General features: G+C 41.4%; 3 protein-coding genes across 14 annotated transcripts; 2 read left to right on the forward strand and 1 right to left on the reverse strand.

Moving 5' to 3' along the window:
- Window positions 1-11,521: 11,521 nt before the first annotated feature.
- BTG3 (BTG anti-proliferation factor 3) lies at window positions 11,522-31,842 on the forward strand. Of its 2 annotated transcripts, XM_055279322.2 has the most exons (6): window positions 11,666-11,801; window positions 15,368-15,548; window positions 19,887-20,024; window positions 20,614-20,745; window positions 26,376-26,583; window positions 31,164-31,842. In XM_055279322.2, the coding sequence occupies exons 2-6, from the start codon at window positions 15,376-15,378 to the stop codon at window positions 31,401-31,403; spliced, it is 891 nt and encodes a 296-aa protein (XP_055135297.1). In that variant the 5' UTR covers window positions 11,666-11,801; window positions 15,368-15,375; the 3' UTR covers window positions 31,404-31,842. The 2 variants fall into 2 exon arrangements, with proteins under 2 accessions (XP_055135298.1, XP_055135297.1); XM_055279323.2 differs by lacking the exon at window positions 20,614-20,745 and having other exon boundaries at window positions 11,522-11,801.
- Window positions 31,588-117,420, reverse strand: CXADR (CXADR Ig-like cell adhesion molecule). 9 transcript variants are annotated; one of them, XM_055279315.2, is made up of 8 exons: window positions 117,159-117,398; window positions 77,784-77,950; window positions 73,003-73,207; window positions 65,817-65,972; window positions 64,126-64,248; window positions 63,480-63,618; window positions 59,341-59,524; window positions 31,588-32,351 (listed from the first exon to the last, which is right to left on the reverse strand). In XM_055279315.2, the coding sequence occupies exons 1-8, from the start codon at window positions 117,199-117,201 to the stop codon at window positions 32,310-32,312; spliced, it is 1,059 nt and encodes a 352-aa protein (XP_055135290.1). In that variant the 5' UTR covers window positions 117,202-117,398; the 3' UTR covers window positions 31,588-32,309. The 9 variants fall into 9 exon arrangements, with proteins under 9 accessions (XP_055135290.1, XP_063496727.1, XP_055135293.1 ...); XM_063640656.1 differs by lacking the exon at window positions 31,588-32,351 and adding an exon at window positions 42,846-42,930; XM_063640657.1 differs by lacking the exon at window positions 59,341-59,524 and having other exon boundaries at window positions 31,978-32,351; window positions 117,159-117,400.
- Window positions 110,701-111,800, forward strand: LOC129482850 (transcription factor BTF3 homolog 4-like). 3 transcript variants are annotated; one of them, XM_055279325.2, is made up of 2 exons: window positions 110,701-111,310; window positions 111,371-111,800. In XM_055279325.2, exons 1-2 carry the CDS (start codon window positions 110,932-110,934, stop codon window positions 111,406-111,408), a joined length of 417 nt encoding a protein of 138 aa, XP_055135300.1. In that variant the 5' UTR covers window positions 110,701-110,931; the 3' UTR covers window positions 111,409-111,800. The 3 variants fall into 3 exon arrangements, with proteins under 3 accessions (XP_055135300.1, XP_055135299.1, XP_055135301.1); XM_055279326.2 differs by having other exon boundaries at window positions 110,796-111,099; window positions 111,302-111,800; XM_055279324.2 differs by having other exon boundaries at window positions 110,704-111,800.
- Window positions 117,421-127,181: the final 9,761 nt, after the last annotated feature.

The raw sequence follows: 127,181 nt of genomic DNA on the forward strand, positions 1-127,181 counted from the left end.
GAGCAAGGATTGTCCTCTGGGAGATAAGGGTGGGCCCTAGCTGACACCAGTGAGGAAACAGGGACCTCAGTCCTGCAAACTGAAGGCACTGGATTCTACCAACACAGGAAACAGCCAAGACAGTTCAGACTTACAAACTACAGAACTGTGAGATAATAAATTTATGTTGCTTTAAGCTGCTAAGTATGTGGCCATTTGTGGTCATTGGTTATGGAAGTAAGAGAAAACTAATACTGTGAGACTTGATTGAAATGGGAGGGGAGTATAGCAGGAGATGAAGCAAGAGAGGGAGAAAGCATGGGCTGGAGGAAGAAAGGAAATGTGGGGTCAGCTACTGTGGGGCTTAGTAGAACATTGGAGACCTTTGTCTTTTACTGTGGGTGAAATGGGGAGCCTATGGGGGTATGGGGCAGGGCATGACATGATCAGCCTTACACGATAAAAGGATCACTGTGAACTACCCTGTGTAGAATGCAATTAGACAAATGTTGCCATCGTTCATGCAACAGCTTGAACTAGGGAAATTACAATAGACATAGGAATGGTCAGATTCTGGATACGTTGGGTTGAACCATTTAAAACTGCTACTTGAGTGTCTCAAAAAGAATTGAAAATTAGGTTGAATCAAGAGGATTTGCTCAGGGATAGCTTATGGGGTGTTGGGGAAAGAGGGTTGTCATTGTTGACTCCAAAATTTTTGGTCCGAGCCATGGAGAAAAAAGACATAATGAGATAACAAAAAGGAGTGGCAAGTTTAGTGGGAGTTGTGGGACAAGGGCAAACAAGGGTTTATCTTGGGACATTGTATGTATGAGATGCCTATCAGCTATCCAAATGGAGATGTCCATCACATTGTTAGATACACAAGTTTGAAGTTCAGAGGATTATCAAGAGCTGGAATGATTAATTAGGGAGTCCTCTCACACAGGCAGTACTCAAAACCATGGGGTGAGTTCAAACACAGAGGAAATGAATGTAAAGAGAGGAGTGATGCTGCCTCTGGGCTTGTTTTCGAAAGTCTCTCTTACATTACAATTTTTTTTTCTGATTTGTGAATACAAATATATCAGTAAGCACACACACCAAAATATTGTTTAAAACATTTAGTTATGTATTTAATGAATTATCTGTCTATAAGATAATAAAATTGAATTAAAAATACATCAAAGAAATAAAGGGTCCAGAATAAATACTTCCAAAATAAAGAGTCATCACTTTGGCTGGGTGTAGTGGCTCACACCTGTAATCTCAGTACTTTGAGAGGCCAAGGTGGGTGGATGGCTTGAACCCAGGAGTTCAAGAATAGCCTGGGCAACGTGGTGAAACCCCATCTCTATAAAAAAATACAAAAATTAGCTGCGCATGATGGCACATGCATGTTGTCCCAGCTACTCAGGAGGCTGAGGTGGGAGGATTGCTTGAGGTGGGTGACACAGCAAGATGCTGTCTCAAAAAAAAAAAAAAAAAGAGACATCACTTAATTTTAGATATTCCAAATTAAAGAGATTATATACTTGAGGATCCCCAGTGAAATTAGCATAAGCTACACACCCATATTGAAGGACCAGTGAATATATGCTCCCAATAGTTGTTGCTCTGAAACATTTTAGTGTCTTAGAATGGTGCACCTTTTTATATCATATTTATGTTGAAAATTCAGTGAGAATTATTCTCTCCTATTCGTTCCTCAGCTCCATGATAGTTCAATATTTACAAGTCTACAATTACAAACAAAAACAAAACAAAACAGAGTCACCAATCTAACAACTTCATTCTACTCTCTTTCCTTCTATACATAATACCTCCATTGTGTTTTGGTCAATGCTAATGATACACGTCATAGTTTATTAGTCTCACCAACTTTCCTTCTGAAAAAAAAAAAAAAAAACAGTTATTTGTGAGCACATTAAGCTAGGATAAAAACACTGACAAAAAATGTTCTGTCATAAATCTCTTTTCATGCCTCCCTGAAATAAAGCATATACATATATGCATTATATATAGGTATAGACATGTCTTTTTGTATCACAAAGAGTTAGTTGTAACTTCCTACAAGGTAAAGAAAAACCTGACCTGCTGCAATTACCTCCTAAAGCACTTTCATAAGCACATCATTACAAAATATTTTGCCAACCATATCACAAACATTATTAATGTACTAACTGGAGTCCAAGTTTTGAGCTCCTCCTGGGCTAGGGTGGGGTGGGAACAAGCTCTTCATGGTAACATTTTATTGGGTCATCTGCTGACAAAGCAGAATTTTAAAAGCCTACCCGTAATCACCCTAATTAAGCCATCAAGTGTCAGGACTTGCTGTGTGAATCTGATTAATTCTAGCCATCTCTGTGGTGCAACTGATGTTGCCTGTATTAAAGGAGTGACTCTGCCTCAGAGGCAATTTCTTTATGTTTATGCCTTCTCCCTTTCCACCAGTCTGTATCAGAAAATTACAAAGAAGGTTTGCAATGATGCCCTCATAAGTCTGTGAAACTTCCTTTCAGCTGGGAGCCCAACCACATACAAACCCTTTTATATACCTACACCATTATTGTCTTTATACTTTAATGTGGTATTTAATTCATAATACAACTTGTAATGTGTAAAGTAGATTGCTCAAATATGTCTTAGTCTGTGCTGCTACAACAAAATACTTGGAACTGGGTAATTTATAAAGAACAGAAATTTATTTCTCACAGTTCTGGAGACTGGGAAGTCCAAGATCAAGTTGCCAGCAGGTTCTATTATCTGGTGAGAGATGCATCCTCTAGAGAAGAGGAATGATGTGTCCTCACATGGCAGAGGACAAGTGGGATGAAGAGCCTCCATCAAGCCCTTTTATAAGGGCACCTAATCCTGTTCATGACAGAGGAGCCCTCATGGCCTAATTACCTTCTAAAGGTCCCACCTCTTGGTACTGTTGATAGCATCAGCAACACCTGAATTTTGCAGGGGTCACATTAATTTATAGCAGTATCTTTGACTGGATTGTGAGCAATTTATTGTTTCCTTTTGATCCTTTCTAACGTGTGCACTGTTCCCAATGCTCTAGCACAAATATTTGACATGGTTATGCTGCAGATGCTCCTGAAAACACACATCCAATCCTCCTTCCCCCATCCCCACCCCATCCTCACTGCCACACAATTGACTGAAAAGAGCAAAGAAAAATAAAAGCAAGGTAATTTGTTTTCATAATAAAGGCATGCTTTATGTCATTCACTAGGGGATTTATGTTTTAAAACCTATTTATCATCATGCCTGTAAGAAAATGCTATTGAATGAAGGTTGTCGTGATGGTTGATTGTATGTGTCAACTTGGCTAAGCTATGGTGCCCACATCCAGATTGCTAGATGTGAATGTGCTTAATATTTATACTCAGTTGACTTTAAGAATATTATCCTGAATAATGTGGGTGGATATCAATCAGTTGAACACTTTAAGAGCAAAAACTGAGGTTTCTTAGAGAAGAAATTCTGCCTCAAAACCATAACATAGAAATCTTGCCAGTGGATTTTGGGTTTAAGACTATAACTTCAACTCTTGCCTGAGTTACCAGCCTGACAGCTTGCCCTATAGATTTCGAACTTGCTAGCTCCCACAGTTGCATGAGCCAATTGTTTAAAATAAATCTCTCCTCTCTGTCATTTTTCTTTTAAAATTATTTATTTATTTTCTCTCTGTGCCTCCTATTGGTTCTGACTCTAGAGGACCCTGATTAATGCAGTTGTATTTCAAGCAGTTATTTTTTTTACATTATTTCTGAACCTTTTGCTAATTGAATGCAGGCATATCTAGTTTTATTGCCCTTCACTTAATTGGAACTTGCAGATACTGCATGTTTTTTTACAAATTGAAGATTTTGGCAACCTTGTGTCAAGCAGGTGTATAAGCATCATTTTTCCAACAGCTTGTGATCACTTTGTGTCTCTGTGTCACATTTTGGTAATTCTCACAATATTTCAAACTTTTTCAAAATTAATATATCTGTTAAGGTGATTTGTGATCAGTGATCTTTGATGTTACTATTTTGATTGTTATGAGGTGCCATGAACCACACCCATATAAGACGGTTAACTTAATAGATAAATGTTACATGTGTTCTGACTGCTCTACCGACCTTTGCCATTCCACTGTCTCTCTCTCCTTGGGCTTCTCCATTTCTGAAACACAACAACATTGAAATTAGGCCAATTAATAACCCTACAATGGCCTCCAAATGTTCAAGTGAAAAAAAGAGTCACACATCTCTCATTTTAAATCAAGAGCTAGAGATGATTAAGTTTAGTGTGGATGGCAAAAGTCAGTGGAGACAGGCTGAAAGGTAGGGCTCTTGTGCCAACCCGTCAGTCAAGTTGTGAATACCAAAGAAAAGTTCTTGAAGGAAATTAAAAGTGCTGCTCCAGGGAATACATGAATGATAAGATAGCATGATACTGCTGATATGGAAAAAGTTTTAGTCTCTGGATAGAAGATCAAACCAGCCACAACATTCCCTTAAGCCAAAGCCTAATCCAGCGCAAGCCCCTAACTCTCTTCAATTCTACCAAGGCTGAGAGAGGTGAGGCAGCTGCAGATGAAAAGTTGGAAGCTATCAGAGGTTGTTCCATGAGGTTTATGGAAAAAAGCCATCTCCATAACATAAAAGTGCAAGGCGAAGCAGTAAATGCTGATAGAGAAACTGAAGCAATTTATTCAGAAGATCTAGCTAAGAACATGGTTGAAGGTGACTACACTAAACAGCAGATTTTCAATGGAGACAAAGCAACCTTATAATGGAAGCAGACGCCATCTAGGCCTTCATAACTGGAGAGAAGTCAATGCCTAGCTTCAGATCTTCAAAGTATAGCCTGAATCTCTCTCTCTCTCTTTTTTTTTTTTTTTTTGAAACAAAGCCTTGCTCTGTTGCCCAGGCTGCCAGACTGGAGTACAATGGCACCATCTTGGCTCACTGAAACCTCTGCCTCCCGGGCTCAAGCGATTCTACTGCCTCAGCCCCCCGTGTAGCTGGGATTACAGGCATGCACCACCATGCCCAGGTAAATTTTATATTTTTTATTTTTAGTAGAGATGGGGTTTTGCCATGTTGGCCGTGAACTCCTGTTGGTCTTGAACTCCTGGTCTTGAACTCCTTGAATGCCATGTGGGTCTTGAACTCCTGGTTTTAAGTGATCCACCCACCTCGACTTTCCAAAGCGTTGGGATTACAGGCTTGAGGCATTGCACCCAGCCTGGCTGACTCTCTTAATAGGGGATAATGTAGCTGGTGACTTTAAGTTGAAGTCAGTGGTCATTTACCATTCTGAAAACCCTAGTGCCCCTAAGAATTATGCCAAATCTTCTCTGCTTATGTTCTAGAAATAAAACAACAAAGCCTAGATGACAGCACATCTGTTTACAGCATGGTTTACTGAATATTTTAAGCCTACTTAAAATAAGCCTACTTAAGTGACTTATTGCTCAGAAAAAAATATTCCTCTTAAAATATTACTGCTCATTGACAATTTACCTAGTCACCCAAGAGCTCTGATGGATATCTACAAGGAGATTAATATTGTTTCATGCCCTCTAACACAACATCCATTGTGCAGCCCATGGATCAAGGGATAATTTAGAATTTCAAGTCTTATTATTTAAGAAATACATTCACGGCCGGGAGCGGTGGCTCACACTTGTAATCCTAGCACTTTGTGAGGCCAAGGCGGGTGGATCACGAGGTCAGGAGTTCGAGACCAGCCTGGCTAATACGGTGAAACCCTGTCTCTACTAAAAATACAAAAATTAGCCGGGCGTGGTGGTGCATGCCTGTAATCCCAGCTACTCGGGAGGCTGAGGCCAGAGAATTGCTTTAACCAGGAGGCAGAGGTTGCAGTGAGCCAAGATTATGTCAGTGCACTCCAGCCTGGGCAACAGAGCAAGATTCCATCTCCCCCCCCAAAAAAAAGAAAAGAAAAAGAAATATATTTATAAGGCTATAGCTGCCATAGGTAGTGATTTCTCTGATGGCTCTGAGTGAAGTAAATTGAAAACCTATAGAAAGGATTTACTATTGTAGATGCCATTAGAAACATTCGCAATTCACAGGAGAAAGTTAAAATATCAACATTAATAGAAGTTTGGAAGAAGCCGATTCCAACTATCATGAATGACTTTGAGGGATTCAAGAATTCAGTGGAGGAAGTAACTGCAGATGGGGTAGAAATAGCAAGAGAATTAGAATTAGAAGTGGACCCTGAAGATGTGGCTGAATTGGTGTAATTTAATGATTAAATTTGAATGAATGAGGAGCGTCTCCTGTTGCCCAGGCTGAAGTGCAGTGGTGCAATCATGGCTTACTGCTGCCTTTAACTCCTTGGACACAAGCGGTCCCTCCCAAGTTGCTAGGATTACAGGTGTGAGCCACGGTGCCTGGCTACAAAATGGTGTTTTGAGATAGAATCTACTTTTAGTGAAGATGCTACGAACATTGTTGAAATGACAACATAGAATTTAGAATATTACATAAACTTAGTGATAAAGCAGCAGCAGGGTTTGAGAAGATGGACTTGCATTTTGAAAGAAGTTCTACTATGAGTAAAATGCTACCAAACAACATCACAAGCTACCAGAGAAATCTTTCATGAAAAGAAGAGTCAATCAATGGAGCAAACTTCCTTACTGTCTTATTTTTTTAAATTGCCACAGCCACCCCAACCTTCATCACCCGCCACACTGATCAGTTAGCAGTCACCAGCATCGAGGCAAGACCTCCACCAGCAGAGAGATTAGGACTCCCTGAAGGCTCAGATGATCATTAGCATTTTTAGCAATAAAATATTTTTTAATTAAGTACTTTTTAGACACAATGCTACTGCACACTTAATAGACTACAAATAGCATAAACATAACTTTAATATGCACAGGAAATCAAAAAGTGTGTGACTTGCATTATTGCAATATTCACTTAATTGTGGTGGTTTGGAACTGAGCCCGCAATATCTCTGAGGTATGCCTGAATACCTATATTCTTATTATATTCTTAATTTTGTTGCACTAAAATACAGATAGGAGTTGTGCTCACTTCGGCAGCACATATACTAAAATAAAGATAGGAGTTTATGCATTACTCACTAATAAAAGTCAGTTTCTCTGCTGGCATGGAGAATAGGAGAGTATTGCCAAACAACAACAACAACAACAACAACAACAACAATAATGGCACCTCTCCTGCCAAGCTGGGAAATTTTACACCAGGGATTTCCAATATGAAGCTCTACCTAAGCATAGAGTGGCCCACTTGAGTGTCATAACTTATACATCACCCTAACCTAGTTCACATAAATCCTAACCAATTACCAAACAATAATATGAAAAGTTTGATCAAAACATTTTCTTCTGAAAAAGGTGAGCCAAGTTTGAGGCCTCTTTGAGGTAGGGAGGAAAGTTTCCACAGTTAATGCAACTCAAAATAGGAGGTTGGTGTGCCCAGTTTCCATTGCCTCATTCATCAAGAGAGTTTGTGTTTTGACTTTTGGAAGTCAGTTTTATGGCATGATGTAATGGAGAAAATAATGAAGATTGCAAATTTTCTTTATGCTTATACTTTAATCACTGCTGCTTTACGGATATTTAAGAAGCTAATGCAAGAGAAGTAGATTCAGTCTTTTTAAATTCAGTTACATGGCTAAGTTCTAGAAATTTTTGAAGAAATGTGTTGAAGTGTTCTTAAAATTATAGTCTTAGATCCTACTTGCTGAACCCCCAAAGACCCCAGAAGGCTGCACACACTTTTCCTTGATGTTACATAGCATAATGTAACATATGCTATGTAATGTAACATCCTCTATGTTACATACCAGTTTCTGTACATAGCTAATGCAACTAACATAACACAAAATCCTCCATGTCCATTATAAAAGTGACTGTTTTGGCAGATCAAGGTCAGGAGATCGAGACCATCCTAGGTAACACAGTGAAACCTGGTTTCTACTAAAAATACAAAAAATTAGCTGTGCGTGGTGGTGGGCGCCTGTAGTCCCAGCTACTCAGGAGGCTGAGGCAGGAGAATGGCGTGAATCCGGGAGGTGGAGCTTGCAGTAAGCCAAGATCACACCACTGCACTCCAGCCTGGGCAACAGAGCAAGACTCTGTCTCAAAAAAAAAATAAAAAAAGACTGTTTTGTATTCGGATTCAAACTTGACAAGTGAATTGAGAAGATGGTACCCAAGACTTTTTTTTTTTCTTCTTTTCTTTTTTAGATAGTGTCTTGCTCTGTTGCTCAGGCTGGAGTGCAGAGCACGATGATCTCAGTTCACTGCAGCCTCTGCCTCCCAGGTTCAAGCCATTCTCCTGCCTCAGCCTCCTGAGCAGCTGGGATTACAGGAGCATGCCACCACGCCTGGCTAATTTTTGTATTTTTAGTAGAGATGCGGTTTCACCATGTTGGCCAGGCTGGTCTCAAACTCCTGACCTCAGGTGATCCACCTGCCTCAGCCTCCCAAAGTTCTGGGATTACAGGCGTGAGCCACCATGCCCTATCGACTGTTTTGTTTTTAATGCTGAACTCTTGAGTTCAAAGGATTTTAAAGAATCACATATTTAGTGAAAATAAGTCCTAATTTTGAAAGCTATTTCACAGATTTTGTTGATTCTAAGTTGCATTCTCTGAAACTCTGAGATACAACCACAGGATGTGTGTGATGATTCCAGTGATTATAAAGCCCTGGACCTATCAGAGTGGCTCATTTTCATAAGAAACCACTTGTGCTAAAAGCAAACTACACCATTAACACACAATAGAAGTAAGTATCTTAAAGTTAGCTGTGAAATGGAAATACATATTAATGAGTATAGTAGTTCCCTCTTATCCCTGGTTTTATTTTCACCAGTTTTAGTTACCAGTGGTACAGTACAGTAAGATATTTTGAGAGCGAGCGAGCATACATTCACATAACTTATTACAGTATACTATAATAATTGTTCTATGTTATTATAATTATTGTTAATCTTACTGTTCCTAATTTATAAATTATACATAGGGTTTGGTACCATGTGCAGTTTCAGACATCCACGGGGGATCCTGGAACATATCCTACTGTGGATAAGGGGGAACTACTGTAATTATTTACATCAGCTCTGCTCCTGTCTTATTCCAGGATGCTATAACAGAATACTGTAGACTGTGTGGCTTAAACAACAAAAATTTCTCACAGTTTGGAGGTAGGGAAGTTAAAGATCAAGGTGCCAGCAGATACGGTGTCTGGTGAAGGTATGCTTTCTGGTTTGCTATCTTCTCCTTGTATCCTCACTTGGCAAGAGAGCAGACAGTGTGATCATCTCTCTCATGTTTCCACTTACAAGGGCACTAATCCCATTCATGAAGGTTCCACCCTCATGACCTAAGAGTCTCCCAAAGGCCCCACCTCCAAATACCATCACATTGGGGATTTAGTCTCCAACATACGAATATTGCGGGGGACACAAACATTTAGTTTACAGCAGCTCTCCTCTTTCAGTCCCATAAAGAGGAGGGCTCTGCCTTGCCAGACCAATTCATTTGTGATTTTGTGATTCCAACTCAGAAGGAAAGAGAGCTGGGGCAAAGCATCTGAAGCACACAAGAGCAGGGCAAGTTTTGAAAGAGACATAAAAACAAATACTGTGTGTGCAAGAGAAGTGGATGAGAGAAAAAGTGTTTAAGATATATTGTTTGCTATGAGAATATAGCAACAATTCTATTCACAGTGTTCAGCTATGAGAATTTTTTTTCTTTTTTTAGACACAGTCTTGCTCTGTCACCCAGGCGGGAGTGCCACAATGTCATCATAGCTCACTGCAGCCTCAATTTCCTGGGCTCAGGTGACCCTCTCACCCCAGCCTTCAGAGTATCTGAGACTACAGCTGCATGCAACCACACCTGGCTAATTTGTGTATTTTTTGTAGAGACTGGGTTTCATGATGTTGGCCAGGTTGGTCTTGAACTCCTGGGCTCAAGTGATCCTCTCTCCTTGACCTCCCAAAGTACTGGGATTACAGGCATGAGCTACAATGCCCAGCCTGAGGATTTTTTAAAAGTCATTTTGAAATTGGATTTCAGGTTCTTGCCTGTGTTTTTTGAATATGGTACTGCTCTAAGACTGGAAAATGCGGACCATAGATTTATAAATACTACACAAAATACTAATCCTAAACTACAGAAATTTCTGGACAAATTTTGAGTAATGTGGGTGGTTACCTAGCTATTTTATGAAACTGCAGAATTAAAGGCCTTTATCTGTAAAAATAACCTCATCAGATTGTTATGATTTTAAAAAAACATCTTCACACCTCCTAGAAGACTCCAAGGTGTAAATATCCTCTTTAAATGTACCAGAAAGTAGACTAAGCCCTAGAATAGTATAATTCTTTTTTTTACAAATAAAGTTTATTGTACTGTTTGGGGGATGGTATATTTATTACTGCCAAAAAAATTATCATTTTGAATTGCTAATAAGCTATAATAACAAACATCAGTAATAAAAACTTAAAACATTCATAAAACTGAGCTGAAAACATGCTCCCAGGCCTAGTAAGGAATCTGGCCAATATACTGTATAACTTGAACATTCAGTTCCTAACTTATTTACAACATGTTTTAGCCCTCTTTTAATAATAACAAAAAGGTAGGAATATCTTGTATTCCTCCCGCTAGTTGGATGTATTAAAGTGCTTTCACAAAACTAAGACCATGGTGCTAACTCAATATAAAAAGGTTGAAAAAGATGTTCCTTCTTTTCTTCAGAAAGTTAATGTTCCCTCTCCATATCTGTATTTGCTCAAAGATGAAGCTTTGCATCTGGGAAGTCCTTGAGTAGAGTATCTCAGAAATAGAAAGCCTGGACTCTCAAGGCTTCATTCCTTTGGCCAACATCTTTGGAGCCTCTCCTTTGTGCAAAACACAGTGGCCGGTGCCAGGGCAGCACACAAGCGTCCACAGGAGGCAGTCCCTGCTGTGAGGGGCCAGGGAAGGGCCCAACTAGGAGTGCCAACAACCGCCTAAAATACAGCAGGGCGGCTGCACGGTTAACGTGCGTGTAATTGACTACAGCAAGGATGAGGATCTGTCCATAAATGCAAAGTTCCCCTTCCCGTCGAGTCCGTGTCCCCCATGAAGCCCCGGGTCAAGAGAGCTGGGTCTAGAGAGCTGGGTCTAGAACTCGCCATCCCGCCCTGAGGGTGTCAAGTGCAGCGTGGAGAGATCTGAGGGGGAAACAAAAAGGCCGAGATAGCCGAAAGGACCAAGCCCGCGCGACCCCCGAAGGCACTGACGCACGTAGCGCGGCCGGGCTGGGGTCCCACAGGCCCTCAGCGCCGCTTTTTGCCGGGGAGGGAAGCCCGCGGTTCTGCGGACCGCGCCGTCGCAGTCGCGGGAGTGCGCCAGGCTCAGGACAGGGTGAAGGTGTGTCGCCTCCCGTGCGGCTAGGCCCGGGGCTCGGAGGCGGCCTCGCGACGAAGCCCCGCCCCCGGCACCGCCCCTCAGGCGCGCGAGCCGATCCCGCGCGGCGCCAACCCTTTCCCGGGTCATCGCCCCTCCCCTCTTCCGGGCCGCGAGCCCCCTGCGCGCCGCTTTGGGGCTGCGCTCACTCGTGTGCGCGCTCGCCCGCCCGCCAGTCTTCTCAACGCGCGCTTGGCCGCCCGACGACGCGGGAGCGGCACGCGCCGGACGAGGTTCGCTGCGCTCCCTGTTGCCCAGCGCGGGCCCGTTGAGGCGGAGCCCTCAGTTCCCGGCCAGGACACGGTCTGGGCCGCCGAATCTCCGGCCGGAGAGCGGCGGCGGCAGCGGCGGTGAGGAGACCGGGCCGGGGAAAGGCAGACATGGCGGGGCTGTGGGTATCGGGGGAGGGTGGTCCTGGCGCCCCTGCGGCCACGTCGAAGGCTCGCTGGCGGGCGGCGCACCGGGGACAGGGGAGGGGCAGGGGATGGAACCAGGTTGCATGGGCTCCGGCTCGGCGCCAGAGCAGGGCTGCGGGCCGCGAGGGCGGCCCGCGAGGCTTTCCGCGGGACCCTCGGCGGGCGCCTGAGGAAAAAGACGCCGCCTCAGGGCTCCTGCCACGTTTCCCACAGCGCGTTACCTTCCGCCTCCGGGTGGGCGACAGCCCCGCGGCTTCCCACTCTGCCCATCCCCTTCGCGTTGGTGGGTTTTCTGGAGCCTCGCTTGTTTGCTGGAGAGTCGCGCCTCCGGGAAGCCGGGTTCTCGAACCCAGGGCCGCCCGCTGGGGGACAGCGGACCTGCGGGCCGGCGGGGCAGGCGCACCCTGGCGAGGATGTTGTCGGGGAGGCTGGGCGTTGGGCGCCAGGGCCCTTCCCCGTGAACTTGGGGAAAACCGGGATTGCCGAAGTTGGGCGCAGCTCAAGGCGGTTCTTTCAAGAGTGGGTGGAGACGTTTGATCCCTCCTCACCTACCTCTCTCAAAACCCCAGCGGGAGAGCCTAGCAGCAGGTTTCGATGGTTTCAAAAAGTCCAACTCTTAGCCCCTTGGAAAATTATTTCCCGTCTTCATGGTTTGGAGCCCGCTTTGTGGCGCCGCTGAGGCCGGGCCGGGGCTCCTCACCCCACGGGCCAGTCTTCTCGCGCCCTCCACCTTGGGAACGTCTATCAGGAGAAAAATGTGTTCCTAGAAACGTTTGCGATTAGCTTTTCGTTACAAGGGAGGGAAAAGTACAAATTTGTAAACTTCTGCGAGGCCGAGCTTGATTCTGGATTCCCTTTGGGTTTTATCCACGCAACCGTGAGCAGAGGAGCCTTGTGGAACAAAGTAGAACTTGAGGAGCAGCCGCCGCGGTGACGAGGTCCCGGGATGACGTCACCGTGCGATATTTAAAATGGGAGCCTTTTGCTCTGAGTGTGGGTGGAGGACGCCTACTTACTCAAGACGCCTGAGGTCTTCTTGGCCCTGCTTGCCTCTAGTGGCTCTCGCCCTGACTGTAACTCTCCCTCTTTCACCTTTTGGTATTCCTAGAATACTGGTGGGAGTGGGCTTATTTTTCAGCTGTTCCAGCTATCATTTCTTCAAACGGGGAAAACAAAAGTCCAAGTGGGTCATCTTGTGTTACAACCAAAAGCAACCACTAAGTGGTTCTTTCCTTCTTTTCTATTTTTTTTTATATGAAGCAGAGCAAACAAAAACAAATCCAGAACTCAGATATGTGGCACATAGTTGGCAAATATAATGAATGAGGAGAATGATCTAGTTAAAGATTCAGTAAATTTCTTTAGTGTGGTTCCTTGTTTGCTTTGCTGGAGTGGAGGCTAATGTAGTTCCATCAGCAAAACTTTCTTCCCAACCCGTATATTAAATTGCCTTGGGTTTTCTTTTTCATCGTATGGTGGTGGAATATAAATGTAGCTTTACAAAGTGGAAATGGCTCACATTTTTCAGGAGGAGGCTGCACAGCAGTCGTGGTGGGCTGGGGTTATGTGTACTTGCACACTCGTGTGTGGACCCATGCCCAGTGCCTGGTAGCTGGCTGTAGAAGGTGAATTTCCCATTCTAGGGTTCTGGGAGGAAGATTTGTGTGCCTTCCCCTCCAGGATCAGGCTATCTGTGGCTGCCAGCACACCTCTCAGATAACTGTGTAGAATTTATTTAACAGTGAGGTTCCTTGTTTGAATTTGCACTTGGAATAAAGGAGTCACATTCTGAAGAGAGACTTAAAGAGCAGTTTGAGAAAAGAAAGCTAACAATCAGCTTTATTTTTTTGGAAATGTGGGAACACAAACTACTGCTAGGTTAGTCGTTTTTATGCTAAACATAGCAGAAGCTGTATGTTTTTAATACGTAATTGGCTCCCAATAAGGTGATGTTGCTTACTAAATGCAGCATCTTAATAACTCCAGGTTACAGCAGCCAGATGAATGAGCTCACTGAGACAGAACATACATCAAAACAATCTTAGGACAACGGTTTGCCTTTAAGGATTAATCAGTGATAAATCAGATATACCAATTTTAAAGTCCTTTGAGGCAATCCAAAATGTAGCTAAATCTCTGATTATTTCTTTTAGTTTGTTTTTCTGTGGGTGACCTGAATTTCCATTTCTTAAATATGTCCTGATAGAGCCACTAGTTTTTGTGTCTGTTAACTTCTGGATAAATGTATCTCCCTTCCTGAAAGAGTACTTTCGGAAAGTCAATGCTGAAATTTTTTATGTAGAACAGTTTTGGGATTTAATTTATATACCATGCAATTCACCCATTTAAAATATACAGTTCAATGGTTTTAGTATATTCACAAAGTTGTACAACCATTACTATAGTGAAATTTAGTAAATATTTTTATCACCCCAAAAAGTAACCCTGTACTTATTAGCAATGCTCCTTTTCTCGGCTTCCCACTTCCCCATAGGCCACTAATCTGTTTTCTGTCTATATACATTTGCTTATTCTGGATATTTCATATCAGTGGAATCGTACAATATGTGGTCATTTGTGACTGGCTTCTTTCCCTTAGTGTGATGTATTCAAGGTTCACCCGTGTTGTAGCTTATATTAGTACTCATTCGTTTTAATTGCTGAACAATATTTCATTACATGTGTATACCACAGTATTTGTCCATTCCTTAGTTGGTAAACATATAGATTGTTTTTACTTTTCAGCTGTCATGAATACTGCTATGGGCATTTCTGTATTCAAGGTTCACCCATATTGCAGCTTGTATTAGTACTCATTCCTTTTCATTGCTGAATAATATTCCATACATGTGTATACCACAGTATTTGTCCATTCTTTAGTCGGTAAACATATTGTTTTCACTTTTTAGCTATTAAGAATACTGCTATGGGCATTTCTGTACAAGGTTTTTGTGTGGACATATGTTTTCATTTCTCTTGGGCAAATAGTTAGAAGTAGAATTGGCCGTGTCGTATGATAACTCTGTTTAACCTTTTTAGGAACTGCCGAACTTTTCTGTTATAAAATAGCTCTACAGTTCTAGATTTTAAAGTAGACTTTTTTTATGTTTTAAAGTTCAAATCATTTCACAGAATTTTAAACTTACATTATTGCAGCTAAATATTGACACACACAGTAACATCTATGTCGTATCATTTATTATAGTGCTTCTCTTTTACTGATAGGTCTGGTTTTATTTTGGCCAACAGGAGCAATGTGCTCTCTTTACGGAATTTCTTCATGAAGCTAAGTGATAAGATTTTTAAGTAGTATTTTATAATAAGGCCTTTATGGCTTAAAGATAAGTAGATTGTTCTCTACTCCAGATATAAGCCAAAGAAATACAAGATAAAATTGGAAGGAGGAAGGGGAGAGCTGTAAAGGAGGTATATCTTACAGAGCTTCATCTTCCCAGTTTTTATATTTTGGTTTTTTGAGAAAACATGTTTTATCTTTGCAGGGAAAAAAATGAAGAACGAAATTGCTGCCGTTGTCTTCTTTTTCACAAGGCTAGTTCGAAAACATGATAAGTTGAAAAAAGAGGCAGTTGAGAGGTTTGCTGAGAAATTGACCCTAATACTTCAAGAAAAATATAAAAATCACTGGTATCCAGAAAAACCATCGAAAGGACAGGCCTACAGGTAAAGGATTAGATTGGATTAAGCAGAGGCTGATCAACCCCTGAGGTGGGTTCAAGGCCAGATGATTAAAGGGCGTGCAGACCATGTCTACAGGTGTTTCATCTGCAAAATATAGAACTCTGGGGGTGTTTGTGTATTTTCTCCTTACTCATTTTAAAACAAGTATTTGTTGGTGGAGTGGTAGAGTCCCACTGCCTGGACGCAGGAGGCCAATGCTATGGGGTCATAGGAGTTAGTCTTTTGTGGTTATAGCCTGGCTCCTAACAGTGCATTTCTGTTTATCACACATACTTAGGGATTTTCACAATTCTAGAGGACCCCTAATAACACATTAATGGGCATGGTAGGAGTTGAAAGAAGTGAATCTTGCATCTAAAAGTAAATTACATGTTATATGTTCTTTGAAAAAAAAAGTTTTATGGAAAAAGGGAACTAAGATTATTAGACACCTCATATGTTGTTAATACAAGAATAATCTCATTTATATATTTGTGGTAGAAGTCAGTGTAACTATTTTCTAGATGAATGTGACTCACCTCTGATCCATGACTAGTAAATAATGGCTCTGGGATTTGCTTTTTTGGGGGCTTTTTTTTTTTTTTGTGGTATTGTTTTTGCTCTGTCACCCAGTCTAGAGTGCAGTGGTATAACTATAGCTCACTGCAGCCTCAAACTCCTGGGCTCAAGCAATCCTACTGCCTCAGACTCCGAAGTAGCTGGGATTATAGACATGCGCCAACACACCAGGCTAATTAAAAAAAAATTTTTTTTTGTAGAGATGGGATCTCGCTGTGTTACCCAGGTGAGTCTCAAACTCCTGGCCTCACGCGATCTTCTGCCTTTGCCTCCCAGAATGTTAGGATTACAGGCGTGAGCCACCATGCCTGGCCAAGGTTCTGGGATTTGAACTCAGGTCTACATGACACCATGTTTTCATGGGCTTTCTGCACACCACAGTGCTACCACTGTTTTGGCACTGAGAAGGAAGATAATTCTCACTTGCAGCTGTCTTTTGTACTCTGCTTTATAAGGTACATTTACAGGTTAAAGAAGAGCAGACTCCTATAAAACATGCCCTGGCATGCTCACTGTAGTATTTATGTGACTGCTCAGGAACCTCAGTTGAGAATGTTCTGCTAAACTCAGCTGTCAAACATTGTCCCATTTGTGGATGTGGCCACAAGAAATGAAAGTGGAACAGTGACTATAGTGATAACTACAGAAATTCTCTTTTATTTGTATATATTGATGTCCCCAAAGTTTCCTACACAAATCAACACTTTGTGCTTTGATGTCAGAAAGACTTCCTTTCTGCCACTGAGCTCTTGCAAGTACAGCACTATTCAAGGAATCTAAAAAGCAGGCAAACATATTATTTGCTAATTTCTCATGTACTGAAAATCAAATGAGCTTGTGTTCTGTTGACAAGGAGAGAATCAAAATAGTATATTTTCCTTTTCATTTTTAATCCAGAGATTTCCAGTAAATTGGAAAATGTGAATTAAAATAGAAATGTGTATGCTAACACAGGCTCAATTCATTTTTTATCTTATCACTTGATTCTCTTAATTTTTTTTTTGCATATTTTCATTTCTGATAGAGTGAACAGCTTTCGTAAGTTAGAACCATTGAGGCTTTTTACTTTGATTTAATTGACATTGAATGAAGGCTTTTTGGAAGTGCCAAGCCACCATACTATTACTGAAAAAAGAGGCACTGTCAAGTAAATACTTAAAGGTCAGACAGTGTACAATTTCATTTCCATTAATTCTAAAAACTTGAGAAAAAAAACTGAAACAAGATTAAATCGGCATGTGATCAGAAGTATCATTACTGAGTCATTTTAAAGCTGTATTTGAAGTAGAGAAAATAGTGGGTTGTTACTGTTATAAAAATGAATAGAATATAAGATTAACCAAGTTGTAGACTTCAGTCCATAGAATAGGTGGAGACTCTTCAGTCCATAGAGTAGGTGGAGTGTTCTTTCTCTTACAAAATGTTTGTAAGTTGAAATTGTTTTTCTGCAGTATAAATAAGATACTTGTGGAGAGCAATTTGGCAATATTATCAAGATCTGTAAAAATATTCATACCTTTTGAACAGTAAGTCTCCCAAGAATCTATTCTAGAAGTATAATTAGAAATGCAGACGAACATGTATGAATATGGATGTTTCTTACACTTTGTAATTGCAAAAATGGAAAGAACTAAACTGTCAACATTAAGTAAATGATACAATATTTTTATGCAACTTTTAAAATTTTGTTTTTGAAGAGTAGTTAATGGATAAGTAGTCAGTATGTAGAGTGAAAAAAACAGTACAAAACATGTAAGGTATGCAGATTTTGTTGAAGCATAGACTCTCTTTAGCCATCTATATTTATATATAATTTGTAAGCTTAGAGCCTGTATCACCTTCATTGTAGATAAGAAAACACACACATCTAAGATACATCTTTTTATCCTTAACCGCTTTTTGGTCCCAGAGCACATGAGATCTTTCAAATTACCCTATACAATATTAGAATCTATAGCATAAGACCATGTGTTTAAAAGGACTAAGCAGTATTTTACATACTAGAAAATAATTTTTCTCACTTTGCCTTTGTTATATTGTTAATGGTGATGCTAAGATAAGTACATATACACAGGGTTGAGTATTAAGGAAATAACTTGCCCTTTGGAGTCTGGTGGCCTGGATTTGAACCCTAGATCCATCACTTACTAGCTGTGTAATGTTGGGAAGTTACTCAAACTCTCTCTGCCTCCCTTTTTCTTTATGCTGAGGAAAAAAGTATCTAACTCACAGGACGATCATGAGAATTAAGAGTTAATACGTGCAAAGCATTTAGGAAATTGTCCATTGCATAATAAATTCCTAAAAATGGTTATTATTGTTAATATTATTATGTAGAAACATTTATTCCTATTACCTATTGAGAACTTTTTCATTTTTTATTTTTATATTTATTTATTTATTTATTTATTTATTTTTGAGACAGAGTCTCACTCTGTCCCCCAGGCTGGAGTGCAGTGGCGCGATCTCTGCTCACAGCAAGCTCGGCCTCCCGGGTTCACGCCATTCTCCTGCCTCAGCCTCCCGAGTAGCTGGGACTACAGGCACCCGCCACCACGCCCAGCTAATTTTTTGTATTTTTAGTAGAGACGGGGTTTCACCGTGTTAGCCAGGATGGTCTCGATCTCCTGACCTTGTGATCCATCCACCTCGGCCTCCCAAAGTGCTGGGATTACAGTGGCTCACCACTGCGCCCAGCCAACTTTTTCATTTTTTAAATAGAAATTAAAACCAACTAATAATTTAACTTTTACAAAATCTTTAAATAGCACATTAGTCTTTATATCATTGTATTTTACAGCATAATTACTATTTATCAATTAACTTGTATTTCCATGTTGTATAGTTTCAGGTCTGAGGAAGAGGTATGGTGACTTAACTAAGCTTACCTGATAAATACTAGGATTAGTGCTGAAATCCAAGTTCTCTTGATTGATTCTTGATTGTAGGCAGTAAATACTTTTCCTTCATAGGCCCTATTTCCCTACTTAATCAGAATGCTTATCATTTAACAGAATGCATATTTTTGTATTTATTAAACATTCCATTAGGTAGATGTCGTATAATAGGTTAAAAAAAGATGGGACAGGGGCTCTATTGGTTTAGAAATTTTCCTCACTTAATTTTGACAACTATTTAAATAAAAGTCCTTGGGTAAATAGAAGTTAAATGAAATAAGCCAATAACATGTTAGTTAGGTATTTTAATCATAAGTATGTGATATGAATGAATCTGTGTCCTTCACTTACCGTGTATTTATAGAACAATTATAGGTAAAGCAAGGGTGTCCTCTTACCACTTTACTATCTGAGATATAAAAGCAAGTTAATGACAGATCAGAACTTGTCATAAGCATTTCCAAATACCATCTGAAACATTAGATGAGGAGGCCTTTTGTTAGAGATTTTTTTGTATAGGAACTTGGCCTACAGAAACTTTTACCTTCAGAGTTCTAAAATTTTGTGCAACTTTCATACTCCGTGCTCATTTAATGTACATGGGTGGTCAAGTCTCTGGGTAGACTGAGGTAGACCCAGTACCAGTGATTTCCTTGGGCTCACATAGGTGCCATTTTTTTTCAGGCTGCCTCTGTGCCTGTAGTTCACATTTATTATCTCTTTAGGATAGATATGCTCCTAGGTTGTCTACCAGGGTATTTTTTTATTACTGTTTTATTACTCATCTTGGCAAGTATGAATAGATATTACGGCGTTTATGATTAAATTCATTTAAATCCATTAACGTAACTCCACTTTGTTGTAGATGTATTCGTGTCAATAAATTTCAGAGAGTTGATCCTGATGTCCTGAAAGCCTGTGAAAACAGCTGCATCTTGTATAGTGACCTGGGCTTGCCAAAGGAGCTCACTCTCTGGGTGGACCCATGTGAGGTGTGCTGTCGGTGAGTTCTCAAGTTTAGAGGCTGAACGGATGATCATGCTGGAACTAATTTTATGACATTCTGTCATGTACGGCCTGCCTGTGTATCTTTATGGCCAGGAGCTGGTGGTTTAACTCTCTCAGATGTAAATTTTATGAAATACTTTTCTGGAGGTGATGTTGAAGGACTAGTTACATTCCTGCTTTATAGCTGAGAAAAGAAACTGATTAGGCGGGAGTTTTCTAGTAGTGCTTTGCCAAGAAGATTATTGTAGACCAAGAAGTAGACACCTAGATTCCGCCAGGTGTCTATTATCTTTAATTGGCGGTGCACTTGTCTATCTTCAAATTAAGAAGCTAATCCCAAATAATACTGGCTAACCACTTTTGGTTTGTTTCTGTTTCTGTTTATTCTCCCTCTCTCCTCTTTTTTTTTTTTGGGATGGAGTTTCACTCTTGTTGCCCAGGCTGGAGCGCAATGGTGCATTCTTGGCTGTCTGCAACCTCTGCCTGCCAGGTTCAAGTGATTCTCCTGCTTCAGCCTCCTGAGTAGCTGGAATTACAGGTGCCCACCACTGTGCCTGGCTAATTTTTTTTTTTAATGTTTTTAGTAGAGACCGGGTTTCACCATGTTGGCCAGGCTGGTCTCAAACTCCTAACCTCGTGATCCGCCTGCCTTGGCCTCCCAAATGCTGGGATTACAGGTGTGAGCCACTGCGCCCAGCCTCCTCTTTTTTGATTATGTAAGTGACTGAGTGATACTTTCGTGGTTTTATTTTTATAAAGGAAGTTATTTTTCACATCTAATGAATAGAGTTGTGAAAGATCAGTGCTAGGTATGAAATCTTTTTGAACTCCACTTGCTCAAAAACCATTATTTGTGGACCAGGCACTCTCAGTTGTGGGGTTTTCAAAAACGAAAGCAACATTCTGTTTTTAGGTAGTTCAGTTTGAAATTAAGGAGAAGAAAAGTAAGCAAATTACATTATTATCTGATTTATGTTAGAAATGTGTACAAAATGCAGTGGTAGGTTGCACAAAGTAGAAAGTTACTGCATCTGTTGAGGAGTCAGGAGACTACTGAGTAGGTGATACTTGAGCTGGGAGGTGAAGGATGAGCCATGGTTGACCACGTGACAAGGTGGGAAGGATGTTCTAAGTAGGAAGAAGATGAACAGAGGCATGGAATTCCTGCAAGAATTTTCCTGTGGCTCTACCTTTCGGATGTTTCTATTTGGTTTTGAGGTACAATTCACCTGACCACCTGGCCTCTTTATTGATTGTAGTAAAGCTGCTTTTTGAAGGAACCCTAACTATGTACTCCTAAGGTGGTTGCAGACTGACCTGATTCCAGCAATGAAGGTGGAGGTGAAGACATGAGAGCTGAATTACATGATTATTCTTCCATTAAATTTTGTCAGGACCACCGCTTGAGGTTACTACCTGATTTGCCAGTGGTTGGTGTAAGTTTACTGCTTCGGGAAACCAGGTGTAGGTGGTAGAGTTTTGTGATAAACATTCTCCAATACTTCTTTCTCGGGTAGAAAAGGGGAGCAAGCTATCTCAAATTTAGGTCTGAGAAAATAAACATTTTTAGATTCTGGGACTAATTAAAGACTTGCTTTAGGCTAGTTTCAGACTTGGAAAACTTTGGCCACTGAACTTGTGCAGAAGACCTCCATTTATAAGAAATAGCTGTCAAAAAGCTACTATATTGAATTGTTTACTTTTTAATTTGACCTGCACTTAGATCCTAGTTGGCTCCTATTTAACACACAGTTAAGTTAGTTGTGTGGTTTCTTAACCCATGAAATGTGAGAAGCAGCATTTGAAAGAACGTTGATCAGTCAGATGCTACCAAAAAATGTCATGTGGTCTGACATAGAGGCAAAAATGAAAAAGCTAAAAAATCAGCACAGTTATGTTATCACACAATCAAATAGTTTATGTTCAATGTAATGATCCTAAACCATCAGGGGAAAGTTTTTATGTCCAAGGATGTTTAACAAGTTACATAATTATATAAACATTTTGGACCTATGTATTTAAAATGCTTAAAATAAGTCTCAGTACCTGAACATAAAAACTTTAGTTATACGGACATTCTACTTCAGTAGACATTTCATTACTTGATGATGCCTGGTAGGAAAAAACTGCTACTTTGCTTTCATCTTATTAATCTTAGAAAACCTTTGCATTCAGTAGGCTTCTAATTTGTATGTAGAATTTTGCCAAAAATTGGCTCTGATGTGATTTTTTTCACAGCTAGTAGAAATCACCTGCGAGTGTCAGGTGTTCATTCAATAACAGAACCCCAAAAAGAAAGACATATTAACCGTTGAGTAGAGGTGGTTGATATAACAGAGGAAAAAGACATTGAGAAATGTTTTTTCACCAAAACTGGAAACGTAGATATTTTGAAAATTAAAGCTGATCTAGCAAGTATACAATTGATCAAATATCTGAGAATCTTTAAAAATAATAACTCATTGGTATACTAGAGACCAAGATTGTAAAAAAAATTGAGATGCACTGAGAACATTCTTCATAGTCTTCACTTACTCTGACAGAATAAAATGTTGCAAGAGTACAAAGAGTGCCATATAGTTAGAAAGGTTATCACTTAGTGATACAGAATAGAAAATAAATCTTGCCTATGATGAGAAGTTCTGAGAATAGATGCCAGCTTCATTATCTACTCAACATATTTTACAACTTTTTTTTTTGGGTGATTTCTGCAATCCTTTTTCCCCCAATACAGAGTGTTAGATACTATTGATTGTTTCTAAATAACTAAATTAGCCTTGATGTTTTACCAGTGATCATTGAAAAATAGAAAGTTTAAAAGTTGTCCAGGTGTTTACTAATTCTCCTAAGGGATCGACTGCATATTGTAATGTTATAGTAGTATAGTCAGCAGCTTCTCTTACCATGAAGAGAGAGCCCTCATACCAAAATAGTACAAAGGGAGAAATGCAGAACTGAATTGGGTGTCAAAGAAATCTGAGTTAATAATGCTGATCCTTCAATCATTAGATATTTGCCCTTGGTTGAGGTTTCTTTCTACAAAGGCAGGAATTTTTCTCAAATTTCTTGCCGTTCCATTTTTGAATTTTGATTCCATTAACGGGCAAAACTGAAGATAGGCCTAAGCCATTGTTACGTTAGTGTCATTAACACATGAATTAACCCTTGATTGTCTTGAAATTTGTTGAGTCTTCCAACTGTGGAGAGGACATGGGGTAAATGTGTATTGCTAAAACCTTATGCTAAGTAAACTTGAAATTAGAGAACACAAATTTTATGTTGTGAGGAACTCAGTTGTTTAGGAATTTTATTTTTTGTTTGTTTTGTTTTGTTTTAGAGAGAGGGTCTTGCTCTGTTGTCCAGGCTGGAATGCGGTGGCATGATCATAGCTCACTGTAATCGTGAACTCCTGGGCTCAAGCAATCCTCCTGCCTTGACCTCCCAAAGTACTAGAGTTACAGATGTAAGCTACCATGTCCAGCTTCTGTTTAGGTATTTTATACTACGAAGAGTCACCAGCTGTAGATCAACCACTATCTAGCCAGCTCCAGCTTCCTCGTCCAGCATATAGGAAACTAAGGCCTAGGGAAATTAAGTGACTTGCCTGTGGTGACCAGAGCTAGTCAGTGGCAGAACCAGAATGAGAAACTAGTCTAATGCCCGCCCCCCCCCCCCTTTTTTTTTTTTTTTTTTGAGACGGAGTCTCGCTCTGTTGCCCAGGCTGGAGTGCAGTGGCGCCATCTCAGCTCACTGCAACCTCTGCCTCCCAGGTTCAAGCAATTCTCCTGCCTCACTCAGCCTCCCGAGTAGCTGGGATTACAGGTGCACACCACCATGCCTGGCTAATGTTTTGTATTTTTAGTAGAGATGGGGTTTCACCATGTTGGCCAGGCTGGCCTCGAACGCCTGACCTCATGATGCGCCCGCCTTGGCCTCCCAAAGTACTGGGATTACAGGCGTGAGCCACCGCGCCCAGCCCCTGTAGCAACTTTTATGAAGTAAACTAAAAAAGAATAGAAAAGTGAAGTTATGTACTATATTCAAGTAGTATTTATAGTTTCATTTGGCCTATAGGAATGGAAGACAGCATAGCCATCTGAAGAAATAGAACTCATCTATCTGATCTGTGAGACTACTAGATTTCCACATACATTTTTTCTGTTTTTTAATTTTTTGGGTTTTTTTGTTTGTTTGTTTTGTTTCGTTTTTTTTTTTTTTTTTTTTTTTTTGAGACGGAGTCTCGCTCTGTCGCCCAGGCCAGAGTGCAGTGGCGCGATCTCGGCTCACTGCAAGCTCCGCCTCCCGGGTTCACGCCATTCTCCTGCCTCAGCCTCTCCGAGTAGCTGGGACTACAGGCGCCCGCCACCGCACCCGGCTAATTTTTTGTATTTTTAGTAGAGACGGGGTTTCACCGTGGTCTCGATCTCCTGACCTCGTGATCCGCCCACCTCGGCCTCCCAAAGTGCTGGGATTACAAGCGTGAGCCACCGCGCCCGGCCTGTTTCGTTTTTTTGAGAGACAGGGTCTCGCCATGTTACCCAGACTGGTCTCAAATTCCTGGGCTCAAGCAGTCTGCCCACCTAGGCCTCCTGAAGTTCTGGGATTACAGGTGTAAGCCACTGCACCCAACCTCATGTACATTTTCAAAGGCTTTATGGCAGTTAAGCCTTTCACTTTATAATAGATAACCATTCTGATTCAGAAATAATTTGAGATGTGTGCTATCTTGAAATGAATTAACATCAGCTAACTATTTTTATTGAATCAAAAGCTTGGCATTATTTCTACTTAGAGTTACTTATTTTTATCCTTTTTCAAACTTAGAATCACTTTAATTGCATTTCTAACTGTATATGTTTTGTAAGAACTGCTTAACAATATCCTTTGTCCTGATGCTAGAAATTGTTTGATAGTGTTGACATTGTGCAATCTATTTAAATAGATTTGTGGATTTCTCCTATGTCCACTGAATAAAAACTCTTGGTTGTACTTGAGTTTATTACACTATTTTCCTGCATTTCAGATTTTCTTTTTAAGTAACCAGCAGCATAGGTTACATATTTTGACAACTTAAAAAAAAAATGAAAAATCTTCAAAAATGTATTGGAAGAATAACAAGATTTTTTCCATCTTACCTTAAAAAAAAATTAAGATGAGAGGTGAGTAGTTATCCTAGGAAACTCTGAAGTAAGCAATATAATTTAAGCAAAACCTCTATATTCTTCAACAACTGTCTTTTTTCTTTAATCTCAATAACTGCCTCAGTTCTCATTTTTGTGAGTATAAATAACAGGCCCCCTTTTTTATTTAATTGGGGTTAAAGTCAATTTTATAGGAAATTTCTAGTTGATCTGTGACTCGAATTACTAGGATATATATTACATTTATAAGTACAGCTGGGGCTGGGCGTGATGGCTCATGCCTATAATCCCAGCACTTTGGGAGGCCGAGGCGGGTGGATCACCTGAGGTCAGGAGTTCAAGACCAGCCTGGCCATCGTGGTGCAACCTCATCTCTACTAAAAATAGAAAAATTAGCTGGGCGTGGTGGCGGGCACCTGTAATCCCAGCTAGGTTGAGGCAGGAGAATCACTTGAATACCTGGGAGGTGGAGGTTGTAGTGGGCCGAGATCACACCCGTTGCACTCCAGCCTGGGCAACAGAGAGAGATTCCGTCTCGGGAAAAAAAAAAAAAAAACAGCCAGTGGCGCATGCCTGTAATTCTAGTACTTTGGGTGGCTGAAGTGGGTGGATCTCTTGAGCCTGGGAGTTCAGGACCAGCCTCAGCAACATGGTGAAACCCTGTCTCTTAAAATGTATATAAATTAGCTGGGCATGGTGATACACTCCTGTAGTCCCAGCCTCTTGGGAGGTTTGAGGTTGGAGGATCGATCACCTGAGCCCAGGAGGTAGAGTCTGCAGTGAGCTGTGATTGTGCCACTGCACTCCAGCCTGGGCAACAGAGTGAAACCCATCTCAAAAAAATAAAAATACATCAGAATGTTTTATCGTACAACCAATTTCATTGGTACATACAAAAATGTAATCAAAACAATGGACTTTTTTGATGTTTTAAACAATTTTTTTTTTTTAGAAATTAGTAGAAAGAAAATAAGGAAAGAAAATGGGGTTACGTTTATGAATACTTAAATAGACCAGAAGTAGAAAACTGTGGTTTGCTTGCTGGCATTGAGCTGTATTAGGATATTAAATGTGTAGGGTCAAGTTCTGTGATGATTCCATCTTTGCCTTGTATTGATGGCATGTCCATATCTCTTTGTTTTTATGGACATTTTTTGCTTGCTGATGTGACTTCAAGATTTGTAAGTTTTTAATTTTATTCTTAGGTATGGAGAGAAAAACAATGCATTCATTGTTGCCAGCTTTGAAAATGAAGATGAGAACAAGGATGAGATCTCCAGGAAAGTTACCAGGGCCCTTGATAAGGTTACCTCTGATTATCATTCAGGATCCTCTTCTTCAGATGAAGAAACAAGTAAGGAAATGGAAGTGAAACCCAATTCGGTGACTGCAGCCGCAAGTCCTGTGTACCAGGTAACCATGAAACAGCTCAGTTTTAAAGGCATGTGCAGGGATTGCCAGGACCTTTCAGGTAGTCCTACTTGGCATTGCCCAAGGTTTCTGATTTGAGATTCTGGATAATAGTTCTTGCCTTCCCCCATGCTAAGGGGAAGCTGTTTCTCTGGCACGTAAATAGGCATCCTGAGTCATTTTATCAAAGGTCAGCTTCACTATACAATAACTAGGATAAATATATTTCAGAAAAATTGGCAAAAAGTAGAAAATTCATGATGGTAAAACATTCCCGATATTTTAAAATCTCATTCAAAAGTTACCACTTATTTTTTGTAGTATGTAACACTTTGTTTTGTACCTTTGGGTTTAACTTTCTATTCTCTCCCCTTCCATGATTAAACAGAAACCTCTCTAAATTTATTATATTATAATTAATATTTTACTCAAGCTGAAACATTGTCTCCCTTTTTGCTTTACTAGTTAAAAGTCATATAGCTAGTGTGCCTGCACTTACAGATCCATTCACTTATTTACTACTTATATCTACATACCAAAGAACATTTAATGGACTTTAAAAAATTGTTGACCAAACAGCATTCTTCAACAGGAAAGATATTTTAAAGTCAGAACAATTTATAGAGATTTTTTGAGTTAAGCCTTATTCTGTACATGTACTTACTATTAATTTTTAAAGGTACCTATTTTTACTTACTTGCTTTGATTAAAATGTAATGAAACATACCAGGTTTGTGGAAAGGTTGAGCTGAAAATGAAAATTTAGACCTAATGAGTAAGAAGCAGAATATTGGAGCTTTTAGTATGATAAATTAAACTTTTAAATTCAGCATACATTTACATAATGAACATTATTTCAGTGTAACTTAATTTTTGGTTTCTCATTTTTTTCTCAGTTGAATTATTCTTCCTAGACTTGAGGGGAAGATTAGTTCCGAAGATTATTATAATTTAGGGATATATGTATATGTGTATGTATATGTATATGTATATAACATGTACCTGGCTTTATGAAACTTCAAACAGTACAAGACAGTATAATAGTGAGAAGTCCTCTTTCTCCCCAACCACCAGTCCTATGCACTTCCACAGAGACATTCATTACCAGTTTTTTTTTCTTTATTTTAGTATCCTTCCAAAGAGATTCCCTATATAAATAAGTAAACATAGTATTTGTACTTCAGGATCATTTTTAAAACCCTTGCCATAAATATTTGAGGCTTTGTTTTTCTCTGTGTGATGGACTATATGTTGCAAATTATGTATATTGAATTTTCTGGAATTCATCCAAATGTGTGGCAATTTTACCTCAGAATTTTATTTGTTGTTAAGCAAGAATGTAAGTCTCAAATTAAATTGATTGCTGCTAATTTTTTACAAGCAAATTAACCTTTAATTTTTAAGATTTCTTTTAAAATTAAATTGCATTTATTTTCCCTCATGTTGAAAGACTATTAGGATAACAGAAAGGTATGGAAATTAAGGTGTCTCTTACATGCTTTTTAAGGAAAACATTTCTCCTTGGCATAATACTCATTAGCAAAACATTTTATAATGGAGAAACACTACTACTGTGAGTCCTTGTGTGAAAGCTAGTGCAAATGGCCCACTTTGATTTTCTTCTTTCTAGTATCTTGAATCTGGCATTGCCACAGGCTTTAAAAAAGTTTTATCAAATAAGGACAAAAAAATTTCTAGCTTGGAATTTTTGTTCTCTACTGTTTTATAAAAGGTATCCCAAGAGGGGATAAAGAATTATTCATATCTTAAAAAATGAAGAAATGAAGATTGTGTCGGTTCTCCTAAAATAGATCTGTAGATCCAATTCAGTATCAATGAACATCTTAAAAGGTTTTTTTCTAGGAAGTGACAAATTGATTCAAAATTTTTAAAAAGGAGTATCAGTTGGAGGGCTCACACTAATTCAAAGCTATTATATATTCATCAAGACAGTGTGGTAATGGTTTAAAAACATACAAATATATTGATGGCACAGGATAGAGTCCAGAAGTAGACCCACATACATACAGTTAGTCTTTTTTCTCCCTTTTAACAAAAGTGCCAAAGCAATTCAATGGGGAAAGTCTTCAAGAACTTGTGCCGAAACAACTGGATGATCTGTGTAGGAAAAAAAAAAAAAAGAACCTAACTTAGCTGACACCATACACAAAAATATTGATTTGAGCCAGGCGCGGTGGCTCACGCTTGTAATCCCAGCACTTTGGGAGGCCGAGGCAGGCGGATCACGAGGTCAGGAGATCGAGACCACGGTGAAACCCCGTCTCTACTAAAAATACAAAAAATTAGCCGGGCGTAGTGGCAGGCGCCTGTAGTCCCAGCTACTCGGAGAGGCTGAGGCAGGAGAATGGCGTGAACCCGGGAGGCGGAGCTTGCAGTGAGCTGAGATTGCACCACTGCACTCCAGCCTGGGTGACAGAGCGAGACTCTGTCTCAAAAAAAAAAAAAAAAAAAAATTTGATTTGAGATGGATCGTGTGCCTCGACATAAAAGATAAATCTCTGACACTTTTAGAAGAAAACAGGGAAATATAATCTTTATTTTGTGACAGGCAAATATTTCTTCTAGAGGGTCACAAAAAGTAACTAATAAGGGAAAAAAATCGACAAACTGGACTTCATCAAAATTAATCATCTTTTTGTTCGTCAAAGAAACCATTAAGAAAATGGGCAAACCATAGACTAGGACAAAATATTCTCATTACATATATCTATAAAGGAGTTATTTCCAGAATATATTTTTTAAAAAATCGCTAACAAATCACTAGTAAAAGGTAAATGACGCAGTGAAAAATAATGGGCATATCCTGCTGTAATCTCAAAAAAAGGGCAGGAGGAGCAAAAGATGTGAATAAACACTTTACAAAAGGAGTTATGTGAATGGCCTCATTTATCATCAGAGGAATGCAAATTAAATCCATATGAAACACTAGTTCTTCCAGAACTGCCAATTTAAAAGTCTGACAGCATGAAATGTTAGCAAGGATGTGAAGCAGCTAGATTCATAAACTTGGTAGCCGTGTAAAATAGTACCACTACTTCGGAAAACTGGCACTTTTTAATGTTAAATATGTAACTCTTCTATTACTCAGCAGTTCAACTCTTAAGTATTAAATATTTACCAAAAGAAACGAAAATATGCCTATAAAGCCTTATATTAGAATTTACTGTGCTGTTATTCATTGCAGCATTGTTTTGTTCATTGTATATCATTTTTTTTAATAGTAAGAGACTGAAAGCAGCCTCAATGTCCCATTACTAGGAGACCATTTAATTTATAGTCATTGCTATACTATCTAGCTGTAGAAAAATGAGAAAGATCTTTATGTATTGATATGTTTCTGAAATGTATTATCAATGTAAAAAGCAGGATACAATCCAGTATACATACATATTTTTAAAATGTGTATAGATGTGGATAGAATATCTCTAAAGGTATATTTTAAAAAATGTTTGGTGTCAGTTGCCCTTGAGAAGGGTCAAGATAAAGAAGATGAAGGGTGAGATAAAAAAAGAGGGACTTTCCACAGTTTACCCTTTTGTACCTTTTGAATTTTCTATCATGAATGCAATGCTATATAGAATATAATTTTTTAAAAAAATCCTATACTTAGAAATGCAGATTAGAGATTAGCAAAATCAGAAATTTAAGAAGATGTGGCATTGTAGGCAGAGAGGTCTAAAACTGCTGATAAAAACACTTTGAATAATGTGAACCTGATGTGCCCATCTGATTTACGGGATAATCTAAAACTATTATTCCCAAATACTAAACTGGCTACATGAGAATTACCTGGGGAGCTTTGTCAAAATACCTGGCCTCTAGTTCTGAGATTTTATTATTGTTCATTAGACCAGTGCTAGGGCATGAATGTTTCGTGTTTATCTTTATTTTTTTTTTAACTTTTATTTTAGGTTTAGGGATACACATGAAGGTTTGTTCCATAGCTAAACATGTGTCACAGGGATTTGTTGTACATATTGTTTCATCACCCAGGTGTGAAGCCCAGTACTCAATAGTTATCTTTTCTGCTCCTTTTCCTTCTCCCACCCTCCCCTCTCAAATGGACTCCATTGTCTATTGTTTCCTTCTTTGTGTTCATAAGTTCTTATCATTACCTCCCACTTACAAGTGAGAACATGCGGTAGTTGATTTTCTGTTTCTGCATTAGTTTGCTAAGGATAATGGCCTCCAGCTCCAATGTTTTTTATTTAAAAGCTTCCAAGTGACTCCTGGCTTAGCCAGCTGTGGAAACCACTGGACTAAAACAAGGATGTCCTTACAAGCTTCCATTCGTTCCATGTTTTGGTCTTTTCTGGTTGAAGTTGTTTAGGAAATACCGTGTTTGAGTGTATTCATTTCTTTATGCATCAGAAAACACTGGTCACCTGTTATACATTATACGCCTATTACACATGAGGTTTTTAACGTATTTAGACCTGACAATAGGAATGTCACTTAGATGTGATCTTAGGGTTGTGGGTAACTTTGTTTGTCTTTAATGAGAAATCTGGAACATAGATGATGAATTTTTCCTTTGAATTAATGTGTTCTCTTCCCTACAGATTTCAGAACTTATATTTCCACCTCTTCCAATGTGGCACCCTTTGCCCAGAAAAAAGCCAGGAATGTATCGAGGGAATGGCCATCAGAATCACTATCCTCCTCCTGTCCCATTTGGTTATCCAAATCAGGGAAGGAAAAATAAACCATATCGCCCAATTCCAGTGACATGGGTACCTCCTCCTGGAATGCATTGTGACCGGAATCACTGGATTAATCCTCACATGTTAGCACCTCACTAACTTCGTTTTTGATTGTGTTGGTGTCACGTTGAGAAAAAGGTAGAATAAACCTTACTACACATTAAAAGTTAAAAGTTCTTACTAATAGTAGTGAAGTTAGATGGGCCAAACCATCAAACTTATTTTTATAGAAGTTATTGAGAATAATCTTTCTTAAAAAATATATGCACTTTAGATATATTGATATAGTTTGAGAAACTTTATTAAAGTTAGTCAAGTGCCTAAGTTTTTAATATTGGACTTGAGTATTTATATATTGTGCATCAACTCTGTTGGATACGAGAACACTGTAGAAGTGGACGATCTGTTCTAGCACCTTTGAGCATTTACTTTATGGAGCGTATGTAAGTTATTTATATACAAGGAAATCTATTTTATGTCGTTTAAAAGAATTGTGTGAAATCATGTAGTTGCAAATAAAAAATAGTTTGAGGCATGACAACGCGTGTTTCTGTTGTGTGCATAAAAAAGGGAAAAAGAACAAGGGTATTTCCCTTCAATGTATTTAACTAAATAGCAAAAACAAACAGAATGTAAGAATTTTAAAATTTCCTTTGAAAAATCAGCTATTAACCATACTTTTCCTAAAAGACCACATATCAAAATATGCATATGAAAAGTTAAAAATTTGTTAGTGGTAGTTATTGAAAATATAATAAAACATCTTTTAACTATCAGTGTCACTATGCATAGGGTTTTTTTAACCAAGAATTTGGTTCATACTAATTTTGACATGACATCTGACTTACATGTCTAATGCCATTGCATAAAGTGGCTGTGTTCTTACAGCTGCTCTAATCTCTGTGCCTTGTGCTTTTTAAAAAAAAAAACATTTAAGTCTTTACTAGAGGCCTAAAATAAAGTCAAATAATACAATACTTCAGATTCTTCAGTAGTCCTTCATATTTATACAACTGTAATTCCATCAGTCTTGTTAGGGTACTTGAACTACAAAAAGAAAAAAAGAGATACCTCTATAAGAGTTTTGATTTTTCTCCAAAGGTAAATTTTTAAAAACTAAGATCAGCAATACTTTTTCCATTACCTTCATCTTTAAATTTGCAGTCTTAAATTATTTGACTTACCAGAAAAATCACAACTTGCTAATAAATCATTGCATGGCTATGGCTATTTCACAAATTATTGTTATTTTTTAGGAAGATAAATTCTATCATCGAAATACAAAACTGCACAAATCATAAAGGTATAGCTCAATAGTATGAAAATGTAAAGTCAGTTTTTAAAGTTCGCAACTTCAGAAAACTCATTTTTAAACCTTGAGACTTCTAGTTTTAATATTGTACTCTTTGTTAAGCCATACACGATTTTAACATCTCTCTAAACCATATCTACTTTTTTCCTGAAATCTAGTGACTGCCTATTCAAACGTGAGCATGTTTATTAGTGTCACAAGGGAGATGTGTTTTATCAGTTTTTTTAACCAAAGTTATTTAAAGAAAAAAAGGAAAAAAAATTACTTTCAAAGTCATCACACTGCTTCCTTATGGGTCCTTGAGAGTTTTGTGGTGATGACAGATTTGTAGGTGATGGGTGTAAAGTTGGAAAGTTTCAAGTATTTTTATCATGAAGTTAGCAGGTAGAATTTATTTGTTGCTTTGCTTATGAGCATATTGGTCCTCATCTGTAGGTTTTTCATCTGTGTATTTAACCATGTATGGAAAATATTCAAAATAAAAAAATACAAATTTTAAAATATAACTATTTACATTGCATTAGGTATTATCTAGATTTAAAGGATGTACATAGGTTATATGCAAATACAAAGCCATTTTATATAAGGCACTTGAGCATCTGAGGATTTTGGTATCCAGGAGGGTCCTGGAACCAATCCTCCAAGGATACTGAGGGGGACGACTATATAGGCTTGTTGGGAAAATCAGAAGCATAATAGTGTCAAGAAGGAAGTGTTATTTTTGGCACATACCTAGTAGCCAGAACATTCCACGTTACTACAAAATCTCCTTAATTAGTTCTGATGATTAAATGACAGGGCCTCTTGGGGAAACTACTAGTTTTGAATTCGACTGCATACAGGTAGATGTATTACTCAGAAGATTCTGCCAATGTTTCGATTACCCATCCTCCACCTTGTCCTGAAACTTTAGAGCAAAAGAAAGCTCTCATAAATACGGCTTTTCCAATCTATTCCTAATGAAATAAAACAACCCCATCAAAAAGTGGGCAAAGGATATGAACAGACACTTCTCAAAAGAAGACATTTATGCAGCCAAAAAACACATGAAAAAATGCTCATCATCACTAGCCATCAGAGAAATGCAAATCAAAACCACAATGAGATACCATCTCACAACAGTTAGAATGCCCATCATTAAAAAGTCAGGAAACAACAGGTGCTGGAGAGGATGTGGAGAAATAGGAACACTTTTACACTGTTGGTGGGACTGTAAACTAGTTCAACCATTATGGAAGTCAGTGTGGCAATTCCTCAGGGATCTAGAACTAGAAATACCATTTGACCCAGCCATCCCATTACTGGGTATATACCCAAAGGATTATAAATCATGCTGCTATAAAGACACATGCACACATATGTTTATTGCAGCACTATTCACAATAGCAAAGACTTGGAACCAACCCAAAGGTCCAACAATGATAGACTGGATTAAGAAAATGTGGCACATATACACCATGGAATACTATGCAGCCATAAAAAATGATGAGTTCATTTTTTATGAACTCATTTGTAGGGACATGGATGAGGCTGGAAACCATCATTCTCAGCAAACTATTTCAAGGACAAAAAACCAAACACCACATGTTCTCACTCATAGGTAGGAATTGAACAACGAGAACACATGGACACAGGAAGGGGAACATCACACACCGGGGACTGTTGTGGGGTTGGGGGAGGGAGGAGGGATAGCATTAGGAGATACACCTAATGCTAAGTGACGAGTTAATGGGTGCAGCACACCAACATGGCACATGTACACATATGTAACAAACCTGCACGTTGTGCACATGTATCCTAAAACTTAAAGTATAATAATAAAAAATAAAAAAAATAAAAGAACAAAAAAAAAATTAATAGGTATTTGGCTATCCATTTTTAAAAATTAAACCCCTACTTCACACCATAAAAATAGATTCCAAATATATTAAAGAAATCACGTAACCACAAAAACCCTAGAAGAAAACCTAGGCATTACCATTCAGGACATAGGTATGGGCAAGGACTTCATGTCTAAAACACCAAAACAATGTCAACAAAAGCCAACATTGACAAATGGGATCTAATTAAACTAAAGAGCTTCTGCACAGCAAAAGAAACTACCATCAGAGTGAACAGGCAACCTACAAAATGGGAGAAAATTTTTGCAACCTACTCATCTGACAAAGGGCTAATATCTAGAATCTACAATGAACTCAAACATATTTACAAGATAAAAACAACCCCATCAAAAAGTGGGCAAAGGACATGAACAGACACTTCTCAAAAGAAGACATTTATGCAGCCAAAAAACACATGAAAAAATGCTCATCATCACTGGCCATCAGAGAAATGCAAATCAAAACCACAATGAGATACCATCTCACACCAGTTAGAATGGCCATCATTAAAAAGTCAGGAAACAACAGGTGCTGGAGAGGATGTGGAGAAATAGGAACACTTTTACACTGTTGGTGGGACTGTAAAATAGTTCAACCATTGTGGAAGTCAGTGTGGGAATTCCTCAGGGATCTAGAACTAGAAATACCATTTGACCCAGCCATCCCATTACTGGGTATAAACCCAAAGGACCATAAATCATGCTGCTATAAAGACACATGTACACGTATGTTTATTGCGGCAGTATTCACAATAGCAAAGACTTGGAACCAGCCCAAATGTCCAATAATGATAGACTGGATTAAGAAAATGGGGCACATATACACCATGGAATACTATGCAGCCATAAAAATGATGAGTTCATGTCCTTTGTAGGGACATGGATGAAACTGGAAACCATCATTCTCAGCAAACTATCGCAGGGACAAAAAACCAAACACCGCATGTTCTCACTCATAGGTGGGAATTGAACAATGAGAACTCATGGACACAGGAAGGGGAACATCACACTCCGGGGACTGTTTTGGGGTGGAGGGTGGGGGGAGGGGGGAGGGATAGCATTAGGAGATATACCTAATGCTAAATGACGAGTTAATGGGTGCAGCACACCAACATGGCACATGGATACATATGTAACAAACCTGCACATTGTGCACATGTACCCTAAAACTTAAAGTATAATAATAATAAAATAAAATAAAATAAAATAAAATAAAATAAAATAAGGAAAAAAAGGAAATCATGTAAATTATGAAACTATAGAAGTACTGAGAAGAGGCTGACTCACACCTGTAATCTCAGCACTTTGGGAGGCCAAGGTAGGAGAACTGCTTGAGGCCAGAAGTTTGAGACCAACTTAGGCAACAAAGTGAGAACCCATCTCTACCAAGAATAAAAATAAATAAAAGAACTGAGAGGAAATATGGAAGGATATATATATATATATTTCCACATATATATTTCCATATACATATGTATTTCCATATATATTTCCATATATATATACACATTTCCATATATATATTTCCATATATATATATATATATACTTTAGTTTCAGGAAATATTCCCAAAATTGGAAGACAGGCCATTTGGAATGGGGAAAAAATTTTAAATTTTCACAAAATGTGTAAAAGAAAATGAATTAATGTCACTATATACAAAAAGGGTCTGTATATAATTAAATCATTTAGCGGGGCCAAATCAATAAAGAAACACAAATGGCTAAAAACATTAAAAGATGTGACAATGGCACACTAATGAAAAGGGAACTATAAACAGACCATATTTAGACCAGGTGAAAAGGAATAAATCTCCTATAAAAATTACTGGCCACGTGTCCCAGAGATTCTGGTATGTTGTTTCTTTGTTCTCGTTGGTTTCAAAGAACATCTTTATTTCTGCCTTCATTTCATTATGTACCCAATAGTCATTCAGGAGCAGGTTGTTCAGTTTCCATGTAGTTGAGCAGTTTTGAGTGAGTTTCTTAATCCTGAGTTCTAGTTTGATTGCACTGTGGTCTGAGAGACAGTTTGTTATAATTTCTGTTCTTTTACATTTGCTGAGGAGAGCTTTACTTCCAACTATGTGGTCAATTTTGGAATAGGTGTGGTGTGGTGTTGAAAAAAATGTATATTCTGTTGACTTGGGGTGGAGAGTTCTGTAGATGTCTATTAGGTCCACTTTATGTAGAGCTGAGTTCAATTCCTGGATATCCTTGTTAACTTTCTGTCTCGTTGATCTGTCTAATGCTGACAGTGGGGTGTTAAAATCTCACGTTCAAAGCAGTGTGTAGAGGGAAATTTATAGCACTAAATGCCCACAAGAGAAAGCAGGAAAGATCCAAAATTGACACCCTAACATCACAATTAAAAGAACTAGAAAAGCGAGAGCAAACACATTCAGAAGCTAGCAGAAGGCTAGAAATAACTAAAATCAGAGCAGAACTGAAGGAAATAGAGACACAAAAAACCCTTCAAAAAATTAATGAAGCCAGGAGCTGGTTTTTTGAAAAGATCAACAAAATTGATAGACCGCTAGCAAGACTAATAAAGAAGAAAAGAGAGAAGAATCAAATAGATGCAATAAAAAATGAAAAAGGGGATATCACCACCGATCCCACAGAAATACAATCTACCATCAGAGAATACTACAAACACCTCTATGCAAATAAACAAGAAAATCTAGAAGAAATGGATAAATTCCTCAACAAATACACCCTCCCTAGACTAAACCAGGAAGAAGTTGAATCTCTGAATAGACCAATAACAGGTTCTGAAATTGTGGCAATAATCAATAGCTTACCAACCAAAAAGAGTCCAGGACCTGATGGATTCACAGCTGAATTCTACCAGAGGTACAAGGAGGAACTGGTACCATTCCTTCTGAAACTATTCCAATCGATAGAAAAAGAGGGAATCCTCCCTAACACATTTTACGAAGCCAGCATCGTCCTGATACCAAAACCTGGCAGAGACATAACCAAAAAAGAGAATTTCAGACCAATATCCTTGATGAACATTGATGCAAAAATCCTCAATAAAATACTGGCAAACCGAATCCAGCAGCACATCAAAAAGCTTATCCACCATGATCAAGTGGGCTTCATCCCTGGGATGCAAGGCTGGTTCAACATATGCAAATCAATAAATGTAATCCAGCATATAAACAGAACCAAAGACAAAAACCACATGATTATCTCAATAGATGCAGAAAAGGCCTTTGACAAAATTCAACAACCCTTCATGCTAAAAACTCTCAATAAATTAGGTATTGATGGGACGTATCTCAAAATAATAAGAGCTATCTACAACAAACCCACAGCCAATATCATACTGAATGGGCAAAAACTGGAAGCATTCCCTCTGAAAACTGGCACAAGGCAGGGATGCCCTCTCTCACCGCTCCTATTCAACATAGTGCTGGAAGTTCTGGCCAGAGCAATCAGGCAGGAGAAGGAAATAAAGGGTATTCAATTAGGAAAAGAGGAAGTCAAATTGTCCCTGTTTGCAGATGATATGATTGTATATCTAGAAAACCCCATTGTCTCAGCCCAAAATCTCCTTAAGCTGATTAGCAACTTCAGCAAAGTCTCAGGATACAAAATTAATGTACAAAAATCACAAGCATTCTTGTACACCAATAACAGACAAACAGAGAGCCAAATCATGAGTGAACTCCCATTCACAATTGCTTCAAAGAGAATAAAATACCTAGGAATCCAACTTACAAGGGATGTGAAGGACCTCTTCAAGGAGAACTACAAACCACTGCTCAACGAAATAAAAGAGGACACAAACAAATGGAAGAACATTCCATGCTCATGGGTTGGAAGAATCAATATCGTGAAAATGGCCATACTGCCCAAGGTAATTTATAGATTCAATGCCATCCCCATCAAGCTACCAGTGACTTTCTTCACAGAATTGGAAAAAACTACTTTAAAGTTCATATGGAACCAAAAAAGAGCCCGCATCGCCAAGTCAATCCTAAGCCAAAAGAACAAAGCTAGAGGCATCACGCTACCTGACTTTAAACTATACTACAAGGCTACAGTAGCCAAAACAGCATGGTACTGGTACCACAACAGAGACATAGATCAATGGAACAGAACAGAGCCCTCAGAAATGATGCCGCATAGCTACAACTATCTGATCTTTGACAAACCTGACAAAAACAAGAAATGGGGAAAGGATTCCCTATTTAATAAATGGTGCTGGGAAAACTGGCTAGCCATATGTAGAAAGCTGCAACTGGATCCCTTCCTTACACCTTATACAAAAATTAATTCAAGATGGATTAAAGACTTATATGTTAGACCTAAAACCATTAAAATCCTACAAGAAAACCTAGGCAATACCATTCAGGACATAGGCGTGGGCAAGGACTTCATGTCTAAAACACCAAAAGCAATGGCAACAAAAGCCAAAATCGACAAATGGGATCTCATTAAACTAAAGAGCTTCTGCACAGCAAAAGAAACTATCATCAGAGTGAACAGACAACCTACAGAATGGGAGAAAATTTTTGCAACCTACTCATCTGACAAAGGGCTAATATCCGGAATCTACAATGAACTCAAACAAATTTACAAGAAAAAAACAAACAACCCCATCAAAAAGTGGGCAGAGGACATGAACAGACACTTCTCAAAAGAAGACATTTATGCAGCCAAAAAACACATGAAGAAATGCTCATCATCACTGGCCATCAGAGAAATGCAAATCAAAACCACAGTGAGATACCATCTCACACCAGTTAGAATGGCCATCATTAAAAAATCTGGAAACGACAGGTGCTGGAGAGGATGTGGAGAAATAGGAACACTTTTACACTGTTGGTGGGACTGTAAAATAGTTCAACCATTGTGGAAGTCAGTGTGGCGACTCCTCAGGGATCTCGAACTAGAAATACCATTTGACCCAGCCATCCCATTACTGGGTATATACCCAAAGGACTATAAATCATGCTGCTATAAAGACACATGCACACGTATGTTTATTGCGGCACTATTCACAATAGCAAAGAGATGGAACCAACCCAAATGTCCAACAACGATAGACTGGATTAAGAAAATGTGGCACATATACACCATGGAATACTATGCAGCCATAAAAAATGATGAGTTCGTGTCCTTTGTAGGGACATGGATGAAACTGGAAAACATCATTCTCAGTAAACTATCTCAAGGACAAAAAACCAAACACCGCATGTTCTCACTCATAGGTGGGAATTGAACAATGAGAACTCATGGACACAGGAAGGGGAACATCACACTCCGGGGACTGTTGTGGGGTGGGGGGAGGGGGGAGGGACAGCATTAGGAGATACACCTAATGCTAAATGACGAGTTAATGGGTGCAGGAAATCAACATGGCACATGGATACATATGTAACAAACCTGCACATTGTGCACATGTACCCTAAAACCCTAAAGTATAATAAAAAAAAAAAAAAAAAAAAAATTACTGACCACAAGAGGGCATCAGATTTCCCTTTCCAATTTAGCCAAAGATTATATTCGCAAAGAATAATCTAGCTTCTACATGAAAAGTGTTAGTGGTTATAGCTTAAATCACTTATTTTCCTATGGGTCTACATGTAAAAATTGTCACTGGTAATGGAGAATTTTAATGAATTATGTCATAATTATACAAAACATTTATTATTTTTCTGTTAATAAAAGTAGTATTGTTCATTTAAGAAAAGAATTAAAACCCAGCGCAGTGGCTCATGCCTGTAATCCCAGCACTTTGGGAGGCCAAGGCAGGCCGATCATGAGCTGAAAAGGTCGAGACTATCCTGGCCAACATGGTGAAACCCCGTCTGTACTAAAAATACAAAAAAATTACCTGGGTGTAGTGGCACGCACCTGTAATCCCAGCTACTCAGGAGGCTGAGGCAGGAGAATTGCTTGAACCTGGGAGGCGGAGGTTGCAGTGAGCCGAGATCGCGCCACTGCACTCCAGCGTGACGACAGAGCGAGACTCAGTCTCAAAAAAAATAATAATTAAACACCCAGAAGCACAAAGACAGATCATCAGAATCGAAAACCACTATTAATAGTTTAATGGATGGGGGAGCTTTTACTTTATATACTCCTATACTGTTGTATTATGATATGAAATATATTCATTTTATAGTCACACAATTCGAAAATATGGAATGTTTTCTTATGCCATTGTTTTTTTTTCCTAAAGCATGATTTTTTATAGTTTCATGGTACTCATGTATGTGCCGTAATTGATTTAACAAATCTGTTACTAGATTTTAAGCTACAAATCTCTTTCAGAAATATCTTTTCAATCATATATCTCAATGCATACCAATGTTAGATGTTGGTCAGGAGTATTCATTTAAATTCCAGAAATAAACAGACAAGTTAATCTCAGAACTACCAACTTTATGAATTCACACATAAAAAATATAGACAATACGTTTTTCAGAGTTAATTTAATAAGTAAAGCCATAAAATTCAATGGAAAAACAGCCAGTGTGATTTTGTTTTACTAAACTCTATGGAAAAAACAAACATTGTTTTTGCATCTTGTAAATCATCCATCAACCACTTCTAAAGAAGAAGTGATAAAATATACTGATTGAAAATGAAAATGTATTTAAAATTTTTGAACTTTGTTTAAAGTGACTGTAACATGAAAATATAAAGTCAGTTTTGTTATTTGAGTTTTTGTTTGTTTGTTTTTGAGACGGAGTCTCTCTCTGTCACGGAGTGCAGTGGTGCAATCTCGGCTCACTGCAACCTCCGCCTCCTGGGTTCAAGCAATTCTCCTGCCTCAGCCTCCAGAGTAGCTGGGATTACAGGCGACCGCCACCATGTCCAGCTAACTTTTTGTATTTTCAGTAGAGACAGGGTTTCACTATGTTGGCCAGGCTGGTCTCAAACTCTTGACCTCGTGATCCACCCGCCTCGGCATCCCAAAGTGCTGGGATTACAGGCGTGAGCCATCACGCCCGGCCTAGGGGCAGGACTTTTTAAAACTTTCAGATTCGCAAGACCTTAATAATAGTAAGATGTCCAAATCCATTAGGAACCATTTGAACGTTTGCAAGACAGAATAACCAAACTTGTGAATGCAGGATGGCACCATGATGTGTACATTAACCACCCTGAGCTACAATACTCTCCTTCCTTAGAAGATGATCTTCACATCGCTGTTACAGACCAAAATCAATAAAATAAAAAGCCAAAGCTACGTCTTTAATTAAAAATCATCACTGATTGATGGCTTCATACCAGCCAAATGCTGGGCTAGGTGCTTTACACGGACTATCTCATGTATGTTCTTGAGGTCTATACAGTTTGTTCTTCACTTGTTCAGTGGCTGAGCCAGGATAACCTCTAACTCCAGAGTCCAAACTCTTAACCATTACATTTACTTCTTCTAACAGAATCCTTCCATTTATCTTAAATCATGAGTAAGCACAAATCTTTCCCACCTGAGTTGATTGCATACACATGCGCGCGCGCACACACACACACACACACACACACAAACCCAGGAATAAGCATGTCCTATGTATGCAAGCCTCGAAAGCACTAACGTGTGGCTATAATGGATCCCTTTCTAACACAGCAACAAAAGGAAGGAAGGAGGTTCAGATCCATTCTGTGTGAGGTACTACACCCGTGAGCAGCCCTGTAGATCCATTACAAGGTAATTTTAACAGAGATGGGACCAGATCATAATGAGGTCTTTCTGGTGAACCGTCCTCAAAAAAAGGGTCCAAAAAGAAATCCCATGTGATCATTAGGATAGTGCTGAATTTTAAAAATCTGTTTAAGATATTTCTCTCTTCTTCCTCAGCCTTTGAGCAAACTCAAAGAGAGAATTATATTATACATGCATTTCTTAGTTAATATTTGGGTACTTAATCATTAAAATACGTCTGTTCACTGATACCAGGGGGAGCAGAGTGGATTTTTGAGTGTGTGTGTCAGCACGGCCAAATCATCTGATGGCTATTTTGGATGAGATGGTAGCATATTTCAAGTATGGCTCTGATACTAGAATGGATGATGTACAAAAGTTATACATAGTTGTTGGAGAAAATTTGAAAAACAACCACCCCAAGTTAATCTCTTAAAATTTGGTGTATCTTTCCTTGACTACTATAGACATTTAAAGGTTTTTATTTTAACATTTAAAATAGCCTATGGACATTTCTGTTTTTTTGCAGAACTTTAACTGCTACGTAAATTTCTTCACTTAACTGTACCACAAATCTCTTGCCCATAACATTACAAGAAGTTTAAATCGAATCTATATATACATACGTTCATAAAGCTCTCCTGGTATACTATATAGCGCATCTTTCTCGTGTCCCGAACATAGCAGCTAGTATCTTTTAGTTGACAAGGCAGAGATTACGCTTCCTCTCATGTAATTGTTTAATTTTACTTCGTGTTCTCTCGTTTCTGTGAACACATAAAATGTCCCCTCCTTGTGAGATTAAAAGACTGATGAATGTTAGAGGACTATGATTTTCCAACAGGTTGCAAATTGCAGTCACTGATATCTTTTCTATCACGTTCTCTCCTCCCAGAATCGCAAGGTCATTCTCCTGTTCCCAAAAAATTATCTCATTGTTGACAGTTCTGGGACTAGTGAGAAGAAAAATGTCTTACTTAGCAACATTAAAAGAGCACAGTGCCAGCAGCCAACATTGAACTTGGGATAGTGTGTGACGGCTGACGTAAGATGTAACCTAGACACATCTTTTCAAATGCAAGATAACTCATTTTCTTCATTAGTTTGTGCTGATTCCATAAAACTGCTCTTGGCAAAAATTCCGACAACTTGAAGAAACCAAAGATAAATCAAGGAGACACACTGTTATAAGGATACATGCGGCAATGGCTTGATATGAACATAGCCAGAGCTGCTACAATTATTACCATCAGCAAAGATTACTGAGAGTTTATGTGTTGAACAGTTAGATGTAAAGATGTTTCTGCCTTTCAGAACTCTGATATCTGCTTAGAGATAGGAGATAAACACATGAAAAGATAGGTGACCCTGAGCTCCCAGTGAGGGTGCAATTTCAAGGAGGGAGAGATAAGTCAGGTTGAATCAGAATGGTTTGGAAATGGCTTCTCTGTGGGACTTAGAAAGGATTAAGATTACATAGCCATAAAAGGGCAAATATAAACTGTCAAAGATAACTTGAGGGGAAAAGTTGTGGGTCAAATCACAAAGAACTAATATTATTAATATTTAAAAGCTCCTCCAGTGGGGTGTGGTGGCTCGTGCCTGTAATCCCAGCACTTTGGGAGGTCGAGGTGGGTGGATCACTTGAGGTCAGGAGTTCGAGACCAGCCTGGCCTACTTGGTGAAACCTTGTCTCTACTAAAAATACAAAAATTAGCTGGACGTGTTTAGCTAGACCAGGAATCAGGACGTGTTCAGCTAGATTCTATTCCTAGCTATGTGGCCTTAGGAAATGGTGGCAGGCACCTGTAATCCCAGCCACTCGGGAGGCTGAGACAAGAGAATCACTTGAACCCGGGAGGGCAGAGGTTGCAGTGAGCCGAGATTGTGCCACTGCACTCCAGCCTGGGCAACAAAGAGTGAAACACCATCCAAAAACAAACAAACAAACAAACAAACAAACAAACAAAAACGGCTCCAAAGTAGCAGAATAGTAGTACAAAGGAAAAATGGCAAAAGATATCAATGGAATTCTCAAAAATATAATTTTTTTTTTTTTTGAGACAGAGTCTAGCTTTGTCACCCAGGCTGGAGTGCAGTGGTGTCAGAGCTCACTGCAGCCTCAATCTTTTGGGCTCAAGTGACCCTCCCACCTCAGCCTCCTGAGTAGCTGGGACTGCAGGCACCATACCACCACATCCAGCTAATTTTTAATTTTTTGTAGAGATGGGGTCTCAACTATGTTGCCCTGGCTGGTCTTGAACTCCGGGCCTCGAGTGATCCTCCCACCTAGCCTCCCAAAGTGCTGAGATACTGGTGTGAGCCACCGTGTCTGGTCCTACAAATGGTTTTTAAACAAAGAAAAAGATGCTCAATTGAGCAAATTGAAAGAGAGGTAGACTTTTAAACCATGTGATAATTTTCTCCTGAGGTCAGGAAAGATCAAGAAGTTGGATAAAAGTATGGTGAAGATTTTCAGGGGATAAACACTCTCATATATTGAAAGCATAAGCTGCCACAACACTTAGGATGCTGTTTTAATAATATCTTTCAAAATATTCTTTACTCAGTCGCTCCTCTTTTAGAAATTTATTTTAAAGATATATTTATACATACACAAAATGACATACATACATATATATTGATTGTAATTTTACTTGTTATACCAAAAGGATGGGATTAATTTAAATGACCATCAATTGGAAACTGATTATATACATTATAGTGTATCACTTTGATGTAATACTATACAGTTTTGGGAGAAAAAAAGCTTGCTTTGTACCAAAGATAGTAGATACAAAGGGAAATACAGAATGGCCTGAGAGCAATTGTTAAACTAAAAACAAGTTTGTGGCCTAGCAAGGTGGTTCATGCCTATAATCCCAGCTCTTTGGGAGGCTAAGGCAGGAGGATCACTTGAGCCCAAGAGTTTGAGACCAGCCTGGACAACATAGTGAGACCTCCTCACTACAAAAGAATTAAAGATTGGCAGGTGTAGTGGTGTGTGCCCATAGTTACAGTTACTTGGGAGGATGAGGTGGGAGGACTGCTTGAGCCCTGGAGGTTGAGGCTGCAGTGAGCCATGATCACACCCCTGCACTCCAGCCTGGGTGACAGAGCAAGACTCTGTCTCAAAAAAGAAACACTCTAGGCCGGGCGCGGTGGCTCACGCTTGTAATCCCAGCACTTTGGGAGGCCGAGGCGGGCGGATCACAAGGTCAGGAGATCGATACCACGGTGAAACCCCGTCTCTACAAAAAATACAAAAAAATTAGCCGGGCGTGGTGGCGGGCGCCTGTAGTCCCAGCTACTCGGAGAGGCTGAGGCAGGAGAATGGCGTGAACCCGGGAGGCGGAGCTTGCAGTGAGCCGAGATTGTGCCACTGCACTCCAGCCTGGGCGACAGAGCGAGACTCTGTCTCAAAAAAAAAAAAAAAGAAACACTGTATAAACGTTTATTTTTACTAGAGACAGGTTACGCCATGTTGGCCAGGGTGGTCTCCAACTCCTGGGCTCAAGATATCTGCCTGCCTCGGCCTTCCAAAGTGCTGGGATTATAGGTGTTAGCCAACACGCCTGGCCTGGAATTCTTTAAATTGGAAGTTGTCTAGGAAAGCTTTTGAGCAAGAGAGTGAACATAAGTGTTTTAAGAAAGTTAACCTAGAAGCGAGAGTTTCGTCAACTCTCGTCTAGGAGAACATACTTAACTGCAGAGGCTGTTTAATAAATTAATACATTTAATAAATGGCTGTCTTCATAATCAAATGGATTCATATTTCTTTCTAAAGTGGTCCAGGGCCAGGTATGGTGGCTCATGCCTATAATCCCAGCACTTTGGGAGGCAAAGGCTAAAGACTGCTTGAGGCCAGGAGTTTGAGACCAGCTTAAATAACATAGCAAGATCCCATCTCTATAAAAAATATAAGTAAATAAATGAAGTAGTCCATCACCTCTTCATGTCTTCCTGAGGTTAGATGCATCCAAATCCTCTATATGCAATAGTAAATGAATAGGAAAGGTTGTTTCTTTTTATAAAATACAACAGGAATGGAACAAATCAGGAGGCCTTTATACAAACACACTTTTATTGAGCACTTACTCTGCCAGCTAATATCCAGGCCCTAAATGGCCAGTGTAACAAGTTTGTGATTCAAACCTCACCAGCACCATCACCATTCAAGGACTGCTTTCTGTGTTCTAAGCCTCTTCTCTCTCCCATTCTTCATCCCAAATTTCCTAAATTTCATCTCTTTTCTGTCTTGTTACCCTACCCTACAACTGCCAACCCGCCCAGTGAATGGCCTCACCTATACGTGATAAAGAAAATTGAGACTGGCGGGACGCAGTGGCTCACGCCTGTAATCTCAACACTTTGGGAGGCCAAGGCGGGCGGATCACAAGGTCAGGAGATCGAGACCATCCTGGCTAACGCGGTGAAATCCCTTCTCTACTAGAAATACAAAGAATTAGCTGGGTGTGGTGACATGCACCTGTAGTCTCAGCTACTTGGGAGGCTGAGGCAGGAGAATCGCTTGAACCTGGGAGGCGGAGGTTGCAGTGAGCCAAGATTGCACCACTGCACTCCAGCCTGGGCAACAGAGTGAGACTCTGTCTCAAAAAAGAAAAGAGAAGAAAGGAAAAAGAAAAGTGAGACCATCTAATAACATCCTATCCACACAGTCAGAAATGTATTAAATCTGCATCCAACTCTCTCCACTTTCTTCATTTCATCTTGGCCCCTTCTTTCCAGGCTCTCTTTCCACAGCCTACATTAATTATGCTTGCATCTCTCCTATCTTAAACTAACCTTTGCCCTGCTTCTAGTTGCTGTTCCCTCTTGCTTTTTCCTTCCCTTCACCACCAAGGACTTTGAAAGAATAGTCTATTAGCTTTTATATTGGGTCTTTTGAATCAGATGTCTCTGGAACTAGTGGGGGATCCAGTGAAGGGGGGATGTGGGAGGCAAAGAGAAGATAAACAATAACCATTTCATCTGATATGATTTGAACCTTACATAGGATTTCATTTGAGACAGGTATATGCAAAATGTACTGCTTCCTTAGATTTCTTAATTTTTTTTGAAGACAAGGTCTTTTGCTGTCACCCAGGCTGGAGTGCAGTGGCGCTATCATGGCTCACTGTACCCTTGGGGCTCAAGCAATCCTCCCACCTCAGCTTCCTAAGTAGCTGGGACAACAGGCATGTGACACCATGCCCGGCTAATTTTTGTATTTTTTGTAGAGATGGGGCTTCGCCATGCTGGCCAGACTGGTCTTGAACTCCTGGGCTCTGCCTGCCTTGGCCTCCCAAAGTGCTAGGATTACAGGCGTGAGCCACTGAGCCCAGCCCTGCTTCCTTAGATTTCTTTAATCCACTGTTCTTAAGTGTTGACCCAACCATCCTACCAGAAGTGGTCCATCATCATGTATGATTTCATTTTCACAGTAGGGTTTTCTTAGTTCCTGCGTGCCCCAGGGCGCTGACTTGGGCTTCTTCTCACTCTACACTCTTACCTGGTGATTTCACCATATGCCTTTCACTTAGAAAGGCCAGAACTTATCACCTCACACCTGTTAGTTTAGCTATTAAACAAACAGACAAAAACAAACCAAAGGTAAGTGCTGGTGAAAATGTGGAGAAATTGGAACTCTTGTACACTGCTGGTGGTAATGTAAATTGGTACAGCCATTATAGAAAACAGTATGGAAGTTCCTCAAAAAATTAAAAATAGAACTACCCTATGATCCAGCAATCCTACCAATCTTTTGGTATTTTCAGAAGAACTGAAATCAAGATATTGAGGAGCTACTTGCACTCCTATGTTCACTGCAGCATTATTCACAATAGTCAAGATGTGGAAACAACCTAAATGTTAATAGATGGATGAACAGATAAAGAAAACGGTATCTAAATACAATGGAATATTACTCGGCCTTAAAAAAAAAGTCCTGCTATATCCAACATGAATGAACCTGAAGGACATTTTGCCAAGTAAAATAAGGCAATCTCAGGAGGACAAATATTGCATAAAACCACTTTTATGAGGTATATAAAATAGAAAGCAGACAGTAGGATGTGCCAGGAGAAACGGGGAGGGAGAAATGGGAATTGGGTATTCAACAGGTAAAGGTTTTAATTATGCAAGATGATTAAGTTCTCATGTTAAATATTTTTACCACAATTAAAAAAAAAAGGCCAGAAGTTCACTTTTTTTCTTACCAAGGTTTCTTAAATTGTGTTCTAGAGATCAATGCATCAATTAAAAAAAAAAAAAAAAAGCTTGCAGAATGGTCTGACATGTGAGAAAAAGTGGTTTCACTTAAATTTCATTTCATTTTCCCAACAACCCATTGTCTTAATACCCATGCTCTGAATGCTCAAAAGAATGAAAAAGACTCTAGGAATGCAACATTACATATGACATAAAATTAAAAACAATCTCTAGGTCCAAAAATAAGAAAATGATGAGTTATGGAATATCAACTTAATGAAACATCATGCTTCATTAAAATGGATATATATGAAATACTTCCAACAACAGATGTTTATGATACAATAATATTAAGTAGAAAAAAAATTAGAGAACATGCACTTTAAAAATAAAACATATACTTTGGGAGGCCGAGGCGGGTGGATCACGAGGTCAGGAGATCGAGACCACAGTGAAACCCCGTCGCTACTAAAAATACAAAAAAATTAGCCGGGCGTGGTGGCGGGCGCCTGTAGTCCCAGCTACCCAGAGAGGCTGAGGCAGGAGAATGGTGTGAACCCAGGAGGCGGAGCTTGCAGTGAGCCGAGATCGTGCCACTGCACTCCAGCCTGGGTGACAGAGCGAGACTCCGTCTCAAAACAAACAAACAAACAAAAAATATATATATATTTAAATATGCCAGAAGTGAAATAGGACGGACAGGTTTTGATGATGATGTCATGTAAAATATTTTAAAATTCATTTACTATCGGTCACAGTGTTATCTTAACAAGGAAACAATTTTTTTTTTTTAAGACAGGGCCTCACTCTGCAGCCCAGACTGAAGCGCAGAGGCACACTCACAGCTCACTGCAGCCTTGATCTCCCGAGCTCAAGTGATTCTCTCACCTCAGCCTGGCGAATAACTGGGACTACAGGCATGTGCCGCCACATCCAGCTAATTTTTGTATTTTCCGTAGAGACGGGTTTCGCTAATGTTGCCTAGGCTGGTTTTGAATGCCTGGGCTCAAGCAATCCACCCTCCTTGGCCTCCCAAAGTGCTGGGATTACAGGTGCGAGCTACTGTGCCAGGCTGGAAAACAATTTTTTAAATATTTCACAATCAAGTCAGATGAAAATCAAATTTGAATTTGGATAATAAATGAATTAAACACATGCTGGCTTATAGAGAAATTATTTCAATAGTTCTCGTGACTGGCAGGTATTTTGATATAACACAGTAAATGATGTCACACATGATGGCAGTACTGGTGTATATCCTAGAGTTTTGGAGATAGTCTAAACAGCATGGAAATGTAACGTATTTAACTATAAATATAGTGCTTTTTTGTTTTTTGTTTTAAAATAAAGACTAGTCAAGTGCAGAAGTGAGAAGGGGCAAAAGAGTAGAACAAAGAGCTTGACCTGTAACTGTGAACATTTAATGGAGATAACTCACTATCTTTGGACCTGCTGGTTCTGCTTTTGATTGAACAGTGACAGAGGAAGTGTGAGTAGAGACATGTATTTTTCTCATGGTTAGTACATAACACCAAGGGACTACTTCCGAGTTACTGTAAAAATCCCAAAGGCAGGGTAACCATAAATCTTACTGCTCAATCCAACATACTTTTGAGAGCAAATGATTTATTGCTGTTATCAATTACACTGAAGTAACAGACATAAATCTACCCCCAGAAAAGTGGGATAGTCACCTTATATTAGTGAGATATGAGGCAAATATTACTAATATAATACAAGAATAATAATGATGCTAAAAGCTAACACTTAACTGAGCACTGACCAGGTGCCAGCCTGTATACCTGACATATGTAAACAGCAATGCCGTAAAAATTGGGATAGACACTACAAGGCAGATACTATTATCCTATTTTATTCGTGAGGTAAAGGAGTATAGAGAGGTTAAGTGGTTTGTCTAAGGTCATCCAGCTAGTAAGTAGTGAAGCCAGAGATGGAACCAGAGCCGGCTATCTCCCAAGCTCCTTTTATGGTGTTATCCTGTCCAAAGTATTTTTGGAGGATTCCCCATCTCCTCGCCAACAGCCTTTTAAGCACTTACTGCATTTGTACCAAACTGAATTTGTTCAATCAATGGAACCCTGTTGGGCTTGTTTCTTTTTCTTTCTTTTCAAAGCCCTTAAACCTTTTTTTTTTTTTTTGAGATGGAGTCTCGCACTGTCACCCAGGCTGGAGTGCAGTGGCACGATCTTGGCTCACTGCAACCTCTGCCTCCCGGGTGCAAGTGATTCTCCTGCCTCAGCCTCCCAAGTAACTGGGACTACAGGCACCCACCACCACGCCTGGCTAATTTTTTCAGGGTTTCACCATGTTGGTCAGGCTGGTCTTGAACTCCTAACCTCAGGTGATCCACCAGCCTTGGCCTCCCAAAGTGCTGGGATTACAGGCGTGAGCCACTGCCCCCGGCCTAAAATCATTTTTTTTTTTAACTTTAAAAATTTTACAAATTAATCTCAGCAGTTTGGGAGGCTGAGGCGGGTGGATCACGAGGTCAGGAGATCGAGACCATCCCGACTAACACGGTGAAAACCCATCTCTACTAAAAATACAAAAAAAAATTAGCCGGGCGTGGTGGTGGGCACCTGTAGTCCCAGCTACTCGGGAGGCTGAGACAGGAGAATGGTGTGAACCCGGGAGGTGGAGCTTGCAGTGAGCCGAGATCGTGCCACTGCACTCCGGCCTGGGCGACAGAGCGAGACTCTGTCTCAAAAAAAAAAAAAATTTTTTTTTACAGTTGAGGACAGGCATGGTGGCTCACACCTGTAATCCCAGGACTTAGGAGGCTGAGGCAGGGGTATCATTTGAGTTCAGGAGTTCAAAACCAGCCTAGGCAACACAGCAAGACCTCTCTCTATCAAAAATCAAAAAAATTAGCCAGGCATGTTGGCACGCCTGTTATCCCAGCTACTTGGGAGGCTGAGGCAGGAGTATTGCTGAGCAAAGAAGATCGAGGCTGCAGTGAGTTATAATTGCACCACTGCACTCCAACCTGGGCAATAGAGCAAGACCCTGTCCCAAAAAAGCAAAACAAAACAAAACAAAAAACAGAAAAGCCTTCCCAACAGGAGCAGCAGCAGATAGAATGAGGCACTTTATTCAAGGTTGCCAGGGATATTATCTTTCTCACTGGCTGACAGCATTGGACCCCTAAATATCAACCCTTATGTATGTATGTATGTGTGTGTGTGTGTGTGTGTGTGTATGTAATATATATATATTCCATATTTTTCCATTTCCCTACTTCCTATTTGAGTGAAGAGCCTATAGTTTGGGGACTTGTTTATATCACACACATCCTTGGTAATCAACATTTTTCTATCTCCAGTCCTCTCTCCTACTCCAGATACATCTAGGTATCTATCCAACATCTCCATTTGCATATCTATAAATTTCTCAAACTCAACATGTTCAAAACTGATTTCCTTAGCTTCACTTCCGAACATTCAAATAATTAGCGCTCTGACCACTGCCTTTACTTCTCTCTGCATTCTCTACCATGATGACTTCATCTATTCCTGTATAAAATCTGCCTTAAGGCTTAAAGCTGCCAAATTTTCTCTCCATTTCTGAATTTTCTACTTAAGTCCAAGTTGGTAATTCACCTGCCTTCTATCATCATGCCTGGATTCTAATAGACATTTTATATGTTGCATGGCTAAAGCAGGATTCTACTTTCAAATTTGCTAATCCTTCTGTCTTTCCTAGCTTCGTATCACAATTTCCCACACAGTTGCTCCAACCGAAAACCTAATATCCACTCACCCTTCATGACCAATCCATTCACTGTTAACTTTTTAAAATAAATATTCAGGATAAACTCACAAACACACATACACAAGTACTGGAATATGTATAGAGCATTCCTAGAAGGGTAAATAAAAAACTGATCATATTTTTCACTATATACTCAGACCTTTTGAATTTTATTCTGTGAAATAGATGACCTATTCAAAAATTATCAAAATTGAAGAAGCAATCAGTTAATGCCTTTTGAAGGCGAAGTGGGGACAGAAACTGGGAAATACGGGTGAGAGGGTTAGATTTCACTCTATACTTTGTGCATTACCTTTCTGAAATACTTTACAAACTATTTCAGGTTAATAGTTATCTTGTGAATAACTTAAAATGTAGAATTATCACTTCTTGGCCTTTTGGCTAAGATCCAGTGTGAATTGTAGAAGTTCCTTTAAGCTTTACTTCCCTCAAAAAGTAGTTTTATCTTGTCAGCAAGATTCACTTAAAAAGACGAATTCATAATCTTTTTTTTTTTTACAGGGTCTGCTCAGTTGTCAAGGCTGGAGTGCAGAGGCACGATCTCAGCTCACTGCAGCCTCCGACTCCTGGGTTCAAGCAATTCTCTTGCCTCAGCCTCCCGAGTAACTGGGATTACAGGCATGCGCCACCACCCAGCTAATTTTTGTATTTTTAGTAGAGATGGGGTTTCACCATGTTGGTCAGGCTGGTCTCGAACTGCTGGCCTCAAGTGATACACTCGCCTCGGCCTCCCAAAGTGCAGAGATTACAGGTGTGAGCCACCGTGCCCAGCCTCATAACCATTTCATCAACTACTTTTTCACTTGAAAAGCAGATGTGAAATTAACAAAGTCACCCATATTTGAAATAAAGATAGTATATTCCTGGGGCAGGCGGAGGCAGTTGAGGACCATGAAATAACTATGTTGGCATAGTTATTTAGGTGTTGATACTGTTATTATGCCACTGAAAGTTAAACAGAGAACCCTCTGGGTACATGTATTACACCAATGCACACTGTCTTACTAGTCCCTCTCATAATGTGCAGTCATCATTACTGTTAGGGGTTGAAGTGTCGCCATCCTCTAAATTCCTATGTTGAAGCCTCAGATTCCCTAGAATCTCAGAATGTGACCTTGTTTGGAAACAGATTTGCTACAGATGCAATTAGTTGAGATGCGGTTATATGGGTAGGTCCTAATTCAGTGACTGGTATCCTTAAAAAAACGGAAATGTACACACAGTGACAGACATGCATAGAGGGAAGAGAGATGGAGAAAATGGTCACCACCTACAAGCCAAAGACAGGGGTCTGGAGCAGATCCTTCCCTCACAGCCCTCAGAAGGAACCAATCTTGCCAACACCTTGATTTTGGACTTCCAGCTCCAGAACTATAACACATTTCTGTCCTAATGTATTTCTGTTTTGATGCAGGATAATACATATCCTGCATCCCAAGGATAAATACAAAGAACTTTCATTATTATATCAATTCTATCTCTTTGAAATCTTCCAACATCCCCTGTGAAGTAGGTATTTTGTACCATTTTAAGCACTAGGAAACTGAAGCAAAATGAAGCAACTAGTAATAAGTGGTATTTACACATGCCTGACTCTAAGTCCTGTGCTCTTCACCTTTTAATCCCCGAGTAGAAAATTTCACATCAGTATAAATCGGTGGTTCTCAAAAGGAGGCGATTTGGCTCCGACCCCAGGGGAGGTATTTGGTAATGTTTGGAAATACTTTTTATCATCACAACTGTGGTGGGGATGCTGTGGTAGGGGGGACCAGGGTGCTACTGATATCCAGCGGGTGGAAGCCAGGGGTGCTGCCAAACATCTTGCAATGCACAGAACAGTCCCTTACAACAAAGAATTATCCAGCCCAAAATGTTAATAGTTCTGAGGTTGAGAAACCCTGGTATAAACAAAATATTCCTCAACATGCTTCTTACAGTAGCATCAACAGCCCATTCTAGTTTTTCCTGAAATCAACATTTACAGTCAATGAAAATACTTTAAGCCATAACAAGATGTTACTTTGGTTCGAATATCTGTGCGTCCCTAAAATTCTTATATTGATATACATTTTATTAGCCAGAAGCCCAAATCTCACCATTATGTTGAAATCTTAATACCCAACGTGATAGCACTCAGATGTGGGGCCCCTTTGGGAAGTGATCAAGTCAGGAGGACTCCACTCTCATGAATAGCATTAATGGCCTTATGAATGAGGCTACAGGAAGCTCCCTTTCCTCCTTTCTGTCATGTGAGAATACAGCAAGAGGCGCCATCTTTGAAATAGAAGGTAAGCTCTCACCAGACACCAAATCTGCCAGTGCCTTGATCTTTGACTTCCCAGCCTCATATCTGTGTATATATACACACATTGGGCAATGTATCTGAAAAATGTTTGAGTTTATACTGTAAATTCTGAAATGATCACAGAATGTTGGAGGTTTCAACCCCAAATATTATATACTGTTATATAAGCACACAGGAATGGGGAGATAATGGCCTGTATGCTTGACATGTTTTCAATGATGTATTAATATGATTGTTGCAATCTTTATTTTTTCTGTTTAGAGGATACACAGGAGGGGGGAAGGAAACCATGACACAGCAAGCAGGGAGGAATAAAATATTAAAGCTTTAGTGGACATTGTATAAAAGGCACAATAAAGCCACACCATGAGGCAGAGAACTGCTTTCTTGATTTTATTTCAAAAGTACACAAGGTCACAAAACTAGAGCAAGTTGTTTTTCTTAACAAATTTTGTTCTTACAAATTTCAAAATCTGCACCATTGGATATATAAGCCAGAAATTGTACATACAAAATCTGAAACTGACACTGTCAATTCTATACTTTGCACACGTGAAGTGTCAAAATATTTTTCTCAGTAGTACAAGTGTATTTATCACTAAAACTCACAATTAGGGAAAAGAATAAGTGAATCAATGAATTGTGGTTCTCTTAAAACTTGTGTCATTAAATAAGTTAGCAGAAAACACAAAGTTCTCTTTTGATGGAGCTTTTAGTCTCGATGACTAAAATCAAACCCAACTGATATGTACTATATTCTTAAATTATAAAATAAGATAAATTATAAAAGTTAACCTTAATGAATAAGAGGCTGGAGTTATCTGCTATAAGATAAATGATCAGCCTTCCCTAAAGATAAATAAACTGAACCACAATTCACAAATGTGTTTATTATTCTTCCCTGCTTCTATAACATTTATAAAAGGAATTTGTGCTCAGTTGTGGTCTATTTTAGTGTTAAAATAGGTAAATGAGTAAGAAATCCTATTGCAGAACATGATGCCTTTATTGCTGGAATATCCAAAGGCATTCAAAACATTAAAACTTGCCCAGAACATTTACACTACTAAACACAGGAATGTTATAAAGATATATGTACATATATATAATATATATGTCACAAACCACTAAGAAGTTAAAATTGTGCCAACATTTTCTACAAACTACTCTTTACGTGACACATCAAAGCATTAACCACATAAAATATGAACTTTTTCTGTTCACACTGGAATAAGGCATCTGAAAGCCCTAAACACTGCTGAAGTGAAAATTGGAAGAAAAAACTCTTAACATTCACATAACATCAAATGTACATGCTGCACGCACACAAAAGACACTGAGAATATTTTTAAGAAGCCACACATCACAGAATTTGATAGTCAACTTCATGCAATGAGTTCCTTTTATATTTAATCAAAAGGTTTACTTGCCCCTTTACTCGTTCCAAATTTCCAAGATTAACTCTTAAATTTGAAAAAGTATCTTTTTAATAAAAATCAGGATCTCTTTATATCCATGATCTATATGGATAGTGATTTGGATTTTTTCAATCAAACTCTCCCTAAGATACACTCAGGCTGTGTTTCTATTTTAGAATGTCCATGGCAGATAGCTCAAATTAAAAAGCAGTTTGTCCAGAATAATTGGTTACTGTCATGAATAACAGACATTTTTGGGGGTGGGGGAGTGAGAGGCTCTCTAATAAGGGAATCATATTAGTTAAGATCGCCAGTAAGAAAAAGAATAGCTGTAAACTACTCCATATTCAAAGTACAGAACTGGCTGGATGCTGCGGCTCACACCGGTAATCCCAGCAATTTGGGAGGCCAAGGCAGGAGGATCTTTTGAGCCCAGCAGTTTGAGACCAGCTTGAGCAACATAGTGAAACCCCATCTCTTTAAAAAAAAAAAAAAAGTACAGAACTATATATTCTACAGTATCATTTCTCTTCAAATTATCTTCTGTAACCTAAAGAGATGGATGGTATCAAGTCTCTCAGTTATAAAGTAGAATCAAATGGCTTTGCTGTTAAGATGCAGTACTGGGCCAGGTGTGGTGGCTCATGCCTGTAATCCCAGCACTTTGGGAGGTCGAGGTGGGCTGATCATGAGGTCAGGAGATCGAGACCATCCTGGCTAACATGGTGAAACCCTGTCTCTACTAAAAAATACAAAAAAATTTAGCCAGGCGTGGTGGCGGGCGCCTGTAGTCCCAGCTACTAGGGAGGCTGAGGCAGGAGAACGGCGTGAACCTGGGAGGCGGAGCTTGCATTGAGCTGAGATCACGCCACTGCACTCCAGCCTGAGCGACAGAACGAGACTCCGTCTTTAAAAAAAAAAAAAAAAAAAGATGCAGTACTGTCCTTGACTGATCTAACTGAAATGCTTTAGTTATTTTTTGTTCAACTACTTGATTACCAATAGTAATTTGGGAGCAAATATTTGATCTCTGGTTCAACTAAATTATCAGTGAGAACTACTTGAAAATCTATTGGTACTATTTGGCTGACAGAATTTTACAGTGAGACATGAGCCTTTAAAACAATGTCCTCTAAAATATGAAGTATATGGGAAAAAAAGTCTTGTTCCTCATGTGTTATTAAAAAAAAAAGGAAGCAAAGTCTTATACTTGTCCACTTTCTATGATAACTTCTACTTAGATCAATAGGATAATGTTCATTGTATGACAGTCAGGAATAGGAAGGACCAAAACTTTATTATTAATGTTCTGTTTATTTACTTATTTTTATAATATTTTATAAATAAACTTTATTAATATAAAACAGGCCAAACATCTGACATTCAAAAATGGCTACTGTTATAAAATCAGAAACATAGTCAGAGTGTTGGGAATATTGAAATTTCTAAATCTTTATGAATAACACAATCGCTTAAGTTATATCCACAAAGAACAGAAAAGAGGCAAGCTTGAAAATGTGAGGATAGAAAGGTATCACAGTGATGTGTTTTTAGAAACAGTACCTTCACCTCTAAGCACCTTTCAGGTAGGTGATAGCTAGCTCATAGGCACCAGAAATTCATAACAGAAATTAAATTACCCAAAAGGCACAGATGAAAATGTTAACACAAGTATAAAAGTAATTTTATGTAAGGTTAAAACCTATTTTTAAAATGCTTCCAAATATGTAAAACTATACACAAATCCATTACACATTCAGCTTAAGTTTACCATTAAAAAGTGTACACACAATACTCTAACTGTAAATACATGCCACCATTTATAATGTAGCATTTACCACCACAGCACCCAAAGATATTAACAGAAACCAACTCCCTACTAAAATCTAGGGAAAGGTTTTAGAGCTAGTGAAATAATTTATTGCAGACCATATTTATTATAAAGAAACTGTTGGCTCATTCTACTATATCCACACTCCCTCACAATCTTAAGGGAAATACAATAAATCCACTTTCTTCTCCTAAAATGATATTTAGCACATTTGGCAAGGAGGAGTAGTCCCTTTACTCCTTTTTCTTATCTTTTTTTCTTTTTCTTTTTTTTTTTTTTTTTTAAGAATAAATCACTTTCACAAAACTAAGACTCAAACTTTTTCGAAGCTCAGCTTGATTTGCTGGAACTACACAGAGACATGTTTGATCACACAACAGCAACTGTACATCCTCCCAAGTCTGGAATACAGAATTGATGGAGGACACTTACTTGCTTAAAATGAATTTGATTATTCTGCATTTATGATAAAAATATCATCCAGGGATTATATTCAAGAGGGTAAATTTAGGATTACATGTTTCTAGAATGTATAATACGTAACACCATCCAAAAACAACAACAACATAAAGCACTGAAACCGAAGAACCACTTAAAATTTAGAATAAATTAGGAAATGTCAGTCTATAATTGTCAAACAATAAATGAGTTATAATATTTTTCTAATAAGAAAAATATCACCTGGGAACTATGAGATACTACCTCCTTGATCTGGCTGGCCACCATTTTGAAGACCACCACGGATCTCAAGGCATGAGACCACTCACCAGCAAAATCTATCCTTGCTACTGCACCTAGTGTCATCTCAGTATGTGGCCGACAGCAAACGTTCTAACTTAATCTGATAGATGCTCCTTTGGCATATAATAAAAGAGCTTGCTAAGTCCCTATTACCTGTAGCAGCCTATCAACTAAATATTCAAGAAGTCATTTCATAGACAAGGTTTATGAACGACTTACAAGTAAAATTAGTAATTTCTAAACCACTGTAGTGTTTTCTGTGTTTTTAGAGATATTCCAAACACGCAGTTTTCAAAGGAGCTGTAAAAACAAGTACAAACATACATGTGTAATTTTGTCATGGATATTTCTGTACTAATTTGGGGGAGACTGATGGGCCATAAATAAATGAGATACACATCCTAAGAATAATGGTAAAAATTATCAAGTACCACTTTCAGACGGTTATTCAAGTATCAACTTGGTATGCAAGTAAGTTCACCAATTTCTTCACCTATGATTTCATATTCAAAGTGCTACATCTTACTTAGGTACTGACAAATTTAGAAACCTTTATAATCAACCTCTTAAAGAAAATCTAGCTTTTTCAGATGGTAAACTTGTCTTTACTAACTTTAATGCCTGTAACTATTTCGATATAACCAAACAAAAATTTTTAAAAATATATTCCGTACAGTTCCTGATTAACTTATTTTTTGATATATTTTGAGGCTAGTAACAAAATTTAGACCAGTATAGGTTTTCATATATCAAACAAAGGAAAGGAGCACAGAGAGCACAGATGAGACATATGGAGGCTCTATACTATAGACCCATCCTTGCTCTGTGCTGGAATCATCACAGGAATCGCACCCATTCGACTTAGATTAGGGGCAGCTACCTTAGCAGGTGGGAGAGTCGGACTCTGAGGAGTGCGTTCAAAGTCTTCACTTGGTACTTGGTTATACTGAGTCTTGGAATATCCTTCCATGTTGGAAGGAGACATGGATCCCAGGGATGAATGATTACTGCCAATGTAGCTTCTGGCAGTGGACGTACGGCTCTTTGGAGGCGGCACATCTTCCCTGGAAAGCAAAGTCCCCAATACATGTCAAGAGAATAAGTTTCTAAAAACCTACAATTATGCAAGCTATGAATCATGGATAAGAGCCTGTATTTAGGTACCAAACATATAAAAATGTGTGTGTGCCACAAAAAAGCAAAAAGTACAAGCCATAACGTCATAAATTGTGTATCTGTCTCCAATCTGTCATTTTGATTAAAGTTATAACTTCACACTTAATGAAATATGGTATTTACACAAATGTAGATGATTCTAGAATGTTGTCTTACAAAACACAAATCTCAAATAGTTTCATATTCTAGTAACACTGGTCAAGATAATCTAGTTAAAGCCATGTAACACTTTATAGTTGAGAAAACATTAACACCTACAGATATATTTCTATCTTAATCACACCTGTAATCCCAGCACTTTGGGAAGCTGAGGTGGGCAGATCACCTGAGGTCAGGAGTTCAAGACCAGCCTGGCCAATATGGCAAAACCCCATCTCTACTAAAAATACAAAAATTAGCCGGGCTTGGTGGCAGGTGCTTGTAATCCCAGCTACTCGGGAGGCTGAGGCAGGAGAATCGCTTGAACCCAAGAGGCGGAAGTTGCAGTGAGCCAAGATCGCGCCACGGCACTCCAGCCTGGGCGCCAGAGTGAGACTCTGTCTCAAAAAAAAAGAAATAAATAATAAATTTTAAATTTTTTTTGAAAAGGAAAAGAAAAAATTATTTTTATATTAAAGTTATCTAAAACCTTAGCTGAAAACACTACAGATTTAAGTTTGCTGGGAATTTAGGCATAAGAATTTTCATACCAAACACTGACAGAGAGCTCAATGGGCTCTCCATATCCAAGGGTTCCACATCTGTGAAGCCAACAAACCACGTATGGAAAATTTTGTTTTAATATTTTTAAAATACCTAACATGTACAGCTTTTTTCTTGTCATTATTCCCTAAACAATACATTATAACAATTATTTACATAGTATTTACATTATATTAGGTATTATAAGTAATCTAGAGATGATTCGAAGTATACAGAAGAATGTGTGCAGCTTATATACATTGTATCTTTTTCTTTTTCCTTTTATTTTTTTAATAGAGACATCTTGCTCAGGTTGGTGTCTTGAACTCCTGGGCTCAAATGATCCTCCCATCTCCGCCTCCCAAAGTGCTCGGATTACAGGCGTGAGTCACTGTGCCTGGCCGCCATTTTATATCAGGGACTTCAGCATCCTTGGATTTTGGTATCTGCAGGAGGTCCTCCACGGATACCGAAGAATAACTCTATCTGAGTTATCTTTGGTGCATTTAAAAAATACAGCCATACTCATTTCATTGTGCCTTGCTTTTATTACACTTCATAGATACTTATTGCTTTTTTTTTTTTACACAAATTGAAGGTTTGTGGTAACCCTGTGTCAAGCAAATGTACCAGTACCTTTTTTTTTTTTTTTTTTTTTTTTTTTTGAGACAGAGTCTTGCTCTGTCACCTAGGCTGGAGTGCAGTGGCGCGATCTCATCTCACTGCAAGCTCTGCCTCCCAGGTTCATGACATTCTCTTGCCTCAGCCTCCCCAGCAGCTGGGACTACAGGCACCCGCCACCGTGCCCTGCTAATTTTTTGTATTTTTAGTAGAGACGGAGTTTCACTGCGTTAGCCAGGATGGTCTCTATCTGCTGACCTCGTGATCCGCCCGCCTTGGCCTCCCAAAGTGCTGGGATTACAGGCGTGAGCCACTGTGCCCGGCCACCAGTACCACTTTTCCAACAGCATGTGCTCACTTCATGTCTGTGTTGCATTTTGGAAATTCTCACAACAGTTCAAACTTTCTCATAATCATACCTGTTAGGGCGATCTGTGATCAGTGATCTTTGATGTTACTATTTTAATTGTTTTGGGGCACCATGAACGATGCCCATAAGAGACAGCAAACTTAATAAATGTTGTGTGTGTTCTGGCCATCCCCCCAACGTCCTCCCCATCTCTCACCCCTCCCTCAGGCCTCCCTATTTCCTGAGACACAATAATATTGAAATTAGGCCACTTAATAACCCTACAATGACCTCTAAGTGTTCAAGTAAAAGCAATAGTTATCATGGCTCTACTTTTTAAAAAATTATTTTATTTATTTTGAGACAGTCTCGATCTGTCAACCAGGCTAGGGTGCAGTGGTGCGATCCTATCTCACTGCAAGCTCAAACTCCTGGAGTCAAGCAATCATCAGCAAGGCTCTCTTTAAATCAAAACCCAGAAATAATTAACCTTAGTGAGGACGGCATGTTGAAAACCAAGACTGGTTGAAAGCTAGTATCTTGCACCCAACAGCCAAACCAAATTGTAAATGCAAAGCAAAAGTTCTTAAAGTCAAAGTGTTACTCCAGTGAACACGTAAACGATAAGAAAGTGAAGCAGTCTTATTGCTGATATGGAGAAAGTTTAGTGGTCTGGATAGAGGATCAAAATAGTCACAACATTGCCTTACACCAAAGCCCAATCCAGAGCAAGGCCCTAACTCTATTCAATTCTATCAAGGCTGAGAGAGCTAAGGCAGCTGCAGAAAAAAGTTGGAAGCTAACAGAGGCTGGTTAATGAGTTTAGGGAAAAAAGGTCATTTCCATAACATAAAAATACAAAGTGAAGCAACAAAGTGCTGATGAAGAAGCTACAGAAAGTTATCCAGAAGATCTAGTTAAAAGATTGTTGATGAAGGTAACTACACTAAGTAACAGATTTTCAATAGAGACAAAACAGACTTTTACTTGAAGAAGACACCATCTAGGCCTTTAATGGCTAAAGATGTCAGTGTCTGGCTTCAAAGCTTTAAAGGACAGGTTGACATCTTGGCAGGAGCTAATGCAGTCCAGGAGTTCGAGACCAGCCTTGTCAACATGGTGAAACCCCATCTCTACAAAAAATACAAGAATTAGTCAGGTGTGGTGGCTCATGCCTGTAGTCCCAGCTACTCGGGAAGCTGAGGTGGGCGGATCACTTGAACCCAGGGGGCAGAGGTTGCAGTGGGCCATAATTGCACCACTCCACTCCAGCCTGGGCAACAGAGAGCGAGACCTTGTCTCAGAAAACAAACAACAAAAAAAACCCAACAACCGAAGAAAGAAATTGCCATAGCCACTGCAACCTTCAGGAACTACCATCCTGATCAGCCACCAGTCACCAACAGTGAGGCAAGACCTTCCACCAGCAGAGAGATTAAGACTCACTGAAGGCTCAGATAATCACGAGCATTTTTTAGCAATAAAGTATTTTTTTAATTAGGGTATCTACACTGTTTTTTAACACATAATGCTACTGTACATTTTAGACTACAATATAGTATAAACATAACCTTTTATGCACTGGAAAAACAAAAAAATTAATGTGATTTATCGCAGTGGTCTAGAACCAAACCCACAATAACTCTGAAGTGTGCCTGTACAAGTGTCCAGAACCCACCCTAGACCTGCCAAATGTCAATTTCTAGGGTGTGAAGTCATGTGTTATTACTTTCTAAAATTCTATTATCTAATATGCACACTTCTCGTTAAGACCTACTGATTTAGAATATTTAAGGAAAATGAAAATTAAACTACCAATTGTTCTACAAACTTCCAGATTACTTGATACAATCAGGTCAGTTTTTTTTTTTCAAACCTCAATATCCACTTCATCCCTACCACTGCAGGCGGGGATTCTTCTCAAGAAGCAGGCAGTCTTGAGATAATCATTTTGCAGTGGTTCTTAAAATGGGGTACGAGAAAGCTGGGGAGCGGGGTGCAATGAATGGTGGTTGGAGCTCTGCACTTGCAGTTAAAAGTAAATGCTTTCACATGTATTGAGAAGAAGGGGGCCAAAGCTTTCATCCATTCTCCTAAGAAAGATGCTTCGGGTGGTTAATAAAAGAACGAATGCTTTAGAGACATGACATATATTTGGTATACATCAGTCAACTCCTGTCTCACTTAATTACCTGATATCGTGATGAACTTCCTTTTCATATTTTTCTTCTCTGCGCTTTTTACGACAGCAAAAGATGATAAGACCAATGAGCGCCAGAGCAAGCAAAGTTCCTATAACGGCTCCTGCAATTAGTCCAGCTTTATTTGAAGCTAAAATAAGAAGAATAGTAAAAAAAAATATATATATATACACGTATAGATATTGAAGGTTGGCTATACATTTTTAGATTGATTTCATCACATGTATTAACTTTAAGAGACAAATTATTTAGTCTTTTTGATCTGGGGGAAAAATTCATAAAAAGAACTGTCTTCTGAACTGTATAATCTATTTCATGCATTAAAATGATAAAACCTGTCTGAAAGATTTTAATATTCAAAGCTATCTTGGTTAACATATAAGAATGTTCTAAGCTACTCATAATAGCTAAATATGGTACAAGGGTTGATTTGACAACTCTTACCTTCTTAATATATCATTGCAATTACGAAGTTTTTTTAATAAAATATATTTTTCTAGAAAAGCTAATAATCAAACCACAGTGTTCTGATCAAAGTCGGTGTCCCTTTGCCCTTAACACACACTTGCTGACTGAACTAAAGGAGGTGGTATAAAGATAACAGAAACAAAACCACCAACAGAAAGAAGATACTTACGAGGGACAACGTTTAGACGCAACAGGCACTGATCAGAGCCCACTCTGTTTCTGACCGTACAGCTGTATGTCCCAGAGTACTCAGAAGAGGCATTTTTTACAGATATAACAGATGAAGTCATTTCTATGGAAGGAGGAAAAAGAAAACAAACTCATTTTTATAGTATGTATTGTTATCAGGTGTTAGTAAACGTAGCCCTCTCCAAATTTAGCAATCCAGTTAAAAGCAAGACAGACCAAGGCTGGATGCAAGCAAACTGGCACTGAGCCACACAGATGTTTCCAGAATCCAATCATGCTTCCAGTTCACGGTATCAAGGTGAAAGTAACCATGATCCCCTGCACCACAGAGCCTCAGCTGGAGCAGGGGGGTTGGTTCACTGTGTAGCTGCTGCAAACCCATTTTGGGGCACATCAAAGACTATAAACGCTACTGCATTCCACAAAGGATCTTTCATGCAGCAGGAAAACATATAAAACCTACTTTATTCCCCCCTAGATGGAAGAAACATACAAAAGGAAGTCAGAAGAGGACTCCCAGATTGGTCTCTTAGTTTGAAAAAAAGAGAGGCAGAGAGAAAACCTACTAAAGACCAGGATGCAGTGGATGGCGGGGTGGAGCCTGGTCATCAGTTTGAACTAAGAAGTCAATTATAACAAATAGGTGAGCAGATTTGGCCAATTTGTAACTTTCTAGTTAGTGTCACACGGGTTTTCTTTTAATTTATACACACACCATGGGTAAATTACTATATTTTCAATCTAAGCAAAACACTAAAGATCCAACTTTTATTATACTTTAGCCACTATCTAAGTTATAATCATGAACATGTCTCATCAATTAAAAAAAAAAATTGGCCAGGCACAATGGCTCACACCTATACTTTGGAAGGCTGAGGTGGGTGGACAGCTTGAGCCCAGGAGTTTGAGACCAGTGTGGGCAACATGCAGAAACTCCATCTCTACAAAAAATACAAAAATTAGCAGGGCGTGGTGACACATGCCTGTAGTCTCAGCTACTCGGGAGGCTGAAGTGGGAGGCTTACTTGAGCCTGGGAGGTGAAGACTGCAGGGAGCCGAGATCCTGCCACTGCACGCCCAGCCTGGGTGACAGAGCGAGACCCCTTGTCTCGGAAAAAAGACAAAAACAAACAAACAAAAAAAATACCAAAGTAACTAATATCCTAAAAAAATGAAATCATAGAATAGCTCTTCATTTATAATAGATGACACTAAATTGATATTATAAAACACTGAATAATTCCCATGGAAATCCTGATTATTCTATGTAGAAAAGGGAAACAAAGCATTTGGGAATCTACAATATATAAGCAGGCTGGGCACATGCCCGGACTCATGCCTGTAATCCCAGCACTTTGGGAGGCCAAGTAAAGAGGACTCCTTGAGCCCAGGAGTTTGAGACCAGCACAGGCAACGCAGGGAGATGCTGTCTCCTCAAATTTTTTTTTTTTAAATTAGCAGGGTGTGATGGCATGCACCTGTAGTTCCAGCTACTTGGGAGGCTGAGGTGGGAGGATGACTTGAGCCTAGGAGGTCGAAGCTTCAGTGAGCTGTGATTGCAGTGAGCCTGGGTGACAGAGCAAGGCCCTATCTCAAATCACACACACACACCCCTACTAGATCTTAGTCCAAATCAATGGCATGTGGTACAAATACTATGATCAGCAGTACCTGCTAACCATGAAGTGGGCATTTTCTGTGAGTCAGACAATTTTTGCCACTCATACTGTAATGGAAGTGAACCTTCTTTTGGTTCACATTTTAGTTTAAAGTCGCTTCCAATTTCTTCTGATCCATCAACGTAACATCGTGCACCTGAAGGCTTAACTGAAAAAGAAAACAAATTATAAATTTACACAAGAGAATGGAACTTACTTTTATGAATACAGCATTGTACACAACCACTGACTCATTATCAGTTGGTTCTCGGTCCAGAATTCACAAAAGAATGAAAGACCACAGTAAGTGATCAACATCAGTTTATTCAGCTTTATCTGACACAAAACAGCAAAGAATAAGCTCAGACAAGCAGCCACTGCATTAGTAGATATGGCAATATCTCAGGCATAGCTCGGTGCCTGTCCATTTCATGGGGCACACCTGAAAAAAAGCAAGAATAATGCACTTGCTTTTTTCCGCAAGACCACTTGAGAGGGAAGGAAGCTCCCCCTTCCATTCCTTAGCTATTCTTCCCCATGCTTGACATGTAGCCCTCTGGCAGTATGTACCAAGTCACATCCCTCTAGGTGCCATAACCCTGACAATCAGGCAGTTTATCATCAACAATACTAACAACACTCAGTGTAGCAAGGAACAACTAGCATTCTGCATTTACATCAACTCAAATCCATCCAAAGAGCAGGCTACAAAAAAGAAAACCTGGGCTAGGCATAGTGTAATCTCAGCACTTTGGGAGGCCAAGGCAGTGGGGGGATCACTTGAGGTCAGGGGTTTGAGACCAGCCTGGGTAACACAGCGAGACTCTTGTCATTATAAAAACTTCGAAAAATTAGCTGGGTGTGGTGATGTGTGCCTGTGGTCGTAGCTACTTGGGAGGCTGGAGTAGGAGGATGGCTTGAGACCAGGATTTTGAGGCTGCAGTGAAGCTTTGATCATGTCACTGCACTCCAGCCTAAGTGACAGAACCAGACCCCGAATCAAAAAGATATTCACAGCCTGGAAATTCATGCGTAAAAAAGAATATTTAATTAAAAAAAAAAAAAAGGAAATCTGAGGTTATATTCCAGGTGTTTCTGGGTAACTGTTTAGAACAGCTACTAACTCCATTACCTGCAACTCACCCCAATCCTGGATTAACACCTTGGCATTGCATACTGTTCTGCTGAACTTTAATAAGGTATAATATTCACACAATAAAGTTAACATGTTAATCACGTGGGCTGATTACTTTTAATAAATGTGTCTATATCCATTAAGCACCACTCCAACCCTCTCCCAAGAAAGTTCCCTCATGCTGGTTACAATAGATGTGACTCCAAAACCCTGGACCCAGGAAGCCACTGATCAGATTTCTACCACTGTAGATTAGCTCTTCTTCTGGAATCACATGAATAGAATACTACAGTATGTATTTTTTTTGTCTTCTTTTATTCAGCATAACATTTCTGAGATTGAGCCATGTTATTGTATATACAGTTATTTTAGTATTTCAATGGACTGTAACCCAAGTTTGCTTATCCAGTCACCTGTTAATGAATACTGTGTTTCCAGTTTGGGGCTACTGTCAAAGCCTAGTTAGCCAAACTGACAAGGGGCAAGTGTGTAGTCTATCAAAATCAGATTGACCAGTGAGGACGGCATTACGAGGAACCATGGAATGCCACTGGACAAGAGCAGGGATGCTGAAGGACTCTCAGGAGGTTGTAAGGAAGTAGCCATCAGCTCTCAATCAGCTGTTTCTGAGATTAGGAAAAATGGGGATTAAACAGGAAGTGGGAGCTGTTGAGGAGGTGGGGCCATTTAGTAATTGAGTATTCCAGTAAAGGATGGGTAGAGAAATGTGGGTCTGGGGGCAACATTAGAGAAGACAGCAATAGTCTATGCTTTACTACTGCTCTATAACCTTGGGAAAGACAATGTTTTCTATAAACTCTGTGGCTGACTTTAATCTGTATCTGTCCTTCTGGCTGACACACGTCAAGACTGATTTTTTCTTTTTTAGTTTAAGCTGATTTTCATTTTTTCAATCGTGAATGGGTTTTTATTCTTTCACTACTATGAATAAAGGTAAATGCATTTTTGTTTTGCAGTATTATGAACAACGCTGCTTGAACACTCATGTGAACACTGGCATATGCTTTCCTTTGTCTTAGTAATTGCTGGATCATATGGTGACTGTACATACTTTAACAATGTAAGGAATTGTCAAATTGTTTCCCAAAACTGGCTCAACACGATTTATCATATTCAGTGGGGTATCTTCAACTAAGGTTATCAACCATGACCTTACTCCTTCTTAGTAACTCCTTAACAAATTTAATTGTATTCCCCTTCATCTGCTCCTACTTACATTTTTAAAATAAGGGTCAACACATATTTAACTGCACTGTTGATTTTTCCAAGCAAATCTGTTTATTTTTCAATCTGACCAGGTGCTCTGGAGACTACATCAACTGGACTTTTAAATAAGTTTTGCAAATTATTTCATCCTGGGAGTCTTCAATGAAATGAGACTTGTTCTCTTACATTTCTTCAAACTACCAGTAAATCCTTTATTAGAATAAATTACTAGCAAATAAATAACTGATGCAATGCTTTGTGCATCAAACATCTATGGGTAATATGGTATTCTAACTCTAACACTCATCCTTTCTATATCCATTTTCTCCCATATAACCAGCAATCAAAACATATCTAATAACGGATAGCTATTTAAAATTGCTGCTAGGAAATTCAGGGCCTCACTACAACCCGGCCACAATAAAACAAGATTCTACCAACACAGGTTTCTGAATGACACTTTGGAGCAGCCCACCTGCTTTCCACTGGGAAGAGAAAGTACAAGTCTTTTACATGCCAACATCCAACCATTATACTATGAGGAAGATTAACTCTTAACCCACGGTACTCTGCTGGAACAGAAGAAAACCACAAAGAGAGCACGAATAAAGTCTTGTCTCCTAAATGTTTCTTTGGTACGGACTTCCCACATACTGGCTGCTGTTCTCAGAACATCTGCCTCCATGATCACTAACACAAACAATAGTCCTTCTCAGATAAGGGTATGTGACCATCAAGTTGTAGTTGGACATGGTATCCCACCAATTTAGTAATCCTCTGCTCCACACATGTATTACTTCATCATCTTTCCCTGCTAGTGGCTACACCAGTCTACTGGAAATACTCTCTAAATCCCTACATGGGACAGGGGATACTTTTATCATGATGTCATCCTTCCAAGAAATATAATTTCTTATTGGTTCAAAAATACCCTGACTCCAGGCAAAAATCTATCAATAGATGCTAAAATCAATAGGCAAAAGTTAAATAAGAAACAACGTATCTGCACAGTCTCAAAGTAGCTCCCCCAAGATATTTTTTAATTATAAAGGGAAAAATAATAACTCTAGAGTGGAGAAGCCCATCAGATAAAACTTAAACCAAGTGATCACGATTAACAATAAGACATGACATCAAGTGCCCCCGGATGTGACTGGAGGAGATTAAGGAGATATAAATGCAATGTGGATTCTAGATGCAATCCTAGTACAAAAACAACATTACTGGAAAACAGTAAAATTCAAATTGGGTCTGTAATTTAGTTAATAGTATTGTATCAATGTTAATTTCTTGGTTTTGATAATTATAACATGATTTTGTAAGATGTTAACATTAGGGGAAATTAGATGATGGGCCCACTCTTAGAAACTTCCTCGTATTTTTGCAACTTTTCTATAAAACTAAAAATTACTGTAAAATAAAAAGTAGTGAGGGGCCGTGCCTAGTATCAATGGTTTGCAAATCCCTTAGGACCTTTAAGGCCAGTGATGACTGAGCCGCTACACTTGCTGTTGCCACTGTGATCTGGTGGCATGGTGCAGTGGGAGTATACCATATATGTCCAGGAATTGTTAACTGTGCATGTTCTGCTCTTCAAAACAACTCTGTCCTTTATACCAAAAGGTTTCAATCAACAGGCCCTTCCAGAGCTCCAGGGGAAGGTGCCCGTGATATATGGCCACAACGGTAACCTTCTATCAATTCTCTTTGTTAACATTTCCCACTTCCGCTTCTTTATTGAGCTGCATCCACACGAGCTTGTGCTGTGTCTGAAAGAGCAAGGCAGGCATGGCAATGGAGCAAGCTACAGCAACATGCTGCCCCTCACATCCAGATGACTATCAATCATCTCTCTGGGTTAGTGGCCACATAACACACAAGCTCAATGAATGCACTGCCATTACCCTGTGAATGCCATGATGGCAACTACTTCAGATTTCCCACAAAAGAACCAAAGCATTAGATAGAGCCACTATCAGTCAATCCGATGAGCTCCAGTGACCACCACTTAGTTGGGTCACTAGAGGGCACTTCATCTTATCTTTTGCCCCAGATAATCCAGGCAGAATTTCAAGGCAAAACTAACAGATAAGCTTCAATCCAATTAATTTTCACCTTCAAGAGAATACAATTCTGGTGGTTTCTCCCAGCAGCAGTCATAACTCATCTAAAAACATGGAAGAAAGAGTTACAAGAAATTCTCTGGCTCTGACACAACCTCGTCCAGATTAGAGTACCAGTCATCCCTACTTCTCTTCGGCAATCACTTCCCTGCTTTCTCCTCTCATCCCCAGTTTATCCCCTCTCTCCCTCCTGGGTTTGAATTGAAGGCTGACTTGGCTATAAAATTCTCCCCAGGAGTAACTCAGGGTGAACTGTGTCAATGCTTCCCACTTACCCATTCTTAGGACATGCTGGGGTTCAAAGTTTAATATAAAAAGGCCATTCCTACTGCCGGGCAGTCATGGCTCCTGCCATGAGTGAACTGAACCACATTATGTGCCATCCCTACCACCCAACTCAAGTTCCTTTTTTGGGAAATGTTCTGCTGTAATGTTCTCTTCAGTTGAGAACTGCAAATGTGACCCTGAACCTGGTCCCACAGGATCCAGACAATACACAAACACACAAATATGCTTGTCCACAACTCTTCTGGGAATATGTGCCAACCCCATTAATCCCAGTGTACCTGTCCCATCAAACAGGGGTTTCACAATAAACAATCCTGATAATCAAGTATCTTCTGCTTCGCATATCATGAACCAGTTAATATTCCGTATACATCTTCCAACTTAATACTTCCTAGAGAGCAATGTTGGAAGAAAGTATAGTCAGGGTTATAATCTCAGGAATTCCTGGGTCTGTGATAAGAATTCAGACCAGGCAGCCGGGTGCGGTGGCTCACACCTGTAATCCCAGCACTTTGGGAGGCTGAGGCGGGCAGATCACGAGGTCAGGAGATTGAGACCATCCTGGCTAACATGGTGAAACCCCATCTCTACTAAAAATAAAAAAAATCAGCCAGGTGTGGTGGCGGGCACCTGTAGTCCCAGCTACTCGGGAGGGCAAGACAAGAGAATTGCTTGAACCCAGGAGGTGGAGGTTGCAGTGAGCCGAGATCACGCCACTGCACTCCAGCCTGCGTGATAGAACGAGACTCGGTCTCAAAAAAAAAAAAAAAAAAAAAAGAATTCGGACCAGGTGTTAATCTTTCACTTGCTTATACATTTATAACAAAGAAAAGTTACTCCATGTTTACTCAATGAAGACACAGAAAATTCAAATTTCCAACATTACCATATTCCTTTTCCTGGTTCCTTTTTTAGACTGACTTACTTTCACACCACAAGAAACATTTTTAGTTAGTGCGATTCAGAATGATGCATTTCACCAGGACCTCTTCAGGTCCCCATTCAATGATGCTGCCAGCAGATTCTATCTACCAAGACAATGCATGGATTTGCCATGAAGGTACCCAAAAATCCCCACTCTTGTTCCTAGTCTCTAGGAGTAATAGTTAAGTGCTGGGTCTACTTGTAGGAGGAGTAGTTAAGTGTTGGGTGCCCAAGTCATCTTGAACATTGCTCTCCTAAAGAGTATTCTTGTAATCTCAGCACTTTGGGTGGCCGAGGTGGGTGGATCACCTGAGGTCAGGAGTTTCAGATCAGCCTGGCTAACATGGTGAAACCCTGTTTCTACTAAAAATACAAAAATTAGCCAGGTGTGGTGGTGCATGCCTGTAATCCCAGCTACTTGGGAGGCTGAGGCAAGAGAATCACTTGAACCTGGGAAGCGGTGGCTGTAGTGAGCAGAGATTGTGCCACTGCACTCTAGCCTGGGCAACAGAGTGAGACTCCATCTCAAATAAAATAAAATAAAATAAAATTAAAATTAAAGAGTATTCTTTAGAATATTCTACCCCACCCCAATCAGTTCTCTAAACAGAAGGAATGAGGTAAATGTTGATGTGGGAGGCCTACCCTGATCAGTTATTTCCAGTCATGCTAGACAATTCTAGCATCAGCTTTTCCTATGAAAGTCAGTCCCCAAGTGTCCCCTAAAACATGAGGACAGAGGAATTTACTGTCATTAAATAGAGAGCTAGACAGCTATGTTTTTCTAAATGGTAGCCAATGTACATTTTGTGTAAAGCTTATCACAGTATGGTTTTAGAAGTATATTTATGAACTATTATCTTTCAGTTTCTCAATTTGAAGGGATTAAGAGTGCTTGTAGACATTATCACAGAATCTAGAGAAGGATAATAAACTCTGTAGTCTTTGGCAGTTTACAAAGCAGTTTATACTACCTCCCTCTTAACTATTATAGAGAGGGCTATATCAGTGAATGTCTCATCTCCTCACTTTAATGATGAAAAACAGTGACATCAAGAAGCTTAAATACTATGTGATGCCTAATGGCCTTACTTGAATTCAATATTCCTTCTTCCATATTTCTTCACCTCCATTCTAAATGCTTACATTATTCATCATAGAAACATGGTTCTACATAATTCTCAGGGCAAATTCTGAGGACAAGGCAAAAACCCTAGATCTCCTAACTCCTGGCTTAGGGTTCTTCCTCCATACCATAATAGTCGTTCACTTATTTTTAAACTCTTACGAATTTCACAAAGAAGTTGATCACTTCTTACTTTTCCTATCCAAACCAAAAGCTAGTTTTATATTTGATGCTATCCAACATAGAAGTACTTCAAGTGTTTAAAATTGTTATTCTAAAAAATTAAGCTTTGTCTTATACAAGTGCTGCTACTACAGTACTATGACTAATCATTCTCTTACTCAGTAACCCATTAACACAAATAAAAATAACTTACCAAGAACTACCAGATGGATCTTCTTATTTGCAACACCAGGAGCTTTTTTCACTTTGCACTGATATGTGCCAATATCTGACAGCTGTAAATTCGTTACATTTATTGATGCATCACCAGATTTGAGATCATTACTCGTAAAATGTACTCGGCCTTTCAGATCTGGATAGTAGTCATCATAAATTTTGTCTCCAGAATACAAAATAATCTAAAAGAAAGCCAAAATTAGATAGGAGGAAAAACAAACACACACACAAAAAACTGTCTCTTAAAGGAGCCCTGGATACACCTGCTGCTACAGAACCGCGCCCCCCCCACCCCGCAGAAAAAAAAAAGAAGAACACAGTATTACGGGGAACCTAAAACTATCCAAACCACAGAACGAGAAAATGGAAAGTAATCAAAGTGATCCTTGGGTATAGTCCCAGACTTCTATTTTTAATGGGGAAACCAAGACGCAACATGATAAAATAGTAAAGCCCTATACTGTCCTAGAGAGCAATTTAGTAAGATTGGGCAGGAACACAGACTTGCTTGTTCGTTGTCTTTTCCTTTTCTTTTCTTTTCTTTTTCTTTTTTCTTCTGTGTCTGTGGCCCAGGCTGGAGTGCAATGGTGAGATCTCGGCTCCCTCCACCTCCTGGGTTCAAGCAATTCTCTCGCCTCTGCCTCCCCAGTAGCTGAGACTTCAGGCACATGCCACCACGGCCGGCTAATTTTTGTATTTTTAGTAGACAAGGGATTTCACCACGTTGGCCAGGCTGGTCTCGAACTTCTGACCTCAGGGGATCCACCCGCCTTGGCTTCCCGAAGTGCTGTGATTATAGGTGTAAGTCACCATGCCTGGACTGCTCATTCTTATATACTCTATTTTTCAACTGCCTCTGAGGCTGTAGTTTGCCAACCAAGTGTAACAAAATCAAGTACCTACTGCCTCCTGCCCCTACAAAAGACTTATCATAATTTGCCTGTGGAATCTAACAAAAAGATAACTTTGTTTGGTCTTAATATTAAGTCGGAGTTACTTGAGGGCTCTAGACTCTAACAGATAAAATCATAAAATAAACCTCTTAAGATATGTGTACCCAGGTTAACAAGTCCTTTGAATGAATCTTCTGTAACTAAAGCAAAGACCTGTGCCTAATCCACTGAGTTTTCTGAATCACACATAGCCTTTGAAGGCAATTACTAAAGGCTGGATGCTTTAGAGGGAAATAAAATTTGTGTTCGGAATATTTTCTTGGAAGAGAACTATAGTAGTCATCTCTAACAATCTCTAATATTAATTTAACACATTTTATAATTTTTCTTTTTTGCTAATGAAATCTCTTCATTCTGGTTCTATCAGACCCATGGGCCAAAGAGCAGTGATGCCAAAACTCAGATAATAATCAGGAAACACAACTACAGCCTGTATCCTGCAATTAATTTCTTTTACCTGAGTGCTAATTATGGGCAGCATAATCAGAAAAAATGTCATTTAAGAACACTGTTTTCCAGGTTTATTCCGCGGAAACTTCTTGAGTGGAGAAACTTGGGTTCTCTTCTATATTATCTCCTTCCCAACCACACTGACCCCACCCTAATCCACCAAAAATCTTTTTTTTTTTTTTTTTTTTTTTGAGACAGTCTTGTTCTATCTCCCAGGCAGGAGTGCAGTGGTGCGATCTTGGCTCAATGCAACCTTCACCTCCTGGGTTAAAGCGATTCTCCTGCCTCAGCCTCCCGAGGAGCTGGGACTACAAGTGCCCACCACCGCGCCTGCTAATTTTTGTATTTTTAGTAGAGACAGGGTTTCACCACATTGGCCTGGTTGGTCTCGAACTCCTCACCTTGTGATCCGCCTGCCTCAGCCTCCCAAAGTGCTGGGACTACAGGCATGAGCTACCGTGCCCAGCTAGATCTTTTATTTATATATGAACTGTGTGCATCTAGGTTGCACTCAATACCAGTTTGCTAAGTAAATAAAAGAAGTAGTCGAAGGGTCCACAGCTGACTTACTCTGTAAACACAAGCCATTACTTTATTTGCTCAATCTTCTTGACACACCCACTTGTCAAAGGCAACACTGACTACTCCACAAATCTGGCTACTCTATCTTCCTTTGATTAATTTCTTTTGATTAAAAGGCTTATCATAATTTGCCTGTGGAATCTAACTCTAAAGGTGGTAGACTTCAATCTCTTGTACTTCCAATAGCTCGTTATGCTTCACACACACCTTAGTAGTCTCTTAAGGGTGGCTTGAGAAATAAGATGCATTCCCGCTCTTGGTTATTTTATAAGCTAGTTTAGTGTCTTCCCAGAAAACAGTGTTATAAATATTAGTTAAGGAATGGGAAATTTACCATAAAATTTTACATGTCTTCACTGATTCCCCTTCACAACCCTGCAAGGACGATGGCATTGTCCACATTGACATTTAGGTGAGGAAAGAAGTGGCTCTCACTGATCAGCTTTTGCCAAGTCACACAACAAAGATGCAGACCAGATCCATTTAACTTGGCACAGTACATGATTATCATTTCAATATCATTTACAAGCTTACTGAATGCTTGTGAATACAGTATTTTGCTGAATTCTTATAATGACCCTGAGATGCTAGGTATAGCTGTTCCTACTTTACACATGAGGAAACAGGTTTATGAAACACGGGAGGCAGCACAGGACAGTGCAAAGGATAAGAGAGCAGCTGTGAGAGTCAGAGGGACCTGGGTTCAAATCCCAACTGCATTTGTTACTCTGGGCATGAAAATCTCTGGGCCTCTGTTTCCTCCTTGCCATATGTATAATAATTCTCACCTTACTATGTTGTTTTAAGGCTTAAGTATATACAATTAAAGTATATAAAACACTGCCCAAGCACGCTGTTCACAGTAACTGCTGACTAAAGAGATCACACAAGGAATAAGAATGCAAATTTCTCCAGCTCAGTCCTCCAATTCCTAGTTTTTAACCATTCTGTCTACTAGCTGAAATATATTAAAATAGGGGGTCAGTTAAAAAACATATGTAGCTTAAATTCCATGTATGCATCCTCTTCTGCATCAATCTCTTCCTAACTCTTCCTTCTTTTGGTCTGATGTGACTGTGTTTTAGGTTAGAAGCTAGGTTTTTAACCCAGACACAGTCACTCAGAGTCAAGTCCCAGTTTCACATTTATCTTACAACTCCTGTAGATGGCAAAGCCGTGCCTCTCACTCAGCATGGACGACTTGGAGTCTTCTTCCCATTAACAGACACACTAATGGCTCAGGGCACAGTGCTTCTTGGTCTCTACATGCACCTGGTCACAAGCTTCACTCAGCAGAAGCACTGAAGACCCACGCTGTCCATATGCATCCTAGGCTTCCCCTATCTTACACACAGGGTCAGAGTCCTGGGCTCTAAAGCGGGACAGGCACTGCACTGTCACAGGAACGGGGAACTGCAGGACCTCAGACAGGAGCCTGTACTCTAGGTGCCAGCACCTCCAGAGAGAGAGAAGGGAGAGAAGGGGGAGGTAAGAGTGACAGGGAACAGGGCAACGAGGCTGAGTAGATAAAATGAGTCAGGCCCGATTTATTTTGCTCAGGGAAACAGAAAGAAGTTCTGGTAACAGAATCAGGGCAGAGGTTACATCTTTGGAGGGGGTGGCTCTAGTCACTCACAACTTGGGAAAGCATCTTAATTATTTCCTTAACATAAACATCAAGGGCAAACTGACTAGATTTTCCAAAAATATTAATTACCTAACTGCACTGATTCAGCCATTAAATGGAAGCATGTTACTTGTAACTTTTAAATATCCCCTTCTTTTACATGAACAAATGACGTAAAAACAAAATTTCTCTTCCAAATATATATATTACTATACTTACTTAAATATTTGGACTTATTTTCCTCTCCCTGATCTAATATAATTTATTAACTTTTTAAAAAATTAAATGTGTCAGACAAAGACAATATGCAACATTCTAAATAAAGTATTCTGGAACCATTGAAAAGGTAAAACATGACATGTATTTGGAGATGAGATTATTAGGCATGTTTCCTCCTCTGTGCTATTTTTGGCTTTCCAAGTTTTCTACATCAGACTCTTATTACTTTGATTAGAAAAAATACTGAAACAATGTTTTAAGATTTTTTAAATTTAAGACTAAATATTTCATAGATTGTTTTTTGCTCTAAAGACTTCATTTTTATACTGGGAAGTTTTAAAAAAGTAAAAAAAATTAATTTAAAAAGACTTGATTTTGTTTTTTAAAAAATTCATTGGACAGGATATTTAACTTGAAAAAATAAGGAAAATAGACTGTAATACTATGTAGTTGTTACACCATAGCTAATGACACTTCTACTGCTGACAGAATCCTTGGGTAAAACTTAAAAATTTCAGTTCTGTCTAACGTTTAACAAAGCACAGTTATGTGCCATCTCCTAACACGACACACACTCCTGTCTCAACGTCATGCCTGCTCCATCTAGGCCTCTGCTATTCCCCGCCTCAAATCCAGATTGTCGGAACTTTCATAAGTTCCTCTTCTTCCCTGAAGTGTCTCTAAAACTCCAGTGATCTTTTCCTCTTCTGTAACCTTAGGTCACACTCATTATCTATTTCCCTCCATTACATGTGTCCTCAATTTCCACCAGAGCAATTGCCTTCCTCACCCAGGCCATAAAGCCTGAGAAGTTGGGGGGCTTCCTTCCTAGCTGCCTGCAGCCCATCCATGTGACTGGCAAGGTGATGGACACATCAAATAGTTGCACAGACAGCTGCTAAGTGAGCAAGGACATATCAAACTTACCACTTGATCCACCTTCTGATTATCAGCTGGTGATATCAGCCACTCGATGTCCAGCGGTCCCTGGTCTTCGGAACTAAGCGTAAATTTGCATGGCAGATAGGCAGTTTCCCCTTTGGCTTTTTCAATCATTTCTTCAGGAGTAGTGATACTCAAACTTCTGGCGAAATCTAGAAAAGAAGTGTACATGGGACTAAGCATTTGCTATTACGCTAACAGCCCACGCAGTGCCCTGCAGCCATTGAGAAGCAGCACATTGATGTGAGGGATACAGGACGGGGTTTGGGTCCCGAGGAATGGAGTCCAAACTCAGAGATGCCCAGTTTTTAATTTGTGCCTTTGTAAAAGTAGAATGACACAAGTAGTATCATCTTATCTGATACAATTCCCTTAAGGAAAGCTGTGAACTTCCTGACATTATGTAAGTTTCTACTGGTAGAGGGTTTCTATATGCAAGCAGATGTTTAAAACTGAATTTGGCTAGAATCTCTGAAATGTGAGTGATACAGTTTGGATTTGTGACCCCGCCCAAATCTCATGTTGAACTGTAATCCCCAGTGTTGGAAGAGAGGCCTGGTGGTAGGTGACTCGATCATGGGGGTGGATTTCCCCCTTGCTGATAGTGAGTGAGTTCTCAGGAGATCTGGTTGTTTAAAAGTGTGTAGCACCTCCCCCTTCTCTGCTCTGGCCACGTAAGACGTGCCTGCTTCCCCTTCGCCTTCTGCCATGATTGTAAGTTTCCTGAGGCCTCCCTAGCCATGCTTTCTGTACAGCCTGCAGAGCCAATTAAACCTCTTTTCTTTATAAATTACCCAGTTTTAGGTATTTCTCTATAGCGGTGTGAGAATGGACTAATATGGTCAGTCACGTCATACAAATTCAAGGCTACATTAATTCATGCTCACCACAAACACACAGGGAACTAAGTCACTGTCAGTAGGGTATATGCTGATCAACTGTGACACAGTTTCTGCCAAGGCTTCTTTAAATTTTTATTAGATTTAATTCTATAACCTTCTATTGAATGCTTAAAAATATTTCTTTTTTTTTTTTTTTTTTTTTGAGACAGAGTCTCGCTGTCGCCCAGGCTGGAGTGCAGTGGCGAAATCTCAGCTCACTGCAGGCTCCGCCCCGGGGGTTCCTGCCATTCTCCTGCCTCAGCCTCCCGAGTAGCTGGGACTACAGGCGCCCGCCACCTTGCCCAGCTAATTTTTTGTATTTTTAGTAGAGACGGGGTTTCACTGTGTTAGCCAGGATGGTCTCGATCTCCTGACCTCGTGATCCGCCCGCCTCGGCCTCCCAAAGTGCTGGGATTACAGGCATGAGCCACCGTGCCTGGCCGCTTAAAAATATTTCTAAGCAGTAAGTTTTGATGAGGATAATTCAAAAAAAAAGGGAACACTGTCAATTTACTTATCTTTTAAAAATATACAGCCAGGCATGGTGGCTCATGCCTGTAATCCCAGCACTTCGGGAGGCCAAGGTGGGTGGATCATCTGAAGTCAGGAGTTTGAGACCAGCCTGACCAACATGGTGAAACCCCATCTCTACTAAAAGTACAAAATTGGCTGGGCATGGTGGCACATGACTGTAATCCCAGCTACTTGGGAGGCTGAGGCAGAAGAACTGCTTGAACCTGGGAGGCAGAGGTTGCAGTGAGCCGACGTCGCGCCATTGCATTCCAGCCTGGGCAATAAGAGCAAAAACTCTGTCTCAAAAAAAAAAAAAAAATTACCAAATAGTTGACTCATTATTTCTGAGACACTTCTTACTGTTCATCCCTGTTTATTTCCCTTCTGAAAAAGCCAATAATCACATTTATTTTATTTTATAAAAGACATCTTAAAATTACATAACTTAATTTCACCAATATGGTGAAACCCCATCTCTACCAAAAATACAAAAATTAGCCTAGCTGGGTGTGGTGGTGTGCACCTGTAATCCCAGCTACTCAGGAGGCTGAGGCAGGAGGATCGCTTGAACTGGGGAGGTGGAGGCTGCAGTGAGCCAAGCTCGTGCCACTGCCCTCCAGCCTGGGTGACAAAGCAATACTCTGCCTCAAAAAGTTAAAAAATTAAATGCAAATTTAGTCTGTAAGTGAACAATCACATAAAACTTTTTTTCCTATTCACAGTATAAAAGTATGCATAGCACTAGTTTGTCACATCTATGGTTTACTTGTGATTACCCAACATTTTCTTAAGTATAAATTCAAACATCTAAAGTATGCATGACCGTTAAGTTTCACTACTTTCTGTTGAAGAGCAACTCTATCTGGACCTATGTCACCTGACTCTGACAACCTTCAGAGCTGGACGATGACCTGGAAGAGACCCTAAGCACTAAGATATGGTATGGTGCACAGGGCCTGCCTCTCTCTTCCTCTCCCTTTTCCCCTGCTCCCACCAAAAAAATAAACACATTAGAGCAAAATTAGGAGTAAATCAATCCAAAGTCCTAATTCTCCACGTGACTATCTTGATGTTTTTCAAATAAATTTTGATAGAACAAATCAAAATGAAGAGGAATTAGTCACTGCATGATTCTTTCCATTAGTCTTAAAATAAGCTTAATATATACAGACTATCAGTTCTAATAAAATTTTAATAAAGTCAAAGCCAACAGACTGAGAACTAAAGAAAATCCTGGTTACATTCAACACCATTTACATTTAGGCACCATCGTAAGCTTTCAATCACATGTAAATGCACTCCTGAAATAAATTTAAATTGGGATACCAATTATCTGCAACTGCTCCCTTAAACCTGAGGCCCGCCCAGCTTTGACCAACAGGATGTGCAGGAATGACCTGTGTAGTTCCGAGGTTAGGCCTCAAAAACCCTTGCTGCACCCACTCTTGCCTCCTTGGTCACTGGCCACTGTGTGAACAAACCACAGAGGGGGCAACGGAGGTGTCTGGCCAACCCTAGAACACTCAGCCCTAGTCCAGACCAGCTCTCTGCAGCCCCACTGTTGAGACCATAATTTTCCATCCCAGCCTAGTCTAACTAGCAACCCACAGGATCATGAATATATGACTTTTGTTTTAAGCCTCTAGAGTTTGAGTTGTTTTGTTATACAGCAAATATTGACTAGACATCATCCAAACCCACTGATCCAGCCCAAAAGTCCAACTACTCTGGCCTCCATTTCATGCCCATGTTTCTATTTAAAATGATATGATTTGGTATTTATGTACATAATCTCAAGTGTTTCTCCTAAATATTTAACCTAAATACACTCTATTATTTCTAATAAACTCAGTTCCATTCCTATCTCATTCATTAAGGCATTTCTACCTCTCCACCCTTCAATGATTTTTCTTTCTTTCTCTATGAATGCTGATTGTACTTTACTTTCTACCATTGGTATCACTTACTCGGCACTTAGCATATGTTGCCTTGGAATTTTTTTTCCTCTATAAATTTTATGGTGAAACTGACTTAGGTGGCATCCAGAGTTGTGTCACATCTTCTATTTTTTATTTTTTTAAGAGATGAGGTCTCACTATGTTACCCAGGCTGATCTCTAACTCCTGAGGCTCAAGTAATCCTCCGCCTTTGCCTCCCAAAGTACTGGGATTACAGGCTTGAGCCACTGTGCCTGGCCTGTCACATCTTCCTAGATGTTGAGAAACTTATCTTCTTCCCATGCTACCTTGTACTTTTGCGAACTTTTAAAACGCATGCCCTGATTTACTATTAAATCATTAGCTCTATTAGGGTAAAAGAAATTGCAAATTGCGGCTACCTCTATCTCCTGCTGTAGTTCTTTGCACATAATAGAAAAGAATTAATGAGTGAATTATAAATCTGAAATTTAGTTTGGTTATTAACACATCAAGCATCAAATAATATGAGTAATCTAAGTACACTTAAAAATAAAAATCTCATTCCAAAACGAATCAAGAAATAGTTCAAATATGGAGCTAAGAATATATAAGTGAGAATGAAAAATCGCTATCAATAACAATAAAAACTTCCTGGTTACTGTGTGTTTTTAGAGTTTTCATTTTGTAGAAATCAAATAAAAATGTTAAATAACTTCAATTAGACACGCACATTTGTAAAAGTTGAAATCCCCCAAATTCATGCTCTCAGTACTTACACTACACAAAGTGGAGTGTATTTATCAAAATAAAATACAACTTAGTTTTTACATTATCTTTCTTTCTTGTTTGATACATAAAAATTAATTAAAAAAAAACTGCCTTAAATAGTCATATATGTGTAACAAAATAATCTGAAAAGATATATGTCAAATTGTTAACAGCAATTACTTTTGAGAATTAGGATTTTAAGGAAGAAACTGTCCATTTCTGCTTTATTCTGAGATTTTTTAAAATGAGTATGCTGCTTATGATATTTTAAAATGATTTTTTAATGACTTTTAGATTTTTTTGTTTTTTGTTTTTCTTTCAAAAAATGGTTACAGCCTTGAATTCCTCTTCATTGCGTTGCACTAGAAATGAATGAAAATCTTGAGATCATATAAAACAGTTCCTGGGTTTCCTAGCAACACTGAAGGGCCTCTTTTCACAGAGGCATAGTTTTTCAAGTGCTGAAGTATGCAACAGACACAAATTATAAGACAAAAGACAGACACTTGGTCTCACGCAGCGGCCCTGGGCATCTTTCCTAATACTGCCCAGTTTTATTTATGCAGCAAGTAGATTAACAATTGAACTTGCAAACTACTTGCACGTTGAAACATGGTTTAAAAGGTAAATCGAATATCAAATCTTCTTACAATTTTATTCAAATTTATATTCAGGATGTGATAAAATATGCAGCACATTATTAAGCTGCAAGTATTTGCAGTCTAGTTAATAAGTGCACAGCACTAGATCATATTATATAAATAAACAGACGGAACCACATCCCATATTGGCAGTGACTGAAATAACATTTCCCAGTTTTCTGCTTGCTTTTCTTATCTCCAGTTCCTAAATCACTTGGATCTTTAGAGCTTCTCTTCTGCACAGTCTGACTTATATCTGAGCATCAAAGTGACATGAGTTCATCAAAGAGTATTTTTTTAGCCCTTGATGTCACCTCCTACTAAGGCTTCAGAAGATCTGGTTCCACTATAAGATTGGAAGAAAACTGGAGAGAATGGAAGAAGCTATTCTTCTAGAAGGGAGGTAATGTTATGAACTGATAACATGCGTTGGCTTCTTTCATTTGCTTTTTCAAATTTAAGCTGTTTGTTAACCTAGATGGTCTTCAGTGATCTTTTCCTTCTGGCAATCTTAAAATCATAAACATTAGAAAATGCTCATGAAATGTTATCATTAGTTTTTTAAAAAGAGAAGTAAACATGAGAATTTTTAATAATGTTTTGAGTGAGGAAAGCCTTAGAGAAAAGTAGAAGAGAAAAACACAAAAGCTATGGAAGAAGACAAAAATTTAACTATACTAAAAATCTTATTAGAAAATCACCATTTGGCAAAAACAGAGTAATAATTGTTTCAGGCAAAATATTGAAAATTGGTGCTGAAAGGTATGATGAGAAACAGCATTTGTTACATAATGTTAAAGTATCTTCCCACAAAACACTTTAATTACAGAGGAAAAAGTAGTAACTTTACAGTGAAGAAATCTGGTATACATCACCTTAATCAAACGATCAAATTTACCTTCACTAGAACAAATGGACATTATGTACCTCCTGATTAGAAAAGAACATAGTATTACTTCTGTAGTATTGCATACCAAGTCAAAAATGCATACTCTAGCCATGAAAAGACATGGAGTAAACTTAAATGCATACTACTGAGTGAAAAAAGCCACTGCATGATTACAACTATGTGACATTCTGGAAAAGGCAGAACTACAGAGAGTTAAAAAAAAAAAAAAAAATCAACGGATGCAGGGGAAAGAGGGAAGAGGAGAATAGGTGGAACACAGGATTTTTTTTTTTGAGACAGAGTCTCGCTCTGTCGCCCAGGCTGGACGATCTCGGCTCACTGCAAGCTCTGCCTCCCGGGTTCACGCCATTCTCCTGCCTCAGCCTCCCGGGTAGCTGGGACTACAGGTGCCCACCACCATGCCCGGCTAATTTTTTTTGTATTTTTAGTAGAGACGGGGTTTCACCGTGTTAGCCAGGATGGTCTCGATCTCCTGACCTCGTGATCCGTCTGCCTCAGCCTCCCAAAGTGCTGGGATTACAGGTGTGAGCCACTGCGCCTGGCCAGAACATAGGATTTTTAGGGCAAGGAAATGCTTCTGTGTAATACTATAATGGTGGCTGCACGTCATCCATTTGCCCAAACCCGTAGAATGTACAAAACCAAGAGTGAACCCTGATGTAAACTATGGACTCTGGGTAATGTTATGTCAATACGGGTTCATCAATCCTAACAAGGTACACTCTGGTGGGGGGCGTGTTGACAAGTGAGGGAGATGGTGGTGCGTGGGGGAAGGGGGTACAGGGGAACTCTGTACTTTCTGCTCAATTTTGCTGTAAATCTAAAACTGCTGTACAAAATAAAGTCTGTTTTTAAAAAAGATTAACAAGAGAGCACACAATCATATTTATAATTAAATATAAATTAGAATAATGTAACATATTTCAAATATAAAATTGATGGTGATTAAAAAAATTCAGTACGGCCAATCTTGGCAAAAGTGTTGGAAACTGTGGCAACACAGAAAGTAAATCAGTACAACCTACTGTCAACACAGTAGAAGACGTGTGAAATGTCAGTGTGCTAACCTACTTCTAGGAACTGCAGCTGAACTCTCATAACTGAACAGTTCATATGTACAAGGATATTACTCACTGATGCTCTCTGAAACAGAAAAACATCTGAAAACAACCTAAATATCCAACAACAGGCAGGAAAATCAGAGTAAGAAATTCAAGCTCATCTACCTCAGACAAAGAGCAAGCACAAACAGATCAGGTAGGACCAGTCCCCTCCAGCAAAAAGATGCTACTAAAATTTGGCTTCTGGGGAGTAACGCTGACTTTCACTCATATAAATAGAAGTATGACTAAATATTGCCACCTTCAGCTTTGGTTCCATTCACCCGACAGCAAATACAATCATCGAATCAAATTAGGTCTTTCAAAAGGAACATAGCATTAAACATATAATAATGTTTACTAATAAATATATTAATAGAATAAAAATACTTTTGGGGGACAGCGGTAGAGTAAATCATGTCCCCCCCAAAATTCATGTTGAATCCCTGACCTCCTATGTGACTGTATTAGAGGTACGGCTTTTAAGGAAGTGATTAAGATTAAATGAGGCCATAGCATAGAGCCCAGAACAGATGGAACTGACACCTGCTTAAGAGAAGGAAACACCGGAGCACTCTCCCTGCCACGTGAGGACAGAGGGAGAGGGCAGCTGTCTACCAGCCAGGAAGACGGCCCTCACCAGAAACCAAACTTGCTGGCACCTTAATCTTGGACTGCCCAGACTCCAGAGCTGTGAAAAACCAAGTTTCTATTGTTTAAGGCATCTACGGTATTTTGTATTGGTATTTTGTCTATGGCATTTTGTTATGGCAGCCTGAGCAGACTAATACAGACTGCATACGGAGCAATGAAGTTTCTCATCATAGATAGGGTATACTGTTCAACTGGACATGAAGTTAATGAATTCAGCAGAAATTCTCAAGAAGATTTAAACATACTGGGAATTTGCAAAATGATAGAAAAATGTACTTTTCAATCCATAGCCAATAAAGACATGAGGGAACCGCCTGGATGGTCCTTCTCAGGAGAAGAAAAAATTATGTACATTAATATACAGAAGTGCACAGGAATTTAAATTTATTGCTTATCTGTAAGTCAAGCATTATGCAAAGGGCTTTAATTATTTCATTTGATCCTTACAAAACCTGTGGAACAGGCATTACAGACAATGACATCAAAGAACTGCTTCTTATGCAAAATCCAAGTAAATGTTGAATAACACCAGTTACTTAATCCAGACTAATGTGGAAGGAGAAGAGGGAAGTGAAAGATTATAAAGGCACTGAAATAAGAAAAATGAGGATATGAGACAAGAAAATTCAAGAGCAGGAAGAAGTCTGTTTAGGTAATAGGGATATCCTTGTAGATCCCCTGAGAATCTAAAATAAGGAAAGCACAGACCAGCGACAGTTTCAAAGCTGGGCTGGAAGACTTCTAATAACACAAGAAAATATGGGGGTAATTTTATAATTCAACCCACATACTTGATTTGGAGGCAGGGGGACCAGTGGCAGCAAGCTGAGATGATGTTTGATCAAACTGTCTGTTTCCCCAGCAACGCTAAATTTCTCCTTTGAACTCCTTATCTCAGTGACGTGACCTACCACCAACACTTTTGGCAATCAATCCCTGCATAAGATCACAGATGCGAGAAATAGCTGCATCACCAATCATCTGCACAAACCTGGATAAAATGAAAGGCAGCAGGGTATCAACGTTCACTCATTCAACGCATACTATGTCCTATTAATTCTGCCTCTTTAATACATTCCAAATCCAACCATTTTTACCTATATCCAGGCCACTATTATCTTTCACATGGCCTGGATGTAGCCTGCTAATTGGCTTCCCTGCATCCACACTTTCTCATTCTAACTTGTTCTCCATACTTCACCCAGAGTGTTCTCTATATAATTGCTTTTATTTATCTATTTTTTTTAAACAGGGTCTCACTCTGTTGCCCAGGCTGAAGTACTGTGGCACAACCAAAGCTCACTGTGGCCTCAAACCCCTGGGCTCAAGGGATCCTCTCCTGCCTCAGCCTCCCAAGGAGCTGGGACTACAGGTGTGTGCCACCATGCCCACTAATTTTATTTTTATTTTTATTTTCCCAGTGGAGATGCAATCTCGTTATGTTGCCCAAGCTGGTCTCGAACTCCAGGGCTCAAGTAATCTCCCACCTCGGCCTCCCAAAATGCTGGAATTACAGGCATGAGTCACTGCATCCAGCCTATAACTCCTTTTGTAAAAAAGATGTCACTGACATGTCTGACAATCTCTGGTCGCTCCTCATTGATTCAGACACCTTAATTCTCCCTCAAGGTCCTTTATGACTAGAGGCCCTCTAGCACCTTTAGCTTCTTACCACTTCCCACTCCCACAGTATAGTACAGCCATCATCATCTCCATCATCATCTCGCCTCACTCAGCACGAGCACAGTGCAAGATACCTCCTCTTGCTGGGCGCGGTGGCTCACGCCTGTAATCCCAGCACTGTGGGAGGCCAAGGCGGTGGATGGATCACGAGGTCAGGAGATCGAGACCATCCTGGCTAACACGGTGAAACCCCGTCTCTACTAAAATACAAAAATTAGCCGGACGTGGTGGCACATGCCTATGGTCTCAGCTGCTCGGGAGGCTGAATCAGGAGAATTGCTTGAACCCGGCAGGTGGAGGATGCAATGAGCCGAGATCGTGCCACTGCACTCCAGCCTGGGCAACAGAGAGAGACTCCATCTTAAAAAAAAAAAAAAAAAAAAAAAAAAGATACCTCCTCTTCTGCTCCATCCCACCTTTTAGGCTTACTATGGTCTCAGTTCAGCCCCTTCCTCCAGAACTTATGTCCTCTAATTACTCCTTGGACTAGCACTAACAATGCTTTCATCACAGGCACTTTCTTCACTTTACTGAAACTGCGCTTTACTCTGTGTACTTCTCTCACCCTCTGCCTCCAGGGACTATTTCACATTTGACTTTGGTGGCAAAGCTCATGCTGTTCTTGATCATCACTGGTTTTCTTTAGCAGAGCAAAATTTTGGGCACTTGGCATTCAACAAACATTTGTTGAATGAAGGTTTTCTTTTTTCTATCACTGAGGAAACGAAACAAACGGAACACTTTGAAACATATTTTCTGTGTTTTTAACCTATCCCAGAAAGATACTAGATGTAAACCCTGATCAGTGATGGCACATGCACAGGGATTTTAAAGATCATGACTCACTGTAGAATTCAAGCAGGGACAGAGAGCAGCTATGAATTACGAGTTAGGCAACTGCATGACTGCATAATCTGTCTTGACATCTAAGCAGTCAACAAAGCACTTTGTTGTAACAATAAAACAGCAATCAGGCAAGTCTGGATGCCTGGAGGTAAGCAGATCACAATTTTGGGATCTCTGAGGGAAGTGGCGGGCAAAACAATGTTCACAGGCACAAGTACCTTTGTATAAGAGAAGGGAAATTGCACTAGGAATGAATGACGGTACATTTACAAATAGTGAAAAAAATTGACAACAAAATTAACCACAACAGTGAGACTGTTTTGGTCTAGGACCAATAATAAAAACAACAAATCAGAAGAGGCACTAAGGGGAAAAAAACAAATCAGTCTACATGTGTGGAACACTGTTGGTATATGCTTTTCCTTCTATGTGTAAAAGTCCCTCTTCTCTCTTGCTCCACCTTCTCCCCAGAGAGCACCTCTGGCCATTTATCAAAATACATTTTAGGTCGGGCATGGTGGCTCACGCCTGTAATCCCAGCACTTTGGGAGGCTGAGGCAGGCGGATCATTTGAGGTCAAGAATTTGAGACCAGCCTGGCCAACACGGTGAAACCCCATCTCTATTAAAAATACAAAAAATTAGCTGGGCATGGTGGTGGGCACCTGTAGTCCCAGTTACTTGGGAGGCTGAGGCAGGAGAATTGCTTGAACCGGGGAGGCAGAGGTTGCAGTGAGCTGAGATCACACCACTGCACTTCAGCCTAGGAGACAGAGTGAAACTCTGTCTCAAAAAGAAAAAAAAAATAAATAATGCACTTTACTTGTCAGCTCATCTCAGAAGTTCCCCGATCTCCACAGGCAGTGTTAATTGCTTCCTCCTGTTTTATACATTTCCTCTAGGTATTTACATGTCCCTATTCTGAAGCACATACTAACTTAACTGGAAGTGTCTGTGCTTCCTCTCTGGAGGGTGTGTCCCAAGACTTAACTCAGTCAGCCTTCTCCCAGCCTTGGACAAGGAGAAGCAGGGAGCTCAGAGTAGAGGGAAAGTGAAATGAAGGAGCTATCTGAAAGCAGAACGGTGATGGGAGAGAAGACCATAAGGCATGAGAAGGGAGCCCTGGGGTGACTGTGCATCCAGAGAAGCAAAGAAACTGAACAATGAAGCCTAGATGGGAGAAACAGCTCAGGGAATTGAGCGAGCCTGGTCACATACTGATGGAAGGAAAGACAGGATACTTATTTTTTGATGAGAAATGTTAGCAAATCTGAGAACAAACTAACACTGATGCTACTTTATGTATAGTTGTTGACATAAAAGAAGTATGTTAAGGAAAACTTTTATTGTGGATACTCTAAAATCCCAACTACGGATTCTTCATTCTATAGATGCAAAGAGTTGTTATCTTTCAGCTATCTCTAGGACGAAATAAAGGAAAAAAAATTACACACTGATACGTGATTCTTCTCAAAATATCTAGCGCCATTCCAAAGAAATTAACAAAAAAATGAAAGTTTTACAAATAAAAACAGGAGAATTTTTCTTCTTTTTGGAGACAGAGTCTGGCTCCGTCACCCAGGCTAGAGTGCAGTAACACAATCTCGGCTCACTGCAGCCTCCACCTCCTGGGCTCAAGCCATCCTCCCATCTCAGCCTCTCAAGTGGCTGGGACTACAAGTGCACGCCACCATGCCCCACTAATTTTTGTATTTTTTTGTAGAGATGGGGTCTCACCGCGTTATTCAGGCTGGTCTTGAACTCCCGAACTCAGGCGATCCACCTGCCTGGGGCTATCAAAGTGCTGGGAGTACAGGTGTAAGCCAACGTGCCCAGCCAATAAGAGGAATTTAAATTTATATTCCAAAGTCTTACATGCTTGTTCGGTTGCTTGGAAAGGGGATATGACCTTAATACCAAATGTTATGAAGAATTTATTTAATATTGAGCTTTGTGAATAATGTCAAAACACATCATTAGGGTTACTATTTTAAAGGGAGAACACATTCTGAATGTGAATTGCTGAATTCGAATCATAGAAATCAGAAGACTTACTATAAAAACACAATAATATGGCTCACCCCTGTAACCATCCCAGCACTTTGGGAGATGCTGAGGAGGAAAGATCACTTGAGTCCAGGAGTTCAAGACCAACCTGGGCAACATAGTGAGAATTCATACCTACAAAAAATAAAAAAATTAGCTAGGCATGGTAGATCTAAGCAGGGTAGATCATAGTGAGAGCTCATATTTACAAAAAATCAAAACATTAGCTAGGTGTGGTAGTGCACGCCTGTGGTCCCAGCTACTAGGAAGGCTGAATAGGAGAATCACTTGAGCCTGGGAAGCTGAGGCTGCAATGAGCCACGACTGCGCCTCTGCACTCCAGCCTGGGTGACAGGGCAAGACACTGTCTCAAAACATACACTCAATAATAGTCAAAAAATGATTCAGTACAACAACTTTAAGAAATAAGTTAGAGGCCAGGCGTGGTGGCTCATGCCTATAATCCCAGCACTTTGGGAGGCCAAGGCAAGCGGATCACCTGAAATCAAGAGTTTGAGACCAGCCTGGCCAGGATGGTGAAACCCCATCTCTACTAAAAACACAAAAATTAGCTTGGCGTGGTGGCATGTGCCTGTAATCCCAGCTACCCAGGAGGCTGAGGCAGGAGAATCACTGGAACCTGGGAGGCAGGGGCTGCAGTGAGCCGAGATCGCACCACTGCACTCCAGCCTGGAGACAGAGCAAGAGTCCTTCTCAAAAAAAAAAAAAAGAAAGAAAGAAAGAAAAGAAATAAGTTAGACAAACCAGGAACTAGTATGTTAAAAGATTTATAAGTAGATTTAGAGGTTCAAGAAAATGAAGAAGAGAGAGACTGGCTTCCTTCCTTCCTTCCTTCCTTCCTTCCTTCCTTTCTTTCTTTCTTCCTTTCTTTCTTTCCCTCTCTGGCGCAGGCTACAATCTACTCCGCTTGCTGCTGCCCGCGCCGCCGACTGCCTGGGACTGCCGGTGCGCGCCACCGCTGCCTGCCTTTTCTCCTTTGGATGCAGGCACGCGTTCGCCATCTTGGCCACGCTGGTCGCCAGCTCCTGACGCCGAGTGCTCTGCCCGCCTCGGCCTCCCGAGGTACTGGGACTACAGACGGAGTCTCGCTCACCCAGTGCTCGGTGTTGCCCGGGCTGGAGTGCGGTGGCGTGGTCTGGCCTAGCAGCAGCCTCTACCCCCTGGCCGCCTGCCTTGGCCTGCCAGGGTGCTGGGATTGCAGCCCCTGCCCGGCCGCCGCCCCATCTGGAAGGTGGGGAGCGCCTCTGCCCGGCCGCCCCGTCTGGGAGGTGAGGAGCGCCTCTGCCCGGCCACCCACCGTCTGGGAAGTGAGGAGCGCCTCTGCCCGGCCGCCCCGTCTGGGAAGTGAGGAGCGCCTCTGCCCGGCCACCCACCGTCTGGGAAGTGAGGAGCGCCTCTGCCCGGCCACCCACCGTCTGGGAAGTGAGGAGCGCCTCTGCCCGGCCACCCACCGTCTGGGAAGTGAGGAGCGCCTCTGCCCGGCCACCCACCGTCTGGGAAGTGAGGAGCGCCTCTGCCCGGCCACCCACCGTCTGGGAAGTGAGGAGCGCCTCTGCCCGGCCACCCACCGTCAGGGAAGTGAGGAGCGCCTCTGCCCGGCCGCCCCGTCTGGGAAGTGAGGAGCGCCTCTGCCCGGCCACCCATCGTCTGGGAAGTGAGGAGCACCTCTGCCCGGCCACCCATCGTCTGGGAAGTGAGGAGCACCTCTGCCCGGCCACCCTGTCTGGGAAGTGAGGAGCGCCTCTGCCCGGCCGCCCCGTCCGGGAAGAAGTGAGGAGCGCCTCTGCCCGGCCGCCCCGTCTGGGAAGAAGTGAGGAGCGCCTCTGCCCGGCCGCCCCGTCTGGGAAGTGAGGAGCACCTCTGCCCGGCCGCCCCGTCCGGGAAGAAATGAGGAGCGCCTCTGCCCGGGCGCCCCATCCGGGAAGAAGTGAGGAGCGCCTCTGCCCGGCCGCCCCATCCGGGAAGAAGTGAGGAGCACCTCTGCCCGGCCACCCACCGTCTGGGAAGTGAGGAGCGCCTCTGCCCGGCCGCCCCGTCTGGGAAGTGAGGAGTGCCTCTGCCCGGCCGCCCCGTCCGGGAAGAAGTGAGGAGCGCCTCTGCCCGGGCGCCCCGTCCGGGAAGAAGTGAGGAGCGCCTCTGCCCGGCCGCCCCATCTGGGAAGTGAGGAGCACCTCTGCCCGGCCACCCCGTCTGGGAAGTGAGGAGTGCCTCTGCCCGGCCGCCCCGTCTGAGAAGTGAGCAGCGCCTCTGCCCGACCACCCTGTCCGGGAAGAAGTGAGGAGCGCCTCTGCCCGGCCGCCCCATCCGGGAAGAAGTGAGGAGCGCCTCTGCCCGGCCGCCCCGTCCGGGAAGAAGTGAGGAGCGCCTCTGCCCGGCCGCCCCGTCCGGGAAGAAGTGAGGAGCGCCTCTGCCCGGCCGCCCCGTCTGGGAAGTGAGGAGCGCCTCTGCCCGGCCGCCCCGTCCGGGAAGAAATGAGGAGCGCCTCTGCTCGGCCGTCCCGTCGAGGAAGAAGTGAGGAGCGCCTCTGCCCGGCCGCCCCGTCCGGGAAGAAATGAGGAGCACCTCTGCCCGGCCACCCATCGTCTGGGAAGTGAGGAGCGCCTCTGCCCGGCCACCCACCGTCTGGGAAGTGAGGAGCGCCTCTGCCCGGCCGCCCCGTCTGGGAAGTGAGGAGCGCCTCTGCCCGGCCACCCATCGTCTGGGAAGTGAGGAGCGCCTCTGCCCGGCCACCCACCGTCTGGGAAGTGAGGAGCGCCTCTGCCCGGCCGCCCCGTCTGGGAAGTGAGGAGTGCCTCTGCCCAGGCGCCCCATCCAGGAAGAAGTGAGGAGCGCCTCTGCCCGGCCGCCCCATCCGGGAAGAAGTGAGGAGCGCCTCTGCCCGGCCACCCACCGTCTGGGAAGTGAGGAGCGCCTCTGCCCGGCCACCCACCGTCTGGGAAGTGAGGAGCGCCTCTGCCCGGCCACCCACCGTCTGGGAAGTGAGGAGCGCCTCTGCCCGGCCGCCCCGTCCGGGAGGAAGTGAGGAGCGCCTCTGCCCGGCCGCCCCGTCCGGGAAGAAGTGAGGAGCGCCTCTGCCCGGCCGCCCCGTCCGGGAAGAAGTGAGGAGCGCCTCTGCCCGGCCGCCCCATCTGGGAAGTGAGGAGCGCCTCTGCCCGGCCGCCCCGTCCGGGAAGAAATGAGGAGCGCCTCTGCCCGGGCGCCCCGTCCGGGAAGAAGTGAGGAGCGCCTCTGCCCGGCCGCCCCATCCGGGAAGAAGTGAGGAGCGCCTCTGCCCGGCCACCCATCGTCTGGGAAGTGAGGAGCGCCTCTGCCTGGCCACCCACCGTCTGGGAAGTGAGGAGCGCCTCTGCCCGGCCGCCCCGTCTGGGAAGAAGTGAGGAGCGCCTCTGCCCGGCGGCCCCGTCCGGGAAGAAGTGAGGAGCGCCTCTGCCCGGCCGCCCCGTCGGGAAGAAGTGAGGAGCGCCTCTGCCCGGCCGCCCCGTCTGGGAGGTGAGGAGCGCCTCTGCCCGGCCACCCATCGTCTGGGAGGTGAGGAGCGCCTCTGCCCGGCCACCCATCGTCTGGGAGGTGAGGAGCGCCTCTGCCCGGCCACCCATCGTCTGGAAAGTGAGGAGCGCCTCTGCCCGGCTGCCCCATCTGGGAAGTGAGGAGTGCCTCTGCCCGGCCACCCATCGTCTGGGAGGTGAGGAGCGCCTCTGCCCGGCCGCCCATCGTCTGGGAAGTGAGGAGCGCCTCTGCCCGACCACCCATCGTCTGGGAAGTGAGGAGCGCCTCTGCCGGGCCACCTATCGTCTGGGAAGAAGTGAGGAGCGTCTCTGCCTGGCCGCCCCGTCTGGGAAGCGAGGAGCCCCTCTGCCCGGCCGCCCCGTGTCTGGGTAGAAGTGAGGAGCTCCTCTGCCTGGCCGCTCCATCTGGGAGGTCTACCACGGAGGCCAGAAGCAATGTGGGGGCTGGACGTGGTGGCTCACGCCTGTGGTCCCGGCACTCTGGGGGGCGAGGCGGGTTGATCACTTTGGGCTAGGAGTTCGAGACCAGTCTGGCCAACTTGTCGAAACATGAAGAATACAACAGACAAACCAACCAACCAACTCAATGACAACAAAACAGGTCTACCCTGGAGTCATACTCTAATTTTTTCTATTTTCCTCCCTTTCTGATCTTTTATCCCACTTTCTTTTTCTTCCTCTTCCTTCTCCCTCTTCTTTGTCAAATAGAGGATTGAGTTATTATCACTGATCCATATAAAGTCCCTCTCTCATTTATTTTAACTCCCACCCCCATTTCTATTCCCCGACTTCCCATGTGCAACCTTCCTAATATGTTTGATAAGCATCTTTTTGTTTGTATGTATTTTTAGAAAATGTTTATTGTTTTTGTATGCAAAAAAAATTAATAAAAAAAAAATTCATCCTGAAAAAAAAAAAAAAAAAAAAAAATGAAGAAGAAGATTGATAAAGACAAGTGTAATTTTGTGCATTTAATTACAAATACTATAGATGTCTAGGTTAGCAAGTCACTGAGATATTCTAAACTCTATACAAAAAGGTGACCACCATGCTGTTTGCACCATTTCCTTTCCCCCTCTGCCCGAGCCTAACTCCAACCTTTGCCTTTCTTCTTCCCAGGAAGTTGCTTTGAGATTAGCAATATTTGAAAGTCATCTAAGTAGTGAGTATCCCAGTTTCTAGAAGGGAAAAACACTTTAAATATGTTAACACTAATTAACTCTACCAACTAAGCCTTTAAATACTGCTGAGGCCGGGTACCGTGGCTCACGCCTGTAATCCCACCACTTTGGGAGGCTGAGACAGGCAGATCACGAGGTCAGGACATCAAGACCAGCCTGGCCAACATGGCGAAACCCTGTCTCTACTAAAAATACAGAAACTAGCCGGGTGTGGTGGCAGGTGCCTATAGTCCTGGCTAGAGGCAGAAGAATCGCTTGAAACCTGGAGGCGGAGGTTGCAGTGAGCCAAGATCGTGCTACTGCACTCCAGCCTGGGTAATAGGGCGAGACTCCATCTCAAAAAAATAAAATAAAATACAATAAAATAAAATATATATATATATTGCTGAAAAAGAGAAGAAAATACAGGGAGGTAGAAATTATGCTCTTCATTGTCTAGGAGTTTTAGTTCTTTAATTCCCATGAGTGTTACTCAGTATAGACTTGTTAATAGGTACTCAGAGCTAAGGAAATTAATACAGCAAGATAAATTAATAACAATGAGAAATGGCATAAGTATACACACTTGCTCTTCTTTGTACTTTTCAAATATCAATTCCCAGCTCCCTATCCCCAATGAGAAATCAAAAAGCAGGCCCCCAGGAAATAAACTGGAATAGAAATGGGGAAACCATCACCTTAAAAATAAACAGCAACTAAACAGTTACTGAGTGCTTATGACAGACCAAGCACTTTTCAAAATGCCCTACACATATTAACTCTTTCCATTCTCACAACAACTCCAAGAAAAAGGTACTAACATTATCCATTCGTGTTTGCAATGAAGAAACAAACACACTGAGACACATCTGAGCTACTGAAGGAGCAAGATTCCAATCTCGGCCGACTGATTCTGGAGGCACACTCACTCTGTATGTAGCAGTCAATCCACGAACATCATACAACAGCAATAAAGATTTCATTTCTGAAGTCTCTATAAAATACAGTGGGTGCATTATTCGAAATCCTATTCCAACCACCATGGTAGAGAAATGTTTGGAATCTATACTCCTCTTCTATGCTACATTTCTAGTAGCATTTTAGGTAGCACATAGTTCAGGAGTTTGGGTGAAACTTTTTCTTTTTTGGAAAAACAGAAAAATAAATGTCAGACTAGGTTATCTGACTGTTGCCAAATTTATTACACAAAAAAGCTCTGTATCATTTTGGACAAGTTGCTTCCCTAGGGCTCAAATGTAAATTAGGGGTGTTGAACTAAATTATCTATTTCAGACCTAACTAAGTACGTTCTAATTCTAGCCCATCGATCAATCAACCAACAAGAAGCCTTCCCTGACAATCATTTCTTCCCCTCCCCTGTATCCACATCTCAAAGGCATTAGCAGTTCTCTGAGTCCAGCTCCCAACAAATGCAGACATTTCTTAAACAGCAGGAGTTCTAAAGTGAGATCTGGGTTCAGATTCAAATTTATCTTACTAAATGCTTGGCCACAGGCAATTTCTAGCCTCTCCATGACTAGATGTTTTCCTCTTTAAAATGAAGATTAAAAATAATAATAATGCCCACTTCATTGGAGAAATTAAATAACACATGTAAACCTCTTAGAACAGCTGCAGCACATCCTGGTGTTCACTCTTAAATAAATAGTAGCTAGTAGGCAATTACTGTCATCTGATTAGCCTGATACTTCTATTATGATACACAACCCTATGTCTTGTCATCTTTTATTTTTAAAAGGCATTTAGCAGTGCCTTCCACTAGGAAGAACTCACAATTTATTATGTAAAAAAAAGACACTGAAATGTATCCACTAGATCTGGCAATTAGAACATCATCGGTGTCCTAGGCCAAATCAGATTTAGTGAAGGTTATGGGGAGCTGCAACAGGATATTATCTGACCACAGTGCTTGAGAGACGTGAGCAAAGACAGAAATGACTACTAGTTTGAGAAATCTGTTCTCAATGAGGGGAGAAAATAGTGTATGATATGTGGTCAAGGAAAGGTTCTTTTTGAAATGAGAAACATTGAGTACATTTATAAGTCAAAAGGAAAAAGCAAATAGAATAGGAGACATTAAAAATCTTATAGCCAAACACCAGAGACTAAAAGATCAAGCCCTCAAAAAAGAATGAGACCTAGAAAACTGTGGATAAGGACCTGTTCGCCACACCTGTAATAGCAACACTTTGGGAGGTTGAGGCGGGAAGACTGCTTAGGCCCAGGAGTTTGAGACCAACCTGGGCAACACCGGAAGGCACCATCTCTAAAAAAAAATTTTTTTAAGTTAGTTGCACGTGGTGGTGCATGCCTGCAGTCCCAGCTACTACGGAGGCTGAGGTGGGAGCCTGGGAGGTCGAGGCTGCAGTGAGCTGTGACTGCATTACTGCATTCCAGCTTGGGTAACAGAGAAAGACCCTGTCCCCCACCACCAAATAAAAAAAAACAAAAACAAAAAACAAATATCGGGAATAAGACACCTTTTATTAGACCTTAGGCACCGTAGCTCAAGCCTGTAATCTCAACACTTTGGGAGACGAGGAGGGAGCATCACTTGCTCGACCAGCCTGGACAACACAGTGAGACCTTACCTCTAAAAAACCAAAAAGAGATTGAGGAAAGATGTAAGCATTGGCACACTTATCGTTAAGTTTACACATCAGAGTACAAGAAATTGCAAGAATTTGTACCTGATATCCTCTGTGACAAAGGGGGACTACAACATTAACTTAGAATACGAGAGGCTGGGCCGGGCGCGGTGGCTCACGCCTGTAATCCCAGCACTTTGGGAGGCCGAGGCGGGCAGATCACAAGGTCAGGAGATCGAGACCACGGTGAAACCCCGTCTCTACTAAAAATACAAAAAATTAGCCGGGCGTGGTGGCGGGCACCTGTAGTCCCAGCTACTCGGAGAGGCTGAGGCAGGAGAATGGCGTGAACCCGGGAGGCGGAGCTTGCAGTGAGCCGAGATCGCGCCACTGCACTCCAGCCTGGGTGACAGAGCGAGACTCCATCTCAAAAAAAAAAAAAAAAAAAAAAAAAAAAAAGAATACGAGAGGCTGAAAATTTTGTAGGTAGAGAATTTTAGAGACCGGTCCAAGTCTGAGACATCTGTGAAGAGGAATGGGGAAACAAATCAAAGTCAACAGGGCAGCAGAAAAAGTCCGACATGAGCTGAGAGTTGATAAAGCTGAGCAAAGATATACTGGGATTTGCCATATGATTTTCTCTAGTTTTACATATATTTGAAATTTTCCATAACAAAAAGAATAAGAAAAGAAAATTACAATGAGATGGCACTAACACATCCACCAGCATAGTCAAAATGAAAGAAGGCCATGATAAGGATGTAGAGCAACTAGAACTTTCTTAACTTTCTTTTCTTTTTTCTTTTTTTTTTTTTTTTTTGAGACAGAGTCTCGTTCCGTCACCCAGGCTGGAGTGCAATGGCACAATCTCAGCTCACTGCAACATCTGCCTCCCTGGTTCAAGCGATTCTCCCTGCCTCAGCCTCCTGAATAGCTGGGATTATAGGTGCCTGCCACCACGACCAACTAAGCTTTGTATTTTTAGTAAAGATGGGGTTTCGCCACGCTGGCCAGGCTGGTCTTGAACTCCTGACCTTGTGATCCACCCGCCTCGACCTCCCAAAGTGCTGGGATTACAGGCATGAGCCACCCCGCCTGACCGCAACCGGAACTTTCATACTCTTTGATCAAAGTGTCAACTGGTACAATTAGCTTTGGAAAACTAACTGGCAGTATCAACCACAGCGAAACTTATGTATAACCTACAGGACTCAGAAATTCCATTGATAGGGAGAAATTTATGTGCACATGCATGAAAACACATGTAGGATAATGTCACAGTAGTATTTTCTTTTTCTTTTTTTTTTGAGACTGAGTCTCGCTCTGTCGCCCAGGCTGCGGTGCAATGGCGAAATCTCGGCTCACCGCAACCTCCGCCTCCTGGGCTCAAGCGATTCTCTTGCCTCAGCCTCCCTAGTAGCTGGGATTACAGGCGTGTGCTACCACGCCCGGCTAATTTTTGTATTTTTAGTACAGATGGGGTTTCACCATGTTGGCCAGGTTGGTCTCAAACTCCTAACCTCAAGTGATAGGCCCACCTTGGCCTCCCAAAGTGCTGGGATTACAGGAGTGAGCCACCGTGCCCGGCCTTCACAGTAGTAATTTCATAATGGCAAAAAAGCTGGGAAAAAGGGTCCATCGGTAGAATAAATAAATCAATTGTGATACAGTCACATAATAGAATATCACACAGCAATGCAAATGAATAAAACAAAGCTACACGACATGAATAATCTTACAAACATGAGAAGTAAAATAAGACAAAAAACACAAACTGTAAAATTCTATTTATATAAAATGTTAACACTAATCTGCATTGTTAGAAATCAGAAAAGAGTGGAAAAAAGAGTGAAGGAGGCCGGGCCCAGTGGCTCACGACTGTAATCCCAGCACTTTGGGAGGCCGAGGCGGGTGATCACTTGAGGTCAAGAGTTGGAGACCAGCCTGGCCAGTATGGTGAAACCCTGTCTCTACTAAAAAATACAAAAAAAAAAAAAAAAAAAAAAATAGCCTGGCATGGTGGCATGCGCCTGTAGTCCCAGCTACTCAGGAGGCTGAGGGAGGAGAATCGCTTGAACCCAGGAGGTGTAGGTTGCAGTGAGCCGAGATCAACCCACTACACTCCAGCATGAGCAACAGAGCAAGACTCCATCTCAAATTAAAAAAAAAAAAAAAAAAAAAAAAGAAGAAAAAGAAACATAGTAAAGGAAGGGACTGGAGGGGGCATGACAGGGCTTCTGAGACGTGGGTTGGGTTCTACTTCTGGATCAGGTTGCTAGGTATGTAGGTGTGGCCACTGTGTGACAATGCTCTACCCTGTATGTTTATAAAAATTAATGCTCTAAACTGTGTGGTATTCTGTGCATGTCATAACTTCAATTAAAAGCTTTACTTAAAAATAAATTTTAGAATACCCGAAGGAATAAGCAACAAGAAAGCAAATTTAAATTGTCTTTGTGTTAAATACATTATGTTCTAATGCTTTATTAATGTACTTAAAATTAATTCAAAAAGGCAGCTGGGCACGGTGGCTCACACCTGTAATCCTAGCACTTTGCGAGACCAAGGTGGGTGGATCACTTGAGGTCAGGAGTTCGAGATGAGCCTGGCCAACATGGCAAAACTCTATCTCTATTAAAAATACAAAAATTAGCAGGGCGTGGTGGCACACGCCTGTAATCCCAGCTATTCCATAGGTTGAGGCATGAGAATCACTTGAACCCGGGAGGCAGAGCTTGCAGTGAGCTAAGATCATGCCACTGCACTCCAGTCTGGGAGGGAGAATGAAACTGTGTCTCAAAAAAACAAGCCGGGTGCAGTGGCTCAAGCCTGTGAATCCCAGCACTTTGGGAGGCCGAGGCGGGTGGATCACGAGGTCAAGAATTCGAGACCAGCCTGACCAACATGGTGAAACCATGTCTCTACTACAAAAATTAGCCGGGCATGGTGGCGGACTCCTGTAATCCTAGCTACTCAGGAGGCTGAGGCAGGAGAATCGCTTGAACCAGGGAGGCAGAGGTTGCAGTGAGCCTAGATCGTGCCACTGCACTCCAGCCTAGGTGACAGACTGAGACTCCGTCTCAAAAAAAAAAAAAAAAAGACAAAAAGTCCAGTCAAATTGGACAATAAAAAGCACCTCCCCAATCCTCACAGCTGTGCATCACAGTCCCTGAGCAGGAGCAAAGAGACTGCCCCGTAGAACTGATCCACCTCAGGAATGGGAGCTGGAGCCTGACCAGGACTAGTGATGAAATTCTGGTTTTAAAGTAGCCAGAAGACAAGTAGGGGTGTCAGAGTTGGGGAAGGGTCTGGAGGCCTCACTGACATTAAGGAGAAGGTGTGATGCAGAATGAGAAAGCTGGGAGGCATGACATTAGAGTTCAAGATTGTAGACGTGAAGATCTAAGCATTAAAGAGTCTCTGGTTGGCCGGGCGTGGTGCCTCACGCTTGTATTCCCAGCACTTTGGGAGGCCAAGGTGGGCGGATCACCCGAGGTCGGGAGTTCAAGACCAGCCTGACCAACATGAAGAAACCCCGTCTCTACAAAAAAATACAAAAAAGCAGCCAGATGTGGTGGCGCATGCCTGTAGTCCCAGCTACCTGGGAGGCTGAAGTAGGAGAATTGCCTGAACCCAGGAGGTGGAGGTTGCGGTGAGCCGAGATCGCGCCACTGCACTGCAGCCTGGGTAACAAGAGCGAAACTCTGTCTCAAAAAAAGGGTCGCTGGTTTAGCGTGGGAAAAAAGAAAAAAGAACTAAGCATGTCCAGCGTGGTGGCTCACGCCTGTAATCCCAGCACTTTGGGAGGCCAAGGCGGGCGGATCACGAGGTCAGGAAATCGAGACCATCCTGGCCAACATGGTGAAACCCCATCTTTACTAAAAATACAAAAAAATTAGCCGGGCGTGGTGGTGGGCGCCTGTAGTCCCAGTTACTCGAGAGGCTGAGGCAGGAAAATGGTGTGAACCCAGGAGGTGGAGCTTGCAGTGAGCCGTGATCTCACCAGTACACTCCAGCCTGGGCGACACAGCCAGACTCTGTCTCAAAAAAAAAAAAAAAAAAAAAAAAAAAGAAAGAAAGAAAGAAAGAACTAAGCATAAGAAGAGCACTGCCTAAGTAAAATTGATTAAAAAAAAAAATCACTGTATTTGAAAGGTCAAGAAAATGTGGTGTTAGGATGTCAGAAAAGTGCATTGTAAAATGTGAATACTAAAATGCCAGATAATGCTGGGGAAGGGGGTGAATATGAAGCTGAGCATTTCTTGTCAACAAGGAGAAGCAGGCTGCATTCCAGCCTGGGCGACAGAGTAAGACTCCGTCTCATTAAAAAAAAAAAAAAAAAAAAAAAAGGAGCAGCAACTATAAGTTAGATATAAGCAAAGGGCAGAAGTCTCAATGGACGAGGGGTTCCCAAGGTGGAGGGAAAAATGGTTTAGAGATGCCAGTTAAGGCATGGAAGGAATAATCAGAATACCTTACATTTTCAGATAGCATATCTGCTATGATCCCTGCCTTGCTCTGCCTGGTACCATAGCTGCATGAATAATTGTCTGACTCCTCCCTCTGGATTTAAGCTTGCCAAGAGTACTAGAATGGTGTGTTATTAGGAGATATACCTAATGCTAAATGACGAGTTAATGGGTGCAGGAAATCAACATGGCACATGGATACATATGTAACAAACCTGCACATTGTGCACATGTACCCTAAAACCTAAAGTATAATAATAATAATAATAATAATAATAATAATAATAATAATAAAAAGAATGGTGTGTTACTCATTTAAATCTCCTAAAGCAACTATTACAATGCCTTGCCCATAAGTACATATTATATTATTTATTTGCCCTCAAACTTCCACAGGAATTGAGGCTGCTTATCAGAAATATTTAATACAAATTTACAATGGAAAATCAGATAAGGGGAGCTAAAAAGTAAACATCCTGGCAGAGATTTGCTGAACTGGATTGTGACTCAACCCTTCCCCACTCCCCTCGCACACAGACACACTCAACTTGGGGGAGCGTTCAAATTCCAATTCTAGTCAAAATTATTATTCTTCTTGGTTGGTCTAAAAGTAGTGAATTATTTCAATCAATTGTTCACAGTTACAGACCAACTCTTTGTTCTTCTCCTTCCCCCCTTCCTACTACTGCACTTGACTAGTCAAAAGAAAAATTATTCTCCTTTTCAACCGAAATAGTATATTACCTTCCCCATATTCTCTACTACATAGATCCTAATTTCAGAATTCCCCGGCAAAATAAATGCAAATAGGGTATTTTGCATTATGAGTAAGGCAGATCAGTTGCCATGGCGAATATTTTCATCACCTTCATAGAATAATATGGATCACTCCATATAAGGAAATCCTCCTTTGCCTCCTTGCTCATACAAAACTTGCAGTTCGCTTCTCTTCCTCTTCAATTAACATGAGACAAGAAAAGTGACTGTTTAGCAAAACAAAAACAAAATACCAAAACCCACCCAGATGAAGTGTCTTATAAAGATGTGATCACAGAAAATAAGAAATCCAAGAAATAGACACAGATGTTATTAGCAAAATGAGCAAACAGTGTATTTCCTTATAGAAAAATCCTGAAGTTAATGAAGAAAAAGTTAACTCCAATAAGAAAATTATCCCTGTTGTGAGCATGTCTAACCTGATTGCCCCAATCTTGGTATAAATTCCTTTTTAGTATCTCTAAGTGAATTAAAATTTCCCCAGCAACCATTACCTGGGGCCATTCTATCCTGCTTCTTTCGCACCTTTCCATAAATGCATTTATTTCCCCCATAGGCAAATTAAAAATATAATTCTTATGCATATATTTTTCTGCTTTATACTCAAGATGTGATTGTCTTTAACTATGGAATAAGGAGAGCTGATACAATTTTGTGTGCCTGTAACAAATGTTTTGATGATTACAAGAGATTAAGTAAGAAATAAGAAACTTTATTTTAGCTCATCGCTAACAGGAAATAAATACTATGTGACAAAAAAAATTAACGATTTTAGAAGTAAAATCTCATGAGAACTATTCCAAAGGCATGTTCCATTTGAGAAAGCTGTTTCGACGGCACACTTTCCCCATGCTTTTTCAGGTTAAATGTTCGAGGACTATGGTGGAAGGTGACTGGAACTGAAACTCCCAGTGCTGACCAATACAATAGCTGCTGGCACTTGAAACATGGCTAGTGCAAATGAGATGTGCTGTAGGTCAAACACTGATCAGATTCTGGCAAAGTACAAAAAACATTTTAATATCTCAATATTTTTCATTTGATTATATATGGAAAGAAGCATATTTTGTATGTATTGTGTTAAACAAAATATATTCAGTTTCACTTCACATTTTTCTTTTTGCCTTTTAATGTGGCTACTAGCAAATTTTAAATTACATATGTGGCTTGCATTATATTTCTGTTGGACAGCACTGTTCTACACCAATGCCACAATTGCCTTGGCTTTAGGACTTGTTTCCTATACATGAGAATAATATGATGTGTCGTTTCTATCCCAAGGTTAAGAGAGTGGCTCTAAATGAGATGTATGTGCAATTGTCTTTAAAAATAAGATATGATCACTTTGCTCATCCAGATTTACAAGTTCATTCTAGAAGTATCAGATTTCCACTGTACAATTGAGTAAGTTAAGAGTCTTCTTAATTCTTCCCGCAGAATTACCCTGGCACAAAACAAAGTCAAAAGTTTGTGTCTGGTCCTTGAGAGAAATCTCCCATGGGAACTGTCCAGTATTCAAGAGTTTAAAATATTTGTGAAAGAGATGAAGAGAATAAGTGATAGTCCCTCCAACAACTGAACACAGGTGGGGCTAAACAAATTTGGTTCATTGTATGTCCCTTGAGTTTCCTTGAGAGAACTTCAAATGTATAGTCAATCCACACTTCCTCTGAAAATGTCTAAAACTCACATAGAACACACATCTAACTATGGGAAAGTGAAAAAATAACTGCAATTAGTTATGTTGTTTCTTCTTAAAATCTTAATATACTTTTATTTCTTAGAAGTAAATGAAATTAAAACCATTCCCATTCCACTTTGTAAGAAATATCTTTGAAAGAATGAAAATGATTTTAAAGTTTCCAAAGAAATTTGCATTTTCTTACTATGTATAAATGTTGGTTAATTTAATTGTTAATCCTTTTTCTCACCAAGTACCAATGGACAAACTGAACCATACCATTGATCTCACACTTACCCTAAAAATATTGTTACTATTATCTCCTTCCCTTTTCCTATCTTCCTTTTTTTAATCAATAGATCAAGAAACAGTCTTTTCTTCTGCAAACACCCTGCCAATTGAAATAAACTACAAATACTGCTGAGTCAAGTTAAACTCAAAGGCTTAATTTAAGTCTAACTGGCTAACTTTTTTTGGACACAGGGTCTCATTCTGTTGCCCAGGCTGGAGTGCAGTGGTGCAATCATAGCTCACTGCAGCCTTGACCTCCTGGGCTCAAGTGATTCTCCTACCTCAGCCTCCCGAATAGCTGGGACTACAGGAACGTGCCACCACACCCGGCTAATTTTTGTATCACATGCGGCTAATTTTTGTATTTTTTGTAGAGATGAGGTCTTGTTATGTTGCACAGGCTAATCTTGAGCTCAAGTGATTCTCCCACCTCAGCCTTCCGAAGTGCTGGAATTATAGGCACGCACCACCACTCCCAGCCTCTAACTGGCTATATATATATATATTTTTTTGAGATAGAGTCTTGCTCTGTTGCCCAGGCTGGAGTGCAGTGGCATGATCTCAGCTCACTGCAGCCTCTGCCTCCCAGGTTCCAGTGATTCTCCTCCTGGGTAGCTCCTGATTCAGCCTCCTGGGTAGCTGAGATTACAGGCACATACCACCACGCCCAGCTAATTTTTGTATTTTTAGTAGAGGCAGGGTTTCACTATATTGGCCAGGCTGGTCTCGAATGCCTGACCTCAGGTGATCCACCCGCCTCGGCCTCCCAAAGTGCTGGGATTACAGGCATGAGCCACCACGCCTGGCCCTGGGTAACTACTGAAAAAAAGAATGGGTGAGGCAATAAGGTGAGGGAAGAAAGACAAGTGGAAAGGCACAGAAGAGATCAATGTAGGCTGGGCACAGTGGCTCACACGTGTAATCCCAGCACTTTGGGAGGCTGAGGCGGGTGGATCACCTGAGGTCAGAAGTTCAAGCCCAGGCTGGCCAACACGGTGAAACCCCAACTCTACTAAAAATACACACACACACACACACACACACACACACACACACAATCAGCTGGGCATGGTGGTAAGTGCCTGTAATCCTAGCTACTTGGGAGGCTGAGGCAGGAGAATTGCTTGAACCTGGGAAGCAGAGGTTGCAGTGAACCGAGATCGTGCCACTGCACTCCAGCCTGGGCGACAGAGCAAGACTGTGTCTCAAAAAAAAAAAAAGAAAGAAAAAGAACCAACCTAAACCCAAACCCAACTGAACAATTATTATTCTAGATTACTAGGTTTGTTAAGAAACAGAAGTTAGATGAAAGACAGTAAGATAAACCCATAAGGTCATTCTGGTTGGATAATTTTTAATTGTTTTCTGGGTTATTTTAATAATTATCTTATTTTAATAACTAATTTAATAATTATCTTCACATCAACTACTTGCCAGCCACCAACAAACTGAATCCAAAGTTCCCAGCCTCAATTATTTCCTTTATTTAATGACACAAAGCATCAACTCTCATCTGATGATGACTTCTATGACAGATGAAAGGTGGAAACAAGGGAAGGGGGAGAACTGGCTGCAAGTAGGAGAACTAAATGTGAGTGGTGATATACACTCCACTCCTGAACACCTGGCAAAGCTGACCTGTGCAGGACACAGAGTCCAGCCCTGCTCACCTCTTCCATGAGGTACCTATTCTTGATCTTCAAATGCTGTTTCTCCTCTAGGTCCTTCTCAAGCCTACAAACATGAATTCCTGTCCAGCATAACTTTCCCCATTTATGCAATGAACATGCCCTGTGCCATATACTGGGAATACAATGTAAACAGTCCCTGACCTATGAAATGTACATTCTGGCAAGAGAAAACCATGACAGTATTGGTATGCTTGATAAGGGTTAGAACGTGCTGCAGTAAGTAACAGGATGTGCCTGGAGGACAGGGTAAAGTTCACTCAACAGGAAGCCAATTATGAAAGCATCTCAACAAGCTGAAGAGATAATGGTATAACCTAGATTACAGGTAGCCGCTGGAGGGACACAATGACTTCGAAATTGGATATGAGCAGATGGGAAAACAGGAAGGGCCAAGTAAGATATTCATATTTTCGCCTGAATGCCAATTAATATGAGAGAGAAGAGTGTGAAACAGAATCAGATGGAGATGCCTGTGGGAAGTCTGTGTAGAGACGTTGAGTGGATGGTTTGATATGGGTAAAGTTGGAGAAGGGAGACTAGAAACGTACTGGAGACTGTAGGCAAATAAACAGTAACTGCACCCATAAACTGAGAAACGTTGGCATTTACGGTACAAGACGGAAATGGACCATACAAAGGGAAATGAGGAATAGCTCAAGAGCAGAAAGAAACTGTTCAGTAGAGCTATTCGTGCTGAGGTTTAAGAGGTTGAAGGTATGATGTGACCACCGGATGTAGCCATAGTGTTAACTGCAATCTACAGCAACTGCAGTTTCATAGAAGTAGAAGGGGATGAAAATTAGATTGCAAAGGATGGAAGAATTAGTGGGCCTGAAAGAAAATAATGCAGTCAGTACACGCAGGCCATTTCTTCCAGAAATCTGGTTAATAAAGAAAAATAAAGGCTGAGCGCAGTGGCTCATACCTGTAATCCCAGCACTTTGGGAGGCCGAGGCGGTCGGATCACCTGAGGTCGGGAGTTCACAACAGCCTGACTAACATGGAGAAACTCCCGCTCTACTAAAAATACAAAATTAGCCGGGCGTGGTGGTGCATGCCTGTAATCCCAGCTACTCGGGAGGCTGAGGCAGAAGAATCGCTTGAACCCAGGAGGCAGAGGTTGCGGTGAGTCAAGATCACGACATCCTAGCCTGGGCAGCAAGAGCAAAACTCCATCTCAAAAAAAAAAAAAAAAAAAAAAAAAGAAAGAAAGAAAGAAAAATAAGGCTGGGTGCCTGTAGTCCCAGCTACTTGGGAAGCTGAGATAGACGAATCACCTGAGCCCACTGCACTCCAGCCTGGGCAACAGAGAGAGAGACACCGTTTCAAAAAAATAAATAATTTAAAAATAAAAAATAAAGGCAAAGCGACAACAGTACCGGAGGGATATAAAGAGGGATAAATAAGCTTGGTTAAAGTTGATGGAATCCAGATATAATAGATGGGATAACAGAGTGACATCCCTGAGAAGCCAAAAGGTTCAAAGTTCAGGAATCAGCCTTAAGAAGAAATACCATGTTTTGTGGAACGATGATGTGGACAAGATTGTAGGCCTAAATGGCGGGAAGTTAAGAGAGTCTTTATTTGCTGGCTTCTACCTTCTCCCCTGGGATATGCTACTGCCCTCTGGAATTAAGGCCACATATGCAAAGCTTCACTGTCAAACCACCTGCAAATGCGAAGTTTATTTTTCACTCTCCACTTACCTGATGCCCACTCCTCTATTAAAATTTGGTGCCTAGCCAGGTGTGGTGGCTCACACCTGTAATCCCAGCACTTTGGGAAGCCAAGGCGGGTGGATCACCTGAGGTCAGGAGTTCAAGACCAGCCTGGCCAACATGGCGAAGCCCCATCTCTACTAAAAATACAAAAATTAGCCAGGCGTGGTGGCGGGCGCCTGTAGTCCCAGCTACTCGGGAGGCTGAGGCAGGAGAATCACTTGAACCCAGAAGGTGGAAGTTGCAGTGAGCCGAGATCGTGCCACTGCACTTCAGCCTGGGTAACAGAACAAGACTCCATCTCAAAATAATAATAATAATAATAAAATCTGGCTTCACTCTCACCTCTGCAGAACTGTCTTCCCCATGGGAACTTTCTGAATGTTCTCAACAGTCTCCCAGTGCTAAAACCCACTAGCCTCACTTTTGCATCATTCTCTAGGACACCTTCTTCCTCTAGGTCTCCTATATCCCCTATCACTCCTTCTTACTCCCAGCTGCTTCCTCATGTACTTATTAGAAGTTGATGTTTCCCCGCCTCACATTTCACCTTCTCTTCTAGTCCTACCTGCATTTCCTCCTTAACTTTACACAGACGCCACCTAACAGCAGTGAATTCTCAAGTCTATATCACCAATGTCTGTCTCTTTCCTGAAATCCAGTCCTGTGTTGCAATCTTCCTACCGGATGTTTTTTTACCTCCTTCCCTCTCAGGCACCTCAAATACTACCTGTCCAAACTTAAGCTCCTTGTCGGCTCCCTAAAACCTGCTCCTTTTTATTTCCTGTAGGTTAGTGACATCACCATACACTCAAGCCAGAAATCTCTCCAACTTTTTCGTGCTACTCATTCAAGCAACCAGACATCAGGTTCCACTACTATCTTCTTCAGAAAAGCTGGCCGGGCGCGGTGGCTCACGCTTGTAATCCCAGCATTTTGGGAGGCCAAGGCGGGCGGATCACGAGGTCAGGAGATCGAGACCACAGTGAAACCCCGTCTCTACTAAAAATACAAAAAAAAAATTAGCTGGGCGTGGTGGCGGGCGCCTGTAGTCCCAGCTACTCGGAGAGGCTGAGGCAGGAGAATGGTGTGAACCCGGGAGGCGGAGCTTGCAGTGAGCCGAGATTGCGCCACTGCACTCCAGCCTGGGCGACAGAGCGAGACTCCGTCTCAGAAAAAAAAAAAAAAAAAAGAAAAGCTTTCCAGATCGAAGCGGAAGCCCAACACTGTTCTGCTGTGTTTCAACAGGGACTGCTTACATCCAGATCATCCCAGAGGATTCCTGCGTTAGCTCTATCAGTTCTACCTTCCTTGAGAACTGCTACATACCTACCATTCAATAAAATAAATCTCAGTGTATAACCTTACTTCTCGACACTTCCACAAATGTCTTAGTACTGTGGGGTTAGGGTGCATAACCTGACAGATCTGTCAGCTCCCACCAAGCTCTCAGTATGGCCTTTAGATCTTTGCCCACACAAAACGTGGTCAGCAGTGACATCATGTAAAAGTTGTTAAAATGCAAAGTCACAAGCCCCATCTAGACTTCCTTGTAAGAATCATTCAGATGCACAAAGTTTGAGAAGCATTAGTTAGATGCCTTACATGCACTGAACTACTCAACTCCCAAGACATATCAAACCCTTCATATCTCTATGTCTTTGCAAAAGCTGTACCATCTGATTGGAAAATTCTACTAAAGCTTTTGCAACTTGCAATGTCATATTCTATTGTAGGGGTACCTAGCACATGGCTTTGCACATAGTAGTATCAGTACTTTAAGTATCACTTAATTAACAGGTGAGTGTACTTGGAGAGTGAAGAGTGTTAGGTATTCAAATGGAAGTTGAATAGTTAGGCAGTTGGAAATAGTGGCCCAGGATTCAAAGCAGAGGTGGGTTGAGGTGCAAATATATATTTTATATATATATATGTGTGTGTGTGTGTGTGTGTGTGTGTGTGTGTGTATATTTAATTTATTTTGAGATGGAGTCTTGCTCTGTCACCCAGGCTGCAGTGCAGTGGCGTGATCTCAGTTCACTGAAACCTCAGCCTCCCAGGTTCAAGCAGTTCTACTGCTTCAGCCTCCTGAGTAGCTGGGATTCCAGACGCACATCACCACGCCTGGCTAATTTTTGTATTTTTAGTACAGACAGGGTTTCACCATGTTGGCCAGGCTGGGAGCTGAAAATATTTTTAATTTACTACCAATACTTGGGAGATTACCATGATGGATACAAGAGGTCAACCACGTTTGGCCGGGCGCAGTGGATCACACTTGTAATCCTAGCACTTTGGGAGGCCGAGGCGGGCGGATCACGAGGTCAGGAGATCGAGACCACGGTGAAACCCCGTCTCTACTAAAAATACAAAAAAATTAGCCAGGCGTGGTGGCGGGCGCCTGTAGTCCCAGCTACTCGGAGAGGCTGAGGCAGGAGAATGGCGTGAACCTGGGAGGCGGAGCTTGCAGTGAGCCAAGATTGCGCCACTGCACTCCAGCCTGGGCGACAGAGCGAGACTCCATCTCAAAAAAAAAAAAACAAAAAAAAAAGAGGTCACCCAGGTTTAAGATCAAGACTGACTATGGGCTAAACTATAAGGAAGGCTGACATTTAAGGGACCTATTTAGAAGACAGTAAAGGGCAGGTCAACAGGGTGGGAAAGAACCAAAATAGGTGTCAAGGAGTTCCAAAGAGATAAACCAATTTGGCACATGCATTACTGTAACCTTTGGCAACTGAAGCAGGAGAAAAAATAGAACGAGGTCAAAGATAAAGCAGAAGCTCAGCTTAAAAACTGACTCAGACATGACTAGAGGAATAATCACTGTAAGGACCATCTTTATTAGATGAGAAGGGAGAGAGTGATGAACTGGAGAGAGCTCTATCATACACACAGGCCTACTGGCAAAGAAGTTGAAAACGTTTAGTCATGCAAAAAGGACTTGCTGAACACTAGCTGTCTGCCAGGAGCCACAAGACCATGCAGGGACCGCAACAATGAATATAGGCAATGGCCCTGTCCTCTGATCTAGTGCAGTGAGCTAAGTTGGTAATCGATGGAGACCCCACAACAGACAGGATGAGGAGCCAATGTAGGGAGGCTTGCCTTGGAGGGGAGGCATCTTTTCCTCTGATGGTGGTATAATCGCAGGAATGAAAAGATTAAGAAGGGGCATATCGGGCAGCAATCTTGCTCTTGCCGCGTGCTGGTGTTGGAGGACCCTCCCTGCTTCAGATTTACCAACAGCATGAATCAAGAAAAGTTAGCCAAACTTCAGGCTCAGGTCCGGATAGGGGGCAAGGGTACAGCTTGCAGAAAGAAGAAGGTGGTACATAGAACAGCCACAGCTGATGACAAAGAGCTTCAGAGTTCTCTAAAAAAACTGGCTATGAATAATATAGCTGGTACTGAAGAGGTGAACATGATTAAAGATGATGGGACAGTTATTCATTTCAATAATCCCAAAGTCCAAGCTTTCCTTTCTGCTAACACCTTTGCAATTACTAGTCATGCGGAAGCCAAATCAATCACAGAAATGCTTCCTGGAATATTAAGTCAGCTTGGTGCTGACAGTTTAACAAGCCTTAGGAAGTTAGCTGAACAGTTCCCACGGCAAGTCTTGGACAGTAAAGCACCAAAACCAGAAGACATTGATGAGGAGGATGATGATGTTCCCGATCTTATAGAAAATTCTGATGAGGCATCAAAGAATGAAGCTAACTAAAAGTTTGGTTTTTGGAAGCTGGCAATGGACTAGATTTAACAAATCAGCTATGTGGTTCCAAAGTTTTACAGACACAGAGAACATCACCTGTTACTAGTTCACTAATATAAATATTTTGTATATTAATAATGCTGTTTGTTCAGCATTTTTCGGTCATTTGATTTTGCATTTTGCCTTCCTCCCAGGATATTTTTTTGGTCAAAATATGAAGTACTGGTGCAGTTTGAGAGTGTTTTGGGTTTTGATTCCTGGTTTGTTTTTTGTTTGGGGTATTTTTTGGTGTATGTTTGCTTATGTATGTGTGTGGGTATGTGTATATACAGTGGAGAGCAAATTGGAAAACAGTTCTATTTATCCTCCTCCCTCACCAGTAGAAATAAAAAAAATCTTTACATTTGTTACTTTTCTTTTCCCCCCAATAAGACACAGAATTAATGGAAAGTGAGTATCTTGGATTTCAGATCTGAAGAGATTTTTTACCATTAGTGGTTTGATTTTAATTTGCTTGGTTAACTATCATATTTTTCATACACTTCTCTGGGTTTAAAATGTCTTGAGGTATTTTGCCACTGGCTTCATGCTGGAGTAATGGGTAACATATCTTTGGTATGGTTCCCTTAGATTCACTTACCTAGTCAGACCCAGAAGAACTTCTTTTACTAGCTTGCTTCCTAAATGCCTTTTTTCCTCTCCTTTTGGTCTCCAAATGGCCTGGTCAGCTTTTGGTAATATTCTTCCTCATCTTCCACCTAGCTTGAGAAGGATGTTCTCCATATAGAGTTGAGCGAGTGCCTAATCCCTCCTTTTGTAAGATTTTGTTCCCTCATCTTGAGGAACAACAACTTCATCTTCAACTTTTTATTTCTCCCCAATTTTACAGTTTGGTAGATTTCAAACTGGAATAGCTAGCATGTGCTTGCTAAATAATTTTATGCCAGCCTTATCCTGTATCCTAGCTGTTCTTAATAGCAGGTACAAAAATGCCTCTCTTTCAGCAAGATTGAAATTGGGAATGTGCTTTTGAATCAGAAGAAAATAGGCCATAGACTCATCCCCCAGCACAAACGGGCATTCTATGAAACGGTCCTGGCCCTAGGAGGATTTCCTCAACCACTCTCCTACTCTGGGCCTTGAACCTACCTCTGGGTTGGATCTTACTATTGCAGCTGCTCACTATTCCCTCCTGCATGCTTAGAATAATGCTTTGGGGGAGCACTGGTAAAACACAGTATTTATTTTTTTACCTCCTTTAAGAGAACTTGGAGGTAAGTTGCATTCATTCACTCAAGTTTCCCTCTTGCTGTCTAACAGAAGCTTATGTTTTGCTATATCAGCATTTGTTACAGCCAATATTTAAGGATAAAATTTAGAAAATATATCATTTCCTGGCCCATCATCAAACTAACACAGCTTAACCTTGCAGCTACCAACTTTTGTGTCAAGCTAGCTATCTATTTGATATCTGAGGTGCAAGACCAATAATATATTAAGAGATCTACAGACATGAAGGCAAAGCTCTTGTATTTTTTTTTCATCCAAACACCTCAATTTATTTTATAAATTTGGTATTTTTCTTTTTTTTTCTATTTTTCATTGATAAAAATTGTATATGTTTATCTACATATAACACATTATTTTGAAATATGTGTGCCTCGTGAAATAGCTAAATCAAGGGAATTAACATATGCATTACCTCACATACTTTTTGTGGTGAGAACACTTAAAATCCACTCATAGCAATTTTCAAAAATATAATACATTGTTATTAACTATAGTCACCATGTTGGATAATGGATTTAATTTTGTATCCCTTGACCAACATCTACCCAACCCTCCCACCTTCAACCCCCATTACCTGCCCCAGGATCCCCATTCTTGACACATAAGGCAACAGACACACAGTGAGGCTTGGCCACCATCAAACAGCTAACAAGAGGTTGGGAGACCAGACTTTTGTAGTTCCATTCAAGTTGGTAATTGAAGAACACCACCCCAAACTTTAACAAGATCCCTAAGTAATGCTGATGCCGCAGGTCCCTAGGCCACATTAGTTTACAATGTCAACCCAAGCCCTGGAGAATCCTAGTGTCCTCACAATGCCTCAAAGTATTCAATTAAGACTATGACATTAAAGAGCTAATAATAAAAGCCTTCAGTATTTGACACACAGTCAAACAAACAGTAGGTTCTTAATAAATGACAGATGACCAGTGGTAGTAAGGGGAAGTGGCTGCTGTAGGGACAGAAGAGCATAGTGTCATGAGAACACAGATTCAAGAGCAAATCTGTGATCTTTGCAAGTTAATTATATAACGACTCTGTGCCTCTGTTTCTCTATTTGTACAACAGGGATAAGTATAATAAATACCCTCTCGGGTTGCTTGGTGGATTGAGTATATAGGTATGTGAAGCCCTTAGAACAGTATCTGGCATTTCATAACTGATCAAGGGTTTAATTTTACTACTACTGCTACTGCCACTGCTTACTACTGCTACTACTACTGATTACTAGTAGTATGACTCACTAGTAGGCAGCCAATAAAAATGCATCAAAAGGAGTCCCATCTGCAGCCAGAGTATACCACAAAACTCTTTCAGAGCTGGAGGAATATCTATCATTGATGGTATAATCTGAATGAGTCTTTTCCTTGTTGCGCTAATGTAGGAGTCAATCATGTTAACAGTGAACTTGAGTTCATAACAATGCCTTTTTTTTTGTTTGTTTGTTTCAGAGACGGAGTCTAGCTCTGTCGCCCAAGCTGGAATGCAGTGGCGCGATCTGGGCTCACTGCAAGCTCCGCCACCCGGGCTCACTGCAAGCTCCGCCACCCGGGCTCACGCCATTCTCCTGCCTCAGCTGGTACTACAGGCGCGTGCCACCAGGCTCGGCTAATTTTTTTGTATTTTTTTTTTTTTTTTTTTTTGAGACGGAGTCTCGCTCTGTCCCCTAGGCTGGAGTGCAGTGGCACGATCTCGGCTCACTGCAACCTCTGCCTCCCGGGTTCACGCCATTCTCCTGCCTCAGCCTCTCCGAGTAGCTGGGACTACAGGCGCCTGCCACCACGCCCGGCTAATTTTTTGTATTTTTAGTAGAGGCGGGGTTTCACCATGGTCTCGATCTCCTGACCTCGTGATCCACCCGCCTCGGCCTCCCAAAGTGCTGGGATTACAAGCGTGAGCCACCGCGCCCGGCCATTTTTTTGTATTTTTAGTAGAGATGGGGTTTCACCGTGTTAGCCAGGATGGTCTCGATCTCCTGACCTCATGATCCGCCCGCCTCGGCCTCCCAAAGTGCTGGGATTACAGGCGTGAGCCACCGCGCCCGGCCCATACCAATGCATTTCTAAATGGTCAGAAATATCTGAAGAAATAAAGCCATACATCAATTAGTATGACCCGTTTCCTCTTTTTTTTTTTTTTTTTTTTGAGACAGGGTCTCACTCTGTCGCCCAGGCTCGAGAGCAGTGTCATGATCGTGGCTCACTGCAGCTTCGACCTCGCAGGCTCCGGCAATCCTCCCATCTCAGCTTCCCGAGTAGCTGGGACTATGACAAGCATCATTGCACCTAGCTAGTTCTTTTTGGGTTTTATTTTGTTGTATTTTTTGTAGAAATGGGGTCTCGCCATGTTGCCCAGGCTGGTCTCAAACTCCTAAACTCAAATGACCCTCCCGCCTCAACCTCCCAAATTGCTGGGATTACAAGCACCGTGCCTGGCCTCAGCCATTTCTTAAACTGAAAAATTGTAATAAAAATAGTTGCCTTGTTTAGATGAGACACTGGCCCTTCAAGTAGATGTTCACTGTACCCGTGTATACCTTATGAGCACAATGACTCTATGCATCAAAATATTATTTCTTAGAATTGTGCCTATCAAAGAGAGGCATCCCAAAAAAAAAAAAATTAAATCCAATTATCTAAATATTCCTGTTAAAACAACAACAACAACAACAACAACAACAACAACAACAACAACTAGTCCCTGCCAGGCATGGTGGCTCACGCTTGTTAATCCCAGCACTCTGGGAGGCTGAGGCAGGCGGATCACCTGAGGTCGGGAGTTTGAGACCAGCCTGACCAACATGGTCTCTACTAAAAATAAAAAATTTAGCCGGGCATGGTGGGGGGTGCCTGTAATCCCAGCTACTCAGGAGGCTGAGGCAGGAGAATCGCTTAAACGCGGGGGGCGGAGGTTGTGGTGAGCCAAGATCACGCCATTGCACTCCAGCCTGTGCAACAAGAGCGAAACTCCATCTTAAAAAAAAAAATGGTTCCTCCACATAATTTATGTTCTTCCACTTTTCTGCTTTAGATGTGGTCTAAAACGTTTTTTGTTTTTTTTCCAGAGAACACACTGTGTTCTCAACTTCATCTTCAGGTTCGGCCTAGACAAAAAAAAAAAAGAAAAAAAAAAAAGAAAGGTGGGAATGTACCTGTAAATTGGTTCTATGACCCTTCATCTTCTCCGGAAGGGTTACTTTGGACATTTCAGCCCGCCAAGTCTAAATGATATATATCAAAAAGGTGGAGGTAGTACTATAGGCTCAGATCGAAGATTAGACTTGCTAATAGAATGTTGATCCCATGAGTAATGCTCACAGCTGTGGCATCCGACAATGGAATTAACATTTCAACAGGAAGCAGAGAGCCATCCCAACAGAAAGGGCCACTCGATCCTGCTTCAGAGCACCTAACAACAAAAAAATTACCCTTCCAGAGGCTATACTAAGTGCGCCTCCTAGGATCCCACCTACGGATTTTTAAAAATGAATTATTTGGTTATAAAACGCAGCAAGTGCTTAGCTTGACAAACGAGCAGTTGGTTAAAACACTGACATGGAAAATCCGGTTTTTAAAGTGTCAAAATGATTATGCCTCCTAATGGTCCACGCATTTTTCACATGCCTTTTTTTTCCCCTCCCAGAGAAAGGAGCAGTCGACAAACGTACTTGGCAAATCCTCTAGCAATTACCCTGTACAACTCAGCCCATCTTATCTCCAAAATGAACGACTCATTACAAACTCAAAAACGAGGTCACTGAATTCTCCTTTGCACTTTGCCCAAGGACTGCAGAAACCAATGCTACATTTTTGCAGGAACCCACTTTTGATTTCCCACGGTCTCCTTCACAATGTGCGTCTGGTTAGCAGCTCCTGCCTGGGCGAGCTGCTTCCAGGAGACTAACACTGTCCAGGCTGGCGTTCGCTCAGCGCCTCTTTCCTAGAGGTAGCCTGGCCGATCCGAGGCACGGGGCAGCTCCATGTCCATTGAATAATGGCGTTTGCAATTCAGCCTCCCCGCCTGGGCGACTCGACACCTGAAAACTCGCCGCCCAAGGCTTTTGAAATCGGGTAACGCTGGAGAGAACCGACACGAAAGCTGACAAGGGAGACGGCGACAGCAAAGAAAGGCAAGCCCGCACCGGGGCAGAGAATGCTGTGGGAGAGCTGCGAGGCGCACCCGACACGCCGCGCTGAAGCACCTCCGCCTCCACCCCCCGCCGGGGGCTCGGTCCCCGGGCACTCCGCGCGCCCTGCGCGGCTCCCTACGGGACGGCTCCACCCGGCCAGGCTGGTGCGCCCGACCCAGCAAAAGCGCCCCTGTACAATTCTGGCCGCCCCGCCGCCCCTGCAGCGGCGCCCCCAAATCGCGCCCGCCCCCTCCCCCACGCCCCATTGTTCCTGGGTGGCCGCGGGCAGCGAGCGCCCCCGGGCTGGGCGAGAGCTGAGGACCCCACGGCCCCCACTCACCCACGACTCCGTACAGGAGCACGAAGCGCAGCAGGAACGCCATAGTGGCTGCCGTGCCGTGGGCGGCGGCTGCAGGTAGGCGGCTCTCGCTCCGGGTCCCAGGCTCCCCGCGCCTCGCGCGCTCCCGACTGGCTCGCGGCGGCGGCGGCACCTCTGCACCCTCCGCCCCTCCTCCCAGCCCCCGCTCGGCAGGTGAACTCGCGTCACTTCCGGCAGCGGCCCGGGCCGGGCTGCGAGCGCCGGCTTCTCCAGCCGCGTGGAGTTGCCTTGGCAACCGGGCGAGGCGCTCCTCGGCCCCCTGGACCCACCCGGCACCGAACTCTCAGCCTCCCGGCGCGCGGCGTCCTAGGGCGCGTGCGGCCGCCTCCCACGCCGCAAGCCTGCGCAGGGGTCCCCGCCTCCATCCCTTAAGCTAAACCAGGGTTTTGCGCGAGGGGGTGGGGCAGCCGGTCTCCCACATACTGAAATTGCGTTGGCGCCCTCCTTGAAGGCGAGGCACAGGACACTCAGAGGAGTCGCCACTAGGGTGGCTCCTACCCTCCGCCCCGCCTGCACCCACCCGTGCCACCCCTCGCGGTCTGCCCCAGGGGCAGGGTCTCTGACCTCATGCCCTCGGGATGCGACCTGTGCAGCCCCTGGCCTTCACTCTGTTAACGAGTCGCTTTCGCTGACATAAAAGGCGCGAGAGGGCGTTTCTCCATCTCCAGTAAGGATAGAGCCCCTCTGCAGCTACCGATTTGGGAAATACCTGAGGTTTTTTCCACTTGCACAGAAAGGCTGTTCTAGCCCTGAAGCTGGCTAGTAAGGACGCTGTAGTCCCAGCTACTCCGGAGGCTGAGGCAGGCAGAAAAATATCCAATATTAGTGAGTGAGTTTTGAAAGTGGGGCTCAGTAGTAGTGGTTAAAGGCGTCAGTTGGAGTGTGGGGTCGGGGAATTGGAGATCTTGAAAGTTGTTCTCGGCTGCTCTTCCAGATAATGTTTATTTATAGCTACATAGACTTTGGAGTGCCGCGACAGTTCCATAACAGGAGTGAATTGAAGAAGAGGAGCGGTGGGTAAGAGCTTGTTCCGCGGAGTGGGGCAGTAACTGGGCAGGTTTCATAGAAATGGCACCTACTTCGGGGTTGCTATGAAAGTTAAATGAGATAATGCACAAAAAATGCTTGGCACCCTGCCTGGCACATACTTTTAATTAGCTTCCACTTACTGAGTTCTTGCTTACAGGGTTCCTGCTTATGTAGTCTATAAGCTTACATAGTTTGTAAGTTCCTGCTTACTATCTAGACTAAGCAGGAACCCCCGTAAGCAGAATTTAGTAAGTGGAAGCTAATAAAACTAATATTGGAAAATTCTTATTATGCATTGAACCAGAAAAGAGAAGGGGCAAAGAAATCAGGTATCAAGAAGACCAAAATTGCGCAACTGCAATTTAGCCTGGTGAGTTGCAATTCTGGCTGCCCATTAAAATTACTTGGAGAATTTTTTAAAAATACTAGTGCCTGGCTGGGCGCGGTGGCTCACTTCTGTAATCCCAGCACTTTGGGGGGCCGAGGCGGGCAGATCGTGAGGTCAGGAGATCGAGACCATCCTGGCTAACACAGTGAAACCCTGTGTCTACTAAAAATACAAAAAATTAGCCGGGCGTGGTGGCAGGCGCCTGTAGTCCCAGCTACTCGGCAGGCTGAGGCAGGAGAATGGCGTGAACCCGGGGAGGGGGAGCTTGCAGTGAGCTGAGATCGCGCCACTGCACTCCAGCCTGGGCGACACAGCGAGACTCCGTCTCAAAAAAAAAAAAAAAAATACTAGTGCCTGAGCCTTACTTAAGTGATTCCAATTTAATTTGATTTGAGGGGAATCCTGCTTTACGGCAGCCTAATAAATGACAGATGACCAGTGGTAGTAAGAGGAAATGGCTTTGCAAAATCCATACCATCTGATTGTAAAGTTCTGCCAAAGCTTTTACAACCCAGTAAGAGTTCAATACAGACGTAAGACAACATAAGTAACGGCTAGGGACTTCCCATTTGAGCAAACAGGAATTCTACTGGATATAATTGGGTGTAAATAATATTTGGAATTTAAATTTTTACTCACCACACTAAATGAAATCAAGCAGAGAAGAGCAAGTATTGAAGTTGTTCATCTGTTTAACAGTGTTCTACGAGAACTTTTCTATACTCACTCTGTCGCCCAGGCTGGAGTTCAGCAACCTCGGCCTCCCAGATTCAAGTGATTCTTCTGCCTCAGCCTCCTGAGTAGCAGGGACTACAGGTGCACTCCACCACTCCCGGCTAATTTTTGTATTTTTAGTAGAGACGGGTTTTCATCATGTTAGCCAGGATGGTCTCGATCTCCTGACCTCGGGTGATCCGCCCACACTGGCCTCCCAAATTGCTGGGATTACAGCTGTGAGCCACCGTGCCCAGCCCAGAATGCGTTTTTTAAAATGTAAGTTTTACATCAATTTTTTTCTGCTGCTTTAGATTACTGAACACAGATTTTTTTTAAGTGTACCATTCTAAGATTTAAATAATCTTGAAAGAAGCAGTAGATCTTATTTGAGGAACTATTGTTCTTTAAAAAGTTACATGAAGTCATTTTAAGACTTTGGTTTGTGACTAAGTTATTTCATAAACAGTAGCTAAAATTATGCAGTTATGTGAAATATATTAAAGACACCTTAAAATGCATTTGTGGCTGTTGTCAGCTTGGAAATTATGTCTTCTGGAAGCTATAATAAGATAATCTTATTTATTCTGGAACATATAAATTATTCTTTTTTGTCTTCAAACCAAGCTAAGAAATAGTGCACAGCCATTAAGTGAATTGCCCTGTCTTAGTAAAGTACCAAGCACTCCACATTATATAGCCTCTAAACCAGCTTAAAGGTGATGATCCTTGCTCCATCAAGGCTGTAATTACAGATACACAAATAATTGTGGTTAATAAAGAAAGCATCCATCCTTACAAAAATGTCTCAGCACTAATAGATCTATGAACACACCCATAGATGATTAAAATCCTACGATCATATTCAAAGGTTAATTTATACTTAAGAATTAAAGGATTTTCACCTCTTCTCAGCTTGGAATATGAAGACATGTGAATTAAATGTTCTTTCTTTCTCTCTCTTTTTTTTTTTTGTGATGGAGTCTCCATCTGTCATCCAGGCTGGAGTTCAGTGGCATGATCTCGGCTCACTGCAACTTCCACCTCCCGGGTTCAAGCAATTCTGCCTCAGCCTCACGAGTAGCTGGGATTACAGGCATGCACCACCACACCCGGCTAATTTTTGTATTTTTAGTAGAGATGGGGGTTTTGTCATGTTGGCTAGACTGGTCTCAAAACCCTGACCTCAGGTGATTTGCCTGCCTCAGCCTCCCAAAGTGGTAGGATTACAGGCGTGAGCCACTGCACCCGGCCAAGAAACTTTCTATTATATGTGAAACTGCTAATTTTTATGTTTTATGAAAAATGATAATGCTGTTCTTAAGAAATGAAGATTTTGCCAGTCACAGTGGCTCACGCCTGTAATCCCAGCGCTTTGGAAGGCCGAGGCAGGCAGATCACCTGAGGTCGGGGAGTTGGAGATCAGCCTAACTAACATGGAGAAACCCCATCTCTACTAAAAATACAAAATTAGCCGGGTATGGTGGTGCATGCCTGTAATCCCAGCTACTTGGGAGGCTAAGGCAGGAGAATCGCTTGAACCTCGGAGGTGGAGGTGGCAGTGAGTGGAGATCGCACCATTGCACTCTAGCCTGGGCAACAAGAGCAAAACTGTCTCAAAAAAAAAAGAAATGAAAATTTCTTTCTAGTGTGTTCTATTTACATTACCAGGAACATTGGCTTTATGGGTTAATACCATCCAAAAGTTATCTGTTTACTCCCAAGCAATGAATGTATAAATACATACACTTTTTTTTTTTTTTGAGACGGAGTCTCACTCTGTCACCAGGCTGGAGTACAGTAGCGTGATCTCAGCTCACTGCAACCTCCGCCTCCCCGGTTCAAGCAATTCTCGTGCCTCAGCCTCCCGAATAGCTGGGACTACAAACGCGCCACCACGCCTGGCTAATTTTTGTGTTTATAGTAGGGACGGGGGTTTCAACATATTGGCGAGGATGGTCTTGATCACTTGACCTTTTGATCCTCCCGCCTTGGCCTCCCAAAGTCCTGGGATTACAGGTGTGAGCCACTGTGCCCGGCCGCTTAACTTCTTTTTAAACTAACTTAAACCAATCTCCCTGTTTTTAGCCCCACCTTCGCTTCACTCTCAAATATCCTGATACCATCAAATCCTGAAATTCTTGGAAGGTTCACTTTGACTACTGCTGGTTTAGAAATCAGCTGTCTGGAATGTGTTCAGTCAGTATCTCTCATCTATCTGCTTTCCAGTTCCCAAAATGTTGATATTGTCTTCAACCCTGTTATCTTTGTCTTTCTGCCTTCTGGCTTTTTTAAAAAAAAAAACCTTTTAAATTCTGTTAACGTGGTTTTACTAAGGGTTTCAGGAAGAATCACGGTAAATGCATGTGTTTAATTCTTCATTATTTTTCGGAAGTCTGCCCTCAATTGGGATGAAATGCCCCCATGGATATTTAAATTTAAAAGCCTAAAGAAAATGAACGTTTTTATTATTTTCCTGAATAATACATAGATCTTAGACTGTTTTAACTCCTATCATATCCCTGTCGTAATTTATAGTGTAATCCAATGTTTCTGTCCTGTCCACCTTCTCAGTTATACATTGACTTGTTTTTTAATAGTTGACAGTAATAATCAAACTCTGTAAAATATTTGAAGAGATTTATTCTGAGCAAAATGAGTGACCATGGCCCATGACACGGCCCTCAGGAGGTCCTGAGAACACATGCCGAAGGTGGGCGGGGCACAGCTTGGTTTTATGCATTTTAGGGAGGCATGAGACATCAATCAAATACATTTAAGAAATACATTAATTTGATGCAGAAAGGCGGGGCAGCTCAAAGCAAGGCTGGGTTCCAGGCTCTAGGAAAATTTAAACATTTCCTGGTTGACAATTGGTTGAGTTTATCTAAAGACCCGAGATCAGGGAAAGGAAATGTTCAGGTTAAGATAAGAGATTGTGGAGACCAAGGTTCTTTTGAAGTCTTACAGTGGGTGCCCTTAGAGACAATAGATAACAAATGCTTCCTATCCAGATCTTTAAAAGGTGCTAGATCTTTAAAAGGGTTCGGTGGCTCACCTGTAATCCCAGCACTTTGGGAGGCCGAGGCGGGTGGATCACCTGAGGTCAGGAGTTTGAGACCAGCCTGGCCAACATGATGAAACCCCGTCTGTACTAAAAATACAAAGATTAGCTGGGCGTGGTGGCGGGCGCCTGGAGTCCCAGCTACTCGGGAGGCTAAGGCAGGAGAATGGCGTGAACCCGGGAGGCGGAGCTTGCAGTGAGCCGGCATCGCGCCACTGCACTCCAGCCTGGGCGACAGAGCGAGACTCTGTCTCAAATTTTCTTTTTTGACATGGAGTCTCGCTGTGTCGCCCAGGCTGGAGTGCAGTGGCGCAATCTGGGCTCACTGAAAGCTCCGCCTCCAGGGTTCAAGCGATTCTCCTGCCTCAGCCTCCCGTGTAGCTAGGATTACAGGCGCTTACTATTAGTAGAGACGGGGTTTCACCACGTTGGCCAGGATGGCCTCAGTCTCTTGACCTTGTGATCCCCCGGCCTGGGCCTCCCAAAGTGCCGAGATTAAAGACGTGAGCCACCGCCCCCAGCCAGTTCATCTCTTTAGGATTGGGAGGTCCTGGAAGAAGAAGATCTAGCTGTGTTAATAGAAATTCCTTACAGATGCAAATTTTCCCCCACAAAGGACAGCTTTCAAGATATGGCAAAGAAACATGTTTTGGGGTAAAATATTTTGATTTTCTTCCTTGTCTCTGAATGTTATGCCAGAGTCAGGTTGGAAAGTAAGTCACTATATATAGGGTTAAATAAAACCCATCTGATGAGAATTTATGATTTCTAGGCCATGACTCCCCAGACCCCTTAGGTAAGAATTTGGGCAAGATAAAAAAAAAAAATCAGAGTTTAGTCCTCAATAGAGTCAATGTTCCATTAGATTTGTCTACATATCTTTGTTCACCATTTCTTCTTGCATATCAAACCACTTCTGGGATAATTCCTTCTTCCAGAAGTATGTCCTTTACAAATTACTGAGGATCTTTTTTATTTTGTTTTGGCAACTTGATTACACCAAGAGGATTTTTTTTTTTTTTTTTTCCAGACAGAGTTTCACTCTTGTTGCCCAGGCTGGAGTGCAATGCTGCGGTCTTGGCTCACTGCAACCTCCCCCTTCCAGGTTCAAGCGATTCTTCAGTCTCAGCCTCCAAAGTAGCTGAGATTACAGGTGGCCACCATGCCTGGCTAATTTTTGTGTTTTTAGCAGAGACGGGATTTCACCATATTAGCCAGGCTTGTCTTGAACTCTTGACCTCAGGTGATCCACCTGCCTTGGCCTCCCAAAGTGCTGGGATTACAGGTGGGAGCCACGGTGCCCGGCCTAAGAGGGTCTTTTTAAAGCAAACTTTGTTTTTATTTGTTTAAAAATACCTATCTGTGTTATCCCTCAATTCTGGAAAAATCTCAATATTTAAATCCTTGTTCAGTGTTGCTTTTCCTGTATCTCTCTATTGTCAGCCTCTGGGGTGCCACTTAGATAAGTGTTATACCTTCTCATCCTATCCTTTATATCTCATTCTCTCGTATTTTCCATGTATTTGATATTCTGAGCTGAATTGTGGGTGATTTTTTTCAGTTTTATCTACCTATTAACAACTTTTCTCTTCAGTTGTGTTGAATCTACTTTCAATTATCCTTAAGAGTTTTTATTTAAGTTATGTATTTTTATTCATAATATTTAAGCTTTAAAAATATGTATCTGCTTGGTTGCTTATTCCTACTCATACTTCCAGTTATCATTTCTTTAAACATGTTAAATATACTTATATATTATGTGTGCAATAATTGCATGATCTGAAATCATTGTGTGTCTCATTTTGGTTTGTTTTCTTTTTCTTTTCTTTTTGAGATGGAGTCTTACTCTGTTGCCCAACCTGGAGTGCAGAGGTGCAATCTCCGCTCACTGCAACGTCCACCTTCTGGGTTCAAGCAATTCTCCTGCCTCAGCCTCCCGAGTAGCTGGGACTACAGGTGCACACCACCATGCCTGGCTAATTTTTGTATTTTTTGTAGAAATGGAGTTTCACCATGTTGGCCAGGCTGGTCTCAAACTCCTAACCTCAAGTGATCCACTTGCCTCAGCCTCCCAAAGTGCTGGGATTAACAGGCGTGAGCCACCATGCCTGGCTGTTTTTTTTTTTTTTAATTAATTAATTAATTAATTTTTTGAGACAAGGTCTCTCTATGTTGCCCAGGCTAGACTCAAACTCCTGGACTTGGCCAGGTGCAGTATTCATGCCTGTAATCCCAGCACTTTGGGAGGCCGAGGCAGGTGGATCACCTGAGCTCAGGAGCTTGAGACTAGCCTGGCCAACATGGAGAAACCCCGTCTCTACTAAATATACAAAATTAGCCAGGTGTAGTGGTGCATGCCTGTAATCCCAGCTACTCAGGAGACTGAGGAAGAAGAATCACTTGAACCCAAGAGGTAGAGGTTGTAGTGAGCCAAGAATGTGCCATTGCACTCCAGCCTGGGCAACAAGAGCAAAATTCAGTCTCAAAAAACTCCTGGACTCAAGCAGTCCTCCCTCCTCAGCCTCCCAGGTAGGTGAGACCACAAGTGTGTGCAACTGTGCCCAGCTCTCATTTTATTGTCTGCTGTTTATGTAGATTTTTGCTTATGTTAGGCTTCTTATTTCATGTGTTTTATGATTTTTTTTGTTATAAACTCGTGTTTATGGAGCTTTATCTGTGTGAATTGTTTGAGGGTTTTAAGTGTTTTTCTTTTTTTTTTTCTTTTGAGACGGAGTTTCGCTCTTGTTGCCTATGCTGGAGTGCAATGGCGCAATCTTGGCTCACTGCAACCCCTGCCTCCCAGTTTCAAGCGATTCTCCTGTCTCAGCCTCTCGAGTAGCTGGGATTACAGGCTTGCGCCACCACGCCAAGCTAGTTTTGTAGTTTTAGTAGAGATGGGGTTTACCAGGTTGCCAGGCTGGTCTCGAACTCCTGACCTCAGGTGATCCACCTGCCTCGGCCTCCCAGGGTTCTGGGATTACAGGCGTGAGCCACTGTGCCCGGCCTTAAGTGTTTTTCTTGAGAGGGGATTTGTATTAGCTTCTGACAGGATGCTAGGGACACTCCTATTCCAGGAAAATGTTTAAAATACCCTCTTGGTGCTACATTATAGATTATGTTGTTAATATAAATTAACTACAAGCCCTTCAGACACTAGCATGAGGAAGGGCTCGTAGTTACCAATTTTTTTTTTTTTTGGTATTAAGGAGTGGAGAGTTTAATAGGCAAGAAAGAAGGGAGAAGAAAAAAGGAAGAAGCTCCCCTGTACAGAGACAGAAGGGGGGGCTCCAAAGCCAAGAGAAGAGACCCCCTTTTTTTTTTTTGAGACGGAGTCTTGCTCTGTTGTCCAGGCTGGACAGTGGCACTATCTTGGCTCATTGCAACCTCTGTCTCCCAGGTTCAAGCAATTCTCTCACCTCAGCCTCCTGAGTAGCTGGGATTTTTTGTATTTTTAGTAGAGATGGGGTCTCATCATGTTGGCCAGGCTGGTCTTGAACTCCTGACCTCAGATGATCCACCCACCTCGGCCTCCCAAAATGCTGGGATTACATGCGTGAGCCACCACGCCTGGCCTGTAATTACCACTTCTTAGATGAGGTTCATGACTCTCTTCAATAGCCTTGTACATAGGGGAATATACCCCATGCCGTGTACATAAGCTGTATGGAGAAGTTAAACCACAGTTTCCTTTACTGATCATCCCCCAGGGTTTGTTTGTTTGTTTGTTTGAGACAGAGTTTCACTTTGTCACCCAGGCTGGAGTGCAGTGGCATGATCTCAGCTCACTGCAACCTCCGCCTCCTGGGTTCAAGCAATTCTCATGCCTCAGCCTCCCAAGTAGCTGGGCTTACAGGCACCTGCTGCCATGCCCAGCTGATATTTTGTATTTTAGTAGAGATGGGGTTTCACCATGTTGGCCGGGCTGGTCTGGAACTCCTGAACTCAGGCAGTCTGCCCACCTCAGCCTCCCAAAGTGCTGGGATTACAGGCGTGAGCCACCACACCCAGCCCAGGTTCTGTTTTTACTTAGCTTCCTCCATTCAGTTTATTGAATTACTTCTCAAATATTGTATTCAGTTGCTTTTGTGGAATTCTGTAGTGTCTGGGTAGAATAAATAAATAGTCAAGGATGTCCTCAGCAAGTTTTCCTCAAAATATCTAAGATACGGCATTTCCAGGGCCACATTCTGACTTTCAGGGGCCTTAAGTACTTTTATCTTTGTGAACCCCTGCCACCATTAAAAATAATAATTGTTTTTACAACAGCATTGGTATAAAGACAAATTTAATTCAGCCTGGATCATATCATTATTTCTTCTGATTTTAAAAGAAATTAAAACATTTTCACGGGCCCTAGATAAGTTGGCCCTGGGTTTTGAGTGTCTCACCCTCCCTCCGTCTCTACTGTAAGCTGTATTGGTGAAAGGAAAGAAAAGAGTGAACTATTGGGTGTGGTGGCTCACTCCTGTAACTCCAGCACTTTGGGAGGCTGAGGTGAGCGGATCACCTGAGGTCAGGAGTTTGAGACCAGCCCGGCCAACATGGTGAAACCCCGTCTGTACTAAAAATACAAAAATTAGCTGGGCATGGTAGCATGCACTTGTAATCCCAGTTACTCAGGAGACTGAGATAGGAGAATCCCTTGAACCCAGGAGGCGGAAGTTGCAGTGAGCCGAGATTGTGCCACTGCACTCCAGCCTGGGCGACAGAGCAAGACTCCATCTCAAAAAAAAAAAAAAAAAAAAAAAGAAAAGGAATGAACCAATATAAATTTTCATCTCATCCCTGT

This window comes from Symphalangus syndactylus, chromosome 5 (genome assembly GCF_028878055.3).
Source record: "Symphalangus syndactylus isolate Jambi chromosome 5, NHGRI_mSymSyn1-v2.1_pri, whole genome shotgun sequence".
Classification (NCBI taxonomy): Eukaryota; Metazoa; Chordata; class Mammalia; order Primates; family Hylobatidae; genus Symphalangus; species Symphalangus syndactylus.

Excerpts from the sequence above, each read along its gene's own strand:
- BTG3 (XM_055279322.2), top strand. The coding sequence starts at position 15,376 with ATGAAGAACGAAATTGCTGCCGTTGTCTTCTTTTTCACAAGGCTAGTT. Across the intron at positions 15,549-19,886 it reads TCGAAAGGACAGGCCTACAG|ATGTATTCGTGTCAATAAAT; the intron begins GTAAAGGATTAG and ends ACTTTGTTGTAG. Across the intron at positions 20,746-26,375 it reads GCCTCCTCTTTTTTGATTAT|GTATGGAGAGAAAAACAATG; the intron begins GTAAGTGACTGA and ends TTTTATTCTTAG.
- LOC129482850 (XM_055279324.2), top strand. The coding sequence starts at position 110,932 with ATGAATCAAGAAAAGTTAGCCAAACTTCAGGCTCAGGTCCGGATAGGG.
- CXADR (XM_055279314.2), bottom strand. The coding sequence starts at position 117,201 with ATGGCGTTCCTGCTGCGCTTCGTGCTCCTGTACGGAGTCGTGG. Across the intron at positions 65,973-73,002 it reads GATCCATCTGGTAGTTCTTG|TTAAGCCTTCAGGTGCACGA; the intron begins GTAAGTTATTTT and ends TTTCTTTTTCAG. Across the intron at positions 64,249-65,816 it reads GCCCACTTCATGGTTAGCAG|AAATGACTTCATCTGTTATA; the intron begins GTACTGCTGATC and ends CTCCTTCCATAG.